Source organism: Lepisma saccharinum, chromosome 16 (genome assembly GCF_977018435.1).
Source record: "Lepisma saccharinum chromosome 16, izLepSacc3.1, whole genome shotgun sequence".
In the NCBI taxonomy this organism is placed as follows: domain Eukaryota; kingdom Metazoa; phylum Arthropoda; class Insecta; order Zygentoma; family Lepismatidae; genus Lepisma; species Lepisma saccharinum.
The window spans coordinates 60,248,160-60,392,338 of NC_139244.1; the positions used below are offsets into that span (position 1 = coordinate 60,248,160).

The 144,179-nt window shown below is 37.5% G+C and overlaps 2 protein-coding genes across 6 annotated transcripts; one reads left to right on the forward strand and one right to left on the reverse strand.

The window, feature by feature from the left end:
- Positions 1 to 21,510: 21,510 nt before the first annotated feature.
- On the reverse strand, positions 21,511 to 80,131 carry LOC146000500 (uncharacterized). Of its 2 annotated transcripts, none has more exons than XM_083138229.1 (6): positions 80,026 to 80,131; positions 71,960 to 72,185; positions 57,244 to 57,423; positions 53,901 to 55,332; positions 42,407 to 42,587; positions 21,511 to 24,293 (listed from the first exon to the last, which is right to left on the reverse strand). In XM_083138229.1, exons 2-6 carry the CDS (start codon positions 72,173 to 72,175, stop codon positions 24,206 to 24,208), a joined length of 2,097 nt encoding a protein of 698 aa, XP_082994355.1. In that variant the 5' UTR covers positions 72,176 to 72,185; positions 80,026 to 80,131; the 3' UTR covers positions 21,511 to 24,205. The 2 variants fall into 2 exon arrangements, with proteins under 2 accessions (XP_082994355.1, XP_082994357.1); XM_083138231.1 differs by lacking the exon at positions 80,026 to 80,131 and adding an exon at positions 73,528 to 73,618.
- A 319-nt stretch (positions 80,132 to 80,450) lies between these two features.
- LOC146000111 (uncharacterized) lies at positions 80,451 to 121,524 on the forward strand. 4 transcript variants are annotated; one of them, XM_083137453.1, is made up of 6 exons: positions 80,451 to 80,493; positions 85,787 to 86,012; positions 92,871 to 93,047; positions 111,948 to 113,004; positions 118,826 to 119,012; positions 121,360 to 121,524. In XM_083137453.1, exons 2-6 carry the CDS (start codon positions 85,797 to 85,799, stop codon positions 121,439 to 121,441), a joined length of 1,719 nt encoding a protein of 572 aa, XP_082993579.1. In that variant the 5' UTR covers positions 80,451 to 80,493; positions 85,787 to 85,796; the 3' UTR covers positions 121,442 to 121,524. The 4 variants fall into 4 exon arrangements, with proteins under 4 accessions (XP_082993579.1, XP_082993578.1, XP_082993580.1 ...); XM_083137452.1 differs by lacking the exon at positions 80,451 to 80,493 and adding an exon at positions 83,672 to 83,815; XM_083137454.1 differs by lacking the exons at positions 80,451 to 80,493; positions 118,826 to 119,012 and adding an exon at positions 83,672 to 83,815 and having other exon boundaries at positions 121,360 to 121,514.
- The last annotated feature ends 22,655 nt before the right edge of the window (positions 121,525 to 144,179 follow it).

A 144,179-nucleotide genomic window follows, 5' to 3' on the forward strand; every position in this document is an offset into this window, starting at 1 on the left:
AGAATACATCGTTCAATTTCTTCGCCTTTAAAGCAAACATGTGTTATAATATCTTCTACCTCCGATCGAACGCGTCGGCACCGGTTGAATTCGGGTAAATACGGATCCTTAATTATACCAAATATGACTCGCCACCGACGCCAAAATGGCCGGACGTGACGCCTTAGAATAGGCCGAAAATGTCTTTTGTACATTAATGGAAAAACCATTAATTCCAAGTTCCCACGTGTGCATAAAGCACCCATGACTCATATCCGGCAGAAACGCATATATAGGGTTAGCTTAGGCCGAAAACGGAATACATAATAGTATATTTTGTGCACTAATGGAAAACCATTAATTTCAAACTCCCACGTGTGCATGAGTCATCGATGACTCATCTCCTCCTCCACCCACGACACGTGTCGCTTGATTAATTAACAATAGCATCACCCTCGATACTGAATTAAAAAAACATTAATCATAATTAAAAATGACAGATAATCGATGAAAACAGCTCCCAAGTATTTTCGAATCTACTTAGCGGCGCTACATTTTGAAAATTGTAGCTGTAGCTCTATCGAAGCTACAAAATTGCTGTAGTTGTAGTGAAATTTCGCTAGAACTATATTTCTTCTCACAATTTTGAGGAAAATTTTGAATGTGGCAACAGTGTAAAAAAAATCGACATAAACCTTACTTTTGCAGGAGGTTCATAGAGACAAAGTAACATCTACATTTTTTAACTGCGTCGCTATTTTGGAGAAATATGCCTAATTTGCGGCAGCGATGGAAAGAAAAGCCTTGTTTGCGCCACCCCAGGATCAAATCCTGTGCATATCCATGGTGTGGGAGACAGGTAAATGTTATTCATTACTGTGTAAAACACATCTTGTGGTGTAAAAACGAGCGATCGCCTTGTGATTAAGGGGGTGTCGGGTTCGATACCCAGTGGAGACAAATAGTGGTTCGGATCCCACTTTAAACTATAGGTCCAGTCTCGATGGACAATGACACAGCAATATTGCCAGCATTCAATGAGTCAGTAGAGTCGTTTTCTGCTACTTTTGGCTAATATTGTGTTAGGAAGAATGATGATGATGACCAGTGTGGGAAATAGAGGAGCAGGAGGATTCATTCTCCCAACTAGGCATTTTCCTACTTTTTGTTTTGAGTCCATTTTCTGCACAGATAAGCTAATCGAGACTGGATCCGAATCACTAGTGCCTCTGCCAGGAATCGAATCTGGGGCCCTTTGATTACAAGGTTGTAACGAGTGCACTCACGGTTCCCGGAATGACGTGTCATTCATACCCTGGCACGGGGCCAGACGTCATTATGGGTACTGGAAACCGGTCGTGACTTTTACGGTCCAGGGTTTTAAGTTCAGTACTGAGACGGTCGTTCATTGTCGTACTAATGCGAGGCGGAGATAAATACCTTTAAATATTACACTGTTTTGTTTACCTTAGATATGTACAAGGGGTGATCAACTGAAATCCGTTCGTTCCATGTATTATTGGTATAGTGTGTAGGAGGATATTGTTTGTCCAATGGTGTGTAATGGCTAATGTCCCTGTGTGTTGGGTGTCGGAATGTTGTTTATACGTGTTTCCGTTTTGCAGGTATAACGAGTGAAAGATGACGTTCAACATCCCCAACCCGTCCAAACAGGACCAGTGTGCTGTCATCCAGTTTCTGAGTGCCGAAGGTTGTCAACCAGCTGAAGTGTACCGGCGTATGAAAGACGTGTATGGTGATGCATGCGTGTCCAAAACAACAGTGGTGGACTGGGCAAGAATGTTTCGGAAGGGGCGTGAACAAACCACTGATTATTCCCGTCCTGGTCAAGCCCATGTTGTTGCCACAGAAGACATGTGTGAAAAGGTGAATGCGGCAATATCTGCAGATAGACGCATGAGTATTCGATCCATAGCGAACGAGTTAAACATGGGTTATGGTAGCTGCTCACAAAATTGTGAAATCTCTGGGTTATCATAAAGTGTGCACGCAGTGGATACTTAAATATTGCATGAGTGAATATTACACCCATCATTGAAATTTTTGCAACTTTGTTCAATTTTGGTATTTCACAAATATATTGTGAATAATTTTGTACCCTTGTACTCAATATAAACCAATGGATGTTACATTATTTTTTGTAGTACATTTCTGTCAAAAAGAGCAAGATCTAAGATTAGTGTAATGCAAGTTACTTCGTTAATGTACAAATGTGTGTCGCATATCAGCCTTGGAGTATATTTTCCGGTTATACAACTCAGACACACATGGAAATGGAAATGGAAAATCTGCGGACAAAGTCCTTTAAAGAATAATGATTCGTACAGTTGCACGGTCAATCATTGTGAGTTCATGTAACTTTTCTCCTTTATTGTTTAATTAAACTAAGATATTTTCATCGATATTCTCAAAGCGTTTCATTTACCGTGTGATCATAAATCTATTTCTATAGGCTTGAATTAGTAGGTTAAGACATTTAAGTTTGATGTTCCTAGTATTCATCAAGTATTTCGAGTAGGTTAACTTAGTTAAATTAGTACTTGTACACTTTGGTTCGTCTTCTGCACGTGTTTGTATGTAAAGTTCTTAATACGAAAAAATACTTTTTAGAACTATGACAACGCTAACTTGCAGCCAAATTTGAACCAGAGAAATTAAAAATATCTGCAAATTACAAACTGGAATTGCGTTTTTAAAGTCTAAAATTACTATCTTACAAACTATTTCATCATTCCTCCTCCACATAAAACTTTCCAAAAAATTTTTGCATGTGGAACTTTGATGCGTATGTAAATTATTGTACAATAAATAAATATTTGAAGAAGGTTGGGAATTCTTTCGAATTTAGAGTAAGTTTCAAATGCAGAGTACAATTTATCTAGATTATATATTGCTTCTTTCACTTGATAATTTCAAAAATAAAGTTACGTTATGGAGAATGGTAAAGATTGGATTTTAAGTATATCAGTATAATTTTAATACTTTCTGATGTTATGTAAAATTTGAAATGTTCCTGGAAATGATTGCAACGTTCTGAATGAATAAGAAGGAACTATTCAGTCAGAAAACTAAATATTAGGATTTTGTACTGCGTTGTGTTAAATGTTGTAAATAGATTATACCGAACTACTATCGGATTAAAAATTACGGATATTCAAATTTGGACTCCAATTAAAAGTTAATCAGTAGAACCACATAAAAACGAGTTACATCAAAATTAAGCTTATTCAATTCTGTGTCAATCTATAGTTACCAATTTATTTTTGATTATGCCTTCTATTTTTATCATCGTGAGAACAAAATAGGATTATTTTTTAGTTTGGCAAACTATCGCTCTCTTTGAGATTCTATAAATAAAGACCGGGTGTTTTTTTATTTATAGATTATACATTATATAATTTACTTATTTATTATCCAAAGTCTAATATCCATAATGTATAATCCGATAGTACTCCTGTAACGTTCTGTGAGGCCCGTAGTACCTCGGAGGCCTCTGTCGATCTCCTTGGCGTAGTGGTTAGCACATCGTTCTTCGACGCCAGGGGTCCCGGATTCGAATCCAATCGGGTAAGACATTGATTTGTCCTTAATGAGAAAATTGAGAATTTAGTAAATGTGATAGTATATGTGAAAACATATACTGATTGATTGATTTGCTTCATTTTACTTCGCTTCTTGTGACACTTTTGGCTAATTTGTGAAGATAGGGATGAGTGATGAAATGATGAATGAACACTCACAAACTTCCATGCTCAAGCCAGGATTCGAACCCAAACCTCTGGCGTTGAAGTGCGATGTGCTAAATACTACGCCAAGGAGGCCGGCATGTGGAAACAAAGAAAGAGATCGAAGGGGGTGAGGGACTACCTCTTATGGGTTTTCCTTTCATATTTAAAAAAGACAGAAAAGCAAAAATAAACCAAATCTGTCAATCAATTCTTTCTTTGTAACTCTTTCACTATGCAATTCTTCTTTAGCATGCAACGTTTCTTATTAAAATCATAATACGATTTATGAAATGATGAAATCTGAAATTCTAATGAGAACACGGACAACCTTCTTTGTAATATATCGATCAGGTTTCAGAAACATGAATTTTTACAATACGTTTGCATGTGCAATCTTCCCTCTTTTAAAAGTAGCATGTTTTAATTATGTTACTAATCATTAAAGGAATACCTCAATACCATCCCGAAGTTGATATTTAATATTTACCCCTCTAAGTAAATAAACACTTTCCCTTTGCTTCGGCCAAGCCCCGAACGAACATAACCGAAGGGGCACCGAGCGTAACCGATCCTCCCACATGACGTCACGCGCTCGTGCATGATCGGCAATTTTCGGATGGTGCTACCTTATACATTAAGTTACCTTGGATTAGTTGCTTGCAGTCCGTAGATGTCTCAGTGGCTGCGGCGCTTCTGACTGTGCTGTGTGTTGGACAAGTTAATATACAGGGTGTCATTTTAATGACGCCCACGGACCACAAATTCGTATAGAGGACATCAAAACAAACAATGTTTCTCAGTAACATTTTTCTCGTTGGTGCGTCAATTCGACGCTACAGTCGTTCAAAAAAGACCGTTTTGCCGCCTGGATGCTGGCAACCCAACACAATATTTGACCGTATCTGTGACGTCATTTCCTGCGGTGAAACAGCGCACGGCAGTGTTGCAAGGAACACACAAATTTTGTGAAAAATGACAAACTACCAACCACATTATTAACTGTAAAACGAAGCGAGAAACGTGTCCAGTAGACTGAACATCATAGCCTACCAGCCAGAAGATCAGCAGTCATCTCAGTGGAAGGGATAAGTGAACCAACGATATGAGAAATGGTAAAAAAATCGTATTAAAAATGAAGTGTCTATGTCGAATTTTGTCTCAGCCTACATGTGAAATATCAACAACAATAAATTGTATTGGACTTACAACTTACATGTGGCTCTTTACGCGAAGCTACATGTCAATTATATTTGGAATCTTGTTGCACGGTTCATATCTACAGGTTTGTGTCCAGATTCCTTGTGGTACAGTGGGATCCATGATTATTACAGTGCAAATTGTCCATCACCATGTTCGTGCAATTTATTTGATCCAATAAAAGCTTCAGGAATTAAAAGAAAACTCAAAACAAGCTGTTTATAACTTCTGCACCGGCATACATAAAAATCCATCGCTTGAAAACGCACAGGATGCAAGAGAAAGATTAATGAAAATTGTCATGGACAATTTGCAGAGAAATACTAGTGGATCCCACTGTACTTTTGTGCTGATAACGGAAGTATCCGAGGTTTACTTTGTTACATTACGGCTAAAACACGTACAACAACAGTAACAATCTAATGATGAATCAGCGAATATACTGCCCTGTTCATAGTTGCAAACTATTACATGTGTATCCGGTGCGTACATAAACACAGTCGTCGGAGAGTTTGTTTTACTACTGCCCTGAAAAATATGCCTTTCAACAACAAAATAGAACAACTCCAATACTGTATTAAAGATGTTACTCTGTTAAGACAAGGATGTCTGAAACTAAGACAGAATTTTCTGGATATATGTAAGATAGATATTTTTAAGAATTATATCACAATAGCATCAGCGTGTTCATTACTTTACAGACATAAATTTATGCCCGCTGACAATATAGGAATAATTCCTAAAGGAGGTTACCATAATGCAGATAAGATGTCAAAGTTTATTAAAATGGTTGACTTATGTTGAAGAACAAAATCACATAATACTTCTCCACGGTGGACGTACTCGTGAAAAATATGTTTTAGGAGGACGTTATAAAGTAGATGGATATCACGAGGAGACGCATACAGTGTACGAAGCGCTTGGGTGCTTCTGGCACGGATGCAGACGATGCATATCAACAAACAGGGATATGTATCATAAAGATATCACGGAAGATGAAAACACTCAGGAGAATGACTGTCAGACAAATAGTGACATGCTAAACACTGCAGTTTTTAGATACGAAACAACATGTCGTAAACTTGCAGCTTTACGTTCTGAAGGATACCGTGTTGTTACAATGTGGGAATGCGATTTTAATAGAATATTAAAAGCTGATCCTGAACTCGATACACATCTATCTACACACCCTATTGTCTGCTGTATTCCTCTAAATCCGAGAGATGCCTTATATGGTGGAAGAGTTGAAAGAGTCAGAACTTATTACAGAATCAAGGAAAATGAGAAATTACAATACAACGATTTTACAAGTTTATACCCTTATGTGAACAAATATTGTAACTATCCTGTAGGTCATCCTACCATATTTCTAGGAAATTCTATTCCTTCAGTCGATGAAGTTTTAAACATGGAAGGACTTGTTAAATGCACTATTCTATCCCCTACAACCCTTTTGCATCCTGTTTTACACTCCAAAATAAATGGAAAACTGATGTTTGTATTATGTAAAGAATGTGCTATCAGACTAAAATGTGAAGGTATATGTGAACATTCAGATGAACAACGTGCACTTTCAGAACTTGGGTTATCGCAGAGGCACATAAAGATTGTAGTTTAGGTTACAGAATGCTGGAGATGATGGAAGTGTGGAAATATGAAACATCTATGTACAATCCTGTTACACAAACTAATAGATTATTTGCTGAGTATGTCAACACATTTTTGAAAATAAAACAGAAAGCGAGTGGGTGGCCTACTCGGTGTCAAAACAAAATGGATAAAGAAAAATACCTACAGGACTATTTTGATAAAGAGGGGATTCTATTGGAGGAAGACAATATTGAAATCAAACATGGAAAACGTACTTTGGCTAAACTTTGTCTTAATTCTTTATGGGGCAAGTTTTGTCAATGGTATAACCTTTCCCAAACATCTATTATCCTCCTAATATAATTATTGGAGGAGTTATATTTATCAATCAGGATACTGTTATAGTAAACTGAAATATGATGAAGAGGCGATCACCCTGAACAGAAAAGTAAACGTTCCTATTGCAGATTTTACGACATATTATGCTCGTTTGAAACTGTATGAACTTCTCGAAAAATTGGATGACAGGGTATGGTATTGTGACACAGATTCGGTGATTTATATAGATAGTCCTGAAATGGAATATCATCCCCGAACATGTGATAAATTAGGGGAACTTGCCGATGAATTAAGTAATTTCGGTCCCGATTCAATTTGTGAAGAGTTTGTCTCAACAGGACCAAAATGTTACAGTATGAAAATTAAAAAACCTCTTTCTGAACCACAATATATCTGTAAAGTTAAAGGCATCACTTTAAACACTTCCACATCAAAATTGGTCAACTTTGATACTATGTGTGATGTGATGTGATGAACAATGAAAAATCTGACGTTACAGTAGAAAATAATTTTAGAATTAGAACAAAACAGTTTCAAGTTATCAGTACAAATGAAAATAAATTGTTTCAGCCAGTATTAGTGAAACGTTTTTTTTTACCATCAACATTTATCATTTCCTTTTGGATACCGTACAGACTAGGTTACAAATATGTCTGTAATCCTAATCTGTAATACTGTAATAGGTTTTTAACCTATAGGTCCAAGGTTCAAGTTTTTGTTCGGGTGTTTCTTATTTTATATTATATTGTAACTCTTATAGTCAAACACTGTGTATATAGTTAATTTTCTAATATACAGCAAAACCGGACATATATTTATTGTATACTTGTGTTATATAATCTTGTACAAAATAAATATAAAATGTATTAACAGTCTGGTAAACAGTCATTCTTTCAATCTCCTGGATACAAATCTGTAAAATTTTTGTTTAATATAAAATGTTTCCTAAACTTATCCATCCTATTACAATGATGGTTTGTGGAGTATCAGGAAGTGGAAAAACTACTTTTGTAACAAAACTTGTCGATTCTATTTTTTCTCTTGTCAAAAAACCTGTTAAAAAAATAGTATGGTGTTACGATCAGGAAAATAGTATCCCAAAAAATATCGGTGATGTGGAATATTATAAAGGAATTGTTAATTGGCAATCATGGAACGGAAAAACTCCCACCCTTATTGTCCTAGATGATCTTATGGTGGTTGCTGAAGGAGAAAAAGTTGCAGACCTTTTTACGAAAGGTAGTCACCATAAAAATATTTCAGTTGTTTTCATAATACAGAATATTTTTCACCAAGGACAAAATTGTAGAGATATTTCTCTGAAAGTAAAACATTTTGTTATATTTAAAAATCCACGAGATATGAACCAATTTACTGTTTTGCACGACAACTTCATCCTCACCACATGAAGGAACTTGAAAAAGTATATATAGATGCAACCATAGAACTTTACAGTTATTTGTATATTGATCTTTCCCAGTCAACACCGGATCCTTTACGTTATCAAACAGATATTTTTAATACAGATCATTCAACCATATATCTTCCTCAGGAATGTCTGAAATCTCGAGATGAAGAAAACAAGAAAGGGGCGTACCAACTTACGTTCTAAACAGAATATTTCTTTTAAAACAGATTCAACTTTTTTGCACATATTGAAAAATTCACCAACAAAAGTTCGTAAAACATTATTGAAAACTGCTCCAAAAAAACAAAAAAAAAAACAAAAAAAAAAACACAATTCGTTTAATCAGTGAATGTTGTCTGAATATTTTAAAAGGTAATATAAAACTTCAACCATCTGTAAAACATCGTCTAACACCATACAAAACTGTTTTACGTAAACTTGCAAAACCTAAAGTAGATATCAAAAAACGAAGAAAAATTCTTCTTCAACAAGGAGGGTTTCTACCCCTACTTTTAGGATCTCTGCTATTTTCAAAACTGGAACCAATTACTCTTTGGATTAAATTGTAGAATATTATATATATATATATATATATATATATATATATATATATATATATATATATATATATATATAAAACATAACTTTGTAGCCGCGGTAGCTCAGTCGTTAGGGTGTCTGACTACCATGCGAGAGACCCAGGTTTGATCCCTGGCGGGGGAGAACGAGGATTTTTTAAACCTGTTCAAGCAGCTCCGGCGACCACCCAGCATCGTATAAAGTGGGTACCTGGAGGAAACTCCAGGGGTAAAGGCAGCCAGGGGCATGGTTCTGATCACATCATCCCCAGCTTGGCCGAGATCAAGAAAGTGTGGGGCTTAACCCCACACCTCCTATACAACTTCATCGCATGGTGCAAAGCACAGGGGAGCACTTTACTTTACTTTCTTTTTATAACCTGGTACTCGTATTGTAACCTCAATTTTTGAATCTAACGCAGTTATTGGGTTATTCTGTTCGAATACTAACTAACTGAACTTTCTTTCTGTTATTAACAATAAAACTAACAAACATTCTGCTATTTTATAATTTTCAATAAGCTACACAATGTAAATTCCAGGGAGGGGTTCTATGGACTGGTTTGATCCCACTTCCTGACTCTCATATTCTGTGCTCATATTGTTCCTATACTGAGCAAACAGCATGTATGTGTTTTATATGACTGCATACAGGTTAAATGTATGTACTAGCCCTATATCAATTGATGGGTGAAGGATAGTGAACATAACACGCAACAAAGCTGGAGATCCTAGGTTTGAACTCTTATCAAGGGATTTTTAAACACTTATCAAACTGAGAATTTAAAAGTTGGAACTGGAATTTTGGGACAATCATAAGAGAATTTTTAGTCTGACCCTGGAACAACACTAGAAAGAGGACAGCAGAAGTGAAAATGGAGGGGTCCCAGGTGGGCTGCGATTACGAGAATTAAACATGTTTGGCTCAAATTTCAGAATTTCAAATGTTTGCAAATTCTAGCTCGATCAATTCAGCATTGTCTGTCTCCGTTGCATTTTTGTGAAGCTGCGAATACATTTTTGAAAATGAGTTATAGATTTTGGTTTCTGAACATCCATTAATCCAACACGCCAGAAGTTTCGGGGGGTGGGGGGTTGAACCCTAAAAACAAAAGACCCTATAAATACGGTCATGAGCATGCGCATGGAACCCTTAGTAACTGTGGAGATGAGTTCAGAAAAGGAAAGTTTCTCATCAAATATGATTCCCAGGTACATTTGTGTTGTAACTCTCTGGAACACAAATAATTATGAATTATTTGTGTGTTTAATGTGTTTTTCTTCAAGGAGGTCATTGTCGTACATTTTGGTCCTTCAAGAACAAATGTCATTCATCTTTAGATTGGTAAATTTGTCCAACGAAAACTGAGAGGAAGAGGTAATTTCTGGAAATTTGTGCTTACCCTTAACAAGACATCTTTTCTTGGTTTACATATACGAGGGTCACTATTTATATTTTGAGCGTAACAATGAAAAAACAGGAATTTGGCATTGAAAACTGCTTTATTGTTTTTCGAAGTATTCTCCTTTATGGTCAATACACTTTTGCATTCTTTCGAACCATTTGTCAAAGCAGTTTTTCCAATATTCTTGAGACACCTCCATAATATGGTTTTTGAACGCATCAACGGCGTCTTCCGCCGACGAAAATCGTTGAACACGCAATTTATTCTTGACATTCGGGAACAAGAAGAAGTCATTGGGTGCCAAATCAGGACTGTACAGAGGATGACCCATCAATTCGATTTTTTGACTGTTCATAAAGTCGGTTGTTAGACGAGATGTGTGACAGCTGGCATTGTCTTGATGAAGAATGATCCGACGGCGTTTGTTTATTTTCCGTATTTGACCGAAGACCTCTGGCAAACAAATTGTTGTGTACCATTCAGAGTTGACCGTTCTACGTTCCTCTAAAGGCACAGTTGCCACATGACCAGTTTTCCGAAAAAACAGGCGACCATTTGTTTCGATGTGCTTCGAGCGCGAACAACTTTTGTTGGATTGGGTTCATCTTGAAACACCCATACAGTCGACTGCTGTTTACGTTCCGGCTCCTATGCATATATCCATGATTCGTCACCTGTTACAATCTTATATACGTCTTTTGAAGCACCACGATTGTATTTATTGAGCATTTGTTTGCACCAATTGACGCGAGCGTCTTTTTGAGTTTTTGTCAAATTGTGTGGGATCCAACGAGAACATACCTTTCTCACAGCTAAATGATCATGTAATATTTTATATATGCTGGTGGAACTAATGCCTATGGTTGACTCAATCTCACAGTATGTCACATGACGATCTTGTAGTATTAGGTTTTGCACAGCATCACTGTTTTCTTGAACAACAACTGATTTTGGATGACCTTCGCGAATCTCGTCGGTGAGCGAATGGCGGCCACGATTAAATTTGTTATACCAGCGTTTCACAGTGGCAAAGGATGGGGCTTTATCGCCAAATGTGGAAGTAAGTTGATCGATGCACTCTTGTCTTGATAATCCATGTCGAAAATCGTAAAAAATCATCGCACGAAAATGTTCACGAGTTAATTCAATTTTATTGTTGTTGCCCAATCTCCAAGGCAACATAAACAACACAAATGAAGCTATTGACAAATCATTTGAAGTACGTTATGGTCAATAATGCCAGACGATTCCGTGCAAACGTCAAATCGCGCCTAACTTCAATCAATGTTGCCAAGGCTCAAAATATAAATAGTGGCCCTCGTAAAGGAGTGCAGAGACCAGCAGTATGATAATGGCATGCATATGACAAATGTCAAATGTGCATATTAAGCATCTCCAGTTTACATCAGAATCGAATCAGGCACTCTTTATTGCAAGGCAACCATGTTAACCATACACTGTTGGGAGGGCCAGAGTCACTTTTGGCATGTAATTGTGCACTTTGAAAATTACGACGTTGGATAAGGAATTTTAATTTTTACATATTTAATGTCTTAACCCTTAAATGCTGGGACGTGACATATGTGTAACATTTGTTTCTTTCACTTTTGGAACACACTGTGATGTAGGTAATGTTCGGAGATACATGTTTTGAGTGCTACGTCAGCCTTGAGGCATCCTACTAGGAATTAGTAAAGTTTAATTTGATTCTAGCTATATTTGTGGGGTAATACCACACTCCTCTTCACAATGTCTCAAGTAAATTATGAAGACATGGGAGATTGGACTCCTTCATTTTTCAACAAACAACTGTTTAATACTTCTAACCTGCATAGCAGAAAGAAATATCATCACGTAAATCATCCTATGCAAACACGTAAGCATCTGATAATGTGTATTCCAAAAGAAAAACCAATAGATGGATTTTTTCATCAAATGATCTCTCTGAGGTGTGCAGAATTAGCTTTTTTCCAAGTACACATGGCATTATGCCCAAACACATAATTCCCACATCTAAATTTATACAGAATGGGGCAGAAAACCTGATAATTTAAAAAATATATAACACAGTATATATAAAATAAGAGTTCATCTTTATTCATGTGCTAGCCTTACAGTCATATCTGTGCCATTATTATTTTAAAAAATATGTTTTATATCAACATTAAGTGCAGAAAATAATATCTTGCAAATGGCGATTCAACAATGAAAGCACAGTGCGTTACGTTCCATGGTGACTGAAATGGCAGCTAGTGAGGAGTGGAATCTCCACCACCTCCCCTCTTACAACCCCATCATGTGATGCAAGGCAATAATAAAACAATTCACAGATTTTTCTTCCCCAAAAAAGAGAAGTTTCAGTAACCAACTTCAGCAGTGTGTGGACCAAAATGGGCGATTGGCAAGATGTTATTTTCCGCACTTAATGCTTGTGAATTTTTTTTCTTCAATAATAATAATGGCATACACACGAATAAATATGAACTCTTTTTATTTACAGCATTTTAAAAATCATCAGGTTTTTCTGCCCACTCTGTATTTATCCACATATCATTGATCTTATAATATAATGACTAAAATGTGTATTTTTTTGCTTTTGTTAGATATTTTACATAACTCCATTTTTATTATTATGCCTTTGAATGTGAGAACAGCTTTATTTATTTTACCTTTAATAATTATGTAAATGGTCACATTAGTATTATTATACAAGGCCTGTTCAAAAAGAAACCAAACTCTTTTTGTAAAGTTAGTGTATGAATTTATTCAAGAAAACTAACAGTGGTGGTGCATAATGGTGTACCTAGTTATTAACACAAAACAGTTCCAAAGCTGTTGCTGACTGCAGTAATGCAGAAGACTGCATTGAGTGCATGTGTATTGAGTGCCCAATGCGATTTTCAGTTACCCTACTATGAAGGACTTGGAAGGGAAGAGCAGAGTATGCCTGAAATAATTCTTGAAGCTTTCCTGGCAGCAAATATTGAAGAGGTTTTCTCGGGCAATCAGCCAGGTGATTTCCAGATAAACTTCCAAGCTTTCAAGAGCTAATGTCACTCTCATCTTCAGGGATTGAAGTGCAGAGATAAGTGAGGGTGAAGTTATATAGCTCGGAAAACTATCTGGAAATCACCTGGCTGATTGCCCAAGAAAACCTCTTCATTATGCCTGAAAGCCTAGTGAAATTGCAGAAAACTTTCAAAGAGACATACGATGTGTTACATGAAGCCTATGGCGAGGAATGTTTCAGTTGAACATGGTGTTACGAATGGAACAGACGTTTCGGATCAGGTTGAACCTCCATCGAGAACGACAAATGAGTAGATCCCATGTTAAAGTGATGTTCATCATGTTCTTCGACTGGTAGGAGATCAGAGTTTGTGGCGGATGGTTCCACAGTGAATGCAGCACTCTACATTAACGCCATGCAACGATTACAAGAACAGGTGCAGTGCAAGAGGTCACAGATGTGGTAGAACAAGTCCTGAATGGTTCATCACAATAATGCATGTGCTCATTCGTTACTTATTGTCTGGGATTTTTTGGCAAAACACCAGGCACCTGTTGCCCTAGAACTGGCCTACTAGCCTGATTTGGCACCAGCAGACTTCTTCCTCAACAAAATCTAGAAGTTCTAAAATTTGATACAGGAAAGTTTACTGATGAAAGAATTAAGAAAGATTACCAAATTAAACTGTCAAATAGATTTGATGTTTTGCAGGATTTAAATGATGATGAAAATTAAAATGAAACAGACGTAAATAAGAATTGGGAGCACATACGCAATGCAATAGAATCAGCAGCTAAAGAAAGTATAGGATACCATAAACCAAGAAAAAGTAAGCCATGGTTTGATAAGGAATGTCATAATCTAATAGAAATAAGAAATCAGGCTAGACTTAGGTGGTTAAATAACTCTGATGATACAAATCTAAACAATTATAATAGAATAAAGCGAGAAGTTAACCGCACGTTTAGAAGTAAAAAACGAGATTACTTGAAAAGCAAAATTAACGACATTGAAACAAACAGCAAAAATAAAAATATCAGAGATTTATATAAAGGTGTAAATCAGTTTAGAAAGGGGTGGCAACCTAAAGTAAACTTGATAAAAGATAAAGACGGTGATTTTCTAGCTGACCCAAGCGATATTCTAAATAGATGGAAGAACTACTTTAATGACTTTTAATTGTTCATGTAGGAGATAAATCAGAAGTAAATGAAGTACACACAGCAGAACCTTTAGTTCCAGAACCTAACTTGACTGAAGTTAAAGATGCTATTAAAAGGCTAAAGAATAACAAAGCACCTGGCATTGATTTAATACCAGCTGAGTTAATTAAATATGGTGAAAATTCCTTAATATGTCAAATACATAAATTAATTTCTTTAATATGGAATAAAGAAGAAATCCCTCAACAGTGGAAAGAATCCATAATTGTTCCTGTGTTTAAAAAAGGTGATAAAATGAACTGCAATAATTACCGTGGAATTTCTCTACTCTCAACAACATATAAAATATTATCTAACATTCTTTTAACAAGACTAACCCCATATGCTAATGAAATCATAGGTGATTATCAATGTGGATTTAAACGTAACAGATCAACTACAGATCAAATTTTTCACATCAGACAAGACACTTGAAAAAAAAGTGGGAATATAATCAAAATGTCCATCAGCTATTCATTGATTTCAAAAAAGCATATGATTCAGTCAAAAGAGATAAATTATATAATATATTAGTAGAGTTTGGAATACCTAAGAAGCTTGTTAGTATGATAAAAATATGCACCAGTGAAACAGAAAGTAAAATTCGTGTGGGTATTAATATGTCTGACAAATTTACAATTCATGATGGGTTAAAACAAGGAGATGCATTATCTCCATTGCTCTTTAATTTTGCCTTAGAATATGCTGTTAGGAAGGTAAAAGAAACTAAAGAAGGACTAAAATTAAATGGTGTGACTCAGTTGTTAGCATATGCAGATGATGTAGACTTACTGGGGGATGATGTGAATACAATTAAGAATAATGCTAAAATATTTTTCAAAACTGCTAAAGAGATAGGTTTGGAAGTTAACAAAGAGAAAACTAAATATATGCTTACAGGCTGAAACCAAGGGTTAGGTAATAATCAAAATCTAATTATTGATAACAACTCGTTTGAACCAGTTTCCAAATTCAAATACTTAGGAGTAATATTAACAAATGAAAATTATATTAAAGAGGAAATAAAAAGTAGGCTTAATTCAGGAAATGCATGTTACTTCTCTCTTCATAAACTTTTGTCTTCTTGTTTAATATCTAAGAAACTAAAAGTTAAAATATACAAAACAGTAATTTTGCCTGTAGTATTATATGGATGTGAAACTTCGTCCCTTACATTGAAAGAGGAACATAAATTGAGAGTATTTGAAAATAAGATCCTTAGGAAAATCTTTGGACCTAAAAGGGATGAGGAGACAGGTGAGTGGAGAAGGTTACATAATTTAGAACTACATAATTTGTATTCATGTCCAGATATTATTAGAATAACTAAATCAAGAAGACTTAGGTGGGCAGGCCATGTGGCACGAATGGGAGAGGAAAGAGGAGTTTACAGGATTCTTGTTGGGAAACCTGATGGTAAGAGACCTGTAGGAAGACCAAGACGAAGATGGAGGGACAACGTTGAGCTGGACCTAAGGGAAATCGGTAGGGATGGAAAAGAGTATATAGAACTTGCTCAAGATAGGGAAAGATGGAAGGCCTGTGTTGCTGCAGCCATGAACCTTCGGGTTTAAGAAGGCTAGGGAGTTAGTTAGTTAGTTAGACTTCTTCCTCTTCCCAAGTTGAAATCAACCCTCAAAGGTCAAAGAAGAGATCAAGGAGAAATCACTACCGAACCTCCACATTAATCCTAAACTGGAGTTCCAGCAGGCGTTCCACAACTGGAAGAAATACTGGAAGTGATGTGTGCACAGTGGAGGGAAGTACTTTGAAGGAGATAGGTCCAAATAGCTGGTGATTATTACCATTTTCTCAATTTTGTAAAAGTTTGGTTTCTTTTTGAACAGCCCTTGTATTATACTGGGTGAGTCTGTTAAAAGAGGCCCTGTGGAAAATGTGCTCCTTGCATGTAGATAACCCTGGTACACCAAAGAGAAGAGTGGGGTAGAGAACAGTCCAGGATATCAGTGCCAAGCAGTTTAGACAACTTGACATAAATGTAAATTAATGAAACATATCTTCTGTAAATACAGTACAGTGTGACAACAACCTACCTAGAGGTGGTGCTGGAAATGTCCTCCATTGACCTCGAGGCACGTGTGCACACAATATCACATGTTCTGAAAAGCACGGGCAAGGACATCCTGCGGGATGGCCTGGATAGCTGTGATAATGTTGTTCTGGAGTTCTTCGAGTGTGTGAGGGTTGTTGCTATACACCTGTCCCTTTAGAGCTCCCCACAAGAAGAAATCACAAGGTGATAAATCTGGAGAATGAGGTGGCCAAGGTTGGTTCCTGCCACGGCTGATGATGCGATCAGACAGGAACACTGACTCAATGCATGTAATAGTTGCACATGCTGTATGCGCCGTAGCTCCATCCTGCTGAAAGTAAGCGTTCCTTCGCTCATCCTCAGTCAGTTGTTCAACAAACACGTTGAATATGTTACTGATGTAACAAGCCGAGTTCACAGTCTCATGGAAGAACACGAGGATGATGCGGCGTGACGACATGGCACACCAGACACCGAGCTTCTGGGCATGCAGTGGAACCTCCATGAACACGTGTGCATTGTCACCTGACCAGTCTCGCGTGTTCTGGGAGTTTATGTAGCCTGACAGATGGAACCATGCTTCATCGGAAATGAACAAGTAACCATCCTGCAGCACCGCCGGAGCAATATTGGACAGAAACCACTCACAAAACTGCACGTGAGCTGCCTTGTCCACATCCTGCTTCAGGATCCGCATAGTGGTTGACTGGGACACCTGCAACTGTTGTGCCAAATGCCGAGATGATTTTCGTGGACTGCGTATCATTAGCTCTGCTGCGTCGCCCACCTTTGGCTCAGTGCGGACAGTCTTTGGACGCACTTTTGGCCTATTCAGCACAGATCTGGTTTCCTGCCATTTTGCAATCAGTTTTTGCATTAGTAATTTGGTTGGGGCCTCCCCGGAACTCCATTCACCGCGAACTCCGTCGTAAACAAATCTGCACACTGTTTCCAAGAACCGAGGCGTGCATACATCTCGACAACAAAGATATGCTTCTGCACCGTTAACACCATGCTGACCCACTGAACCACACTTACAACTTTCCTCGCCGCTCAACTGCACTCAACTGACCTGCATGCTGCCTGCCTCAAGGTCACTACTCATGGACACTTTCTTTTCAATCCCCCTCTATGTCATCTTGTCGAAACTGCATGACACCGATATCCTGGACTGTTCTCTACCCCACTCTTCTCTTCGATGTACTAGGGTTGCCTACATGCAAGGAGCACATTTTCCACAGGGTCTCTTTTAACAGACTCACCCAGTAGTATTTATTAAGCAAAAATATCCATAATATGTTATTTGTCTTTGTCATCATTGTAGTAAAATACTTTACTACTTCCTATGCAAATGATGACAAGTTTAAAAACTATCAGTAAATATCACATACATAGTTCCATTCACTTTTAACAGTGCTAAATTAATTGATTAATTTGGTTTATTTTACTTTGCTTTTCTGCCACTTATGGCTAATCGCGAAGAGGAGGATGAGTGATAATATGACGAAATTAATGAAGGAACACTCACACTCACAAAGAACACCAATGCCCAGGCCTGGATTAAAACCCAGGACCCCTGGGGTCATAGCATGCTGTGCTAACCACTGTGCCACGGAGGTCGATTTAAAAGTGCTAAAGAATGGTATATATTTTATTTCAACATGTTTAGAGAAGCCAGAGTTATTACCCAGCAGATTATCAAATATACTTTTTGATCACTTATGAGGACACCTTTTGTGAACTCTTCCAAGTGTCCAGACCTTGAATCGGTTGTTAGTTCTTTAGTTCTACTTGCAGGGCCATACAAATACCGCCTGGTTAAATTTTACCAAATTAATACTCATACATATCAGTTTGGTATTACAACATGCAATTTTTTTTTCTCATTTTTATCAATTGTGTGGTTCAATGTTCAAAAAAATAATAAAATTAGACTAATGAATGAAGGTTTTACTGGGGGCATGCATATTTTGTATCTGGCGAAAACACGAAATGTGAAATAACACATTGTAGTGTTATATTTCACGCTTTTGAAAGGTGTTAGGTGCATTTTGCTACGAAATGAACTGAAAAATGAGAAATAAACTCTTAAACATGAAGTTTAGGGTTTATTTACTGACACAACACCTTCCGAGGTCTGAATTATCCTGCGAGTTATGCAAATCATTGAAAATTGTTCATTCTGCTGTTAATATTTGAGAAGTAAAAATAGACTCCTTTACAACAGGAATAAATTTAATACTCTGGTTACTCCGTATGTGGTATTAAAAGTGAAATTTTAATTTTGTGTAATAAGTGTAGTTTTTAAATCAAATTTGGGATTTTATTCACAATTTTAACACCATTATGCTATTTTATAAAACGTATTTCATCCCGAAATATGCCCAGTTTTTGTACCAATATCTAGATCTTTTATTTACCGTAAATATGTGGCTCTAGGTATTACTAATTACATGCTTTAAAACTATTTTTTTTAGGATATTTTTTAACCAGTGTTCATCCGTACGTTATAGCAGAGAGATATAACAGAATATATTGGTATACAAAATATAACAGATTTCACAATTTAGAAATTTAATTATGAAGTGTAGGGAGTAGGATAGCATGCGTGTTTTCTTCCTCTAACTGGATTGCAAGGTTAACAACAACAACAAAAAAAATGTTTTCTGTTTGCATGCTCTATCAAGAGTCATCTCATTTTATTTCCATTTAGTACACAAACAATAGAAAGCACATACATAGAATTAGCATTACTTTTTGTCAACTACAAATCAGATACACAAAACTTATGCCAACTCAGTCTTTCATAACAGTCTATCCATAACATTTCAACCTGTGTCACTTCAACATTTTAAATATATATATATAATTTAATCACTTATTTCTATTTGGGCTGTAGCATAGCCAAATTGTTAGTACTTTCGTCTTTGGTTCAAGCAGTCCCAGGCTTGATTCCTGGTTGGAGCTTAAAACAGTTAGGAGTTGACATAGCATCATAAGGACAATTGGAGAGCTAGTTGAAGTGGTCTCCGGTCTCGAAAGCCTGGTGATTGAACTTGATGAGCTGATCATGCATCACCGAATGAAAAGCTGGTTGGCAGGTTTTGGCTCTCAGAGAGCTGTTGCGACAAGGAGTTAAGTTTATTTATGTATCCTCTAAGAGTTCAAAACTGACATTGGCATTTTTTTTAGGCTTCTATTTGGATCTTGTGCTGCATGCAGTGATTTTTGTGTTATGAAAATCACTGTAACTTGTATTCTGTAATTCCAAATTTAATAATTGAAAAAAATTGCTTTCTTTTTGTTTATCACCAATTCTGCTCTCACACCAGTAGGTTCCACACTATATTGCAATGAATCTGATGGATTTTTTTTTTTTGGTAATTTCTCATCTTTGGGGTATAAAGTAACCATGAAGAGAACAAAAAAAAAATACATGAGTTACCTTGGTCACCTTTTCTTCTATAAGCTCTACCTCGTTTCATGTCTTGGAGTCTCTGTCAGTTAGAATTGATGAAGTTATGGTGATTTCTCATGTTAATAATAGGATAAGCTAAAATCAAAATCATCTCTGATTATCAATTACCTGACTACTACAGCATAGCCATTATCCATCTTGCATTTCTATGGACATTGTTAACTCTTCTGCTTTTATTATTAAATGGGGGGGACCTTACTGATGTTGTACTGTTCAATTCCCAACCTGAACCTCTGAGTCTTATTCACAGCATATCTGGATCAAATAAAACACCCAAATGATGTCTTCCTCCTCATGTCTAGAACATATGATTGACAACCAAAATATATCCAAAATCAAATCATAAAAATGTCCATTACAGGTCCAAAAAGGCATCCAATGATTGTCTACTGGATATTCCTGGATATATGTGGCATATTGAGAACTTAGACAGGAATAACCAAGAGGGATATATGGATGGATTTCCACTAAGGATTTTAAAGATGCATGGAAAGTTCACAACTTTTGATTCACCCTTCATCTACATTTAATACAGTTTCATAATTTCCTCCAGGATTTCGGAAGTCTGTTGCTCAGAGGCCAACTCACCCACGGGGATGAGAGTATGTCAGTGAAGATAGTAAATATCCAAGTTTTTAATCCATCTTACAAATGTTTGATATGTCCTCCCTGAGTGACCCAACAGACATAAAATGAGCAGGTAGGTCGGGGCCATCACCTGAGACTGTGCACTGCATACAAGAAAGATTACAGAATTGACATCTGTCGAGTTACGGTTAAAAACTTGGATATTTACTATCTTCACTGACATGCTCTCATCCCTGTGGGCGAGTTGGCCTCTGAACAGACTTCCAAAATCCCAGAGGAAATTATGAAACACACTGTATTTCACATACATTTTTAATAAATCTAGATTTAATTATTTATAAATATGTATTATCTTAAAAATATTTACGTGTAGGGCATGTTACTCACTATATAATATAATCAATACTAAATTAGTATAAAATTGGACTTAATTACATGAGTGAGTATGAAGTTTTGAAAACAACATTTCGGGGTACAACTGCCCCCTTATTTTCTCTAGGCACTAATCATTATGCCGCATCATGAAGTGTTAAAAAGGATTAGGTTAGAAGTTGGGTTAAAGAACACTTAAAATAATCATTGCCAACATTCCTGTCTAAAAACCAGTTAAAAATCCAGTTTTAAAAAAGTTCCCAATTTCCCTTGAGAACTCTTAAAACCGGGGTCCTAAAAATCGGTAAACACGTTCTGTTGCTCAGCCAGCACTGGAAATCAACTCCAGTTCGAGAAGTCGTGAAGGTTATTTCCTCTCCTTTGCTGTTCCACTTTCCCCTCAATTACATCACCATTCCAAGTTGAACTCTCGTTCCACCCTGGCCGCTCGGACTACTTCCGGAGTAAAATGAAATCCTATCTTTCGATCTTTTTACATTGTTCTGTCCCATTTTTCGAAAACTTTTACCCATCCTTCCTCTAAATTACCATCATCCCTGTTTAGTTTTATATTTCTTCCAGTGCAAATGCTTGCGGTTTCGTAGACATTTCTATTCAACTTTTTGTCTTATTTTCTAATAACCTCTTTCTTATTGATTTTAGGCTCGCTCATGATTATATGTTCGGATAATCCAGTTTTGGGGACTCCTTCTCTAATGTCGTCCTTGTGTTCCCCCATCTAATATGCATGCTTCTTCCAGTTTGTCGGATATACTCTTTGCCACATTCACATTTAATCCTGTATACGCCTTTAGATTCCTCGGGGGTTCCCTTTCCTCCCTTTTTATATTCAGTAAAATGTTTCTCTATATTCCAAGGGGCCTTCATCCCACTCCTAATACCGTATTCTCAATTTTTTCTGATACCCCTTTAAAGTACGGAATCCCTACATAACTGCCTTTCTCCGTACTTTTTTATTTTTCCTCCTCCCTCATTGTTTCCTCATTCTTATCTGTTTGTCCCTCTGTTGATAATTTTCTGTGCATTCCTTAGTATTCTTTTCATTTCGTGGTTCTTAAAACCATTTTCCCATCCCATTTCCTTTATCCACTTGTTCCTCTTTCCTCCTATCCATTACATAATCTTCCTGCCCTAATGAAGAAATTAAGGAATAAGTTCGTTTTAATCCTCCCTGGGTGTTCCCGATTTTTTCTTGATATACAGGTCCCCAGCTAACTGTTTATGACATACCCCCGTTCTTATTTTCTTACCAGTTTTGGTAATGCTAAGATCTAAGAAATTAATCTTATCGTCAACAAGATTTTCCCTAGTGAATTTGATCCATTCATCTTGCTTTCCTAACCCTTCAAATACCAGATTTAGCTATTTTCTTCTTTCCTATTATTAGAATGTCATCTACATACCTCCCGTAAAATTTGATATCATCCCCTACTTGCTCTAGGGTCATCTTTTCTATATAATGCATGATTCCAGATACTGGGTTACCCATTAAAACCCCCTCCTGCTTATATATATCTTATCGTTAACATAGAAGTAGTTATACCCGGTTACCAGTGTGAACCACCTAACATACTCCCATGCTATTAAAATATCAACCCCTTTTTCTAACAACCATCTCTGTAGGCAATCTGCAGCTTTTTCCATGGGTACAAATTAACCACGTCAAAACTACTGATTTCATCCTCTTTTTTGAGTTCTAACTTTTCAATGACTTTTTTAACTTCCAAGGAGTTTTTAACGCTGAACTGTGTAACTTCATTCATTTTCCTAATCCGTTTTACTAATGCCTTGGCTAAACCGTATCCTGGATGTTCATACATTGGAATTATGGGTCTTAAAGGAATGTCTGTTTTGTGTGTCTTGGGTACACCAAATGCTGTTGGAAAGCTTTATTGAGTTTCTTCTTTCCACGCTTCCTAACGAAATGCTAGTTTCAATCCCCTTCCTAAATTCATTCCTGATTTTATTAATCGGGTTCCCCAAAAATTTTCTCGAAGTCCTCATTTTCAAAGCTCTTCTTCAATTTCCTATGATATTCTTCCCATCCCATTACTACCATCTTGTTTTATTTGTCTGACCTGATTATGTATACCCCTTTATCCTTTACCCATTTCTTTACCCTAAGGTCTTTATCCTTATTCTCTTGTCCCTTTTTTCCCATTTTCTTTACATTTTCATTTTGAATTTATTGCTCGATTATGTCATGCATTTTTTGTCTGACTTCCTTTTTGTCATCTCTATCATCTAAGCATCCCACAATCTTTTTCGCTGCTATAATAAATTCTTCTTTCTCAATGTTTTCACTTTTCATAGCGAACTTCTTCCCTTTTTCCATAATTTTCATTAAGTCGTCAGGTAGTTTGTGTGTTGTTAAGTTCAAAAGGTTATACTAAACAGGGATGATGGTAATTTAGAGGAAGGATGGGTAAAACTTTTCAAAAAATGGGACAGAACAATGAAAAAAGATCGAAAAATAGTATTTCATGTAAGTACAGCGCCTTGAATAACGTAGTGAGGAAAACAGCATGAATATGACACCGCTAGAGGCGCTGGTGTTGATCTCGGTGGATGGTATTCGTCTGCTTATAATGGAAGTAAATGGAGTTTTCGCTGCAACGTCTGATTCTTTTACATGAAGCATTTCTATGAATGTGATAATTGATATGATATTTAGTACAGTGGTCGCGAAGATTAACAAACATTCTATACAGTCAACCACATCCTGTTATCGTTATATTTTCATTAATAATACGGGAGAAAAAATACGCGTGGAATGCTCTTGGTAACTACATTTTTGTGTATGAATTAGGTTCACAATTATTATCTTCATCATTTCTTTTAAAGGTATACACACTGAAGCATTTATATTTTTTATATTTACTGTCTCTTTTCTTCCACTTTAAACTAATCACGGCAATGATTATAATGATGATTGCATGAAACGACAAGGTTACAGAAATTTTTGTGTCTGAAAATGCTAACATCCAAATGCAAGACTAAAAAAAAAAAAAAAGGCAATGTCAGTATTGAACACTTTAAAACTGACATTGAACATTCTAGTAACTAGTAATTAACTACATTTAAAAAAATGGTGAAGCGACAGATTAATTCACAATTGGTTGAAATGGTGTAGACTGATCTAACAGCCAAGTCTAAATTTCCAAAATCTGAAATTTATGTAGTACATGGAGGTATTTCTGATTGTATCAAACATAAGCAAAACCATCTGCATTTATTATTGACAAGACTTGTCCTTTTGTGCATCATTATCCCGTGCTGCAAGTGCTCTCGCTTTTTCGTAAAAAAGAGGGGTAGTGCGTTTTCTGAAAGAAAAGGGAATTCATTATTAATAGAGAGTGAGTACCTAAAGAACAACTATCTGCCACCAAGCACTGATTGCAAGGATTGTAAACATTACAAGTTAAAGCATATGCTTGATTGATTCAAATTAAAATAGTGGGTTCATCAACATTTGGGTTATTTTGCATCCATCATATTATATGCAGCCCAGCCCCTTACCATAGCTAAAAATCAACAACACATGTGTCTGAGGCATAAAATCTCCTTACCAAATTTAAAAGCTGAGGCTGTAAAGGAGCGCTCAGCACATCTAAGAAAGAAACACAGTCCTGCAGATGATTATACTGGCCGTGGGTCCAGATGACAGAGCCTCGTTGGTCTGCCACGTTGCAGTTGCTGGAGAGTACTATGCGGGGGGGGGGGGGGGGGGGGAGGTTGACATTTGGGTCAACCAGAAGGTAACCCCTTAAAGCATATGCATCGACTTTGATTATGTTCATGTCACATGAGTGATTACAGTTTACCATTTTGTACAAATTAATTCCATGTAACCTACAACAACAACAAAAAAAATATTTTAATTAGCTATACATAGAGATGTGAAGTTTTCATTTTAATGATAACACTGAAAAGTTGAGGGAAGCAAAATAAAGTGTTTAAAATGTACTTGGGTAGGTTAAAGACTTAAATTTTTGGTGTTTGGGAATTGTGAAACAACGTGAATTATGCCATCAGAATAACACCGAATTTTGCACTTTAATGCAACAAACACAGCGAAACATGCACTATAAACTGTAATAACATTTCTACTCTTCAAAAAAAGTTTCCTGGATCGCTATGAGTTCATTTATTGCAGTTTGTCGTAGACATGACTGACAGGTTCTTGACATTGCCCTGAAATATAATTCACTGAGATCTTCTCAGAAGGGAAGTTTTGTAGGAACAGGGACATTTTCAAGCAGAAACACCTGTTGTGTTGTGGTGGATTAGGGTTGTGGGTGTGTGTGTGTGTACACAAAATGGTAGTTTCGAGGTAAAAGAGGGATTTTTGGCATTGTTATGGAAGTTTCAGTCCGAGTCAGAAACATCAAAAGAATCATGGTTGTCGAGGCTGCAGGGTTCTTGCATTTCCTTTGTATATACATTTGTACACATTTCTAGATAGAAGTCTCTACATCCTAACTGTCATGCAATTAAATATATATAAATCTACAAAGGTAAAATTAATTAGATATAATATTATCTTTAGGCAATATTATTAAAAAAAATAACTCAAATATTAAAATCAATGTTCAAAAAAATTTGTTGTCTTTAGTTCTCCTGGGGCAGCCATTTTTACATGAAGTATGGCTTTTTTGTGCTCATGTAGCAGTTTATGTAAACTTTAATATCTCAAAAACTATTAGAGCTAGAGACTTGAAACAAAATACATTTTGTAGTTAATCAAGCATACTTTCTATGATATTCAAGTATTCTTTGCTCAAAATTGCATCCTAAGGACAAAAGGACAAAAATTATGTTGCAAATTTGGGTAATAATAGCACAAAATTGGATTTTTAAGCCAGACATTTTAATGTAAGTAAAGGCTTGAATTTTTTTCATTTGTAGACCTACCTGCAGGGTATCTGCAAATAAAATATCAGTGCTTAGAAATGCAACCTTTTTTTTTCAGCATGGGCTCAAACTGTACCATTTATGAAATGTTGACAGTTTTTGGGGTTAAATATCTCAGATAGATGGGTCCTCTTGAAAAATTCTGAAATTTGGCATGGAGAATGCCCTGCATGAACTTACATCACAGTAAAAATCCCAACTTTGAGATTCAACTTGTTTGGTCAATATAAGGTAGTGTATGTGACATTGCATGGCAAGGTTAAGGCTTTATGTATACCTAGAATAATGAAGGTTTTTTTTTTGCTTAAGTTGGGTTAGAAAAGTTGAGTTGAGTCGAGTTGGTGTTTTAAGTCCACTCTTTATGCACAGTAAGGCTAATCGGGACTGGACCTACAGTTTAAAATAGGATCCGAACCACATGTGCCTCAACTGGTTATTGAACATTGGACCCCTTGATTACAAGGTGACGACATTACGACTGCACCATCGGAAAGGCCCTAAAATGCTATTTCTTCAAAACAACACATAATATTTCAGTTCTGTCTTTTTTGCTAATTAGTATATCCATATCAATCCATATCAATCAATTCAGGCAGGAAGGTTACCTTCATACCACTGCGACATCGGGGTGGCCTTGGGTTAGAAAAGTCTCATAAGTAACATAGGATGTTAATACTTGACTTACTAGAAATTAAAATTACTAGTATTCAATTGAATAAGAATTTCAAACTCAAATTTAACTAATCAACTTCAAGATATCTTATCTTGCAATATTTTTTCATCTGTCAGATAGATTGTTCTGCTGTTCTGCAAAGGACACTAACAAATAAAACTGATTGAGAGAATTCAGTTTTATTTTCCACACGGATTTCTTTCCTTCCTTGATAAAAATAAAAGCCAAACTGTGAAAAACTTCCTTTAGGGCATTTATAAATTGATAGAAGTTGAGAAAAAGATAAAGGATTTAAGAAGATATACTGTGAACAAGTCTAGTTGGAGATAGATTGTCTTTTGTCTTTGTTGAATGTCTTTCATGTGGTTTTGATAACATAAAGTTATAAGTTAAGTAAATGTTGTTTTGTTGGTTAACATTTTCCCTAATTGAAGATATTACAATTGGCGAAGAGGATAAAAATGGAACAAAGGTAACAATAATAATGTGTATTAGAAGATTAGTCTTATTATGAATAAGAAGCTATGAATAATGGAGGTTAGTAATCATGTACAGTTTTTTGAACGTGGCAATATTCAAACATACATTGAAAGGTTTGACCAATTCTGTTTGGCAAATAATTTTGCAGCAGATAAAAGAGTTTGTACATTAATTTCCGAAGCTGGCGGAAGAGTGTACGATATACTAAGCGATTTAGTGGCACCAGCAAAAAATTCACAAAAGTTCAAATGAAGATTTATGTTCTTTATTGCTAACCCATTTCAGGCCTAAAAGAAATGCCATAGCTGAAAGGTATAAGTTTCATTTGTTGAAACAAGAGGAAGGTCAAATGTTATCTGAATTTGTAATATGTTTGAAGCATCAAGCAGCTAATTGTTCATTTGGTACGTTTCTTAATGAAATGATGAGAGACCAATTAGTTTTTGGCATACATAGTGAAGTGTCAAGAAAGAAATTATTAGCTGAACCAGAGCTTGATTTTGTAAAAGCAGTATCTTTATCATCAACTATGGAAATGGTAGATCAAGATGTGAGGTTGTTTTATTTTAAAAAATAAGACTGTATTCAGTAATGTACATCATGTACAAAAAGCTAGAACAATTAGTCAGCAAAGTAAGAAAGCTGCTTTTAAAAGTTCAAGGTATAATAATGTACACGAAAAGTACAAATGTCCAGCTTGGAATGTACATTGTTTTAAATGTGGATTAAAATGCCATTTTTAGCAGTGTTGTAGGAATAAAAATAGCAACGTTATTAAAAATGAATCTGCAATTAGAGTGAGCATCAAATCTCCTGCATATGGCGATAGCCAATAACAGCGCACTGCAGCGATGCCATGTCGAAATCTCACATGGAAAAGAGACAGAGTGGTTGAGCGAAATGCCTTGTCACGAAGAGCACTGAACATCAGATAATATAACATATATTAAACTTAATGGGAGAAAAGATCATACCTGATTATGCCAGAGGGACTGCGAGGGGCTTCCCGTCACTCCAACAACTGCCGCCATTGTCCTCATCATCACTGAACACACTACTTTCGCCCTCTGTGTCGTCCTTCAAATTTATTATAATTGGGTCTAAAATTTCGTCCCGATCTATCTCCCTTACAAAATCGTTTTCCTGTAATTGTTGTACATGTTTAACACAAGCGGCCCATTGTTCTTGTGTTACATTGTCAAGTTCTTCGTTAACAACACATTTTAATGTGCGGTTCTGTTTTACCCATGTCTCGTCAATGTAAAAGATTGGTCTCGAATCACCAGGCACACGAATTTCGTGCATTGTACGAAGGAATTTTACCCTTGACGTAACAATGTCTCTTCTCTCCATCTGAAATTTACTACCATCGTTGGTTTTCCTGTTGGCACTTCTTAAAATCAATTTTACTTCTCTATTCTTCACTCGAACATTATTTTAAAAACAGGAACGAAGGGAGAGGAAAAAGGATACAATGCAAATACGTTTATAATAACATTGCTTCTACAGAGGGAATGGTATAAGCTACAATGACGCTTGTTTTTCGTACATACTTGCAAATTCATTATCTTTCCATCTGTTGAACTACTGACACTTGAAATAATCTATTTATATCCGAGCGCCAGGTACACGATTTAGTAGCGAGGTGAAACAGCTTCTGAACTAGGCAACGCCGCATGTCTGCGATTCGCTGGTGCTGTTCAGCAGTTCAAGGCCATATGCAGGAGATTTGTCACGCACTCTAGGGATAAATCAGATGTTTGAACATCTATGAAGCCTTTGTTGTTAAACGGCGTACATGTAGAAGTTAAACAACCAGTGTACGGTAATAAGAAAAGTAGGTTAGACTTAAGGAGTCTTAATAATAATTGAAGTGATCCTTCGCATGAGAGTAATTTACATAAGAATCAATTATATGTACAAAAATCTGATGTTGAAGTGAATAGCTTTAAAAGTGAAGCTGATAATTGTTTCATTAGGTTGATGTGCAACGAAAAAGAGGTCCAATTCGAAGTAGATACTGGGGCAGCAGTATCTGTTTGGGATGAGGAATTCCATACAACGAATTTTAGGTACATTCCAGTTATAAAGAGTGTTCTCACTTTAAGGAATGCAGATGGAAGACCATTACCAATAGCAGGGAGTGTTATGCTGGATGTGCAATTAGAAAATAGAGGATTAAAAATTCCCTTGTACATTTCCCGAAAAAAATTAAAAATGCCTATTTTAGGAAGGACCTGGTTGGATGATTTATGGCCAGATTGGAAATCTTGGTTTCAGTTAAGGATTTTTAACGACAGTTGTTTGTTAACAGTATCTAAGCAACGAACTTTTAATAATCAGAAAGTTGAATACTTAATAAATAAGTACAAAGAAGTTTTTTTTGGTAATATTTGTGAGCCTATTAAGCACTTTAAGGCTACAATACCAATCAAGGATGGAGCAATTCCATTATTCAAAAAGGCATACGATGTTCCATACAGTTTACAACCGAAAGTAAAGGCTGAATTGGATAATTTAGTTCAATTGGGAGTTTTGTCACCCATTCAGTATTCTGATTGGGGTACACCTTTGATCTACGGCTGTGTTCTGATTTTAAGGTAACCCATCAATAAAATGGTAGAAAAAGTAACTTATCCCTTGCCACGAATGGATGATTTACTTAATTCTTTAGTGAATGCAGACACGTATGTAGTGTTGGACCTGACTAAAGCATATCTTCAACTATTACTCGACGAGAGTGCTAAAAAGTTAATGGTTCTCAATACTAAATGGGGATTGTTTACTTATAACAGGTTACCAATGGGTTTAAGCTGCAGTGCACATATTTTCCAAAGAACAATGGATCAAGTTCTGTTAGATTATACATTTGCCAAATGCTACCTGGATGATTTCATTATAACAGGCCGTGGAGAAGAAAAATGTTTCAATAACACAAAACTAGTTCGGTGTGTTATAAGATTGAGGGTGATTTGAAAACAATTGCCTGCACTTTGGTGACACTAGCACCTTCACAGAGAAATTGCAGCCAATTGGAAAGTGAAAGGGAAGTGTTAACTTTAGTGACGAGCATAAAGAAGTTTCATAAATATCTTTATGGAAAACATTTCATAGTTTATAGTGATACTTTACCTGTAAAATATATTTTTGGTGAGACAGCAGCAATTCCATCATTAGCATGTTCACCTTTACAGAGATGGGTCTTGTTATTATCACAATACTCATACACAATTGTTTACACAAAACGTGTTGATGTAGCAGATTATTTATCGAGATTGCCAACAGAGGAAGACACAGGTGATGCAGAGGAATCTTTAAATTATATTGACACCTTTGAAATTGAACCTCTATTGTTAGTTAACATAGTAAAGAAAACAAAAGATGATGATATTTTACAAAAAATTGTACAATGGGTTGAGGTTGAGTGGCCTAATTCACTTCCAAAAGAGTTTCAAAATACTGTGATCTTACATTATTACAGAAGGAAGAATTAAATAACAATGAATAAAGGATGTCTTATGTGGGGAAGACGTATAATAATTCCGAAATAATGCAGAGAAACAGTGTTAAAGCTGTTACATGCAGAACATGTGGGTACACCTAAAATGAAAATGATGGCTAGAGAGTTTTACTGGTGGCTTTTAATAGATAAAGATCTTGACAGATTGGGAAATCAATGTCTAGAATGCAATAGTTTTCAAAGAGGTGCCTCCAGAAACAAATATGTCGGATGGAAACAAACAGAGATTCCTTTTCAGAGAAAACATGTTGATTTTTTTTAATACGGAGGAAGGAAACTTTTGCTATTCATTGATAGTTTCTCTAGATGGACAGAAATTTGGCAGGTGCGATCGACAAGAGGAGAAGAAACTATAGAATGTTTAAACAGAAATTTCCAGATCTTTGGGTATCCTTCTGTTATTGTGTCAGATAATTACACCTTTCAGGAGTAATCAATTTGAGAAATTTTGTCAAAAGCATGGAATAAGATTGATACATTCACCGCCTTGGAATCCGGAAAGGTGAGTGCAGACTGTTAAAGGCCCATTAACCCCTTAACCGCGGCGGAACTATATATAGACTCTTGAAAAACGGGACTATTTTGCGGCGCGACTATATATAGACGGTGTTTGAAAATTAACGGCTGTTGTATTGCGGCAAGTCATATTTATAGGCCCCTCTTTTTAATGCTTTTACAGGTCTGTGCAAGAAGTTTGCAAGCAAACAGTCCATTTTTATGCATTGTTGGTACCGAAAAAAAAAAAAAAACAACAACTTTGTATTGTGTGTTTACCATTGTTACTATATGGACTCCATTGATTAGCGTATACTGCTTTGTGTTAGGTGGCTTTTCTTTTAGTTCGAGAGCTGCTTCCCAAGAGGAAGTTTCGTTAGCTAGTGGTGTGCATTGTGCAATGGTACATATTTATTTTGTGTATTGCACACAGAATTTTTGCAATGGCGGGGAGAAACCTCAGACGTACTGATATTCAACATCTACTGGAGCACGACTTAGATGATGATTTTCTGGATGAAATCTCTGATGTTGAAAGTGAAGGTACTTGCAGTGAAGATATTGTTTCAAGTGATGAAGATGCTCAAAACGATAGGACAGGAATTGAAGAAGATGGTGAAACTAGCGGCCGTGAGTTGGAAGATGAAACTGCATCTGATACATGGACTGAATCTTCAATGGTAAGCAGAGACCCTTTCCCATTCACAGGTGACAGTGGTGTGAAGTTAGTGCTTTCGAATCCACAAAGTCCATTGGATATATTTCAGTCTTTTTTGATAAAGTTCTGATGGAATATATTGTGAGCGAAACAAATAAATATGCTAGTAAAGTAGGAGATGACAAAAGAAGATCAGGTAAAATGAGACGGAAAAGCAGAGACCTTTTATGGAAGGACACAAGTGTTGGTGAGATGTACGTCTTCCTAGCTCTCATTATTCTGCAAGGGATTGTCAGAAAGCCGACAATCGAATCTTACCACTCTACCAATCCTCTGATATCCACTCCTTTCTTCTCCAAGTGCATTAGTAGGGACAGGTTCAGCTTACTTATGACATATTTGCACTTGTCTGATAAAGTAGAACAAGATGTGCCAACCATAAAATTTCGAGATGTGCTAGACTTTCTTCTCGGAAAGTTCAAATCCCATTACATTCCAGCGAAAAATATAAGTATTGATGAATCATTGCTCTTGTAGAAAGGAAGACTCAGGTGGAAAAGATACATCCCTCTCAAGAGAGCCAGGTTTGGCATTGAATGTTACATATTGGCAGAAGCAGAAACTGGCTATGTTTGGAATCTTCTAGTTTACATGGGTAAAAAAATGACTTATCCCTGTAGTATTCCAGGAATATCTGAAGAAATTAGCAAATGATTCACCAAGCCAACGAAGATAGTTTTGAGTCTCATTGAACCATTATTGAATAAAGGATACACTCTTGGAATAGACAATTTCTATCCCTCTCCTGAGCTTTATGAGATTCTTGTCACTAACAAAACAGATGCCATAGGAACAGTGCGTTTCACGAGGAAGAACCTTTGCAAGGAAGTAAATGACAAAGTGTTGAAAAAAGGTGAAACTATTGTTAGGTTCAAGAGTAAGCTCATCACATGAAGTGGAGAGACAAGAAATGTGTGCATATGCTGAGCACAATTTATGATGACACGAAGGAAGAAGTCCAGGTTGCAGGAAAACCCATTAGCAAACCCACAGTATGTGTACAGTATAAAAGGTGTCACATGGGAGGAATAGATCTAATGAACCAAATTACATCTGCTTCCTCGCCTACAAGAAAAGGAGTTACGAAATACTACAAGAAGATATTTTTCAGAGTGCTTGAGTTAACTCTTCTCAACAGCCACATATCATTTACAGGCGCATTGGAGGAGGAAAGAAATTTCTTGATTTCAAAATGGATCTCGTTGAGCAGCTCATCAGTGCTTATGGAAAAGATGTGTACTGGATTTAGAAAACCAACAGGTCCCCTCAACTTAGGAACATGTGCCACAAGGCTTACAGGAAGACATTTCCCAGTCGAAATTCTTACAGGTGATGCACCTGGTCCCAAGAAGCAGCTTCAAAGAAGATGCAAGTATTGCACACTACAAAACAAAGTTAGAATAAGTATCTATTGCTGTGACGTATGTGAGTTGCCATTGTGCATCATACCATGTTTTAAAGAGTATCATACAGTGGAGAACTTACCAAAGTAAATATGAGCCTGAGAAAAAAAGGACTATTGAAAGTGACATTATATATTGAATGTAGATCACAATTGCAATTATTAGTTTTTCTTATTGTAAGTTAGGTATATACTGACTCTATAGCAACAAAAGTTTTTGTGGCATTATTGTAATCAAAATATAAAAAAAAACTCACTAATATTAATTTTGTAATTACGTGCATTTCGTTTGTTATTGAAGAAATAAACAAAAATTTCAATAAACAAAAAAAAAAAAACTATTACACATTTTACCCTATGAAAATAATTAAAAGTACAAATTAAAAATATGTGCATTTTAAAAATATAAAAATAAAAATAATTTATGAATCCAAAAATTAATGTATAATGGTAAATTGCGGCAGTCTATATATAGATTGTTTTGATTAACTTCATTTTGCGGAGAGTCTAAATATAGTTATTATTTATGATGAATTTATTTTGCGGTGGTATGTAGACGATCTTTTTTTTGTCGAACTTCTCTTCAAGGCTGTCGCGGTAAAGGGGTTAAGAAAAATATATTTTCAAAGTAGAAATGAGGGACGTAGAATTGACTGAAAAAAAATGATAGATAGTATCTTATACTATCTAAGATTTTCAAAGTGGCAACGATTAAGAATGTCTTCAGCAGAAAGAGTTATGAGTTATCAGCCGAGAAGTATATTCAACTTACCAAATTTCCAAATAGATGAAAAGATAGACAATAATAAATATGAGGCAGAAACTTGGATGCCTAGACAGGGTGGCTACAAACAAGCAGAAATGAAATTCCCTGACTTTTCCAGGTTTTCCAGGACAAAATTTACATTTTTCCCTGACAATTACAAACTAAACTAAATCGATGTTTTTTTTTTCAAATGGAAATAATAAACTCATACAGATCTACGTATGGTTTTGTTAAGTACCAATATTATCTTCTATGAAATTGACTTAATTTCTCAATTCTCTATGATTTGAATTCAAACTGCAAAATAGTGAATTTGGAAAATTATTACAATTCACAAGCTATGGAAGGAATACGGAATTTTGTCATACGCAGTAAGTTTAAAATAAAATACTTGATTATTTTTAAAGTTACGACTAAATGAGATAAGAGTAAAGAGTGAATGATTAAGAAATACAATTTGTAATTTATCAGTCTCCTTATACATTCTCGGTATTATACGTATGTTGATATTTTCACTAAGGTTTGGAACCCTCTGCTTGCAAAAACCATGAGTGCGGACTCATTTTTCAATGCATAAAGCTACTTCTCTCTTCTCTGTAAAGCAAACAACTCTTGCATATAAGTGAAACAATTGAATCGAACAAAATAAAGTGTCATATTTCCTTACATTATCAATGGGATTTCTGCTTCAGTACAGTATATCCAAGTGAAGTACTGTGAAACTGACAACATGCAGTTATACCATTAATGCTGACAAAAAGGGTATGTAGGTATTAGAAATTTAACGCAAGGAAATTATAGAATTGCATTGTATAGGTACCTCATTTAGCTAACCACACATTAAAACAGGAAAACACTAATAATAAAAGCTTCTGAAAGTTCATATACGAGGGGCATCCTGAAAAAAGCTCCAATGGTTCCTATACACAGCACTAGTGGTCGAAGAGCGACACACACACATGCAGGCAGGAAGAAGTGGCATGTAGCTGTAATCTGGCACAGTTGCAATGCAGCCGTTTTAGGACAGTTCTAGGTTAAAGATTGAAGCTCTCACACAGTCTCCCACCGACTGCGATGTAGCCTACATTGCATGCTCAGAATTTGGCACAGAGTCACCAGCAATCGTGTGAGGTGTGCAGACCGGACGTCGTGAGTGATAGTATGGTCAGACAATGGTGCAGACAATTCAGGGAAGGCCAATCGAATGTGCACAACCCCATACAGCTGAGTACACACGGGCCCTTTGCATCACTTCAGGTGAGAGATCTTGGACCACACTCCCTGAACAGCCCTGGCCTTGAATGTACCGACTTTCATCTATTTGCTTAACTGAAGAGGTTTCTCGCAGGACAAGGATTTGACAGCTACATTGCGGTAGAGATAGTTCCAGTCTTTGCTATCAGACATATACACCATGGACATACAAAATTTAGTGCCATGCTACGACAAATGCCAGAACAACAGTGGTGATTATGCCGAAAATTAGGTTAGGACTCACTGTTACTAATGCAATAAATTACAACTCATATACTTGTTTTATTTATACCTAATCGGCAGACTCTGATATTTTGTTATTTTTTTTTTCAAATTGGTGTATATTCTTATTTTTTTATTTTTTACTATACGGTGTTATTTTTCCCAAAATTCACATTTTCATTTTAGCGCATTTTCTGGCAAATATCTGAAATTATACCTTCATGGTGTTTTTTTGAGTTGTTAGTGTTACGTTTCCCAAAACTCGCGTTTTTGTTTTAGAACATTTATCTGCCAGATACACCGAAACTTAATACTCCATTGTGCTTTTAAACTATTATTTTAAATTGTAGGTCACATAGTCTACATATTTTCGTGACAGTTTGATATGTTGGAACAGATTTTTGAGGAAGTAAAAGTAAAGTGCTCCTCTGCACTTTTCCATGAAGGTGTATAGGGGTGTGGAGTTAGGGCCCCACACTTTCTTGATCACGGCTGATGGTGGGGGTGATGTGATCAGCACCATGCTCCTAGCTACCTATATCCCTCAAAGTTTCCTCAAGGTACCAGCTTCATATGATGCTGGATGGGTGCCGAAGCAGTTTGAATAGGTGGAAAACATCCGGGTTCTCCCCCAGGGGATCGACCCTGGGTCTCTTACATAGTAGTCAGATGCCCTAACGACTGAGCTGCATTATTACTGGCTCGACAAATGCCGATGGTGCGCACTTAGCTTGGTAATTCAAAACATATCTCGTGCGACAAATACGAAGATGTGGCTCCCGTGTGACGGTAGATACGTAATCGATCTCCTGTTAGAACCCTACCACTTTGCTCTGTGATGCAAATGGTTTTGATAGAAGTTGAAAAAATCGTGGGAAATACATGTGGCTGTCGGAATTATTCCATGTACGTATAACTCTATAGTTTACTCTTGAGTAAAATGTTGGAAAACTTGCCCGTTCTATGTACACAAACATGGCCTAGAAAAGAGAAGAATGTTGGATTTCATGGAATTTTTCCTTCTTTTAGGCCATTTCTTTTAAAAAAATCACTAAAAACGCCAACAATTCGCATTTTATGCCAAATTCGCAGTATTTCGATATTTCAAACGGGCGAAAAATGTGTCCAGACATCACTGCACATTCCTAAACATAACTTCACAGCAATTACCAGTTTTCATGGTTTTGGCGTTTGCGGTTCCCTACTAATCGGAAATTACTCTCTGGTCACCCCTTGTATAAATCAGTAGATGTAAAGTGAAAATTTAGCAGGGCTGGCAGAGGAAAGTCAATTCTTGAAGAAATTTATTTGCTTTTATGATTGAATGATTCGAGTAAATATGATATTAAAATATTTACTTCTTTATTATTAGTATTTTATTTCATAATATTGGACATTAACTTCAATCACTGAGAGATTAATGACCATCTCTCACGAGTTTAAACATACAGGACAGAGAGTGGCGTTAATTTCATTGCAATACTAGTGTTGCGGTAAATTTGAGGTTGCGAGCATGCACTTGCCAATTTTTATAACGTTCACCAATGCAGATTGATGTTTCACTTTTTCGTGATAGTATTCAATATATAACAGTTGGGCTGAAAAGTTCACAGGCTGACTCATAGATGGCGTTACTAGAATTAAATCCATGTGATTTTTACTTAGTACTAACCTTCAAAAGATACGTGTATAAATTTCACAGCTGCTGGATAATTAGTTCGTGAGATATAGCAATGTGAGTGAAGCAGCTTTTGTTATTGTGAAAAAATGGATAAAAAAGAATTTCGTGTGTTAATAAAGCATTGCTTTTTGGCGAAAAAAAATACTGTTGAAGCCAAGGCTTGGCTTGATAAACATTATTCGGACTCTGCACCAGGAAAATCAACCGTTGAGAAGTGGTTTGCTAAATTTAAATGAGGCGAAATGAGCATCGAAGACGATGCACGCAGTGGACGCCCCAAAGAGGCTGTTACCGACGAAAACATCAAAAAAGTCCACAAAATAATTTTAAATGATCGTAAAGTGAAGTTGATCGAGATAGCTGAGACTTTAAAAATATCAAAGGAACGTGTTGGACATATTGTGCATGAATATTTGAACATGCGAAAGCTGTGTGCAAAATGGGTGCCGCACGTGCTCACAATCGATCAAAAGCAACAACGTTTTGATGATTCGGAGCAATGTTTAGCGATATTCAAACGTACTAAACACGAATTTTTCCGTCGATATATTACAATGGATGAAACATGGCTGCATAACTACACTCCAGAGTCCAATCGACAGTCAGCCGAGTGGACTGCACGTGATGAACCGAATCCAAAGCGTGGAAAGATGCAACAGTCGGCTGGCAAGGTTATGGCATCAGTATTCTGGGATGCGCATGGTATTATATTCATCGATTACCTCAAAAAGGGCCAGACCATCAACAGCGATTATTACATAGCGTTGTTGGAGCGTTTAAAGGATGAAATCACGAAAAAACGGCCCCATCTGAAGAAGAAAAAAGTGCTGTTTCATCAAGACAATGCACCGTGTCACAAATCAATGAAAACGATGGCAAAATTATATGAATTAGACTACGAATTGCTTCCCCATCCACCATATTCTCCAGATCTGGGCCCCAGTGACTTTTTCCTGTTTGCAGACCTTAAAAGAATGCTCGCTGGAAAGAAATTTAGCACTGATGAAGAGGTAATCGCCGAAACTGAGGCCTATTTTGAGGCTAAAGAGAAATCGTACTATAAAAATGGCATCGAAAAATTGTATGACCGCTATAATCGTTGTATTGCCCTCAAAGGCAACTATATTGAATAATAAAATCGAATTTTGTCAAAAAAATATTTTTTACTATGTTAGCCTACGAACTTTTCAGCCCAACTGTTATCCCGTTTGGTTGGATTCTTATTTATATCTAAAAATAGTGCAATGTCATTGTAAACGTATGTTAACTTGTGCGAAACCAGTAATACGTCAGGATGATGGAAGAAAACCTTCGTAAGCACTGCTACATTAAATAAGGTGAAGTGAGCCAGAAGAGTAATAAAATTCCAGCAGCATATTTTCATTCTAAAGCTCTTCTTGTTTATGCATGCGATTTTTGTTGGATGTTGCAGTCCATGCAATTTCTGTCGCATGTTGTAGTGAGATACTTTGTCGGGTGGCGATATTCGACAAAAATAGTATGTATCAATAGAACCTATTTTTTCCCATGTTCCTTCAGTTTGCCCAACAAAATGCCTTACTATCGGACGGCGCCACAAGAAAAAATGATAATTCAATGCATTTTCCACGTAAAATTCAGAGGCTTAACCTTTACTCCCCCGATGATACCATATGGTATCATCAAAGTAAGGTCGTACTGGCCCGATGATACCATGGTGCTGATTACGAAATGAATGTGCTTTTTGGACCTTTGTACTCTTATGTTTGGGTGGAAACTCTCTGACAGAGGTCTGGAGCAAGCCTGGGAAATTCAATTCATATTGATAACCAACCTCGCCCCCTCTCCGCAACATATCAATGCCACATTTCCGAACAGAGTTTCACATTTTGGCTCATTATTCAACTTGTACGGCACCCAGGAATATGAAGAAACATGTTTCATTCTCTTTGGAAACGTCCATTCCTTGAAGAGAATACTAAGGTTTGCGCATTCTCCCCAAAATAGCGGAAGAAGAGGGGCAAACTTCAGATTTTTATGTTGTTTTTTTTCATTGAAATTCGGTGGTCGCGCCCCCCAAACCCTTCCTCGGTTCGGCGTTCTTAATTGTACACGGTTGCATGCTCTGATGTTTTAGCTGCAAAACAAAACTTATCCGAAGTAGATTGCTCTGATAGTGCCCAAGTTGTAACAATTTTCCTCCAAAAATGCAAATTACCTATTTCTTGTAAAAAAAACAATATCACATTTTAGCTTATTATTCAACTTGTATGGTACACAAGAACATGAAATATGTTTCATTCACTTGTGAAATGTCCATTCTTTGAAAAGAATACAAAATTCGCGCCTTCTCCCCAAAATAGATTGAGAAGAGGGGGCAAAGTCGAGATTCTTATTTTTTCCATTGAAATTCGGCGGTGGTGACCCCCAAACCCCCTTCCTCGGTTCGGCGTTCTGAGTTGTATACGGTTGCATGCTATGATGTTTTAGCTGAAAAACAAAACTTATCCGAAGTAGATTGCTCACATAGTGGTCGAGTTATAACAATTTTCCTCCAAAAATGCAAATTACCTATTTTTCGTAAAAAAAAAAAATCACATTTTGGCTTATTATTCAACTTGTATGGCACAAAAGAACATGAAATATGTTTAATTCTCTTGAGAAATGTCCATTCTTTGAAAAGAAAACTAAAGTTTGCGACCTCTCCCCAAAATAGCGAGGCAAGAAGGGGCAAACTACAGATTTTTACATTTTTTTTCCATTGAAATTAGGGGGGTCGTGCCCCCAAGCCCCCTTCCTCGGTCCGGCCTTCTGAATTGTGCACGGTTGCATGCTCTGATGTTTTAGCCGCAAAACAAGAGTTATCCGAAGTAGATTGCTCCCATAGTGCCCGAGTTATAACAATTATCTTCCAAAGAGTGTTCGAATTTAAAATTCCCGCGGAGTAGCCCGGGCGAGAGAAATTTCTCTCTCTCTCTCTCTCTCTCCTCCTGCCATCACTGGTTTCTGGCGCCGTGGTTGTGTTGCGCATAAAAGGGGTCTAAAAGTTGAGGCCGAAACTTGCGAACCAGATTTCCTGTTCCCGTGCAGAGTTCCATAACGATATCTTTAAATAAAAAAAAAATCAATGAAGACGAAATTCCCTGACATTTCCCTGACTTTTTTTGACACCTCAAATTCCCAGACTTTTCCCGGTTTTCCAGGTTTTCCAGGTCTGTCGCCACCCTGCTAGATCAGGGGAAATAGTTTGGACAAAAAAAATTCCATCCTTAAGGCGAGGAGATACAATTACGCACCAATTGTGCATTTATTTCAGTATCACCCGAATGGGCACTGCTACTAAAACAAACCCTGGGTATATCCAAGAGTATGAATTTCTCTCCATGTTGCAAGTGCAAACATTTTGTTATGTTGATTATTAAGCTGGACACGATGTTTGAAAAAAATGATGAATAATAATTTTCGGAATCCCATGTATTCCTTATGGGTAATCAACTTCAACATCAAGTTACGGCTAATCAAATGGAAGTTTCGACTTTTCCGCTGGTAAAATTTACCTTCAAACTGCCCTCTTCCCGTTGACATCTCTTTCTATTCCATCGGAAGTTTTATATTCACAAGAGAATGAATCAAATCACACTCCCATATGATCAATGCTTTTTCCCTTGCCTCCTGGCAGTGTTGCCAAACCTGATGGGCATAAAATAACTAAATTTCACCTTAAATGGAGTTAAAACTGACTCTCATGGAGCTAGATTTACGATGGCTGGATAAAGTGCCTTCTAGGGTAATGTTAGTTGTCAAAGGGGTGGGGCACTGCTATTATCGTTAACTCTAAATTGATGACAATTTATTCTTAGTTTTCAACATCTAGATCCGGCGGCATCGCCCATCTCAATAATCCACCGATGGTGGTATGAAATCGAAAGTAAAGAATTCCCTGACGACAATATTATGTCAATTTCACGTCTAACATTGCGCTATAAAGAAGTAGCTGGAGAGATAAGAGAGAGTGGGGCGACGCAGCCAATATAACAATATCATGTCAAGTGCAAAATGTATAATTATGACAAAAGATGGTCTATGTGGGTCGGAACCAGAGATGGCATCATAGTGGGGCACGGGGGGTGGGCGTCCCAGTTCACAGCCGAACGAGTGCACGAAAGATTGATTGATTGATTTAGTTTATTTTACTTCGCGTTTTGTGCCTCTTGTCTAAATTGTGAGGATGGGGATGAGTGATGAACAACTAAGCCCGAGTGGGATTCGAACCCGGGACCCTTGGCATCGCAGCACGATGTGCTAGCCACTTGGCCACAGGGTCCGGCTAGAGTGCACGAAAGAACCAGATCTGGCTCCAAGAGAGCTAAGTTGGCACACTGCCATGGATGGAAGGGCTTGGGAATACTCCCGTGGAAATTGTATCGCATGCCCTTAATGCCTAAATTTATAAAAGCACAGGTTATTAAGAAAGTAGGAGGAAGTAAAACTCAAAAATGGATTGACAAAAAGAGTGCACAGACATCAATTGGGAAAGCTAAAGAACAACTATAAAGGTCAGAGATTGAAGGTTGAGAAGAAAGAAGAGGAGTTGGATGATTTTTGGATGTTTCCAAGGTATACAGAGGCAGCACCAGGGCATGGGGAACCAGAGGCAGATGTAACTATACAAACGAGGAACATAGAGAACAGAGAATTTCGAAGATCTTCTAGATACAAGAAAGAACCAGATAGACTACAACTTACCTTTGGTAACAAGACCTATGAATGGTTCTTTTTGTTAGAGGGGGAGAATTGATAGAAGTTAAGAAAAAGATAAAGGATTTAAGAAGATATACTGTGAACAAGTCTAGTTGGAGATAAATGTGTTTTGTCTTTGTTGAATGTCTTTCATGTAGTTTTTATAACATGAAGTTATAAGTTAAATAAATGTTGTTTTGTTGGTTAATGTTTTGCCTAATTGAAGATTATTACATAAATATGTATAAATTCAATGGGATTTGGATTAATGGAAGTTGCAATTTTTCACATCTACGGAGAAAAATTCATGCAGAATTCACACATAATTACCGGAGCCAATAATTCATGCAAAATTCCTAGTCAATAGCCAACCTGATTAATCTCACATTGCATTTGAAGGAAATCAATCAAAGCAATTTTAAGGTGGCATTTAAAACATTAAAAATTTTGAAAAATACACTTGATGCAATTGTAGCAAGGTAGAGGTATTTTCTTGAAATTTATAGTAAGGCTGGATGAAATTCTACATATTTTGCACAAATAAAAGTCACCTAGAAACTAAACTATGGATATCATATAAACATTTACTTACGAAGCATGTCTCCTCTTCATGTGATTCCTGAATATTCCAAATTTTTGATTAGTATATCCACAAACTTTACATTTGTATGGGCCAGTATGCACATCTTTATCATGGAATTTAAGTGCACTTTTTTTGTAGAAAACTTCATTACATTTTGGGCATGAAAAAGTTGGTGCATCAGGATCAAAACCTGCAAAATGAATAATTTGAATTCCACATGCACACATATTTACAGGGATGTTTTTGTGTGGGAATATATTCATTACCCTAGACCTTTACTGGCCCTGGAGTGAAAAAAAAATCTAAGGCTGGAATTTTCCAGTTTGTTTTTGCATAAGAGCAGCTCTGGGCCTCACCCAACTTCTAAGAAATGGGTGCCTTGGGGTAATCCTGGAGAAGGGGGTAAAGGTGGCTGGAGCATGGTGCTGATGAAATCACCTCCTAAAATGGCTGAAATTGATAAATTGGCATAGTGCAATGTGCAGGGGTAGCTTTACCTTTTTATTCCCCTTCTTTAATAACACTGTACATCAATTAACTCTGATAAACTTACTATTCATTTTTCCACGTAAGTTTTTTTCAGTGATCGATTTCGCCACTCGTCTGGTGGCTTCGTCAGGCCTGAACTGTCTTGCTGCGGCTGGCATGGTTCCTTCTTCTTCTGCTTGCACTTGTGGCGGCGCTAGTTGATGCCGCCCTTTCACTTTTTGTCATTCTCGTGCGGGTGTAGAGCTTCCTTCTGTTGCCACTGCACAAGGCAGTTCCAGATCTTGTCGTCTGCTTTGGCAGAGCGGTGTTTGTTCGTGTGCACAAGTGGGCTTTTTTGTGAACGTTTGGGGTCTGTGTTTGGTTTCTTGTCACAGGGGAGGAGCAGGTTGGGTGGGTGTGCATATTCGTGATGGCGGGAATCCAGGTTTTATTTAGGGCCGTGGTATTGGTGTTGAGGCTGGCGGGCATGGTCACTATTGCATAGCTTTCTTTTGAAAACCTTTCTAGTGTGGATTTTGCTTGCATGATTATTTTTGAAGAGCCTATGCTGTGGTTTTCATCTATGAGGTGGCAAGAAAGGCTTGTTCTTCTCCTCCAAAGTTTGTGGTCAACATCATGCTCCTTGAGCCTTTCATCATGCCGGCACTTTGTCATCCCTACATACTTGCCTCCACATGCACAGGTGAACATGTAGATGCCACTTCTTGCATTGGGGTCGGTGTAATAAAGTTTGAAATGGGTTAGGTGGGGGGCTATGGAAGGAGGGTGCTGGTCTGCTATCTTCAAACTGTGTCTGGAAAGGACTTTTTGGATTTTTTTGGTTAGGTCAGGATGTCGGGGGAGGCCTTTCCATTTCCCTTCCATCTTTTCTTGCTGGTTGGAGGAGTTCCTGTCGGCTGTACCCATTGCTGATGCCAATGGAGATGATATGCTCAAATTCAGTTTGTAGGTCTTCGGGTTCCAAGGTGAGGTTGATGGCCCATTGGAAGAAGTTGAGCCAGATTTTTTTTTTCTTTTTTTGCCTTGCAGTGACCAGAAAGTTTGTGGATGTATTGTGTTCTGGAAATGAGTTTTCTAAACATATTGGTCTTGAATTTGCCATTTTTCCTGCTTATGGATATATCTAGGTAGTTTAGTGTGTTGTCTTTTTCTTTCTCTGGTGTGAAGTGAATGCTTGTGTGAGTCAAATTAAGCAATTGTACAGCTTCTTGTAATTGCTCAGGGTTTTTGCAAAGGAGGATGGAGTCGTCAGTATACTGCCTGTAGCCAATTCCAGAGAGGATGGGTGAAGACAAGACATTGGACTCTATTGCATTCATAACTATGTTGGAGAGGATAGAGGGTTTCCCATGGCTAGGCCTTCCTCTTCTTAGAACAATTGGCCTTCGAACTGAAGGGCAGAGGTTTCCAGGCAAACTTCCAGGAGGGAAATGATTAGTTCAGTTTCATACGGGCTTTTTGTGTTAGATAATAGCCACTTCCAGGTTTCACTTATGGCAAGGCTTCTTGGTATGGACTAGTACATTTCCTGGACGTCTATGCTGGTCATTTTTATGCTGTCAGCTCCCATGTATCCAGTGACCATTTCCTTTATTTCCTGGCTGTTTCGGACACAGTACCTCAGATGGTGGCTGTGTTCACTGATCTTCCGTTTTAGCCATTTTGCGAGTCGCTTTCCTGGATGTTTGAAGCTGGCGACTATTATACTGAGGGGGGGGGGGGGGGGGGAGGTTCCAGGTTTGTGGGTTTTTGGGATGTCATAGACTGCAGGGATATCTGGGTCATGAACATTTAGGTTCTTCCTCTCCTCCTCTGTTAAAAGGGGGGACGAGACGAGAGCTGTTTTCATTTTTTCGCGTATTTTGTTCAGGGGGGAGGAGTCAAGTGGTCTGGAACCTTCCGAGTTGAGTTTTCCTTTCATTTTCGCTGAGTAAGTTTCTGCCTGCGCAAGCGAACAAACACCGCTCCGCGAAAGCAGATGATGACAAGATCTGGAACCGGCTTGTGCAGTGCCAAAACCCTGAGGCGCAGCAACAGAAGGAAGCTCTACACCCACACGAGAACAACAAAAAGTGAAAGGGCTGCATCAACTAGCACCGCCACAAGTGCAAGCGGAAGAAGAAGGAACCACGCCAGCAGCAGCAAAACAGTTCACCAGACGAGTGGCGAAATAGATTGCTGTAAAAAACTTACGCGGAAAAATGAATAGTAAGTCTATCAGTGTTAATTACCTATCTCCGCGTAACCGCCAAACTGATATCTTTAGATACACTGTACATCAATCAATTCTCTTTCTGTTTCCTGCATGAAAGATTGTTTCTCTTAAAGATTTTGACCTCCAGAGTTCGAATGTGAAATTAGTTTTGCTGTATCACTCAAGGTTTTTTTCTGAAATACTGAACTTTCATCATGAAATTCACACATATAAGCCTTTCCAGCAAAATGTTAGAATGAGTCTCTTGTGATTATCACCTACAAATTTGTACTGTAGAAGAGCAGAATTTGGTTTTGGATAATTTGGTGTGAATATGGTTCTGGTGATTTGTTGGATGGTTAGTGCTTGGTGCAGGCATAGGTTGTAGTTTTGGCAGGATGAAGGGGATGAGTTGACACATTGACCTCTGAGGGCTAGGGAAAATGGATGGCTTTTTTGGTGTCGTAGGAGTGAGAGCTGGAATAGTGGAAATATTGGAGGCAGTTGGTCGGTTTCATATGTTTGGATGTCTCCAAGTGGTCTCCCACGAGGTAAATATCCACATATAGGATGGTCACTTGGTCTTTGGAGTTGAACCAGGTGAATTTGAGGGTGGTGAGGTTGTTCAGTTGGTTTAGGAAGATTGTGAGAGAGGGTGGATTGATTGAAATATATATCACTGATTTAAATCACTTTAAAGACATTATTTATACAATAATGTACATAAGGATTTTGTAGATATCAGAATCACTTTCTGTGAAAGTACATCACTCTCATAATCATTTAATGATGTTTATTAGGCTCTAAGAAAGGACATAAAATATATGTACTGATGGGGTGAAGCTCATACAAAAGGCAATTTAATATGTAAACTGTGAACACACAATTTTATCTTGATTCAAAAATCAATAATTTATATAGGCAATAATGGCAAACGCTTTGTGTAGAATAATGTACAAAATACAAATCATGTTATACTGTAAATAGAGTCATTATCATTAAACTGTACAAAACATGGCAGCTGATATTTTGCAAACTATCATTTAAAAAATTGTCACAATTAAACTACAAAGACTAAAAAATATTTTAAGTTACAATTATATAGTGCATCCAGAATGTTTCATTTTAAGTGAAGGAAAAGTTATTGAAATTATTAGTTTCATTAACACACTCAACAAACATTTCCATTGAAGGTCCATATCAGAAAAATAAAAAATATATATACGTATTTACCGTATTCTCGCGTCTATAAGTTGCACTTTTTTTCCCCCGAAAAGTGGACCAAAAAATGGGGTGCGGCTTATACACGCGAATGAAAAAAAGTGCAGCTACTGCTAGGATACTAAAATACGTACGTTGATTTGTTATCTTTATCACATAACAGATTCATTAACAGCAAATCCAACAACAATGCATCTGTAGCAGGCTTTGCAACAATATGATATCTTTAAATAATTTTTTCCAACAATATGATAATATCTTATCTTTGAACACGAATCATCCTTACGTTCGTATTGATCTGGAAACCATTCAGTAAAGTGAAGTTGTTAAAGAAGGTTGTGGGCCTGAGGTCAAGCTTGGTACTATCAAAGGGAGGATGTCTGGCAGAAGAATCAGCTACGATGCTCATTTTAAACTTCAAGCGATACGATATGCTGAAGGAAACGGCAACAGATCTGCAGCACGATATTACGATGTGGACGAGTCTAACATTCGTCGATGGAGAAATCAGAAGGAACAACTTGCTGCAACACGTAGCAAGAGAAAGACATTTCGTGGAAAAGGAGCCAAATTTCCACAGGTAGAAGAAGAAGTTTTGGCCTTTGTAAATGAGAGAAGAAGTGCTGGCTATGCTGTAACCGTAGACATGATACGTTTTCAAGCTCGTGAAGTAGCTTCAAAGTTAGACATCAGTCGTCAAGCTTTCTGAGCTAGTGCGGGATGGTGTTCACGTTTTATGCGTAGGAAAAGTTTATCGCTTCGCGGTAGGACAACAATTGCTCAACATTTTCCTGCAGACTTTGATCAGAAAATTGTTAAATTTCACAAGTACGTGATTCGAATGCAAAAGTCCAATGATTATAGCTTGTCTCAGATCGGTAACGTGGATGAAACACCTATTTACTGGGACATGCCTATGTCCAGCACAGTTGCACCGAGAGGCTCGCACACCGTATCGATCAAGACCACTGGTGGAGAGAAACAACGATGCACTGTAATGTTGTGTGTTCTTGCGGATGGAAGGAAACTGCCACCGCATGTTGTGCTGAAGCGTAAGAATGTGCCAAAAGAGGCATTTCCGCTGGGTATTATCATACGTGCCCAGCAGAAAGGATGGATGGAAGAAGAACTGGTATTGGACTGGATAGACAAAGTGTGGAATAGAAGGTCTGGTGCATTGCTGAAGCAAAAGAGTTTGCTGGTGTGGGACAGCTTTCGTGGTCACCTAACCGACAGAATACAGACAAAATTCCAACAGTTGAAAACGGATGTAGCTGTGATTCCTGGGGGTCTGACGTCTGTACTGCAGCCCCTAGACGTTTGTGTAATTCGCTCGTTTAAAGCTGCGTTCCGGCGTCTGTATAATGACTGGATTAGTGCAGGAAACCACGAGCTTACAGCAACAGGAAAGATCAAACGTCCGACTGTCAAGCAAGTGTGTGAATGGATTCTGGCAGCATGGGAAAGTGTAAAGTCGGAGGCAGTTTTGAAGGGTTTTCTGAAAGGCAGCATATCCAATGCCCTAGATGGTACTCAGGATGAAATGTTGTGAGATGATGATGTTAGTGATGAAGATGACAATACCTCTTGTGCAGAAAATATTTCAACGAGTAGCAGCAACGACAGTGAATAAGGGCTTTGAGGACTCAAACTGAATGATACGGTATTAAAATGTAGATCATTGCGCTAAAATAAAGGTTAAAATACTTTTAAAATACTTACTTGAAATTGGCTACCTACGCAAAAAAAAAAAAAAAAGTTGTGCGACTTATACACGAGAAATTTTATTTTCCTGAAATCTAAGGCCAAAAAAGGGGGTGCGGCTTATACACGCGTGCGGCTAATAAGACGCGAGAATACGGTACATATAATATTTTATTTGCTTTAATCAAACCGTTCAAATATTTTACAGGGTCATTTAACAGAAAAAGCCTTTCTATAAAAAACATACGGTGCAAAAAACCATACAAGTAATTGGTTTAAGATTGTATGTAATTTTGCTTTCCGCTCCTCATTTGTTTTTATTTTACTCCCGCTGGGAACTTCCTCTTTAGAAAATGGAATTCTGGGAGCATGACTTTAGGCATGGTGCATGTCAGCTTGCAACAGTGAGATATACTCAGATATAGGCATTTGTGTAATTCATCAGTATGTGCAAACATGTTACCATTATTGAATATATTATAATACCGGGTTTTCGTAAATGATTGTCGGGGTTTCCTCATTGTTGTAACCGATTTGGGTGAATGACACGGTGAACACAAATGCACGATATTCTTGAGAAACTCAACAAGTTTTGTTCCTTATTTGTTTCATAGACCTCTGTTTCCAGATTCTGCCGCTAGGCGGCAGTTTTCCAAAATGGCGGATATTGCTAGTGAGAAGGCGTTCTGTGTCCTTGAATATCACGCAACGAGGTCCGTTACAGTTGTGCAGCGACATTTTCGTGCGCGATATCGGAAAGATGCACCATCAGACAATTCGATTAGAAGGTGGTATGCGCAGTTCAAGGAAAAAGGTTGCATTTGCAAAAACAAAAGCAGTGGTCGACCATCAGTGCCGGAACATGATGTGGAGCGTGTTCGTGAAACCTATCTACGGAGCCCGAAGAAATCGATTCCTGCTGGATCCAAGGAACTAAACATACCGAAGACAACATTATGGAGTGTTCTACGAAAACGGCTCAACATGAAACCATACCGCCTAAGTCTGCATCAAAAGCTAACACTTAACGACCGTCGTGTACGGGAAACGTTCGCCAGCGATATGCAAAATCTCATGACTGACGATGACAATTTCATCGAGAATTTCGTTTCCACTGACGAGGCGACATTCCACTAAGTGGAAAAGTAAACACACACAATGTGCGCATATGGGGAACGGAAAATCCTCATCAGTTTGTTGAATTGGTTCGGGACTCGCCTAAAGTGAATGTTTTTTGTGCTGTGTCACGAGAAAAGGTGTACGGTCCATTCTTCTTCATGGAGAAAACAGTTACAGGATTGACATTCCTGGATATGTTGAATGAGTGGCTATTTCCTCAAGTGGAAGAAGATTCTAACACCTTCATCATTCAATTGGATGGAGCCCCACCTCATTTCCACTGTGAAGTGCGATCATTGCTCAACAGAAAATTACCAAAACGTTGGATTGGGCGCGGGAGTGATGAGGATGAAAACCTTTTATCATGGCCGCCTCGTTCCCCTGACCTTTCTCCTTGCGATTTTTTTCTCTGGGGATACGTAAAGGATACCGTTTACTATCCTCCATTACCCGCTACCATCGAGGAACTGAAAACACACATAACGAATTCCATCAACAGTGTTACACGTGATATGCTATCCCGAGTGTGGCAGGAAATGGACTATCGCTTAGATATCTGCAGGATATCGCGAGGCGAGCACATGGAACATTTGTGACTGTCATAAAAACTTGGTGAGTTTTCTAACATTTTGCAAAAAATTGCATGTGTCTACCTTTATTACGTAAAGTACAGTGCTTGTTTGTAACCCCGACAATCATTTACGAAAACCCTGTATGTTAACCGCATTAAAGGATCTGTATTAAAACACAATTATTGTTACTGTGTCCGTGGATCCAGCTCAATGGAAGTGTCCAACATGGTGCAAGCCCCAGAGGGAAAGGCAACATAATTTTAAGTGTGTTTCAAAAATATATATATTTAAATAAAAATCATTATTATTATCCACCCTGGTTCAGCATGTATCCAAATGAGGAAGATGTCATCTATTCAATGATGTTGATGTCTGCGACGCATCTTATATTGAAAAAGATAAGGGTGCTTGGAAATTCCATTTACAAACTCTTAGGGCTACTAGAGAGGACTGAGTAGACAATATTTGGAATAGGAACCCATGTCCGGAAACGTACCGTTTTTCGTGCTACAACTATGACAATGTGTCGTATGTGCCTGTGTTGGTATGCAACTGGGTAGGCAGTACATGACGTCAGAAGATCACCTGATGGCACATGACGTCTATCCTGCCGTGGTATTCTACCTGGAGCCCCATTCACGTGCCTGTGCGTCTCCGATGAACATGTTGAGTACACGTTTGCAGAATACACGGACATGATCCTTGTGTATGGTGCAGCGGAAGGTAATGAAAGAGCAGCTTGTCGGCTGTATCAAGAGCGTTATCAACAACATGCGACTTTATCGCATACTTTCTTTTTGCCAGCATTACGCAATGGCTCCAAGAACGAGGTGCCTTCACCGCCAACAGGAAGGACTGTGGTGCTCCAAAGAGACGCCGGATGCCCGAATTGGAAGAGGCTGTACTGCACCACGTTGAACAGGACCCGTCAACAAGTACGCAAACAATTGCACGTGCAATGGGTGTTTCTCGCAGAATCTGCATGAGCAACAACACATCCTTGCCACCACCAAAGGGTACAGGCTTTGAGACCAGCCAATTTCGTACGACGTGTTAACTTCTGCACGTGGTTTCTGCACCACTGCATCGACGAGCCCCAGTTTCCGCATTGAGTTCTGTTCACAGATGAATGTAAATTCACTAGGGAGTGTGTTCTCAATTCTCGAAACAGCCATGTCTGGACAGACGAAAACCCTCATACCTATCTACGTGTGGGCAGGTATTCTGGACGGTCATGTGATCGGGCAGTACCTTTTTCCAGCCAGGCTAACGTGTGCCACTTACTTGATCTTCCTTCAGGAAGTATTGGCCCTGTTCTTGGATTGTGTGCCATTGAACGCCCGTCAGGAACTGTGGATTTAGTACGATAATGCACCGCCTCACTTTACACTTGAAGTTCGGAGACATCTTAACCGAAGATTCGGGCAAAGATGAATAGGCCGAGGTGGTCCATCCGCGTGGCCCCCACGATCGCCGGATTTAACACCATTGGACTATTTCTTGTGGGGTCATATGGAGAGTATGATGTACAAGACTCCTGTAGAGACAGAGGAAGAACTGCTGGAACGAGTTATGGTCGTTTCACAAGAGATTGACGGGACACCAGGTGTGATGGAGCGAGTGTACCGGAACATGATTCATCGGTACAATGTGTGCAACGACGTTGGTGGTCGTCACATCGAGCCACTGTTGTAGTTGAGCAGTGCCGTATGCAACACATCCAGAGCAGAAGACATAAACAAATTGTTGCGTTCCATTGTCGACACAAGTGTTATTGTGATTAATGAATAGTACGTTTCTATTTGTTCCCTTGGCATTGCTACCAAATAAATTTGTTTGTATTATGTATTGAGTCACACGTCATTCAATTCTGTACCTTACATTTGACATGGTTGTAATAAATGATTACACTTTAGGTCATCAGGTGATCTTCTGACGTCATGTACTGCCTACCCGGTTACATACCAACACAGGCACATATGACACATTGTCATCCGGACATGGGTTCCTATTCCAAATATTGACTACTCAGTCCCCTCTACTAGCCCTAGGAGTTTGTACGGGGAATTTCCGAGCACCCTGTAGATATAAGAAATTGAAAAGTGGAAGATGATGGCAACCTTGAACCCTTAAGGGTTAGTTTACTAAGAAAGTTTAATTACTTCCTCCCTAGGATGATTTGGACTTGAGCTCCAATGATGAATTTAACCTGCCGAGCATGTTTAAGTCTGGAATTAGCATTTAGCTGAGAGAGGATATTCTTCCTTCTACCAACTGAGCCTTGGTTATCAACATGGCTGTTTCATGTTTGTAGACTTCTACATTTTAGACATTCCTTTCTGGCTCTTAAGTCTTAAGGCACGTGCAGAGATTCTTTTCTGAGATAAACAGTGAATAATTTCTGTGTTACAGTGGAACCTCGATTTTATGTTTTGCAGGGGAGCAAATTGTAAAAACCTAATATGCAGGAAAAAGTAAAACTTCATAACATTTTGCTATGTTGGGGGCCATTAAGATTGAATGTATAACGCAGGAAAATGTAAAATCTGGGTTTCACTGTAGCAACAATGATTCGAGTTATTGCTTTTCCCTGCCTTCATGAAGTGAAATAGAACAAATTTGACTTGAACAATAGAGCTTATTCAATTTGTTGATACATCTTCTAAGCTCATCAACAATAAACAACTTGACTTGAACAATAGAGCTCATTCTATTTGTTGATAGATCTTCTAAGCTCATCAACAGTAAACAACAAGAATTTTCAATTCCAATTGTACCATTGTTGACCAGCATCTGTTTCTTGGATTGAATTATTGATAATAACTACCTGTTGAATTTCTGGTATTATTATTTGAAATTACAACATTGCTCTGCAAGTATTGCCAGTCTTGATATAAAAATTTCAGGAGCACATATAGAAAAAATTGTAGAGCCTGCATATTACTGTTGCAAGGAGGCAGCCTGAGTTACTCATCACTATGCTATGTCGGAAACTATTTTTTCTTTTTTACCATGTAAGTAGTGCTATAAACGGAGGAGACTTTGGAATAGTTAAATATTGTATTTGCCGGAGTACGAGATACATTTTCTCCTTTTTAAAAATACACCTGATAAACAGGGTGCACCTTATATGCTGATGCTCATGTTGCACCATCAGGAAGAAGGAAAAGGCCTAACATTCCATAAGTTTGTAAATGGGTCAAAGCTTCATGGAAACTATAATAACTAAGACAGTGGTTAAATCATTTAAGAAATGTGGCATTAGTAATGTACTGGATGGTTGTATTGGTATTCAAAAAAGATACACGAAAACCATTAACAGATTTTTCATGCTTCTATGGCTTGGAGCCTAGAGTAGAAGAAGATGACATACACATGTTTCAAAAAACAGAAGTGTGCTAACATTGGTTGTTTTTCCATTACATGTAATTTAACTTTGAATGGTAGTGGTTCCTGGTAAAATTAACATCAGGTATTATGCCGTTACTGACAGACAACATGCAAGTATGTTCATGAGGATATAGAGGCACAAATAGATGAGGATGAACATTGCACAGCATTGCAAAATTTGGTATATTGATTTTAACAGGGCAGAGAAATGCTGGAAGTTCCTGTGAGCAGGAAGAACTTTTCATGTCCATTAGAAAGGAGCTGAATGGAAAGATTCTGGAATTACAGATTTCAAGTTGATAGGGTTACACATTGTCTGCAGAAAAAGAGCACAAACTCAACCTTTACAAAATTAATCAACCCTCACTAACCCTAAAAACTATTGGGCATCAATGATACTGAAGTTATGAATATTCTGATTTTATAAAATCAGAATTTGATTCATATATAACTCTGCAGAAACAGGAGTTGGAGTCGCTATTGTTGCAGACCCCAACCACTTAAACAACCATATTATATTATTTTACATTGACAAAAAGTGGTTATACAAACACAAGAGACATGTATAGAGAGTTATTTAGAAAGGCCAGTCCGCTGCAAGAAATAATGACCTTCAATCCAATAAATTAAATTATTTAAGGTCAAATTTCAAAATGTGTAGCTTTATCTTAGTTGAGTTCATAGTATTCAAAGTCCATATTTGGGAGGGAAAAAAACTCGTTCCTGATTTATTTTTAGGTTTGTCTACCCCTGTATTTATTGTGCACTAAAAGCTTAATTTCAACATTATCGTATAATACTAAAAGATACATACCTTCATCTTTATTTATTAGAACTTTTTGAAATTCTCTGTTTCTTAATGTACACACAATAAAATTCTGTGAATTGTCAACAAATGAAGGACTCTCCTGTGATGTTGAAGGATTACATGAAAGGTTAATCATGGGTGTATCAGACAAAGCACCTGAGTACATGTTAACATACTTTTCTGCATTTGGTTCTTGACTGACAGGCTTTGAAGATTCCTCAATATTCTGCATTCTAGGAGAGAGGGAGTGGGTACCAGATTTACTTTGTTTTACAATACGTGATATTACAGGGATCCCAAGCTTTCGTCCTGTTTCCAAAGCTGACACACCCAAAGAATTAGTTTTAGGTGTAGAATTCTGTGCAGTGGTTACTGAATGGTGAATCATTGTAGCCACTTTTGGAACTGTTTGGGATTCGGATTGCACAGGAGAAGTTTTGCTAGTTGCTGCTGTTAAAATGCTACCCATATCCTGTTCATCTGAATCTGGTAATCCACAAATGTTCAATGTTCCAGCAGGCAGCTGTGGTGTATTAACTGAAACCAACTTTGGCAACTTTCTGGGAACTGACGCTCCAGGAAGGCCTGGGTTTTCATGTGTATTAACTGAACCCAACTTTGGCAACTTTCTGGGAACTGACGCTCCAGGAAGGCCTGGGTTTTCATGTGTATTAACTGAACCCAACTTTGGCAACTTTCTGGGAACTGACGCTCCAGGAAGGCCTGGGTTTTCATGTGTATTAACTGAACCCAACTTTGGCAACTTTCTGGGAACTGACGCTCCAGGAAGGCCTGGGTTTTCATGTGTATTAACTGAACCCAACTTTGGCAACTTTCTGGGAACTGACGCTCCAGGAAGGCCTGGGTTTTCATGTGTATTAACTGAACCCAACTTTGGCAACTTTCTGGGAACTGACGCTCCAGGAAGGCCTGGGTTTTCATGTGTATTAACTGAACCCAACTTTGGCAACTTTCTGGGAACTGACGCTCCAGGAAGGCCTGGGTTTTCATGTGTATTTTCAACTGGCAGATGGTTATCAAATGAAGATTTGATTATGTCACTTCCTGATTGATATGGAGCACATGATGATGTCTCATTTGTTGATGAAGCACCTGGTGAGTCTTCATATAGTCCCAAGGGTTCAGGGCATTGTGCTGACAAACATTTTACAGCAACTACTTTTTGTTCAGTGCTTAACTCAAGCATATCTTCTAGAGGTTCTACATCCAAAAGCACCAGAGAATTTTCTGCGAAGATTTTGCCAGAGGCACCCTCATTGATTACATTCCTTTTCTGTGGACTTTTTGTGGATATTTTCTTCTTGCACGGAATCACTATGTTTGATTCCTGAGGTTTCTGTTGTATCAAAGCTGTATCATCACCACCTGAACAACAGGACTGCTCATGTATTTTTGGTGATGTTTGAGTTGATGAATCCTGAAAGTGAAAATTATCATTAGCGAAGTACACATTATTTTAATGAATAGTCACATGAAAGACAATGTATAATTACAAAATGAATTTCATTTTTTAAGAAAACATTCATAACTGACAATTACTTCTCTGATTTTTTTTGTATGTACCTATTGCTTGCATTGTAGAATTATTTCTCTTACAAGTACACAAACACAATTCTTACTGTTACATTTCAGAAGAACACATGCTCCCAGACACATTGTGTTTATGTGCTTGTAAAAACCATAAACTGCAAGATAAACTTTTCCCTGATGTTCAGTTATTTCAATATCAAGCATAAATCCAGCAACGTTCTTTATCTTTTTAACTAATAACCAAATGTAAAATTGTAAAATAAGAAAATAAAAAAATATTGCAAGTACATAACTTTAATATAGTAAAAAGTGCTCCCCTGTGCATAGCACCACGCCATGAAGGCATATAGGGGGTGTGGGGGTAACGCCCCACACTTTCTTGATCCGGTTGTAAGTGGGGGTGATGTGATCAGCATCACGCCCCTGACCGCCTTTACCCCCCAGGGTTTCCCCCAGGTACCCATGTTATTCGACGCTGGGTGGGTGCCGGGGCCGCTTCCATCGTTAGAAAAGTTCCCGGATTTGAACCGGCCGGGGATCGAACCCGGGACCTTTAGCATGGTAGTCAGACGCGTTACCGATTGAGCCACCGCGGCCATACTTTAATATAGTACACATATGTATTCACAAAATAAAAGAACTATGGTGTAACATTAAAAGCTGACAAGTGTCAAGTACAAAAGTTTTGAAAAGACCAAAGTATTTACATGCAGTGATTTCACTTATAATTTTTCCTTCAACATTTCACTTTTTCGCACAATGATTTTCTTCAGGAACTTCAAATGTTCAGGTTTAAGACATTGGTAAAATTAGTAAAAGATATAAGCAAGTTACGAAATGTAAAAAAGCAATCCAGGCCCTAGTTATTCAATCCACATGGTGTACTGGCAGCTGTAAATGTTTTAAATCTGTAAATCTGAACTTGTGAAGTGGCTGAAGAAGGGCAGTGTCTCAAGAATGGAAATGTTGAAAACGAGTACAGTGGAACCCCGATTTAACGTTCCCCAGTTTTACATTTTCCTGCATTATACATTCAAAATTCATGGTCCCAATAGAGCAAAATGTTATGAAATTTTCCCCGATTTTATATTTTCCTGCAAAAAAGTAAAATCGAGGTTCCACTATACTGTACTTAAGAATTCCGATCTTCTTACAACTTATTGCATGAAATAAGGCAGTAATGCAGACCTTTATGAAGAATCTTGGAATCTTGATATAAATGTCGTGTCTATCATGTCTATCAAAGTATATTCATCATTTAACACCAGAAACAAGTGGTGGCGATTACGGGGTAGTTGTCCCTCCACCCACATTTTTGCCCCGCACTATGACATATTAATGCTAAGTAAACTTAGCATTCCTTGACCCATCTCAACCTATAAAAGCTAAAGAAGAAAATAATTGGTTACAGTAGATTAACACAGAATTGAATAACCCAATTTTGATGCAATTTGTTTTTGTGTACGTCTGCTGGTTAATTTTTAATTGAGTCCGAACTTGTGTATCCATAATTTTTTATCCGATAGTGAAGAGCATGTTGAACAGAACAACTCCTATCCCATGCCTCTAGGCATTTACTGTTGATTTTGTATGTAAAGGTCTGAAAATGCAAAAATTACCATCTGCCATGAAGGAAAAACGTGTGGTAAAAATACAATATTATTTTTCAAACAATTACATATTTTAAAACCATCGAGCAATCAGTATTGGACAATTTCATTTGGATTGACCTAACTGTACTTAGGACACAATACATTACATTGGTGAAATATTAATAATTTAAAAAAATTAAACTTACTTTAGAAGCATCTTGTTGTGACAAGGCAGGAATCTGCAGCATCTCTGCTGCCTCCAAAAAGCCATGCAAGTCTTCTGGCTGCAGATTCACTTCACCTTGATACATGAATTGGAGGATAGCCACCAAGTCCTTGTAGCGAACATTCTTCAACATGATGATAGGATGCTGGCAAGGATTCACCTTAAAATAGAGAGGGAAATATTACTGCAAGGTGGATTCATTAAATCAAGTGATTTTTTTTTAAAAAATCACTTATTTAAATCACATTAAATAAATAATTTTAAAATACTGTACATGAGGATTTTGTAGATATCAGAATCACTTTTGGTGAAAGTAAATTATCTCATCATCATTTAATGGCTCTAAGAAAGGAAATGTAACATGTAAACTCTAAACACACACAAATTTTTCTTGATTTAAAATTCAATATTTTTTATGGGCAAGATGTTAAAACTGTAAATAATGTCATTATCATTAAATTGTAATAAACATGGCTGCTGATATTTTGCAAGCTATCATTAAAATAATTGCCAAAATTCAGCAGACTTTAAACAAATATTTATTTAAGTTACAATAGAGTATATCTAGGGTGATCAGACGTCCTCTTTTATCTTGACATGTCCTCCTTTTTAGGTGTCTGTCCGGCATCAGGGAGATTTTTTAGAAATCGGTAAATGTCCTCCTTTTTTGGAAGGAGTATAGCATCGACCATATCAAATGTGCTGCATAGAGAATGTTTCCACACATAACGATCATCATATAAAGCATGCCACTTGGGGTGCGTTAAGAACACGACCAGTTTGCCGACTGAGTCATTAGTATTATTCTAACTTCAACCTCTGAGAGCATCCCAGACTGGAAAGCATGTAGTCTGTGCAGTAAGCTTGTTTTCGACTCAAAAAGCTAGTGCTATCAGTGTATAAAATATACAAAAAAAATTTGGATGATAGATTGTAGTGAGGGAAGAACCCACAATTAACATGAACGGAAAGGATGAACATATGAGAACCTACGGAAAGGGGATATGTAAAAACCTCATTAATGTATGGAATTGTATGTAGTCGCGAAGGCTCGTACTGAAAGAAACCTCTATTCTATTCTATTCCTTTTCAATTGATTGATTTGGTTTATTTAGGGTTAGGTGGGAGAACAGGTCGAACCTCGGCCTAAAATTAAGAAAATTTGAATTTTACATAACTTTTTTGGCACTTTTGGCTAACCGTGATAATTTTGATGAAGTGGCACTCGCAAAGAATACCCATTCCCAGGCCAGGATTCAAACCCTGAACGTTGTGCTAAATCCTCCAACACGGTGTCAGCCACTTTCTTTTCGAGACATACATATGTGATACAGATGCGCATAGTGAGAATTTTGATAATTACGTATTACTTACTTTTATGAAATAACGGAGTGAAAGTGTAAATTCAACAATGATCTTGCAAGAAAATAACCTGGTTTTAAGGGTGTGACGTTGCGTTTATATATTATATAAAACCCGCACCGTCGCAGTTTACAGAAGGAACTTTCGTTTGAGAAAATAAAAAAACAAAGTTCTCATGTCCGCCGCCAGAGGGTAGCTCCCTCTGTCTGCTGTACACAGAAGTGCTGCCTCCTGGCGACACTACCCAGTACCTCCCCCAAAACTACGCGGAAATTGCTGGTCCTCCCACACTTCCACTTTGTGCATAGATGGGAACCTGAAGGGACATACTTTCACCAGGCAGCTGCAGTCGCTCTTTTATCAGCCCGATCTTCTAGTACCGTACCATAGAACTTGAGGTTTTCATGGTGAGCAACAGGAGCATGCTTTAGACGATCTAGATACCGGACTGTGAATTGACTCGCCATGTCACCGAAGACAAATTGTGTAATACACATTTAAGGTACGTAGAATCGGAAGGTTCTGGTAAAATTGCGACCACACACAAAAGACCTATAGTGAAGTGAACTTAAAATCTCGAACTTAGCGCAGCTGGCCGTACACGTCTACTTTCGGACCTTTTTTTTTTTTTTTTTTTTTTAAAGCACGAATTAATTCGTTCCCTTTTGAAAAGAAACCACGGCACGAAAAGTGAAATTTTGACTGTCCCTTAAACGGAAACAACATATATATTAAATTTTCGACCGTTGCAAGCATACTCTCGCCAGATTTGTGAAATGGGTATCCTGTAGTCAAAGCCGTATTCACGCGCATGATTTTTCTAGATTTTGCCCGTCGGCTATAGGATTGTGAATGCATCATTAAACAGAGAACTGATCAAAGATAACTTCCATTTGGGCCATAGTGCAGATTATTCGTCTTGGTGGGAATATTGAAGAGGGATTGCAAAAGAATATTTAACAAAAAAGGCCTCATACGTAAATTCTTGTGCGTCAAATTCCCCTCCCCCCCATTATTGTAATTTTACCTTCCGTTAAGTTTTCCTTCCAAATAGTAGCGTCAAATCGTTGGCTTTTGTGATAGTAAAGTTACATACTAATGTGTAAGTAACGCGACACAGATGAATAAATCCTTAAAATATAAATAATTGTTGGATGAGATAAAAATACGTAACCAAACCCTTGTACCTGAATATTGTAGTAATATAAATATATATATGTGCCAGGCTCACTGGTCGAGTTGTTGGTAACGTACGTGAACCTTTATGTGCGAATGTTACTAGATGCACGAAAGGAGGGTGTGTCGCATAAATTGTGGTTAAATTAATGTCTGTTATTTAAGGTGACAATAATATTGTTGATAGATGTGTTGGATATATATATATATGTACATTTTACATATACGTGTACATTTCATTGTTTAGTGACAGGTTTTTGAAGTAAATAAAAGTCACGATTGTTAACGTTTTTGCTTGTGCTTTCTTTGCGTTACACATCGCTATGCACTAATGTAAATTTGGTAACCATCCATACGTTATCTTAGCGTGCAACGCGCATACCGCGTAATCTTGAGTGTATTTGAAATATATGGTGTATTCCTTTTGTTTAATTAAAATTGTTTGTTTTCAGGCCGTGCTATATATATATATATATCTATATATATATGTTTGCTCTTGAATTTTGGGGGTTGCTTTTTGGGTGGACTTAGTACTTTTGGCAGGGGAGAAATATTAAGCATTTTCATATCTTTGTTGTAAAATTGGTACCTAACGGACGTATTGAACGCGTGATCCGTTCGACCCACTACAACAGGGCTTTGCTCGCCAATGTGCGCGTGTGGATCAAGCATTTGCTGGATGCACATGCAATAAAGGCGTTTGCAGAAGTCTATTTGGGACGTTTTGCCTGGGTTAAATAAATAGGGTTATTGAATATTACCCTCTCCGGCATTGCTTCCAACATACCGATCCCTCGCGGGCATCGATAACCCCAAAACCAAAAGGACACGTCACAAAGTTTTGGTAGCATAGCAAGGTTGCTTTCCAATTTTTCAGTAATTTTTTTTTTCCCTGCCACTGCACCCGGCCACCTCCCGAATATTTTGTTCAACTCTCATTTATTTTTCATTCATGTCATATAAATAATTAGGAAGTAGAATAATATTGCAGTGTGACTATTACACACAATTTTGAAATTTCCAGGTTTGCGATTTTTTTCCCCCTGATAACCCCTTTTTTTTTGCTCTCATTTGTGCCTAACCTTTTTTTTACCCCTTATATGCTGTTAGGAGTATTTTTTTTACGAACCTTTTCCATTATGTCATTTGCTATAACCCCCCCTCTTATGGGTCTTCTACCTTACCACCTCCTTCACCTTCAACTGTTGAGTTCCTCCAGGGACTGCTTTTACCTCAGAATCAAACTCCGACCAGAGAACTTGTTCGGTTTTCCACTGTAAATTTAATTTTTCAGGATTTATCCCCGTTAACGGGTCATGATGTGTCTCAGTTATTTACCTTTCTGTTGACACTTCATAAAGTGATCAGCCTCAAGTTGTTAGATATTGAATCTATATTGTTGTTGGCCTTGCCTTATACCCTGCCTCCGCTTCGTGAAGTATGGATGGAGGGACTTTTACAAAAATTACCCTGGCATTTATTTAAATCAATGACCTGGAATAGACTAATTCATATTTCTAGGTTTCAATCTCTTAGAAGCTCCATCCTTCACAGGGTGCAACATCCAACAGAGTCTTTATATTCTTACCTTAGAGACATTTATGATTCTAGTCAGGTCCTTGTAGTGGATTGGTCCGATAAACAATTGATTGATCTTATAATCGAGGGTATTTGTTTTCCTGCTCGTTCACTCTTTCTCGGGCGCGCTCGTCCTCAGAGTATGAAGGATTTTTTTGCTCTAGCACAATATATTTTACAGCCTGAATTAAAGTGGACTTTGCATTTGGAATCTGTAAATTTGAAGGAAGGTTTAGAGCAGGTACAGGTCAACACAGTTTCATCTCAGACTTCTCCCGAATCTGATAAAGTTTCTTCATGTATGACAGCTGTGCAGCCTCCCTCTTCTTCTTCTCATGTTGGAGACTTTTCTTCCCATTCTCCCATTTCCACTTCCGTTTCCCTCGTGTCTTCGGTACATGCTGAGTACCCATTTTTGTCGGAAGGTTATCCAACTCCAACTATCCGGGTTCTTGTGAATGACCACCCTTGCCTAGCTTTAATAGACACTGCTTCATCTGTTTCTATTATTGCTTCTTCTCTTTTACAATGTATTAAATCTCCTTGTACAATTTTTAATGATCAGTCTATAGCCTTAAAAGATGTTACTAATAATACCTTTTCCTTGTCATCTTATTGTTCCATACCATTATGTGTAGATCACTTATCTTGGAAATGGCGATTTTGGATATCTGACTCATTACCTTTTCCTTTGCTTTTGGGAACAGATTTTCTTTGTCATACGTGTGCTACTATTTCTTTGGAACGTAAGGTCATATCCTTTCCATTTTTTTTGGAGGGTATTCCATTGGAGTTTGCCTTACATCCTTCACCATCCACTTCGCAGGTACCCCCTTCTCCTCCGCATGTTTCTCCACAAACTGATCAATCTATAGAACCGGCATTGCCTTCTTCCTTTCCTCCCGATCTTCATTCTCTTTAGGAATCCTTTAGTGATGTGGTTACGGACAAGGTTGGCTCTTGTACCTTACCTCCTGTTTCCATCCCTTTGGTGTCTGATATTTCATTTCGTTGCAAACCTTTCCAGCTAAACCCGGTGCAAACAGAAATTTTAAGAAAGCAAATACAGGAATTACAAGCTCAGAATATTATAGAATCCTGTTGGTCCCCTTATTCCAGCCCGACCTTTCTGGTCCCCAAAAAGAATGGTACCCATCGTTTAGTATGTTCCTATAAGAATCTTAATTGTTTGATTGCCTATGATAAATTCCCACAACCCCGTATAGATTTATTATTTCAACATCTTTGTGTGGACCAAGGATGACCAACTAAAATTTGATCACTTGAAAACTGCCTTTGTCCAACATACGGTACTCGCATTACCTGATTTTTCGAAGGAGTTTGTTTTACAGACTGATGCTTCCAGTTTGGCTCTTGGGGCTACCTTGAATCAGCGTGAATCGGATGGTTCCTTACGCCCCATTGCCTTTGCATCAAGGAAGCGTACCATTCAGGAGCGCAAGCAATCTATTTATGAGGCTGAATGTTGTGCTATTGTTTTCGGTTTCAAGAAATTTGAAACCTACTTGACTTCCAAACATTTTATTTTACAAACAGACAACCAGGCTTTGTCATGGTTGCTTAAACATCCCGAGCAATTCGGCAAATTTGGACGTTGGCTCTTATATCTTTCCCGTTTCTCTTACAGCGTTGAACATATTTCTTCAGCTAAAAATCCTGTTGCAGATTGTCTTTCTCGGATACATTCTCCTGAGGTTTTTTCTATAGCTCCATCCTTTACGAGCTTAGCATGTGCTGCTCCTAATTTTAATATTATTCCTTTTGATAAAGCAGATATTGCTGCACTTCAGGCACAGGATGCTGCCTTGCAACCCATTATAAAACAATTACAAGAGAATCAATCTGTTAAGCATTACCGTTTGTTTCAAGATCTTTTAGTTTGGCAGCCTCCTCGTGCTGTTTCTTCTCAAATTGTTTTACCACAAGTACTACAGCATTTGATTTGTAGGTACTATCATGACACCCCTGTCGGTGGTTCACATTTGGGTGTTAATAAAACCATTAAGAAGATTGGTTCTCTTTTTTGGTGGCCCAACTATCTTAGGGATATTCGACTCTATGTTCGCTCCTGCGATATCTGTCAGCGGGCCAAGCTTGCCATACGTAGACCTCAGGGTTTACTGTCTTCTGAAGTCATTTGGCGATGTTTGTATATCGATTTGGTGGGTCCCCTGGTTCGTTCTTCGAAAGGTAATACCTTCATTCTGGTTGTTGTTGATGCCTTCTCCAAATGGGTCTCATTATATCCGATTCGTTCAGCTGCGTCTCATTTGATTATTGACAAATTGAGGTCTTTGTTTCTCCTTTCTGGTGCTCCGTGCGAATTGACAATGCTTCATATTTCCGTTCCCATCTTTTTAATAACTTTCTGTTTAAATCTAATGTTAGACACATATACACCAGTGTTTATTACCCTAATCCGTCATTAGCGGAACGGTTTATTAGAACTTGAAAGCATCTTTGATTTGTTATCATTCTCAGGACCATTCTAAATGGGATACACAGTTAAGTAGCATTGCCTTTGCTTTTAATACTGCCCATCATGATAGTACCTACACTAGTCTGGCCAAAATTATATTTGGTCGTGATATTGACGGGCCAATGAATTTCTTTTGGGAACTGCAAACTGATGTGGAACTGGCTGCTCCTCCTTCGCCTGATCGTGCTCACCGTTGGGGCGAGGCCTATAAACATCTGTTGAAATCCTGGCATTCACGCCAGCGTAAATATGATGCAACTCGTACATCTGTTTCTTATAAGCACGGTGATTTGGTGTTGTTTCGCACCTTTCCCCAAAGTAATGCCTTGCAGAACATTTCGGCTAAACTTCAGGAACGTTGGACAGGTCCTGCCGAGGTTTATAAGACGCTTGGTCCTGTTACTGTCCTTTTGGTTGATCCTGATACCAAGCAGGTAGTTAAGAAGGCTCATGTATCGCATTCTAAACTGTATACTCTTCGTGATCCTATGCCTTCTCCTGTGATGGTAGATCTGGCAAATTCACGGATGGGTCAGGTCTTACAAAACCCATTATAAACCTTAATTTTTTTTGTGCATGTATTATTGCATTTAATTGATTATTTCATATTTCTCCCCTTGCTTTTGGAAGGTATGGAACCTCTAAATTTAGAGTAAGAGTTCATTCATATATGTGATTAAAATTGAGTCATACCTTTGCATTAGGCTTCATTTTGGTTATCTAATTGATACATATATATATATATATATATATATATATATATATATACTATAATGTGTGGTCATGTTAATGCATTTAAAAAAAAAAGGTTTTTTTGGCTGTATATTCTGTATGTAACATTTTTGCGGTGTATTAATTGCCATATGTATATTGTAATGATGCTACCTCCCTTTTTCCTTCCTTTAGTAGTGTTCACCCCCTTCTTTCCTATTTCTTTTCTTCTTTCCATCTTTACCAACATATTATTGATTTAGAGTTTGGTTTTTTTTCATATTTTTCTTCGTGAGGATGGGCACTCTACATACAATTTGGAATGGACTTGGAACAATGTATTTCTATTGGCAGTAAACTTCAATACATATATTTCCTTCACCGTCCCTTTTATCTTCATATGGAATATGCGGTGGATTACAGCTAGGTGGTTGTGTTTTTTTTTTTATCAGTGCCACAATTTTTTTTGAACTTGTTTATTTAATGTCTTCTATATATATGTTTGACCGGGATGGTAAACGAATTGCAACATAGACATTATCCTTGATATATTTAAATTGTAGCTTATCGCACTGTAAAAGTGTGTTGTATCATGAATTTTTGGAGAGCGATAGACCGGATGTTTAGGCACTAAAAACATATAAAATAGGCAGGCAAATAAGCACTTATAATTTTCAAAATAGGCAGTAAAATAGGCATTAAAATACAAATAGGCAATAAAAAAGGCAATGAAATTTAACTCAAAGTAATGAAGATAGACGTACAAAAAGAAATAGGTGTTTAAATGATATAGAAACATACATTCTTTATAGTTACTTAAAATAAACCAGGAGCTCATGATTAGGAACGCAGTCCAATATTGTACTTAATAAATCACTGCAAAGTCACGTCAGCCCAAAATTTTCCATTGTATAATGGCTACACACAATAGTCTGGCAAAATAAATTGTTGGCTACTTCCAACCAGTAATCAAATTATTTAAATATACACTTTATCACTGCACACAGGGTTATTTCAGTTAAAAAAAAATACACTCTATATTCCACACAGCAGTTCGAACTAAGAAACTATTTAAATGCATTTCAAGTTTGTACTGTACGGTTTGGCAGTCTCTGAATAAGAAGCACTAATTGCGGTTGCACATCACAACACGGTATTTCTTCAGGTGATTAACCGACAAGTTATGTCTGCAATCAGACAACACATTTTTTAGAATCGAAAGAGATCTTTCGACCTCCACAGATGTTACTGGAGCATACTTAAAGCACGCGAGAACATGTGGATCTAACTCAGTTTGTATATTTTCACATTTCAGAACTTGTTGAATTGCCCTTAATTTGTCCAAGTCCTTATTAGCTGCAATAACTCACTAACTGTTATTTTTAAATTTCTTTGAAGCATCGGAAACTTATCTTCGGAACAGGAAATTGTATGCACAGTGTTCAGTCATGTCCCAATTTTAAAGAAAATGCCTAAAATAGGCAATATCTGGCATTCATGAAATAATATAGGCAATATCGTATGAAACAGGCAAAATAGGCAAAATTAAATTGCCTTTGAATGAAGCTAATCCCTCCCCCCTGGCATTCGCAACATTCGTTTTCATCATATCTCTAACAGGATAGAATAGGCATTTTGCCTAACATCCGGTCTCTAGATATTACTTATCATTTCTATGGGCAGCTTAATTAGGTTGGAATTTTGATGAACAATTTTTTTATGCTTGGCATTTAATGGTTTTTTCCAAATTGCATATACGCATTTTCATTGAATGGTATACTAATTTTGCATGTTTTGCAGTGTTTTGTGTATGTGGAACTGCAAAAGCAAAACAAAAAATTTTTTGATGTTATCATTAACAATTTGATGCATGTTTTCTGATTCCACTATTTTATGCATGTGTGCCAAAATTTGTGGTAGGTTATTGTACCTATATATGTATATTTCGGTGCTATTAGTCTATCTTTAGCCTAGCTTTGACTGGCGAAGTTCTATGTTATGTATAATCATATTGTCATTCATGCTCATTAACTATTTATTCCTTATCTTATGTGCTTGTGCTTGGGATACCTTCCTTGTTTGGACAGGTCTAATTGTATATCATTATAGCTATGTTTCATATAATTTTTTTTGATCAAAATATGTATAATTATGTTTGGGTTTCTATTGTATTTCACATATTGATGATTTTTTTTATTACATTTTTGTTTGGTGCTTCGATTATGAGGATTTCTTTTTCCTCGACTGGGGGGAAATTGTGACGTTGCAATTATATATTATATAAAACCTGCACTGTCGCAGTTTACAGAAGGAACTTTCGTTTGAGAAAATAAAAAAACAAAGTTCTCATGTCCGCCGCCAGAGGGTAGCTCCCTCTGTCTGCTGTACACAGAAGTGCTGCCTCCTGGCGACACTACCCAGTACCTCCCCCAAAACTACGCGGAAATTGCTGGTCCTCCCACACTTCCACTTTGTGCATAGATGGGAACCTGAAGGGACATACTTTCACCAGGCAGCTGCAGTCGCTCTTTTATCAGCCCGATCTTCTAGTACCGTACCATAGAACTTGAGGTTTTCATGGTGAGCAACAGGAGCATGCTTTAGACGATCTAGATACCAGACTGTGAATTGACTCGCCATGTCACCGAAGACAAATTGTGTAATACACATTTAAGGTACGTAGAATCGGAAGGTTCTGGTAAAATTGCGACCACACACAAAAGACCTATAGTGAAGTGAACTTAAAATCTCGAACTTAGCGCAGCTGGCCGTACACGTCTACTTTTCGGACCTTTTTTTTTTTTTTTTTTTTTTTTTAAAGCACGAATTAATTCGTTCCCTTTTGAAAAGAAACCACGGCACGAAAAGTGAAATTTTGACTGTCCCTTAAACGGAAACAACATATATATTAAATTTTCGACCGTTGCAAGCATACTCTCGCCAGATTTGTGAAATGGGTATCCTGTAGTCAAAGCCGTATTCACGCGCATGATTTTTCTAGATTTTGCCCGTCGGCTATAGGATTGTGAATGCATCATTAAACAGAGAACTGATCAAAGATAGGCCATAGTGCAGATTATTCGTCTTGGTGGGAATATTGAAGAGGGATTGCAAAAGAATATTTAACAAAAAAGGCCTCATACGTAAATTCTTGTGCGTCAAATTCCCCTCCCCCCCATTATTGTAATTTTACCTTCCGTTAAGTTTTCCTTCCAAATAGTAGCGTCAAATCGTTGGCTTTTGTGATAGTAAAGTTACATACTAATGTGTAAGTAACGCGACACAGATGAATAAATCCTTAAAATATAAATAATTGTTGGATGAGATAAAAATACGTAACCAAACCCTTGTACCTGAATATTGTAGTAATATAAATATATATATGTGCCAGGCTCACTGGTCGAGTTGTTGGTAACGTACGTGAACCTTTATGTGCGAATGTTACTAGATGCACGAAAGGAGGGTGTGTCGCATAAATTGTGGTTAAATTAATGTCTGTTATTTAAGGTGACAATAATATTGTTGATAGATGTGTTGGATATATATATATATATGTACATTTTACATATACGTGTACATTTCATTGTTTAGTGACAGGTTTTTGAAGTAAATAAAAGTCACGATTGTTAACGTTTTTGCTTGTGCTTTCTTTGCGTTACACATCGCTATGCACTAATGTAAATTTGGTAACCATCCATACGTTATCTTAGCGTGCAACGTGCATACCGCGTAATCTTGAGTGTATTTGAAATATATGGTGTATTCCTTTTGTTTAATTAAAATTGTTTGTTTTCAGGCCGTGCTATATATATATATATATCTATATATATATGTTTGCTCTTGAATTTTGGGGGTTGCTTTTTGGGTGGACTTAGTACTTTTGGCAGGGGAGAAATATTAAGCATTTTCATATCTTTGTTGTAAAATTGGTACCTAACGGACGTATTGAACGCGTGATCCGTTCGACCCACTACTCGCCAATGTGCGCGTGTGGATCAAGCATTTGCTGGATGCACACGCGATAAAGGCGTTTGCAGAAATCTATCTTGGGACATTTTGCCTAGGTTAAATAAATAGGGTTATTGAATATTACCCTCTCCGGCATTGCTTCCAACATACCGATCCCTTGCGGGCATCGATAACCCCAAAACCAAATGGACACGTCACAAGGGATGTAAGAAACAAATACGAGGTAAAGTGTAAGGTGGTCGTCATTATTCCCTGCCAGTGGTGGCGATTGGGTTCCAAAACTAGGGGGGCAAATTGCAAGAAGTGGGGGATGGGGTGGAAGGACAGTTTACTTTCCCTTAGTCCATAAGGTTTAGTATAGTACAGGGGCAAAAGTTGGGGGGGGGGGCAACTGTCCCCCTCGCACACTGTATCCCTGCTGTTGAAAGAATGCTAGAAATGTTTGTGCAATAAAGTATTATTTCTTGTCCCAATCGAAACTACTTAAAAATTAAATTAATCTGTTTTGGAAATTAAGCGAAGCTTACTTGTTGCATTTGCATCACTTCTGGGAATATTTCATTCTAACTATCCAAGAACTTGAAAAGGAGCAAAACTCTGTGCTTCAAATTATAGATATTCTTAGTTATTATTGTCAAGTGTTAAAGAATAACTTAGGAGATTGCATTATTTGCTTAAAGATAAGAGAAATGACTGAAAAAGATCATCTGAGAAGTATCTGTGGCCAAAATCTTGGTAAGATTTTTTTGTATTGATTAAATTAAGAGTAATGGCAAATGTGTTGCCATTTTTTGCAGTGTTCTCTTTTTTATGAGCTTGTCCTCCTTTATCACTATGCAATGTCCTCCTTATTGAATTTATGTGTCTGCTCTCCCTAAGTATATCTATTTTCATTGGACGAAAAATTAATGAAATTATTATAGTTTCATTAACACACTCAACAAACATTTCCACAGTAGGTTTACAAATATAGTATCAGATATTATTCTATATTTAATATAGACTTAAAAATTGCTAAACTGGTTTATGCAGTTTCATTCCAAGATAAAATGTATTGCAGTCATCTGGTAATACACATCAATTAAAGAAGTGAATCAACCATTCAGGTTCTGCATGGATGACTTGCAATTTCATATCAGATTGGTAGAATATCTGTAAAGTGTACACACAATTTCTTTGGAAATTGACAATTGATTGACACCGGCATTGAGGAAGTTCATAAAGGTTGAATGATTTGTAAATGAAGGATTTGAGAATGAAACGTGGATGTTGGGGATTTGAAAAGGTCCAAGAACCTCCCCTGGAAACTGGGATTGTTCATTAAAAGTTACAAAAAAGCAGAAAGCTTCTTACTTTCATTGTTAGTAACAGAAATAATGTGTAGTTAGTTATTGATTGATCTGCTTTATTTTACTTCACCCTTTGTGCCACTTTTGGCTAATTTACGAAGATGGGGATGAGGGATGATATGATGAAATTGATGAATGGACACTCACCAACATCCATGCTCAGGACAGGATTCGAACCCAGGACCCATGGCATCGCAGCAATGTGCTAACCACTCCGTCACGGGGGCCGGTTGTATTTAGTTATCATTCGAACAGAATGTAGTGTAGTTAAAAATGCATTAAATCAAAAATAAATTAAGTGTAAAATTGATAAAGCAGATTATATTTTCATTTTCTGCAATTTAAACCAAAGAGTAAATGGTTTTACTGTTTTCAAAATTCAAAAAAATATGTCAGAAATCACCCAACATAAACACTAAGGCTGAACTTTTCTCTGAACTTTTAAAAGCTTTTCTTTAACTACTTGTGTAGAAGTTAATAACAAAATATAATAAGTATACATTTAGGTACACTAACTGCTAGAAATATAAAAAAATAATGAAAAATGGTTGTGCTGCATATTCTCTCTTTGGTGGGTCAAGTAGAAAGTCTCCCCAATGATAGTAATGACAATAAATTTAAACTAAAATTTGTTTGACTTTATTAGTTTATCACAGTTATTATTTTATAACAATAATAATAATAATGGTGATGATTGTAATTATTTCCAATGTTCAAGTGTTATTAATTGGCTGACCTCCCCCTACAAAAATTTCTGGTGATGCACATGGAAGGAAACTGGAAATTACTAAAAGCTTGGGAGCATATAAAACTGGAACCAGGTAAGTTAAGAGACCAATAAAAAAAAGTCTCTTCTTACTGCCATGGAAGGATTGATTGCATTAAATTTAATCAAAATCTGAGTCCATTTAGTTTAATTGACAACTGATATGGAATCACGCATACAGAATGGTGAGAATATGGATGGTGTGTGAATGCATCACATCAAAATAATTGTGAACTACAGGCTACCCCGCAAGTTGACATAGTAGCAGTAACTTTTCATGTTCATGAACAAAATTCATGCATCATCAAGGTATAACTACCACACAATTACTGGAATTCCAAATTTGTAAACCAAGAATATTAATTAAAAATAAGAGGATGCACTAGTAAAATGAATCACAAATTTGCAAGAGTTTTCACTTCAAGATGACTGCTACTATACTATGCTATATTTCTCAAAAGATCTGAATGTGTACCTCTTCACTCAGATGGAATGATAGTGCAAGTACGAGGGGGGGGGGGACCCAAAATAAACCGGAATCATTCTCTGGTGGGCAGGCACATTGTAGTACATGCTTCCACTACTAGATGCCTTCTGCATCAGTCTGTCGACCGGCGGCAACGAGTGAAGTCGTGGCGCCACGTAGTAAGTTTTTTGTTAAGCGCACCTCACTTGTTTGTTGATTTTTGTGATGGCTGAAAAGTTTGAACAACATGTTGCTGTGAAATTCTGTTTTCTGATCTCAGAATTTGTTCCAAATGGTCAAACTGTTAACCAGGCATTTTACATTTGCGTGAAGCGGTGAGACGATAACACGCCGAGTTGTGGCAAAAAAAAGGCATCACTTTGCAAGCGTTTCACGACTGCTTCCAAAAGTGGAAAACATGTTTAGACTGTATCAAATTGACAGTACTTTGAAGGAGATTAAATTTGTAACACCTAAAATAAACACACAATTTTTTATTACAAAATTCTGGTATCTTTCCAGTTGCCCCTCGAATGTACAAACGAGTGTATGTACACAAGTACAGTCCATCACAAAAAATAGCACCACTGCGCTTCTGTTCTGCTATGAATTATGTGATCTTCCGGCTACTGGACAATATAAAAACAAATTATTTTGTTCCGAGCCTGTGAAATGGACAAGAGCAAGGGTGGAGCCATGGTCGCATACAAGGTGCATAAAAGTCACGATTTTTATTAAATCATGCTAAACATGTAATTTTTAAGAGTGGTGCTATTTTTTTTGTGACTGACTGTAAGTAAGAAAAAAAATCTTATTCACCTTGAACAAAGTCCTCAGATATGGACTGCACATAGAAAGTACCAATTTGTGTGCCTTCACATACTGACCATCACAGGCCAATGTCACATCCTTCAAATCTTCCCCAGCCAGTGATTCCCGCAGTCCAGCAGAGAGGTTGAGGAGATGATCGTACCACATCATCAAGAACCCTTCTGGTTGATTTTGAAGAACATCTGTCAATTTGTCACAATCCATGATTCAAAAACTGAAACAAACACACAAATCTTTTGAGATACATTAAATTATACTACACAAAAATTACTTGAACTAGGAATTAAAATATCTTCCATTGTTTAATCTGTGAACATTCTGGAAATGTAAAAATATATTTTTTAAGATACCTTCAAAGGTATGGAAATTAAAGTAGCAAAATTACAATGGTACCAGGGGTAGAAAAATACAGGGTGCTCAGTCACAATGGCACCTGAAAATTTTCACATGGTGCGTGAATTTTAAAACAGGGAGTCGTAAGTAACATAATGAAATAAAGCGATATTGCAATTACGGTTTCTGTTATTGTTACTACCAGAAACAGAGTAACTTACGTATTTCGTGAACAGAATCGTTACCTCAGGCATATCAAACATTATGTTGCAGGTGAGCATAACGGAACTCAACCATAACTGATCTATAAAGGAGTAGGTCATTATGTGACGCTTTAACGTTACATCCTTTGCTGGTAACCAGTAATGTTACAGGGTAAGAAAGGGGTTTGTCACCTAAGACTAGTAAGTGTAGTGTGTGTGTGTGGAAGCTGATAGTAATGCTACAATTAAACAGTAACTTGCTTAAGGTAACGCCTGTAAAAATGCTCCCCTCCTTGCTTCAAAGCAATAACGTTACTGAGAGCTGGTATCATACAGACCCTCAGATATGCAGTGCCGTTTCTGATGCTGCGTTCAGGGGAGAATACGTTAGGGCCCAAGTTCCTTTTGTTTTATTGTGATTTCATCATGCTACGAATGCAATTTTAACATGGTTCGATTTCTGTTAACACATAGTGCAGAGCTTTAGGGATTATTTAATATTTTGTTCAATATCGGAACCTTAGTACAATGCATAAAGTCCCTAAATGCATTGTACTTATGTTCCGATTTACTTCTACATTAATTCACACTATTCTACAATACTTACAGTTGCTTGTCAACGGAAAATACATTGTCCATGGTATAGATCCACCAACTTATTTGAAACCCTGGCCAGAAACAAGTGGCGCTAGTGTCGAATGTTTAGGAGGGGAGCTCGGGAACTCTGGGGCAAGGGAAGGGATGGCAGAAACACGTGTTTTCTCCCTGTGTTGCCAAATCTAAAAGTGGGCATGTGCCGTGAAAGGTTTGCAAGTAAACAAATATGCAGGCCGAATATTAAGTTTCGTTTTTAGATGTGGTAATTCAAATAACATAGCATAAGAGAGAGGAGGGAGGGGGACACTAAAGTTAAAAACGCCAGCTGTCTCGCAGAAGGATATCAACAATTTAAACACATAACATTAATATTCTAAATTATGTAAACTATAAAAAAAATTATGTAAAAAAAAAGCAACTTACTTTTGGGTTCTTGCCTCCGGTTGGCCTGGAGCCAGATTATAAGGTGTCTATGACGGAGAGGTCCGAATTCGAACTTTCGCTGTCACTGTCGCTATTTACATCGCTACTTTCGGGACCCGATTCCAGGTTTATAATCAAAGTTTGAACTTCATCTTCGAGAATTCCATCATTCTTCTGGCATTCTTTTTCCAAACGGATGGCATGTTGGCACATACATTCCCATTCCTGCACTGTGACACTGTCAATTGCACTTTCGGTAAGAGCACTTATTTCTCTCAAATTTGAACTTACGTTTCGTGAGGCAACTCTTCGCTTTATGGTGCTCCATATGTACTCGATCGGGTTCAAGTCGCAGTGATACGGTGGAAGTCGAAGGACATGGTGGCCGTGGGTTTTCAAAATTGTGTCAGCTCGATATACCGGATCGGGAAGATTATTTTTTACTTTCAGCAACAATTCTGGCTTTGTTTGTTCGATATCGAAAGTGATGTTATTTTTTAATAGCCATTATTGAATCTCTAGTTTCTTACTTTTTGTGTTCGGGGCTTTATTGGTTTGAATTGAGTGGTAGGAGGCATTATCCATAACAATGACAGATCTAGGTGGGAGATTCGGAATAAGTTTCTGTTCCAACCACTTCTCGGATTCATTTCGTTATGGTAATCGCCAGAAGTTGTTTTGGCCTGAAATATATTAAGGGCGTTTGGAACAAACCCCATGGAACCCCCGGCGTGACTTATGATAAGTCTTTGCCCCGGACTGTCGTTTGTGAAGACACCTGACACGTCTTCACTCTGCCAACATTTTTTTACTTTGTAATTAGGATGAATCCAAGTTTCATCAATGTAAATAACAGGCCTCCCTTTGTTGCGGAATCTGTTGATCGCACGAAGATATCTTGCTCTCCAAACAACAATGTTGCTTTGTTCAACCAGAGCTAAGCGAGAGTTTCTACATTTTTAAAATTTAAAGCCTATCTGTTTCATAATTTTCCGTAATGTTTCTCGCCCCCCCTGATAATTAATTTCTTCCTTAGCAATAGCTAAAAGTTTCAATATTGTAGGAACTTCTCTTTTCACTATGTACATTTCATGGATTTTCCTTCGCAGTATACACTTATCCATGTCGTCAATGACAATCTTATTTTGTCCAGCACGTCTCCGTTTACCAGGAGTTGACAATTTCTGGTCACGGGTTTGTAAATCTTTTTTCTCTCTCTCTTTTCAGTTTTTTAAGCAATGACTCCGACCGTCCCGTTAGATATACTGCTCTCTTTAGGGGTTGATCGCGAGGATAATTCCACCCGTCTCTTTTCTCTTCTCGATGATTCGTAGTAGCAAATTTCGCTCACTGCTGTGCACAACTTTCGACATTTTACACTTACTCAAAAACACGTCTACGCACATCAACAACACTCCTCGAATTCTTGAAGAGAGTAAAATTAGCAACACTGTGTCAGCGGAAGTGGGAAGGTCCTTGCCCGACCAGCGCCAGAGCAAACACCGGGGGTGAGAGAAGGGGGTGGGGGAGGCCGGTTAGTTCGCATATTTTCCGAGGTTTCAGAAAGCTTGGTGGATCTATAAGGATGCATGCTTGCGTAAAATAATTTTTAAGTCTTTTTTTTCAACATAAATAACTTTATTTTTTTTTTCGAAACATAAACAGTGCTTATTTCTTTAAGGAAGGTTCAAATTTTATGTGACAATGATTGCCAAAATTCTACGATAATTATTCTTCCTGCTAGGAGAATTTGAAAAAAGGTCATAAAAGAATCGGAACCGTTACCTAAGTTAGGTCTGTTTTGTGTTCATTGCTTTGGTAATGTTTCACAAAAGATTTTTCATAAAAATGGAACTATGTGTCTGTCACAAATAGCAAATGCAAAGTTTTGTGTGGATAAGTCACATAATTGTGATCGGCAGCATAGTTACATCACATTATTAAAGCTATTAAGTAATAATACGTATTTTCATTTTCGTTATCCATACAGATCATTTACGTAAATTTGTTCTAATCTGTGTATCTACACAAGATGAACTTTATGTGTGTGTTCACTTTCAACGATAGGAAAACATAGTAATAATGTATTGAAAGATAACATTTTACTGTTCCTCACACTTCTTACTCTCGCTTTACTGCTTTCACGTTATTTTCTAAATATTTAGGTTATACGTGAAGACAGGCCCATAGCTAGAACTGATCTCCAGGGGGAACTTTGTCAACCAAGTCCATTTTTTAAAAAATGAACAGTATTAATTGAAGGTAAATTATGTGTGTGTGGGGGGGGGGGATATATAAAATTTATAAATATACAATTCTTCTACATCTTTTAAAACATCGGTAAAATTTTTGTATCCCCAAAACGTATTTCTTCAATTTTACAGGAGAAAGTACTTACCGAAATGGGTTTATTTATACTTTAGGAAGGTCTTGGAAGTTTGTTTTCACCTCGTTGAAATTTTTTTGCCGGTAAATCATGTAATTTTCGACATTAATGTCACTCCAATGCACGAAAGCTGTTCCCTTGATGTCCGTCTACTACGTGAACCAAATATTTGCGAGCGTTTCATGACATAACAACTGGTCAGTGTTTCCAAATATGCGGTTTTGTAACTGTGTAACAGTTCTAGAACGTAAATAAACGTGAGTTACTGTTCATCATTTCTGATTACGAACTTGCGACAACATGACGTGCACAGGATCAGTGGCGTGCTCAATGTGAGGTTGATGGGGGCTATAACCCCCCCTTTTCGCCCAGTATCTCTAAGGCTATTTATGAATGGTTCGTGGGCTATTTATATATGGTTCGTGGGGCTATCCGTGAATGGTTCGTGGGGCTATCCGTGAATCATTCGTGGGGCTAGCGCCAATGGTTCGTGGGGCTATCCGAGAATGGTGTGTGGGGCTACGAATATTTTTTTCGAAACCAATTTTTAAGTATTGAAACCTTTGCATGGCCCTACTAACCTATCCACGTGCCAATGGTTCGTGGGGCTATCTTTTTCACTATTGAAACCTTTGCGTGGCCCTACTAACCTATCCATGCGCCAATGGTTCGTGGGGCTAGCGCCAATGGTTCGTGGGGCTATCTTTTTCACTATTGAAACCTTTGCGTGGCCCTACTAACCTATCCACGCGCCAATGGTTCGTGGGGCTAGCGCCAACGGTTCGTGGGGCTATCTGTTTCACTATTGAAACCTTTGCGTGGCCCTACTAACCTATCCACGTGCCAATGGTTCGTGGGGCTAGCGCCAATGGTTCGTGGGGCTATCGCCAATGATTCGCAATTATTTCCAATTTCACACTTTGCACATTCCTTTCCTCTCTTCACCACCCCGTGTGCAACCAAAAACTCCACCGGATCCTCAACACCCGGCACCAATTTCACAACACACCCACCACACGACACCTATAACTTCCGAGTTTCGTCAATTTTTGACATTCGAACTTACGTATTCTCCATACTAGTACCTAGATATTTTGCTATGAAGAAGGTCGCAACACTGCATAACCACTGATCATGGACTACGCTAGTCAAGATTTCTCCGCCATATCGCGTGTAACGCAAGCAAAAGCGAAGAAAATAAAAATACTCCATATTTCGAAAATTGAGATTATTTGCCTGCAAAAAACGAAACGCGAAATAGAAGAATCCTTACGAATGCAGAATATGTAAGTATCAATGTGAAAAATACGAAAATAAGGGAATTAGAGACGTTTGGTGGTTACCGAAATTTTAATAAAACATCTCTTGAAGTGTTAATTGACTGATACTGAAATCATTCTTTACACACTAAATGCTACTTTAGATGATACAGATATTTATATCACACAAAAAATGCACAATATTCAATCAGTACATTTCACCCCCGGCCAAAGCAATAAAACTCCCTTATGTTCCCAAAACTTGGGAGATGTTGATCTTTGATGCAGATTAGAAGGAAATTTGCATGATGACATCAAAGTCAGATTTCTGTCTAAACGGGAGGTCATACCAGGGACAGTGAAGGTACAGATAAAGAAGGTCCCTTGTGAAATAACTTATAAAGTGTAGATAATCTTCTAAATACTTGCAGCTACTTAGAGTTCAGCTCACAAAGAAAATAAGTGAATGTAATAGCTGCTGTTCATGTTCTGTGGATTTATCCTTAAAGTTGTGAGCTGTCTACATTTTCACTCTTCATTGCAAACAAATTATACAAAATAGTTTTACCTAATCTTAAGGGGGGGGTGATGGCAGTTCCAGGGGGCTGAGCCCCCCCCTCTAGCTACGGGCTTGTGTGAAGATGAGGATGAATCGTGCAGCCATGGTCTAGCCAAGGAATCATCGGTAGCACGTGTTCTGTCACTGAAGCGGAATGAAAGTTCATTTCTTCATTGGAAGAGAAAGATACTTGGTATAATTACAGAATACCGGGAGTATCTCCGATTGCTTTCAAATTTGGTATACTCACTAATTTTGACCTCAAAATCACAAATCTGCAGTTAAAAATTGGCGGTCACGTCTGAAAATCTGAAATACCGTGCATACATTACCACTATGATTGTCAATACTAATGGTCGCCATGTTTGATGTGAACAAGTGAAGTTCGCTATCCATTCCATGGAGCGTTGCTTTACATGTGACAATATGGCATCTTCACTAAATGTGGAAAACATACTTGCCACACGAACCAATCAAGTAAGGTTAGGTTAGGCAAGCATAGTTAAAATTCAGGGTATGATAAAACTTTGATAGCGACCCAACACCTCTCATTCATTTATTTCGTCATTTTTAATATTTGTACTGACCTATTCTGCACTGCGAAAGATTCTTCAAGGTGCTATTTGGCTTTTTTCACGAAAAACAGTTCAATTTTTGACATAAAAAGTAATTATTAAACCATTGACGTTAGCCCCAAAAATTCACAATAGCCCCACGAACCATCAAGGGGACGAGGTATGCCTACGAGGTTAGGTTAGGTTAGGTTCCATTAGCACTCATTTCGTTCAATTTAGCATATACGGACAACATTGGTAACACTTTACTATACCGGAGACGGATTTCTTCAAATTTACAGGAGAAAGTACTTAAGCAAATCATTTTCTGTAGCGTTGTTGGTGTTCGGGAATGTAGTTTTGATCCATTTTAATGGGAATGCATCTGGTTTTCTACGAAAATCTATTTCCGACGTGCTATTGCTGCTGCCGCCATTTGCTTTCTGCACGAGAGCACAATACGCTCTTGTATTGTCCGTATATGCTAAATTGAACGAAAGGAGTGCTAATGGAACCTAACCTAACCTAGTAGGCATACCTCATTCCCGTGATGGTTCGTGGGGCTATCATGAATTTTGGGGCTAACGTAAATGGTTTTTGGGACTACCTATGGATGGTTTGTGGGAAATAAGGAACAACAGTAAGTACTAGGTAATGTATCAAATAGACATTATTTTCGTTAGAAATTCATTATTTCACCTAAAGAAATGTTCCGCAATGCAGAATAGTACGTTAGCAATGTAAAAAATTGCGAAATAAATCATTGATAGGTGTCTCCGGTATAGTAAATTAGTACCCAGTAAAGTAGTACCCATTGGTTTTTCTCGATGAAAGAAAATACCAACAAGAACTTCTAAATGTTACAGAAACTCATTTCAGTAAGTAGTTTCTTGTGTAAAAATTAAAAAAATATTTTGGGGCGCTATCGAAATTTTACCCAGGGTATTCATAAACATAGTTTTTGAACGCTAATCATTGCAAAAAAAAATGTTGTTTCCTTCATAAATCACCGGTATTTACTTCGTTCACGGACCCCCTTATTTCTACTTATTTCGCATTTTCTAGACGTGACCGCCAATTTTTAACTGCAGATTCGTTATTAGGACGCCAAAATTAGTGAGTATGCCGAATTTGAAAGCAATCGGAGATACTCCCGGTATTCTGTAATTGCTCCAAAGATATATCACTTACTGCACGACCTTGAGAAAGTGAGTTGATAATACATCCACCGAAGCAACACTTTGGAAAATCCGCATCCTCAAGCTTTGCATGGCTTTCATTTATGAAGCATCCGAGCAGACAACTGCCTGAAGATATATAAACAACATACCTACGGCTCAAAAATGTGCTCCTAATATTTTTTAAAATTTTTTTTGCACTCTAAAAACGTTTGTGTTGCCTTAAATAATACTTGATCTTCTGGGAAGTTATACATTGGAGTATTGGACCTAATTTACTATTTAATGTAGAGAAATCGGCTTCGAGAAACACACTTCAGCCCGTGTTAAGCCCACTTTATGGATGGACAGATATGTTAATAACAGGATAATAATCTATATTCCTTGGGTTAATCGGGGCTGGACCTACAGTTTAATGTGGGATCCGAACTCTTTTTATGTGCTCCATCGAGTATCGAGCCCGGGATCCCTTGATTACCGCTACGCCATAGAAAGGCCCTGCTTTATGCGACATTTCTTATATGACCAACTCCAATTCGCACTTAGACGCGTTATAACATACCTGTAATGCAAAAACGGAAGAACAACAAAGTTTAATATAGCAATTTACTCTACACAAGAACCTCACGAACTCGTACCACTTGACTTGTACCGTAGGTATGGATAAATTCGTTTCAAAATTTGGGTTTGCTGCAGTGTAGCCAGGCAAGTTCTTTTATTTATATTAGACAATACTTTCGGCGGTTAACATTTCCTAACTTTCTTCTTAGTGAAATAATAAACTTGTGATTACCAAAGCACCAAAAATTCCAGATGCAGGGGGAAATTCCAAACATTTCCGAAATATCTGCAGGATTTTCTTTAGCCTAGCTACCTACGACCCAATAAAGAAGATGATTTTTTAGAAAATGTCTGGCAATATTTATACAGCAAGTTGACTGCACTAACATTCAATTTATCCATAATCATATTATTGGCGCACTGACAAAAAACTTCATAAGAAAGAAATTGTGACTTCCAAAAGATTTTGGTAAATTCACGAAAAAACTGTCGTAGGGTTATACTTATTGTTTGTTAACTCAGGCCTACGAATTGGTGGAGCTGAGCGGCATTAAGTATTAGTCAAATAATTTTGATATATTTACATTTTCCAAACTTCTTACTGATTCTTATGGAAGGTTTATTTTTAAGCTACAGAGGTGGGTGGGTTGACTGGATGAATTAGTTAATGTTCGTATCAGAATGTGCACATCGTTCAATAACCGCAAGGGTTCAGTTTGCAAGAGTCCTCCCCTCAAACTTTTTAAATGCCTCTCGTTAACATTTACTGCAGAAGTTCTCACGGTGAAAATGTGGGCCGAAGTTTCAAATGTTTAATTCCAAACTTATCATGGTACACACGCATTTTTACCATGGCTCGGTCTGGTTTCTGTTTATTTATGTCTAGTAACACATAATTCAAACAGATTACTTGCTGCATGTTCTCTTGGTTACTAATTTACTATTCATCGGACAGATTTCTTCATTTTTACATAAGAAACTACTTACGGTAATAACTTCCTGTAACATTGTATAACATCTGGAAGGTGTTGTGTGTGATGTGGGAATGTTTCATAGTGGAAATTCATGTTCTTTGTTGAAAATTAATTCTCCGACGGACAATTGCCTTTGGCACGTACACCTTCGTACATCATCACACATCGTGATTGTGTTTTGTTCATGTTCATTGGATATCCAGTGTTTCAAACTGTCTGTGTTTGCAATGAAAGTTAGACACATTACGTGTGGTGAAATTCATACCGGGTGTGGAAGATCCAGTGGATTTTTTAATTTAATTGAACCCAGGATCGTGAAGGAAGGAAAGGCAGTGAATGTAAGCTACTCGTTAGAAGGAATGGGCTGTGGGTATATGCCTAATATGACGTGTCATGGGTGCGTGGTGAAATTCAGGTAAGTTTTCCGTATCCTGGAAACTGATTTCTTCAAATTTAAAAGTTTGGGGCTCATTTGGGAGCAGGTGACTCCGGCCAATTTCTAACATGCCTTTAACAGGGACTGTATAGAGAAAGCTGGAACGGAGCGGAGGAGGGGCCACGGTAGCGGCAGGGATCGGTAAGTCAATTACCCCAGGGGCGGAGCCTGGAATGAGTGAGAAATTTGGACTCAAAAATTTCAAACGGAAATAATTTTTTAGTTTAAATTTCCCACCGATTTCACGACTGATAGCCCCAAAAACCATTCACGGATAGCGCCACGAAATATTTCAATTTTCTTCGTAAAACAATACGAAATTTTTTTTTAAAAAAAATTGGATCAGATGAGTGTTGTTCACGGGTATTTCTTGGGTTCCGAAGGTTGAAACACTGCATAACGAATGAAAATCGACAAAACACAAGCACTAGGCGCGATTATGTAGGAAGGTGTACGCACCATATTGTATCTCAGGCAAGCGAAAAGATTACGAGAAAGAAGTACTCGTAATGCGAAAAATTGCAATTACTTTAATCAAAAAAAGTCAATACACCTTAAAGAATGGGAGCGATTTTACAATACAGGGAATTTCTCCATTTTGTTTGAAATTCGGCATACTCACTAATTTTGGCCCCCTAATCACGAATCTGCAGTCAAAATTTGGCGCTCACACGTGGAAATAGCAAAATAATCGAAATTAAGTTCTTATTTCCACACCCTCGATTTCCGAATTTCCCGCCGGTTCCGGGCTCCGCCCCTGGGGTAATCGACCTACCGCCCCCAACCGCTATCGCGGCCCCGCCTCCGCTCCGCTCCGGCTTCCCGCCTATATCTATAGACTCCCTGTTAAGGGCATGTTAGAAAGTGGCCGGATTCACCTGCCCCAAATAAGCGCCAAATTTATACGTGAGCGCCAAATTTTAAGTGCAGATTCGTGATTAGGAGACCCAAATTAGTAAGTAACCGAAAATTCAAACAAATTGGAGAAATTCCCTGTATTGTTAAATTATACCAAAGAATGTTCCGTGAAGCAGATAGGTAAGTACGAATGTCAAGAATTGACTAAACGAAGAAGTTATAGGTGTCCAACAGATAGTAAATTTTTACCGTTAACCCTTTTGTTGAATCTATTCTTATTGAATTATCATTGAACAAAGGACTCGAAAAGGTAAATTTTCCCATGCACTTTGCCATGAGAGGTTAATGTTCTAGGGTTAATCACCTCTACTTCGCTAACAGATGCACCCTTTAATTTCTAACTAAACTCTGTAGTGTTTATGTTTATGTCTAGTACATAAATTCAGTTTTATTAGCATTGATTTTTAGTTTATTACATTGCATCAATTTGTCAACAGAGTCTAGATCTTGTTGTCATAATGAATCTTCAATAGTGTTAATTTCTTTACAAAGTTTCAAATCATCAGCATATAACAGCAGATTACATTTTGTGACTGATTGAATACATAGCTACATATACCAGTCTTGTCAAATTATCATCTCCAAATTTAATTCCTTTGGCAAAATTATTTTGCTGAACTTGGGTATATTTTTATGTTATAACAAATGAAACCCCTTTTTCCTTTAACAAAATATTAGGGATGGGCCGATATGAAATTTTGGCCGATACCGATAAAGTACCGATATAAAATTTACCGATACCGATAACCGATATTCTACCGATCCGATATAAAATTAGAAATGGTCCTTGAAGAACCTGAAATGTTAATTGATCTACTTAATAAATGTGTGTTTCGAGGTGACCACAGTGCAAAAGAAGTTGAATATTTAGACTTTTACTTTTTTAGATAGAAGGGCATGGAGATTATTCATAAAAATTATAACAAAATGGCAGAATTTTGCACTAAATTATAAGATATTTATCGATATATCGGATCGGTAAAATAATCGGTAATTTTACCGATAAACCGATACACTGATATGCCTATATCGGCCGATACTGATAGAGTACCGATTAATCGGTCCCATCCCTACAAAATATTGATATTGGGATGGGAAAATAATTATCTGTATTATTTTGAAATAGATCATGATAATCACTTATTCATTATCACATGATAATGTGATGTGGCATAATAGATAAACACTTGATTTTACCTAATATTTATCAACTAGGAAGTTTTGACTAATGATCTGTTGATGAAATAATTGCATAATGGGATTCCAAAATGCAAAATCAACCATGAATTGTCACAAATGTTTCATTTTATAGCAAGGTCTACTGAAATTTCTTTTCATCTACATGACACTGCTGTTCAGCTGGACTTGCTATATCTACTAGGGTCGAAACTAGAGACTGTAGACAATTGTGCGAGACAGATCAGTAGCACATAATTGGCTACTGTCATCAAACAAAGAATAAGGTAGGGATATCACCAAGGGTGAAGGGTGCTTATTTTATAGTAGTGTTTCTCACACCTTCACCATAAAACATGGTGTTTCAAATGTTGTGCAACCAAAACTCTGATGGCCTGTAATATACACACTGCAAGATATATTTATGTCATGTTTTCTACTTCATAAAGATTCATCCATTGAGATATTTTTCAGTGCTTTACATTATTCATTTACTCTGTCCAGAAGTTCTACAAATTAATAACTGATGGAAGTCAGCATTATTCCCCCCCCCCCCCTCAGAATCACACTTTTGGGTTTGAAATATACATAAGAATTTATTGAAGGGTCATAATTTGATGCCATGTTAATCTGTTGTTTGCGACCAATATGGGCCATGTGCAGCATTTTATGGATTCGGGAATGCCGATTACATAGGTTAACTGAAAGTGTTATTTTAGGGACACATCACCTTAACTGGCAACACTAGAAGGCCAGGTGCCTGCCTAATGGCGTTGTTGAATTGTTGTTTTAAGTCCACTTTATGCACAGAAAAGCTAATCGGGACTGGACCTACAGGTTAAAGTGGAATCCGAACCACTATGCCATGTGCTTCCACCAGGTATCGAACCCGGGACCCCTTGGTTACAAGGCAACGACGTTACCAGTACACCATCAAGGAAGCCCCCTTAATGGCATAGTGATAACATTTTCACCTTGTAATAAAGTGGTCCCGGGTTTGATACCTGGTGGAGGTACATTCCACAGTGGCTCGGATCCCACTTTAAACTGTACGTCCAGTTCCAATCAGTCTATCTGTGCATAAAGTGGACTTAAAACAACAATTCGAATTCGAACTTGCAGGCCAAAATTTTGTCAACAGATGTACTCTACATGTGCCTAAATATTGGCCATACAAACACTGTACAATATATATTAACTCTTTTTCTGCTGAAAGCAACTACAGCTTTTTTTTCAGCATGGGTAACTTACAGAAAGCATCTGCAGTCGATTTCAAATATTCTTGTCACTGCTAATGTCTAGTGAAGTTGTCCTGTAAGAAAAGCATTCCCAGAACATGCTGCAAAGAAAAAACTTGCTTAGGTTCTGAATAAATTAAAAACGTGTGCATGTAGACAACAATGGCAACACATTGACACTCGGATCACAAGGAGGTAACAGAGTTTCTGAATGATATTTTGGACTTTTAGTTTAATTTAGGATAAAATTAGTTTATTGTATGTAACTAGTGCTGGAGAAGGGCAAGAAAGTAACTTTGGTGCTGAATTGTACCTTTCCTAAAAAGATGGGCTTTGAGCTACACCAAAATTTAAAATGATCATTTATCCACTTGCGTGCCCAGGATTTTTGAAAGGGGTATGTAAACTTTTTAGTAGTCTGCCCTCGTTTTGCTATCCTTTCCTACCTGTGACATTCCTTTTCTTTAGAATACTGGACCAAATGGAAGATTTAAGACCCCTACCCCTCCCACTGTACCCACTTCAATAACAATGAAAATTAACACCAAGGGGGACTCCCAGTTATGGACCTTTGTTCAAAGTATAGTAGTAGTGTTCATTTCAGTACCTTAGAATTTTTTTTACAAATTTATGCAATTCTGAGAATATCACCCAAAAACTATGCAGCGAAAGCTATGTCAATGTGCCAAAATCCGACAGCAAAAGAGTTAATTAGTGCAGGCAATCATCATTTTCTTGATTGATTGATTTGCTTTATTTTACTTCACTTTTGTGCCACTTTTGGCTCATTTACAAAGATGGGGATGAGTGATGATATGATGAATTGATGAATGGACACTCACAAACATCCATGCCCAGGCCGGGATTCGAACCCGAGACCCCTGGCACCTTTTCTTGAACACAACACACTTCAACAGATGTATAGAATTTTGAGTATTGCTTTAGTGGATTATAACATTCTTGTGAGTATATACATCAATGTGAATATTTGTATGAAATATTATTCCTTTTTTGTTTCAGTTTCTAAGACATGGATTCAGAGGGTTTGTCAGAACTTCTTTTTAATAAACCTCAAGGGTTCCTGATGCTGTGGCAGGATCATCTCCTCAACCTCTCTGCTAGCCTGCGGGAATCTCTGGCTGGGGAGGATTTCAAGGATGTGACATTGGCCTGTGATGGTCAGTACATGCAGGCTCACAAACTGGTTCTTTCTATGTGCAGTCCATACCTAAGGGCTTTGTTCAAGGTAAGGTTTTTGCAGTGAAGTGAAGCTGAATTAATACTGTTTTATGCTTACTTTTTGAGTACTGTATTGTTTCATCTCGCTATACAGGGCATGTTGACGTGGAGCTTTGTACAATCTTGATCATAGCATGTACCACCACCACTCTCTAACAAACAGTATTTGTGGATCACACATAGGTACTTGCTGATGAGAGAGGCTACATGTCTCACCTTGGAAGGGACTAGAGTCCTGTATGAGATCCATTTCACTTGCCCGTAATCATTTGAGTCCACCACCCTTGAAAATATTATGCTCTAGTGTACCACGCTCATAGTGGAATGATGGGTAGGTATTAGGGATGGGACAGATTAATCGGTACTCTATTGGTATCGGCCGATATAGGCATATCAGTGTATCGGTAAAGTTACTGATCTGATATGTCTATAAATATAATTTAGTGCAAAATTATGCCATTTTGTTATAATTTTTTTGGATAATCTCCATGCCCTACTTTGCAAAAAAGTAAATGTCTACATATGCAACTTCTTTTGCACTGCAGTCACCTGGAAACAAACATTTATTAAGAAGGTCAATGAACTATTCAGGATCTTCAAGGACCATTCGAAATTTTATATCGGATCGGTAGAATATCAGTAAATTTTGTGTCAGTACTTATCGGTATAGGTCAAAATTTCATATCAGCCCATCCCTAGTAGGTATAAATCACCACACACAAGGTAGTCCCATATTACAGAACGTAATAAGCAGCACCATCAACCTGAAACTCATTCATGGAGGCCTCTCCTAGCTAGGTGTAGTGGCAATATTGTTACCTTTTAATCAAAGAGCCCTGGGTTCAATACCCGGTGGTACATAATGGTTTGGATCCAACTTTAAACTGTAGGTCCAGTCCCGTTAGCCTTCCTGTGCATAAAGTGGACTTAAAGAACATACATGGAGTACAGACTGATACCTAAATTGGAACCCCTGGATACACATGCTGACAGCCCTGCCTAAGCAATTCAAAATATTGTATCACAGTGAAACAAATACCTGTATATTATTGTTCACTATGGAAATGAATAATCTTATTCTGTTAATAAGATGCAGTAATAACAAGCAATCAATGTCCACCTAGGTAGTTCCAGTAATCTATTTCATATTCATATATTACCTTGTATTAGTAAGGCCGACACTTTAGCATTGAAATGACCACCATGTTCACTCAAGTTTCGATTTCACCACATCTTTCAGTTCACGATCCATATTCGAGGGCCCGCTACCACAGACAAATTATGGTTATGCATGTACTATTGACTGTTAGTGTATACCGCTCGTTTTGCCTGGTTGAACATTACATTTTGCTCGACATCATGGCGAGCAAAGTGCTCTTAATTTCATATGCTATGTAGCATTGTCTGTATGAACCATTTGGCTCTTGAGCGAAAACCTCTTGCTATAGAAGGGACGTTGATAGGGAAATTCCTTATCACTTCCAAGCCTCTTATGTCAGAGTGTGATCTTTTACCGACGTGACCACAGTGGCTAATTTGGAAAAAAAATACAGTTAACCCCTTAGTAGATATAGCCTTGGAACACGTGTATAGCCTGTCCTGATGGGAACATTTCAAGCACGTGTTTTACAAACTTGGGGCAAACTAAAAAAGTTGTAGGTTTGGAACTAATTGTCATAGTTATTTCTCTTGTAGTCTACGGTTATTACAAGCATAAAAACACAGTTTTTATTTTTAGTATGATTATAGATACAGTTATAACAATGGTTTACATTTTTTAACTAAAAGGAATCAGTTGTACAATGGATCTTGTCAATGTTACATTATTGTAATGTAGCAACTTAACTGGAACAAGCACTCTCTTTTATTATTATTTTAGAATCTTTAAAAATTATAGATCCAAAATATCATCAGGAAATTCAAAATCATCATTGCTTTTACAGAGATTCTTCATGTTTTCCATTACATTAAATGATTTAGATGGTGGCCTACACCATTTGTGAAAAAGAAAGCTCCATAGTTGATCTATGTTACCATTTTCATTATTTAATTTATTCCAGTGTTCTTCTGCAATGAACGAAGCTTCCCAGAACATTCAAATCTATGTTTCCTGTCATTCTTTTCAAAACCCTTCTCCTTTTTATCGTATGTTTCTCCTCGATGATGTGAGCTGACAATCCTGTTCTTGGGTTTAAATTTATAATATCCAAAGAAATCAACTTTTTTTTAAAAAAAAATGGCAGGGTGTTTAGGGGAGGTGAAATGTATACATTATACCTCCCAATTATAAAAGTTAAAGGAAGAAAGAACAAGAAATTGAAAATTGGAAATGAAATTGGTATTCATCATGCCCCTGTGACCACCACAATTGAATGACAAACTGAATGAAAAAAAAATTTAGCATGTGGCAGTTGTACTTTCCTACAGCCATACAAATTTGCATTGAAGTTGCTGATACTTCTTGGAGAAAAGAAATAATATAAGAGTGGTACTGTTGCCAGCTTAAGGGAAAAAAATTCTAATAAATCAACTGTAGCGTCAGCCCTATAGACTCTGGGTGGACCAAATTTCCAGTGAAGCATGACAAGAGACCAATCTTTGAGGACATGCCCATCTCAAATTTTGGGGTGTTGAGGGAAGGAAAATATTCAACATTTGAGAAAATCTTAATTTTTTTGGAAACTTCGAAAATTGAATGTTTCCTGCTGGATCCCAGCTTTTGGCACATTGTGAACATGTTCTTTTGTTTTTATTATAACATAAAAGAGTAAAATTTATGTCATCAAAAGGTGGTGGTTGAGTAATTGCTCATGTATAAATTTGATCCCATAATATTCAAATTCAAATTCAAATTTTCTTTATTAAAGGGCGAGGTTCAGCCTGTGGCTGTTCTCCCACCTAACCCCGTTTGACATTTACCTAGTGTACATAAACAAAATCATAAAAAAGAGAAGAAAATACAATAAAAAAATGGTTACAAGGAAAGAACAAAGACGAGATTTTAAAAAATCTAGACAACACGTAAAAAAAAGAAAGAGAGAAAAAAATCACATTCACATGCACACACACACACACATTAAAACACACATACTAAACATTTCTGAGCAGGACATTCACGCACGGATGTTGAGATTGATGTACATGATTATGCTAGTTTTGTGAGGTACGATAGAACAACGCATATGTAAATATTACAATATAGTTGTAGATTTGTCAAGGATTGGATTGGATTGGCGAGGCTCGTATGTAATCTAAACTGTATTGTCTAGTGTTACTCGTGGGAGCTTGAACAGAGATATTGCTCATCTAACAGAAAATTCTTTAGTTTATCTTAAATTTGTTAGGACCGGGGAGGGAGGTAATGGAGGACGGAAGTTCATTCCATGTTTTTGCCGTTGAAAGTGTAAAAGATGATTTGAAAATTTCCAGCGAGTGTTTCAAGAGTTCAAGTTTCGCTGTTCCTCTTGTTTTGTAGTTGTGTATTTCTCTTCTGGTTTTTAGTTTCTCGAATAAATTTTCGGGAATTTTTTTATGCAAAAGATTCTGTATAAAGCAACAGAAATGAAGTCTGCAACGTCTGTTCATGTTTAGCATTTTGTTCTCGTTCAGGGTTGGAAGAATATGATCGAATTTTTTAATGTTATAAACGAAGCGTAAATTTTGAACTTTTTGAATTTTTACTTTATTTCGAACAGACAAGTTTGCACCGTATACTATATCACAGTAGTCTAGAAGAGGGAGAATCAGTGTTTGCACAAGTTTCATTTTAATATCTGTATTTAAGTATTCATTAAATTTATACAGGGATCTTAGTGCTGCGTAGGCTTTCTTAGTTTCCTCTTGAACATGAAGGTCCCAGTTCAAGTGTTTGTCTAACATAACTCCTAAATTCTTTATACTTTTTGAATGTGAAATTTCGGATGTCTCTATTTTGACGCATGGATTATTCGGGTTTATCATTGCGAGGCTATTCTTTTAACCGATGACAGTGAAAACAGATTTTTGGGGATTTATTTTCAGACCATTTGCATTACACCAGGTATTGATGTATACTCTTGAGAGTGGAAAGGGAAGGTCAACATTTTAAAACTCCGTTTGAATACAGTGTTTGAATCGAGTATTTCATATCCAATATATATATAGCCCCAATCCCACCACTCACTGACATAAATGTTCTCCATGAAGGAAGCCCCGGAGGCGAGAAACGCCTGATTACGACCCCCCATGAAATCGTCCCAAAAGGCCGAGAAAATTAAAAAATCGGTCAATTGGCCCTTCCTTAAGGGTGAAAATGCCCTTTTCTCACGTCCTTAGCAACCTTTGCCACGGGCATTTCTTTTGCACACATTGTTTGCTTCAATTCTTAATTGTCGACATACATTATATTTCTCACAGATCAAAAGCACACAGATGAATGAACTCATGGTTTTGAAAATGTGCCTGAAACAAGGGTGACATCTACATAATAAGGAGTTTCAGCCCAGATACAACTACGTATATATTGTTATACTCAATGCGAAAATATTATCTACATCGTGGTTCTTTTAACTAAATGTTTAGAGGTATAATAACATCGAATTATTTAGAGAGTTTGCGATGCTTGTTGTTCACCATGGAAACGGACGTTGCTAGGGAACTTAAAGAAAGTTTATTTCAAAGAAAGTTTATTTCACCCAGAAAACTACTGCAAGTGAATTATGCTAGACTTTTCGTATTTTAAAATACAAGCGTCAGAATATATTACAGAGGCAAGGTAGGAATTTTAGGGGAATGACGAAACAATTTTCTAATTACGTTTAAAAATGTGAAAATGACAAAAGACGTAAACATTGTTTTCTATATTTAATATTGCTCTTGAATTCGTTTATACAAGAAATCTAACTAACTATCTTGAAACGGTTATTGCTTACTCACTTTATTATTAAGAAAATAGACAATTTTAATATTTTTTATATTTGTACCATATTAGAGCCCGTACACACACAGAGTTACGTTCAAAACTTTCCAAATAAGCGAAACGTATATATTGGTAAATTCAATGCGAACATATTTACATCGTGCTTGTTTTAACTAAATATTTAGGGGGTATAATGACATGCAATTCCTTAGAGCTTGCCGTGCTTGTTGCTCACCGTGGAAACGGACGTTGCTAGGGAACTTAAAGAAAGTTTATTTTCACCCCGAAAACTACTGTAAGGGAATTATGCTAGACTTTTCAAATTTCAAAATACGAGCATCAGAATTTATTACAGAGGCAAGGTAGGAATTTGAGGGGAATGACGGAAAACAGTTATTATCCAATTACGTTCAAAAATGTGAAAATGACAAAAGAAGTAAATATAACATTTTCAATTTAGTGTCGCAATTTAATTCGTAAATGCAATACATCCAACTAATTATCTTGAAACGGTTATTACTTACTCAGTTCATTATTAAGAAAATAGACAATAATAGTTTGAATATTTGTACCTTATTAGAGCCCATACACACATAAAGTTACTTTCTAAACTTTTCAAATTAGCGAACTTGTACACATGTTCCCCATCATTCAATACAACATGCAGACATTTTCAAAGTCATTAAGATCATTGAGAAACCCCATCTAAAACATGATTGCGCCCACAACGTGGCCGAAGGTCACGCATGCGAGCGTACAAGACGTGGCCAAAGGCCACGTCGAAAGTACGGGAGTCATATGTATACAAATGAGCAAAAAAGACAACTGAAATATTATGTGTTGTTTTGAAGAAATAACATTTTAGGGCCTCTCCGATGGTGCAGTGGTAATGTCGTCACCTTGTAATCATAGGGTCTCACGTTCAATTCCCGATGGATTCTTTTTTGTTGAAAATTATCAACCATTGTTATAACTGTATCTTTATTCATACTAAAAATAAATGTCTGATGAAGGGAGCATGTGTTCTCTTGAAATGTCATAACAAAAAACTGTGTTTTTATTCTTGTAACAACCGTAGACTACAAGAGAAATAATTCTGCAATGCAACAATGCGTACATATAAGAAAAATGATACTGTAATTTTAGGCTCCCACCTCGAAAATCTCTCAAAGATTCTCGTCTTAGATCAGGGTTCCTACGCATCCTGGAAAACCTGGTATTTTAAAATATTCCTTCCAGGCCTGGAAATGTTATGAAATTTCACTTTTTTCCAAGCTGTACCTGGAAATTTGGAGGTTGTCCTGGAAATTCCTTTGCCCCATTTTATTTGTATGAATTAAAATAAGTTTTCATTTAAAACAGGTCAGTGTCATGACAGTGGTTTATTTACTTACTGTAGTCATAGTTTTGTGCTAAGTTTTATTTTTGTGATTGAAGTATAATGCCTCGCGTTTTTGTATTATTTTGTATCGGTCAGAGGTAGAAAATATGATGATAATAATAATGGTTAAAAAAAAGGGTTTCCTATCCTAAATATTCCAAGTTTTCTAAAGGTATTATTCTTGTTTATTTGTAATACAAGATGGTAATTTTTTATAAACTTATATATACTTGTGTTTATTTTTTCTACCTTTGTATTTTTTGTATTATTGTAAAAATTAAATAACCTTCATTATACTAAGAAATGAAATGTGTGGAAAGGAGCAGGTGTAGGGGAATTGGGAGCCTTCATTAAGAAAACTTGAAACTTTTTTTTTTTTTTAATAAAAGAAAATATGTAATGATGTGTATTTTGCCATGGTTACTTTGTACACTTGTCCTGGAGCAATTGTAGAAAATCCTTGAAAAGTCCTGGAAAAAATTGCATGATTTTGTGTAGGAACCGTGTAGATTGTAGTCAGGTAAAACAAAATTTAATGTACTTCGTTTACTTAATTTGTTGCACCTTTTCCAATTTATTATCCGTAGGTGAATCCTTGCCAGCATCCTATTGTTATGTTGAAGAATGTTCGCTACAAGGACTTGATGGCTATCCTCCAATTCATGTATCGAGGTGAAGTGAATTTGCAGGCAGAAGACTTGCATGGATTTTTGGAAGCAGCAGAGATGTTGCAGATTGCTGGCCTGTCACAAGGTACAAATAAAGTAAGTACAATAAGTAATAAAGACCAGTTTTGGCATGTACGAGGGCTATTTGTTGTTGAATTATTTTTTATCGAACTAACGAAAATTCCAAATAGTAGAACAAAAATGGTTACAAGAAAACAATACATGCCTGAATAACGAAAATTTGCAGTACTTGCCCCGACGTATACATCTGTACGTGTATCACAGAATCTTGCAGTATCAAGAAAAATAGAACAGAATACTGCCTGGTCACAGTTGCCAGCTCATAGTAAATCTTTACAAACTTACTAAAACAAAATATCTCCTACAATCCCCCCCCCCCCTCGAAATGATATCTTACAAACATCTAAGATCATTTTGCACAATTTCATTATAAACAGCATTATAAATAATACTCTTACAATGTTTCTCATGCAGATTACGACATAGTGATTTGGTAAACAAGTCAGCTGGATTATTTTCACTTGATACAAATTTCACTTCAACAATTCCTTTCATTACTTTCTCTCTTATGAAGTGATGTTTTATTGCAATATGCTTGGTTGTTGACTTATCCACAAAGTTCTTAGTATGTGCAATAGCTGCTTGACTGTCACTTTTGATCACTGTTGGTTCCACATCTGCATCTTCTAGTTTAAGTGAATTCAGCATTTGTTTCATCCAAGTAATTTCATGTGCACAAGACGCTAATGCTACATATTCAGCTTCCATGGTACTTAACGTAATTGCAGTTTGCTTTATGCTTTTCCAAATAATGGGAGCATTTGCAAGAATGACTAAGTAACCAGTAATGCTCTTGCGATCCTCTTCACAGTTCGCCCAGTCAGCATCGCAGTATGCCACCATTGGTTTTCCTACAGGTTCATATGTAATACCATAATGTTTGGTAGTCTTCACATATCGAAGAATTCTTTTCGCTGCCTTCCAATGTTTTCTATTATATTTGGAACAATATTGTGCTAGTTTACCAACAGCAAACGCTATATCTGGTCTGGTACTTTGAGGTAAATATAATAGCCCACCAATACGTTCTCGATACGTTCTTGTCCGTCTTCATCAGGTAGACTTTTTTTTGGTGTATGCACATCCTTGGCATCTTGTAATTCAAATCTTTTCACCAGCTGATCAACATAATCTTCCTGTGATAATGTTATCCCACGGGTATCTTGATAATTGAATTTCACCCCTAGCAAATGTGATGATAATCCCATATATTTCACTTTGAAACACGATTCCAAACATGTCTTCAACCACTGTCTCGCTGCTTCATTTTGTGATATGGCTAGTATATCATCAGCATATACTACTAGTATCAATCTTCCCTCTTTGGAGTCTAAGCTGTAAACACAAGGATCAACTTTGTTTCTAATAAACCCTTTCTTTCTTAGTCTCATCCAAATATTCATTCCAACATCTTCCACTTTGCTTTAAGCCAAACATAGACTTTTTCAGTCTGCAATACAGTCTTTCTTGTCCCCTTTTTACATAGCCTTCTGGTTATTTCATATATATTACTCCTTCAGTTCACTATGTAAATAAGCATTCTTTACATCATATTGGTCTAGTGTCCATCCTTTTTCGACAGCAATTGAAGTAAGTAATCTAGTTGTGTCAAAACTAGGTACAGGAGAATAAATGTCATTGTAATCTGTACCCTTTTTCTGCGTGAAACCTTTAGCTACTAGTCGTGCTTTGAAGCACAATTTATTCTCATTTTTCTTTTTCTTGAATACCCATTTGCAATCAACAGGTGTGACTCCATGTGGTAATTCTGCTAATTCCCAAACATTATGTTCCTTTAGTGATTCTATCTCTTCTTGCATTTCTTCAATCCAATGTCAATGCATTGCTTCAATCCAATCATTTTGGACTGAGTATGACTTCATTTATTGTCTGATTACAGCAATGTTCTTTCCGAGTCTGATTCTTTCTCAGTGTCATACGTTGTTTTCTGGTTAAATTTTCTTCAGGAGATTTTCCACTCATTTCCTTTTCTTCTTCTTCTTGGGACATATTTTCTAAGTTATATTCAGATTCTGTTTGGTCATCTTCGTTGAAGAATATCACTTCTTTTGATTTGTTTTGATTTGATTTAGTTTATTTTACTTCGCGTTTTGTGTCTCTTGGCTAATTTGCGAAGATGGGGATGAGTGATGAAATGATGAAATTGATGAATGGACATTCACTAACAACCAAGCCCGACCGGGATTCGAACCCGGGACCCTTGGCGTCACAGCGTGATGTGCTAACCACTCGGCCACAGGGTCGGGTGAATATCACTTCTTCCTTTAAATTTTCTTTGTCTTGGGAGTTGTCATGGTCTTCAACTTTGTTACCATCTTCTTTTAATACACAATCTCTCGACTCTATGATTTTATTTTCTCTTGGCATCCAAATTCGGTATCCTCGTCCACAAATTGCATACTCAACCAATATATACTGTTCAGCTCTTTTACTTAATTTTGAAGTACGCTTTTGCTTTGGTGTGTGTACAAAAACTTCACATGTAATGGCTTTGAGATGTCTCACACTAGGAGTTTTTCCAGTCCACAGTTCATATGGGGTCTTTGCTTCTTTATGACTATTTGTTGTAAGATTTCTAATGTACGCTGCTGTGTATGTTAGTTCAGCCCAAAGTGTCCTTGGTATGTTACTATCACTGAAAGCACTTCTCACATGATTCATAAGGTTCGATTCATATGTTCGGCCACCCCATTTTGTTCTGGTGTGTATACCATTGTTCTTTCATGTATTATTCCATGATCCCTACAAAACTCATCCCATTTCTTCAAACAGAATTCCAACCCATTATCAGTTCGTAATCTTTTCAATTTTTTTCCAGTTTGTTTTTCAACTTTCACTTTCCAATCCCTAAATGTCCTAAACACATCATCTTTGGATTTCAAAAAGTAAACATACGAGGCTTGTCCGGAAAGTAAAGATACAAACACATTTGCACGTTAGGGGAAAAATGTGTACCAAAGTTGGCAACACTGGCAGTAACCGTGATCCATACAACGAGGATTGGGAGTGAGTGCTGCGGTGAGTTTTGTGCGAGGAACATGCTTTGGAAATGACAGCAGCGATACCAAATCCCGCCAAGTGCGAAGTGCACGCCGTGATCAGATTTTTGCAGGCACAAGGAAAGCGTCCATTGGAGATCCACCGAGAAATTGTGACTGTGTACGGGAACGTAATGAATCGTCAAAATGTGCTGAAAAGGTGCCGACGTGATGTCCATGATGATGAGAGAAGTGGGAGGCCGTCCGTGATCACTGACGACCTTCGCAATCATATTGAAGCAGAGGTGCATGTGAATAGGCAGGTGACAATTCGAGAATTGTGTGTGATGTTTTCTGACAGTTCGAAAACCACTATTCATGAAGTTGTGAGTGGGTTAGGGTACAGAAAGTTGTGTGCATGCTGGGTCCCAAAACATTTGACTGATGAACACAAAACCAAACGACTGGGATATGCACTGGACTTCCTTACTCACTATGCAGAAGAGGGAGATGCATTCCTGAACTCCATTGTGACAGGTGATGAAACATGGGTGTTCCACCATACGCCTGAATCCAAGCAGCAGTCACTGCAGTGGCACTACACCCATTCTCCAAAAGCCAAAAAATTCAAAACGTCAATTTCAACCTGCAAGCTGATGGCAACCATTTTCTGGGATTGCCACGGCATGCTGCTGGTGGAATTCATGCCGCCTGGAAGAACAATTAATGCTGAAACCTACTGCCAGGCTTTGAAACATCTTCGACGTGCAATTCAAAACAAACTGAGAGGCGTGTGTCAAGTGAAATCCTCTTTATTCCTGACAACGCCTGCCCCCATTCAGCGAATGTCACCAAGGATCTGCTTGCACAGTTTCAATGGGAGGTCCTTCACCATCCGCCATACAGCCTCGACCTTGAACCCAGCGACTACCACCTGTTCCTGTACCTCAAGAAAAATCTTGGTGGAAAACACTTTGCCGACGACGATGAAGTCAGGGGAGAAGTCACAACTTGGTTCCAGGTGCAGGTGGCGGATTTCTATGATTCAGGGATACAAAATCTTGTTCCGCATCAAAACAAATGTTTGGACAATGGTGGCACTTATGTGGAGAAATAGCCTCTCTACCAGTGTATCAAGTGTAACTTTAGTTGCAAGCAATACATTTCTTTTATATCTTATTTTTGGTTTGTATCTTTACTTTCCGGACAAGTCTCGTATGTATACCTACTTGCATCATTTATTATGCTTAATACATATCGAGCACCACCTAAACTTTTCACATCCAAAGGTCCCATGAGATCGGAATGCACAAGTTCAAGTACTGATGTTTCCCTTTTTGTGTCATAAGTATTCATAAATGGTTGTTTAGTTGACTTTCCTATTAGGCAACTATTACATGGCGTTGGCTTATCTAATTTACAATTAAGCCCTAACACAGTCTCTGACTTTGCCATTTTTAGGATTTGATGCACAGGCAGCGTCTCATCTTTCAACACGACAATGCCAGGCCTCATACAGAGCGGCTGACAAGAGAATGGTTGACTCGCCATCATGTGCGAACTCTGCCATGGCCACCATCGAGTCCCGACCTCTCGCCCATTGAGAATGTGTGGCGTGTTCTTAAGCGACGTGTGAAACAGAGGGAACCCACGACAGTGGCTGCTCTTATCGCCTGCCTGAAGGAGGAATGGCACCGCATCGATGTGAAATACCTTGAACGACTCGTCCGCAGCCTGCCCCGATGCATTGCCACAGTTATTCGCCGACGGGGCGGCGTCACACCATGGTAAACAGGCCATGGTAAACAGGATCCCCTCTAACAGTGGTCGAACTTCAATGTCACGTGTAGATGGACGAAAATGTTTTATTTTGTGTGGACACCATACATTGCTGCGTTGCAGTGGAAATTTATGTTTTCCTTTGTTCCATGTAGCCTGCTGAATAAAATATGTTCAGCATATGCATGTGTTCTCCTTCTTTCACAACGCACTCCTATATTTGTGACTGGTCGAACTTCATTGTCACTAAGGTTGTACCTTGTTTTTCAGCCTGAATCAATTTGTTCCCATACTCATCATAAATATAACAACCCTTATTGGTAAATACAATTTCCTTATTGTATAAAATTCCTTGTTTCAAACCAGGAACCAAAAAAAGTATTTTTAGCTTCAAATTCACTAAGTACACCCTTATTATTTTTTCTTCAACCAGTGTTGTTGTACCATCACCTGTGTTAAATTTTTCAGCACACAATTTCTTGTCAATTGTTGAAAAATAATTTTCATTTGGAGTCATGTGATTCGTTGGACCAGAGTCTATTATCCACACATTTTCATTTGCAATAATAGTACCACATGAAACATTCATGCTTTTGATGTTAGGAGTTTTCCTTACACCGTCCTCTTTAGCAATGTATTTTGATGTACAGTCCCTAGCAAAATGTCCACTTTCTTTACATTTAAAACAAATTATCACATGCTGGTGGTGGGGAGGTGACACATCCATCTGTTTCTTAGTTTTTGAAAAAGTTGTTACTGTCTTTTTCTACATGAACATAGCGGATTGTGTTTTAACTTCATTTTCCTGTCATCTAGCAGCTTCCGCGAACCACACAAAATTGTCATAGCCAAATCTCCATCTTCAATTTTATCACCAACACTGCACAGTTCTGTCACGGTTTCATTTATTTTTCCCCAAATAAATATCCACATGTTCACAGTCACGCAACCTTTGTGAGTGTAACTTTCTTCGCAATTGCACAATTCGAAACTTGCTATCACGTGGTGCATACAACCTTTGTAGTTCTTCCCACACTTCTCTCGCAGTACACAAGTGTCTTATATGCATTTGCTGTTCATCACAAATTGCAAGCCCAATTTTTGTCAATGCCTTACCTTGTCACGTTTGTAACTTATGTTCTTCCTCTGCATCATTTTCCACATCAGGCGGACTTCCTTCTGGATCCACGATTGTCCATAAATCGTTTTCCATTAACACCATTTGAAGAGTACACGGAAAGAACGGGTTAAGTCCATTTTTACTGAAATTGAGTTATTGATGCAGTTTTATAGTTCCTTACACACTCTTGCAGATGTATCAATTCAATTTATAAAAATGAGTTAAGTGACAGAACTATTGCCGTAGGAAAATATAGTATGCAATGAGAGAATGGGCAAAGTCCATTCATAACATGGAAAGAACGAGCAGAGTCCTGTACACGTATGCATGTAGAGGACTTGTGTTATCGTTTAAGAAAGGAAAACATAGAAAACGAGGTCCACCAAAGCAAAGCTGATACATTTTATGTGCGAAAGAGACAGGCCAGACAGAGAAGCAGAAAGTACAGAAACACGGAAGCAATATCCATGGATTTTCAATTAAATCCACCAAGTCCTAACATCAGCACCAATATTGTTTACTACAAATGGCAACTTTCTCTGTTTTTATTTAATATACATAGACTGTCTGATAATGCTGCAGTATTTTATGCTTACCAAAAGACAATCTGTAAATAAGGGTCTAATGAAGTAGCTTCTTTTCTCATCACTAAGTGACCACACTACTTGATTCTGAAGTGAATCACTTAGAAGATTTTTGTGATTCGTGTGGGGGTCAAAATAAGAATTACACACTCTTCAGATATATTCATTATCTTGTTCACCAATTGAAGCATTTTGATTGTGTTCACGTGACATTCCCTTTTAGGGAACATTCCTATATGTAAAGTGACAAGGACATGGTTCTTATCAGAAGCAAGTTGAGAGACGAAGTTCAGGCATTAGCTCACTATTTCCGGATTTGCAACGACATTCATAACAGTTATATAGAGAAAATTAGAGGACAGACAGACACACAGATAGATAGATGTATTGAAGATTAAATTCTATAATATTTTTAATTTTCCGTGTAATGTTTGTATACAAATAAGCATTCCATATGGTGTACAACTTTCAACTTTTTAGATACTTAAATGTAGAAGTTATAGCGTTTTGAAGTTAAACAATGCTCTCCTGAAAAATTGATAAAATGTACTTAACCCGTTCTTTCCGTGTGCTCTTCATTTTCATTTGGTAGCTCCATGATGCATAATTAGTTCCATTTAATTTGCATATGGTAGTGGACTTATCACCCGACATCTTGAATCGTCACAAGTCTTATCTTCACTTCTTCTGTACAGTTCGCTACAATCCCATCACAGGCCCATTCCATGCCAAATCAACCGGGAACTGAACCTAGACATCCTAGACAGTGGTAGTACCAGTAAAGTTGACAAAAACTGCCAAATTTCAGATTTTTTCGGCTATTAGTTTATGAGTTATTGACTTTCAAAAAAGCAAAAATCCCAAAATTTGATGACATTTTGAAATCTTTAAACAGCTGTAGATCAAAAACTATTTGACATAGAGAACTCAAATTGAAGTAATTCTCTTCCGCTTATAATGAGCTTTAATTTGGAATACAACATGACTGTGGTATTTCAATTTTTTAATTTTTAAGAAATTTGAAAATATTTTTTTTTGGAAACCTCAGAAACACCATTTTTAATTTTGTTGAAAAACATATATCATTTGAAGACATCAATTGACTATTTGTGTGCAAAATTTAATAATGGGATGGCAATGGGTTCCTATGGAAATTAATTTTTTGTATTGTAATGTGTGCAAAATTTGCTAAATCTGTTGACTTCTTTGTTATAACCACAACTACAGGGAGTCCATAAAGTCCTGCAAAAGACTAAAACTCTATAGCTTTTTAGCTGTTGCGTTTAACAATACACATTTTTTGGATGAGAAGGGTGGAAGTTTAAAGTTTTGTTCTGGCCACACTGCTCAGTGATGCTTGCACTGGTAATAACGTGATCATGTGACTTAAGATGGCATCCATCCAGGAAAAGGCACAGTGTGTTCTGTGGTTTGCAGAGTTAAAAATCTTGGGTTTCAGTGCAGAGAAAGTTCCAGACAACATATGGGAAGCCACCTCCAGCAAATTCAAGTATCAAGAGATGGTATGAAAAGTTCAAGGCAACGGGAAGTGTGTCAGATTTGCCACGCAGTGGAAGGCCTGGATCGAGTAACGATGTGATTCAGTCAGTGCAGGACAGCGTGCATCGGAGTCCAATAAAATAGCTGAAACGAAGATCACTGGAACTGGGAATACCGAAGTCAACATTACACAAGATCGTACGCAAGAAGGTGAAGGCCCGGCCCTACAAGTCAAAATTTGTACTCGATCTGAAAGACAAAGACTGTGACATGAGAATGTTGTTTTGTGGGTTAATGCTTAAATGTTTACAAGGTGATGGTTACCTTCTGTCTCGGATTCTGTTCTCAGATGAGGCCACATTTCATGTGTCGGGAAAAGTGAACATACACAATTGCCGAATTTGGGGGGTTGAAAATCCACACGAGTTTGAAGTGCAAACTCGGGGTAGTCCCAAGGTGAATGTGTGGTGTGTGATTTCAATGGACCACATCATTGGTAAGAGACGGTAAATGGCAAGAACTATCTGAACATGCTACAGACATTCATTGTGCCAGAACTTAATAGGTTAGGCATCATCAATGATGTCCACATGCAACAAGATGGGGCGCCGCCGCATTTTGCCCTTGAAGTTCGGCAGTTTCTTAAGGAACAATTTCAAGGTAGATGGGTTGGCCGAAGAGGGCCCACACCTTGGCCTGCAAGATCACCAGACTTGACACCTTGCGAATATTGGTTGTGGGGACATGTAAAGACCGAGGTGTATTTACAGAAACCAGCATATCTGGATGACCTAAAAAAAATAAGAGATGTGATTCTGAATATCCCAGGAGAGCACCGTCAGCACACAATTCTCGGTTTCACAGAAAGACTGCAACAGTGTTTGGACGTGAATGGTGCACAATTGGAGGTTTGGCGATGAACCTAACAAGCAGGAAATAAACTTTGAACCTTGCTGTAAGTACACACAAAATATTTTGTTAATAAACTTAATAGTTTTCAATTTATAGAGTTTTAGTTTCTTGCAGGACTTTATGGACTCCCTGTATATGCTGAGTGGTTGATGTTGAAGTCTTCATATTAGTCTATTTTATAATATTTGGAGTACAAATAATATGAAAATACCTAAAACTTATCACCTTTAATATCAAGTAAGCCAATTGAAAAATGTATGAGGGGAAGTCATTAAATAACAGGAATTTTATTCTAAACTTCATGGAGATTTATGCACAATGAAAATTTGTGTTTCGGCATTCAAAAAGGTTCCTTAGCAACACGCCATAAAGGTTTCGTGGCAGTTGAGCAGTATGCGCCTGCGCAGTAGGTTGTACAGCGTGGCCGCTCCACTGTTGACTTGCACCGTAGAAGAGCTACAAAGTGTTATTCATTTTTTTGTGGTCAGAGGGATTGAAACCTTCTGAAACTCTCAGGTGTGCGCACGGGTGGGCAAGAGGGGGCAGTAGTCCCCTCTAATACTCTTGCTTAGGAATTTAGTGCAGAGGAATCTTATCACCGTTATTATAACTTGACAAGTTTAAAAACAAGACGCTGCAAATAGCTGTTGCGCATCTCGCACCACACTTCCCCACTCCATTCTCCACAGCGACGTTGGTTCGCAGTGTTACAACCTGGAGGGAATGGAATGGTCTGAGGATTTTCAACGAAATTTGTATTCACTTTTTCCTGGGCTCTTTTCTACCTGTCAGAGTACAGAAATTCAGCTCACCTTTCGCCAACGACTCTTTTCCTTCTTTTAAAACTTGTCCTCCCCGATGGTGCAGTGGTAGGGTCGTCGCCTTGTAATCTAGGGGTCCCGGGTTCGATTCCCGGTGGAGGCACATAGTGGTTCGGATCCCACTTTAAACTGTAGGTCCAGTCCCGATTAGCCTTACTGTGCATAAAGTGGACTTAAAACAACAAATCAATCCTATCCAATTATTTTAAAACTTGAGAAACCATCCATTTAGATACTCCCGTGGCAGCGCTTGTGGACTCGACAACATTATACTAAAGCTTATGTAACTCCTTCCGATTTCACAAATATGTTGCAACATTGTAAACAATTTGTCTGGCCTCTCCTCTAAGGGGCTTTCCGGAGCAGATTGTGGATTTCGTTGGAGCCGGCAGGATTTGAATTTTGCGTTTCAAAAATATGCAGCCAAGGGTAAAGAGCAAGAACATTTCAATGCTTTAAAAAAGAGCACAGGCAAGATTGCCTTCTCATAGTGATTGTTGTACGATAAACAAAAGAACCCCCACCCCACTCAGCTTTAAAAAAAAACAAAACAGGTCACTGCTCTATGTCGCATTCAGAATATGAAGTCATTCACCCAGAAGTTTCTCTTCGTTATAAACCTTAACGTGCTTGTGTAATACTACAGTTTACGATCCGTGCACCGCACGCATTTTCAAAGATCGGATTAAATCAAATGAACCACTGATAAACTGATATGAGCCGGCACCGTCAATTCACACAGTAAAAATCGTTTGTCATATTTGTTTTATCTTAATTTTGCTGAGTTGGCACCACTTGTACTCTCAGACCAGTATGTAGAAGAGTGGTGGGGAGGATGACGTAATAGGAAGTGCTGCACAGTGATCTGCGCATATCGGGACTTAACTTGTCAGGCTATAATTGATATTATGCTCTTTACATAATTAAGTATTTTCAAGCCGGCGAAAGTACCAAGCAACTACGTAAGATATACTATGTATTGATCTATCCAACTTCGTTCTCTAGCAAATTTCTTGTTATTAACACTCTCGTACAGTTTATTCGTTAGTTTTGTTACCTATGTGTTTCCAAGAATAAATTGCACTTACATTTGAAATCGGTAGCACCAATTGCGTGACAAAGTGGGGAGTGGCAAAGACAGTTTACTTTTTCTTTGCAGACAAGGCTCAGCATTAAGAGGCTATAGTTTAGGGGCAAAAAGTGAGGGAGCAACCACCTCCCTAATGGCCATCACTTTTGGAAATGAACATATTATGTGCAGTTGTTTTGAATCTGTTGTATGAAACCTCATATGTAAATTAGGGGGAATAATGGAGGGGGGCAAAGAACATCGGTGCCACGGAAGTGTGTATTCTTCTAATACAGTTATTTCCAGTAGTTCCAGAGTCACTCTATATACGCCCCTCTTCCATACCCATCGATACAATAAAACAGTGAGATGAATGAGGTTTTTCTTTCTCCAAATGAATTTTCATCAAGGCTCCCGCACACTCTAATCAGAGGGTCTGTGTACGCCTATGCTGAAATCTACAGCAGAATGAAGGTTCAGTACGGAGACAATATTTAAGTCTGGGGAGAGTGTACTAAATTAACGGATTCACTGATCGATTTGCTGTTTCACTACTTTGGTTGCCACGCGAACTGGCCTCCCACTCCGGTGTTCATCACTGACATTTCGTCTTCAGTCTTGAAATCTTTTCACCCATTCATATACTCTCCCCTGACTTAAACAATTGTCTCCGTACTGAACCTTCATTCAGCTCTAGATTTCAGAAGGTTTCAGTCCATTTGACCACAAGAAACGAATAACACTTTGTAGCTCTTCTACGGTGCAAGTCAACAGTGGAGCGGCCATGCTGTACGAGGTACTGTGCAGGCGCATATTGCTCGATTGTCACGACACCTTTATGGCATGTTGCTAAGGAACCTTTTTGAGTGCCGAAACTCAAACTTTTGTTGTGCATAAATCTCCATTAAGATTAGAATAAAATTCCTTTTATTTAATGACTTCCCCTCGTATTTTCAATTTGCTTGCTTGATATTAAAGGTGATAAGTTTTAGGTATTTTCATGTTATTTGTACTCCAAATATTATAAAATAGACTAATATGAAGACTTCAACATCAACCACTCAGCATATAGTTGTGGTTATAACATTGAAGTCAACAAATTTAGCAAATTTCGCACACATTACAATACAAAAAATTAATTTCTGTAGGAACCCAGTACCATCCCATTATGAAATTTTGCACACAAATAGTCAAGTGATGTCTTCAAATCATATATTTTTTTCAACAAAATTAAAAATGGTGTTTCTGAGATTTTCAAAAAAACTTATTTTTAAGTTTCTTAAAAATTAAATTAAAGCTCCTTATAAGCAGAAGAGAATGACTCCAATTCGAGTTCTCTAGGTCAAATAGTTTTTGATCTACAGCTGTCGAAAGATTTCAAAATGTCATCAAATTTTGGGATTTTTGCTTTTTTGAAAGTCAATAACTCATAAACTAAGAACCGAAAAAATCTGAAATTTGGAAGTTTTTGTCCTCTTGATAGGTGCAATGTATAAACAAGAAAATCTAAAAAATCTGAATCCTTAAGGTTCAAATATAATTGTTATCATTTGATTTGACATGGAATGAGCTCACAATAAACAAATGACCAACAGGAAGTGCAGCCATCTTTACTTCTTGTCAGCCAGCCAGCCATATTGGATAGGATAGTCTGTTGCCAGCCAGACATAGAGTAGAAAGGAGTGACAGGGCACTGCACTGTCTTTAATTCTTGACTATTCTTGTCCTATCTCCTGAGGAAGCCACATGATGTGGTGAAAACAAATTAAATATGTGCCAATGCTGGTCTTTATTACTTAGTGAAATGATGGCATGTGGTGTAAGTTGTACCTTATGTAAAGTAAGTACAATTAATATTGACCAGTGGCGTAGCGTTATAGTATGCCCATACGCCCGGCATTCCCAGATTTAAAATTTCAAAAATGCGTAAAAGCTGTAAATATAAAGTAAAACTTGACTAATTTCATATATGTTTGACCTTCATGGCATTATAATAGCTATTTTTCGCGATCCGCTTGCAACGCTCCACTAACAACGCTCATTCTAGCATTTTTTTTTCAATGCCTTTCTGGAGGGAATGCTTGGATCTCTACAGCAAGCACGTAAATTATCTCTCGTACGCCAGCATACGGAGCAGAGGTCTACCGTGATTGGTTCATGTGACCCTTCCTGCCTTCTGAAGCAGACGACAGTGGTAGAATTCATACCCGGTTCTTCACGCTCATGCCACTCATGCTATGTGATGTTACAATATGCAATATTGACTGACGTAACTTTACCAAACTCAAATATACCATTTCTTAATGGCCACAGCATTATATAATTTATCGCACGAACAGCGATGTGCATTAAAAACTAAAAGATCAACACAGGTTTTGTCAAATAAGTTGGTGAAGTCCTCCTGGTAGAAGTTCAGCCTGTGGCTGCTCTACCACTTAACCGCAAAACTATTATTTTTTTATTGTTGTTATTAGAGCCCGGATTTATAAGTGAAATGCACATTCTTTTCCAGACTTCTCATGGGAAGAAGAAAGGTTATACTTCGTATTACATACCTTGATGAGCTATTTAACTAAGGTTGAAAGTGCTTATAAATGCTTATTTCTGCAGGAAACGGTTATGCTTGCTTATTTTATGATTTTGATTTAAAATAGCATATTGTACCCAAATCTGTCATTTCAATCCTATTTCAATCACACAATGGCATTGGGATGATGAGATCAATGCTTCTAAATAGCATCACAGGAATTTCCTGGCCTCTTTTCCTCGTAGGTCAGCTGACGCGATCCACGCCATGCCATGATAAAATTGCGCCCGACAAGCTCAGTCAGGTATTACTGAAAAATTTCCGTTACAAAACACTGTGTCAAATTTATAAAAAGACTTCTGGTGAAGAAGCAGACATTGAAGAGGAATTCACCGGAAAAAAACTGTGGTGTTTTTCACATGCGCCTGTGACGCCATGCGATGTGGAAAGAACATTTTCACTGTACAAATCATTCTTCACTGACAGATGTTGGAGCTTCACACAAGAAAACCTCAGGATGACCTTCCTTACATACTGTAACAGCAAGTTAAGAGATCTAATAAACAAATATGTTTTCAGATTTTCCTGTATTTGTTTATGCATATTTTGGTGCTTATTTTTTTCATTTTTTGTGCTTATTAACTTGCTTATTTTACTGTTCGTTTGAGCTTATAAATCCAGGCTCTAGTTATTATTATATCGTTAGTATCTAACTGCTTAATATTTTGTCAATGAAAATGTTTAGCATTCATTTGAAAACTCTTAACATCAAATGGTCTCTGGACAAAATTATTTTAAAATGTTTATCAACATTCTCAAGATGTAATAAACAGTGGTCTGAATTACTAATCGGCACTGTTACGTCAGTTGAGTGTACGATAGTTGGATCATCCCCCCACCTCTGTGTCAGAGTGTTTTGCCAAGGCGACAGAGGCCCCTGATTCGAATCCCGGCATGAGCACGGGTGTTCTTCGTGAGTGTCCCTTCTTCAATATCATCACTCATATTCGTATTCGCGATTATCCGAAAGTGGTAGAAAAGCGACGTAAAATAAACCAAATCAATTAGATCATCCACAAGAATGACGTCTACTGTTGTGCAGAGGCGCTTGTGATTCAGGTAGGTTTTTAATGACTTGCGTCATGCAGAAAGGTATAAAACACCAGAGTTCAAAACATTTGTGGCATAGTGAGGCATCTAATTTTCTAGGTAAAACATGCATGGATGTTTTATTGAAAACCAAGCTGACTTCAGGCAAGAAACAATGGTGACTAATTCCATAAGTAAATTAATAAGCAAAGAAGGGCCAACCCTACCTTCGGACTTGGCGTTCCCACCCGAAATGTCCATGCTACGCCACTGATATTGACCTACTTTATTGAACAGTATGTAGTTTATTCTATGTAATGTCAAAAACTAGACAACATATATGAAAGAGATCGATGAAATGTAACAAAGATGAATAAGTTTAATATGAAGTGCCAAAAGCAAAACATGATACAGAAGTACTTATTCTAGATTTATGTTTTCATAGAGTTGGAAGTGGCCAGGGAAGGGACTGAGTTTTTTTGTGTGGGTTTTTTGGTTTGGCTTTTTTGTCCTTTTCTTTTGTTCCAAACTGTTGAAAACAATGAAAATACATACTTGGCTGCATTTTTCCTGTTCTGCAGCTTTCATTTTTCTCTCACATGTAAAAAGGCACATCTCTGAATTTAAGATACAACTTTTGATATGAAATTTATAGCTAGACATAAGCAGTAGTTGCAAAATTGCTGGCTTTTTATAATGGATGTTTTTCCTGAGTGTTATCGTGGTATTTCAGTAATTTTGTTATACATATATACATAGTATACGCACATGCATATTCATGTAACTAGAGTAGTTTTGTATATGTTTTTAAATAGAATCTAATAATGTAACATAATTTTCAGTGCATGATTTCACTTATGAACTTGCACATAAAGCAAGAGGGGTCACTCCATATGATGTGGTACAACATGGTTGCTTGACCATTTTTAAAAAAAGTTCATTTTTTGTGTGGTGTGAGCCTCATAGGTTGACAGTTCAGAACCACTGTTATTCTATTTTTACAATCACCGATTTGAAGATGGCGGGCATTTTTTTATCTCAGCTCTGGTAAGTCCTACAACAAAATCTGTGATGTTAAGCACATTATAGGCTACAATTATATTTGTGTGTAATTTTCTAAATATTTTTCCTCATAATAAATTTTAAGGTCAAATTTATGTATTTTAATAGCTCAAAATGCCATTTTTGGGTGAAGGCCATTTGTTTGACACTTGAATTTTTTTGTGCAAGTAGTTGTGTATCAATAGTGTGTGTCAAAATTATTTGAAGCTTGAGACTTTAATTAATCCTTTTTTTTTCTACAGGGTCATAAACATGTACTTTTTGTTAAAAAAAATCCAAGTTCAAGGTTAAATATCTCTGGTGGGCCGTTGTTTAAAAATCTCAAATTTGTACACAATACAGTACTCCATGATAAGTAACTTCAGCAAAAATTTTGATTTTGATATTCATTTGGTTTAAGAGATACAAAACTCGTGAAAAATTCAATATCATGCATTAAATATGGTATGCCTAATTTTATTGCTTATTACCATTTTGTGTCTAAATTCTGCAAACTGTAATTTGGAATGTCTATCAACAACATTACAATCCTGAAACGGATCTGCAATAAAGTGTATATATACTAGGGCATGCTGAAGAGTAAAGCTTCATATGTTGTTGTTTTTTTGTTACCTTGTAAACGCATTTTGGATTTTGAGTTACCATACATTGCACTCACAAGACTTTCCTGCTTCTCCATTGAAGGTTTCAAACTTCTATCGCCAGGAGGTGCTGAACTATAGCAAGGAAAATGGCAGCATGTAACCATGCAATGTCGTTGGAGCACCTGAAGTAGCGTTCCGTGATCGAGTTTCTAACCACAGAAAATGTGCTACAAATTCGGATTCACCCAGCTGAACATGATTCCGATGACCTCCATCAGTTGCAGTACGCGGTCTTCCACTCCATTCTCTCACATACGCTGCGAGTTCTTCAGCTGGGGTTTTCTTTATGAGCATGAAAAGCCCAAGATCTCACAGTACTGATTTCTACGCATTTATCCCCATAAAATGCCTTCAGTCTCAGATGAATGTCAATTTGTAAAATTGAAAATCTAGTATCAAACATCTTTGCATTTGTATTTAGTATAAAATATTTGTATTCTAAACAAGGTCATTGAGCAAGTTGTGATATATTTTGGCCTCCTAGTGCAGGGGCATTCTACAAAAAGTGGTCCTATGCCATGTAAATAACTAAATGAACTAATCTGAAAATGGTTAGTGTTTTTAATTGCATTATGATTTAAATGTTCGTGAGTGCATATATTTTTCATATTTCACCAATAAAAATTATTAGCATCTGTAGCCTACATAAATCACTTCTATAAGTTCCCTGATTTGCTGAAATATTACAACTTAAAGTTAACAAGACACTGGAAAAAGTTGTCAAAATCGCACATTTTGCACCCCTGTCATTTTAGAAATACAAAAGGTCATGAATGTGCAACTTTGCATATTTTCCTATCTGAGGTGGCCTTTTCAGTGTGCCAAATTTCAAATGTATCAAAATATGTGAAGTTGAAATGTGCCTCTTCATTGGTTGATTTCACATGGAATGTCCCACAGTTGAAACACCATTATGTCCATGGTTCAGATTTCACAGAAATTACCCTGTTTTCAGTTTGAATGTGCAGAGTCATAAATACAGTATTCTCCAACATTTTTTCTCCTATTATACTGCCAACTGCTTATTATAGTATGGGTTTGTACTGTACATAATTACTGACATCAAGTTTCATTGATTGAAATGCACATTTATGGGAATAGTTTTCATTTCTTCCTTTCTGTGGGGTCAGAACATGGGAATTTTTTTTTTAACCCTGCAGGATGTGTGCTCTCTAGTAGGATGTAAGTATGCATATTGCAGTGGTGGCTCGTGGTTCAGAATGTTGGTGGTTGCAGCAAATAAATATATATATATATATATATATATATATATATATATATATATATAAATATATATATATAAAACTTATAATTTTATGTGATTGACGTGTGACACTTTCGAGGAGTACAATTAATAATCATACAAAATCTGAAGTTTCCATTTATTCGGCAGCAATATTATGCAGAATTGTGTTTTTGTGATTACATAAGTACTTTAATGTTCGGAACCCACTTTAAACTGTAGGTCCAGTCCTGATTAGTCTTTCTGTGTATAAAGTGGATTTAAAAAACAACAAATCAAATCAAATTGTTACAAGTTTCAAGCATAACTTAAATTAGGTTAAGAATCTCCCCAAAATAAAATATTAATCTTTGCCTAACGTGGACATTTTGTCTGTTGCTCTACGGCACAGACAGTGAGAACTTGGCTGCTGTCCGAACGCTGCTGCTCTTTAACGGTGTATGAAAGAAATAGCAATCAAGCATTTGTTGTTGGTACGTCCTCTTCTTCCCTCATCTGCCGGGGGATCCGAAACGGGTCGCCTGACCTTGGTGTGTTGTAAACCCATTGCAACGACGAAGCCAACTAAAGCAGGGAATAGGAAGAACAGCGTTGAACTTCGCTCCAATACTCCTCGCAGTAGAGATCAGGCCGTTGCTCCAGCTTTGCAACGCTTACCTGTCCGTCTACTCAACACTGTGAAATCTCGCAGGTTGCCTCCTTTTTTTTTAACAGATCATAATGGAATTTGCTTTATGAATGAAGGGCAAAATTGTTTGTTTATGTTCAATATATTTAATAGGAAAACAAATGAAAAATATACTAACAAAAACTATGAAATTTTGTTGTAAAATATCCGGTCGTTGTGCAACACCTCAAAATATCAGTAACCGCCCCTGGCATGTTGGGTAAAAAATACCAATAAAATTGCTTATTAAGTCCATATATGAATTGTTTTAAAGCATATAAATAATAATATCTTCATTGATTAATTTAATTTGATTAAGTTTGAACATTTTTATTTCACTACACAAAGATAATCAAGAAAAGATTAGGAGAAAGAAAGACTGTAAGATGAGTGCTCTCTGCTATAACATAAGCCTGTGCACTAGGTAAAAAATACCCAGAAGCAAAATTAATTTGTAAGTCCAAATTTTAACTGTTTTATTAATTTTGAACATTTCCATTGAATCACGTAATTGATAAAAATATGAGAAAGAAAAACATGTTCAAATACCAGACTGAGACATACGAGTGCACGTTTGGTGAAATTTACCCAGGCATTGTTTCTATGGCCCTGTGGGTGAAACTAACGAACTAACTAACAGACAATTCAAGGTCACTACACTCGGAAGTGTTCACTGGAAAGGTACTGAGAAGGGTGACCTCATCCAAAATATCGGAAGGATTGAAAAATATATTATTGCAAAATCAACTGGGTAATTTTTGCTCATACACACATTCTTACTGGTTAAGGAACTGATAAAATGTTCTTCAATTAATAAAGTAAATTATTATGTATTAATGTTCTGATAAATTAGGCTCAAATTATTATGCAAGTTATTAATGCTAATATTTATCTTGCAGAATTCAAAAATCCAAGCATCACCTATAAAACATGAACAAAGCAGTCGCACAGTTATAGAGGATACATCTGTGACACCTCAAGCATCATCTTCAGTCACGCCTTGCACAGATAACCTACAGGAGCCTGAAGTGGATGAAAAGGAATTCACCAATGAGAATATAGCAAGAGAATTTTCAATGCCTGTAGTGGTAGAACCTGTACAAGATCTGTTTAATTCACTATCATCTTTCCCATGCCAACCAAGAAGTGACATAATGGAATCTTCATTTACTAACCATGTGGCAGTTGAAAATACTCATGGGAACCCAGACCTTCCTGGAACACTAGTTAACAGAAAGTTCCCGAAGTTGGGTTCAGTTAATACACCACAGCTGCCTGCTGCTGGAACATTAAGCATTTGTGGATTACCAGATTCAGATGAACAGGATATGGTTGGCATTTCAACGGCAGCAACTAGCAAAACTTCTCTTTTGCAATCCAAATCCCAAGCCATTCCAAAAGTGGCTACAATGGTTCACCATTCAGTAACCATTGCTGAGAATTCTACAGCTAGAAATAATTCTTTGAGTGTATCAGCTTTGGAAACAAGGCAAAAGCTTGGGATCCCTGTAATATCACGTGTGGTTAAACAATGTAAATCTGGTACCCACTCACTCTCCTCCAGCATGGAGCATAATGTGGAATCTTCAAAGTCTGTCAATGAAGCTTTGAGTGCAGAAAATGATGTTCACATGGAATCATGTGTTTCGTGTGATGTACCCATAATTGCTAATGTGGAAGATACACAATCACCTTCAGCAACTGTTGGGAAAACAGAAAGCTTTTCAGAGAAGGATGGAGTGGACTCTTTAGTATCTAGTGATCCAACATTGAAGAATGAAAGTGAGGTAACGGAGCCAGGTTGCATATCAGATGCTGTTATGGAAGAAGCAGAGATCCCAAATGCAGAAAATGTACCATCAGTGTCACAGCAGCAGCCTTCATCTGTTTATAGTTTTGCTTCATATACATTAAGAAACAGGGAATGTAAAAAATATACAATGGAAGAATGTGCAGGTATGTATATCACAGGAGTAGTGAAATACTTGATTGCCTAGTTAATATATCTCAGTAATTGCAAATTGGTCCTCTTTACAGGGTGCACACAAAGTCTGTATACACCAGTGGTGGGGGTTAAGGGTCCTTATTCATGTTCTTAAAGTTTTTGTTACATTGAAATCTCGTCATTAACAGCAAATGAACATAAACTATTTCACGTTTACTTATAAAAATTAGCAATATTTATATGCAATATTTACATTAGACCTATATGCAAGTACAAAATAATCAATAATTATCTTCTTACCTTAAATCAATTACTTGAACATAAACTCCATTGTTCTCTCCATCTGTGTGAATTTCTGGGTCAGTTTTTCATATAATGTTTCTTCAGATGAGTTTTTTTGTATACACTAAACAATACATCCAAATTTATTTCAAGTCTATCCTCGTAAGGAATGCAAGAGAATGGTGTCTATTCCATGAGTTCATGAAGTATATTAATTGTTCTTACTTGACCACACAGCACAGAACAGTAGAACACATGCCATACTTCACACATGAACTCTTTTATGGCAAATATTTAAAAAAATGCTTCCCATCTAGTTTTGTAGTTCTCAAGATGACACTTCAGCTTTTGTTATCATACAAGGATGTTTACTAGCTGTGAAGGACAGGCTCAAAGCCACAGAGGGAGGGGTTCCCCAGTGCCAATTACCAAAGAAAGCCCAACCGCGAGTGGAAAGTCTGTATTTGGATTTGTCTGGCAACAAAAGCGGAATTACAAGAGGTGGCAGGAACAGTTTGCCAATTTCATCGTAAAATTACTAAATCTGGTACAGCAAGTGCTGCCATCTACATAATTTAGTTAAAGTTTGCACAATGTTTTCTTATACAAACTTTTACATGAATGTCTTGTCAACAAGGAGAATACGTCCTGCCGTCAATTAGCATCTTTACATTTTTATACACATTTCATTTAGCTGAATTTGAGGTTTAGTGGATTTTGTATTCTAATTGTTGAATACACTGAGGGGATCTCTAGGATGAACTAAAGACTTCTCTGCCCAGAGCTTGGGCTAGGAGCACTAGAAGCTACCACAAATACATCACGGGTCACCACCTCAGGTACATTAGGCTGAGTATGCACTGGTTGGGGCAGAATCTTCAGGATGAAGCCTGGTGATAGTTCAAAGTAAAGACGACCATACACTAGCACTATTTTTCAACCATGGTCGTTATTTGAGAGTGAAGCATCAGTTACCACACTGATTTCCTGTATTTTAATGTAGGCTTCGGAGTTATTCTAGTTAGCCTAGAATATACGTGCCTGTTATACACCTATATTTACATGAGGAATCATGCCCCATTCATACTGGTGACTTTTACACAATCTTGGCATGTGTTCTGCAATCTCAAGATCTTAAGTTGCTGTCCTCTGTGGCGTATTGCAATTTTGAGTTCATTGTTGTCTCAGAGTCGCTGTAGACAAAAGTCGAAGCAATGATGTTGCACAGATTTAGGGGGGGGGGAATCTACATTTCTTTAGAGGACCATCCTCCTCATGCGATGATCTGGGCCGTAATGACAGCAACACATCTGTTTTTCTTTCTTTTTTTACTAGTTTTGTTGATAACGTCAGTTATCCCCAAATGATGTGTGCACTTGTGGCTATCTTACAAGTGGAAAGGGGTGGGAATTCTGAATATTGTTTGCTTTCAGCATGATGGGGCACCTGCCCACTTCACATTGACTCTTTCATGCTGCCTGAATACTGTCTTTAAGAATCGTTGGATCAGATGAGGATCGGACAATTGTCCAGTTCCTCTTACATGACCCCCCAAAAGCCCTGATCTATGAACTCAAAAATGAGGTGTGTGCAGCCTTTCAGAAAATGACCCAAAGAATGTTGGAAAACATGAACTATGTGGGGACCACGAAGGGACACATGCAAATATTTTGGATTCCTAAGAGGTACATTCTACCTTTGTGATAATAATGTATGTAGGGGGTATACAGACTTTGTGTACACCCTGTACACTAAATGTTTCTAATTGATGAAAGATGTATTTGAAAGTAACATTCCTGTCTTGATTTTTAATTTACAGTCAACGTTGTTGCCTTTTTATATAGTATGGGTGAGAGCAATGCCAACTCACAAGAAGGTTGCAAATTGTCTTCGGTACGAACATCCCAGGTTCAATCTCTGATGGAGCTCTGAAATTTCAGTGTTAACCCAGCATTGTGAGGACATTTGTGAACTGCTTGAAGATAATTGTAACAGACTCGGTCTTGAGAGCCAGAGAACAGAGGTGATGAGACTCAGTGTCTCAATTTCATCGCTTCCTTCGTGTCAAACTCACTGTTTGTGTTTGCACAACCTCCATATGCCCATGATTCCCTTAGTTTTCTCTGAGAAAAGGTAGAAGCTGCATTGGTGGCATGGAGGAGATGAAAGTTCAATCCTTCCCCAAGTCTCTTGCTGAGAATCAGTGCCTTGAGCTTACGTCAGGCCTCTCAAGCTAATCTCCAAAGTAGCGTGTGTCACACAGGCCTGTGTTTGAACGAGGCTGGCCTACTTCCAATGAATAGCCTTTAATTTAATTTATAGGCAAAAATGTATCGCATGAGAACATTGGTTTGAATCTAAAGCGCCCATTTGCACTGAAAGTTAGCACATTCCTTCCTGCCAATAAATAATAATAATGCAAGATGTTATCATTTGTGTTGAGGTGCCCATTGATTACTTTGGTTTGTGGGATGAGCATGTCGAGAACTCTATGAAGTTGTCCGAAGATAGCCACGAAACTGGCATGTGAATAAATAGTTGTGAGAGTGATGACCCCTGCTGTTGCGTTCATATAGCTTGCCGTGTCTTTCGGCACCTTTCGTTCCATAGTGAAAGTGATCCGAACCATTGTTGTGGTCCCAGTTCCGTATGTATAGTTATGGATCGACAGAACAGAACAATACTCCATTGTTGCTATATGTTGCACGTTACCCTGGAAACCATGCTTGAAATCATTTCGCCATCGAAGAGTGAGATGATCCATCACATACGTAGGTTTAGATTGACCAAATGACTGTGTGTGTGAGTGAGTGATGGACAAATCCAAGTACACTTTTCTGCAAACGAGGTAGGAGCTCTTTATTGTTGTTATTACTATTTCTCTCCAAACATCCCCAGGTGCACCAATATGTTTGAACATGGTTCCTTTTCAAAGGAGTAGGGTCGGAAAAGTATAACAGGATGTCTACCAGACAAGAATGTCAAGAAATCAACAGATAGGTCAAGAAAAGGTCAAGAAATTATTCTTGTGGTGAAGAATATTTGCTATTTTTTATAGTATAGCTAATTTACATTGTTATATACCTGTACTGGGATTTGAAAAAACTGAATATTTGTACTAATCTTTTATAAAATCCCAATACAGGTACATAACAATGTAAATTTTCTTAATTTTCAACTGTACCTAAGTAAGTGGTGATTAAATAAACGTTGAGAAAAAGAAAAAAATGGTCAAGAAAAAGGAAAGGAGGTCTAGAAAACGTCAAGAATTTTGGATGTGTTATTTTGGTAGACACCCTGTATAAGTAAAAGAAAAGAAAAAGAAAAACACTTGGCAGGCCCTGACCATCTAAAATCTATTTCAGCATAGAGTTTAGGGTATTTCTTTTTTTTTGCATGTAGGGGTGTGGGTGTAGGCAGGTTGTACCTCAATTTGAAATCAATGTTCTGCAACCTTTCTTGTGGCATGTCAGGCCTTTATGACTTCACATGAACTCCATTTGCTTTAAATCAGTACAAGTCTGTAGTAATCACAAGGAATTCACTAATTGTAAAATGCAAGTTAGTGTGTAAATGTGGATAAGTGAAGTTTTACTCTCAAATGTATTTTTATTATTTAGAAATGCATAGTATAAAAATGAAAAAACTTCTGCACTAATGACATGTACATACATATTCACCACACACACAATTATTGATCAGCTTATGGGTGGCGCCATAAATAAACGTTGTGATTTTCAGAAAATATTCACAGCTCTTTCCAAGATTGGCATAATTCATAGAATTACTCATTCAGTAATGTTGCAGGTAGGATGGATTACTTGGCCCATCAAAGATCAAAATAACAGTTGAATGTGGAACAAATACTTTTTTGAAATACTTATACTCATGTCATCATATGACCAGAAATTTAAATGAAAAATGCTTACATGTGTAGACCCCATTTAGGACATTAAATACAAGTAGAAAAAAGGTAACAAGAATATTGTAAGTATCGGAATGGTAGTAAGTTCCTTCAGTGAAAGGGGGGATACTTAAGGAAATAAGAGAGCATCTAGAATATGAAATGCATGATAATAATAATTGCAGAACTTGTCATTGTATCTAAAGATATCTGTTTGGTGGTTACGCGGAGATAGTTAATTTACTCTGATAAGCTTACTATTAAATTTTTCAGCACAAATTTTTCTTCGCCATCGATTTCGCCACCCGTCTGGTGGCTTCGTCAGGCGTGTACTGCCTTGCTGCAGGCGATATGGTTCCTTATTCTTCCGCTTGTGCTCGTGGCGGCACTAGTTGATGCAGTCCTTTCACTTTCTGCCGTTCTGGTCGGAGTGTAGTGCTTCCTTTTTTTGCCGCTGATCAGGGTTTTGGCACTGTATGCGTCAGCTCTCGGCCTCATCGTCTGCTTCCATGGAATGGCATTTGTTCGCATGCGCAGGCGGGCTTTTTTGAGAACCTTTCCAAGGTGGATTTTGCTTGCATGACTATTTTGGCAGAGTCTTACGTTATGGTTTTCATCTATAAGGTGGCAGAAAGGCCTGTTCTTCTCCTCCCGAGTCGGTGACCTTTTAAAGCTGTTTCCATCCCCTCCTCCCATTCCAAACATAAACATACATATGTAAAATAATATATGAAAATGTGTCGTCCCATACACAGGCTGAAATGTCTGGAGAAAAGTCATTACACTTCCTCCAGGAGACCAGTTGCGGGTTGACATGTGGTCATGTGAATTTGTCAGTTAGTAATTGTATTTTTTATGCTTCTATGAACAGGTGTCAAGGAAAGAAAAGCCTCTTATAAGATAATAACAGAGACCTGTTGTTTTCTTAAGAAGCAAATAAAAAAAATATCATTGAAGTACTCAATACAGTAATTTTAAAAGCCACAGTGGTCCAGTAAGTAAGGTGTCTTGACTCCCATGTGAGAAACCGAAGTTCAATTCCAAGGGTAAGTGATTTCAGGTGGGAATTTTTTTCTAGACATGTCCCTTCATAAAGTGGCTCTGTGATTCACCCAGTCTCTGAAGAAATGGTAGTGTTGCAGGATTTCACACCAAATAGTTTGCACAGACAACCCTAGATAGCGTATGGAATTGAGAGCTGTTTGCTCAAGGAAATAACACTCGATCAGGCAAAATGAGCCTCGTACACACCAAGTACAGTAGTACACATATAACCGTAATTTTTCTGTGGTAATGTGCCCTCAAATATTGATCGTGAAGAGAAAGATGCAGTGAGTCCATGTTAAAATGTAGTTTAGTCCATCTTACCAATGAAAGTCATGTATAAAAATAAAATAGATGATTGTGCCATGTTCTAATATGCGAGGGAAGGTTTTATCTTTATTCAAGAATTATTGACCATCCTTTGAATTATATTTTCCATTATAATACATTATCCATTCAAGAAGAGAAGTTAGCAATATTCAGAACATGTCTTAACAGGGACCATGAAATCAATGAAACCTTTACAGGTAAGTTGCATGGAATTTGCCTCAATGCATTTATTTATAATACATATAATTCCTGCAAATGTATCCATTTTGCAGGTTCTCAAGATGATCTTGACAGAGAGAGTTTTGCATGTGCGAATTGCAACAAAGTTTACCCCAAACTGCGCCCTCTTAGAGCACATTTTATGTCAGACCATACTGGCCCATACAAATGTACATTCTGTGGAATCATAAAGAACAAACCCCAAACTATGAGATACCACTTAAAATTAAAACATAATGTGTAAGTATTTTTTCATAATGATTTTTTAAATTATTATTTTGTGTGAAATATTCAATATTCATATAATTATGCAGTAAATACTGACACACACACACACACACATCATCATCATCATCATCATCCATCGCCGTTATGGGCCTCTGGCTGGGTCGGCAAAGAAGTCAAGCCTTTCCATTTTTTCCTGGTCTTATTAAGCTGTTACTGGTAGTCTTTGTGCATCCATCCTCTTCATGTGCCTGAACCATCTCATCTGTGCCTGATCTATCCTGTCCTGAAGCTTCACTACACCCACTGTCTGTCGGATCTCTTCATTCCTTATTCTATCCCTTCTAGTCTAATCCATATACTCCTTAAAAATTTCATCTCCACTGCCTCCATCTTTCTTTTGTCTCTCTGTCATTGTTTAAGTCTCTGCTCCATACATAATTATCAGCACATAGCATGTGTTATATATTACCTTCTTGCATTTCATAGGTACACACACACAAACTAATATGTTAATAGCATCATGATTCCAGAGATGTGTACAATATTTCCATGCATTGAGGATGTGATAGTGTATTACAAACAATTCATTACTCAAGATGTGCAATAAGAGAGCAGGGCCATCAGCAAAGTATTCTAGCGAAGACTATCAGCACTCGGAGGTGTATTTATGTAATCATGTTGCCTTCAAGTTTCGTATCTACTAAAATTGTATCCGACATTTACTAGTGTCTTGTTTTTGTGTGTTGAGACATTTTCCTTTTTCAGCTTATTGTTTCATTTTTTTGATGGGGATAAGCATGAGTAGTATGTGAAAACAATATCTGAAGAATTCATGTCTCAGTCCAGATTACAACATAGCATAGCAATTTTTGTAACAAATTATCATATTGACTTGATTACATCTTGCCCTCAAATAAGCCTCACACCTGGATCTTGAAGGAAGAAAATCTTTAAAAGGGTTTTTTTGCTCCAATGTCACTGCCAGCTTGACTTTGGTTTATCGACATGTGAATAGTAAAGCCGAAAAAACGAATAATCTAACTTATAAGGAAAAAAATCATGGACACTTCTGGATTGTAACTACCACAACGACTTTCAATTAGATAATTACAATCCAGAATTGTCCGTGACTGTACACAAGTGCTTGATGGTCCAAAATTTGGCCAAGAGATACAAACAATAGGTATTTGTATCCCTTAGTCATGGATGACTGACAAGCTGTGTGTACTTGTTAGCTAGAAGTCTTCATGTTAACACACCATGGATTGATTTTGATTGTACATTAAATTTATTCTATCATACTCACTGGTATGTATACGTATTATGACAGAAATCCATTGCACGCAATTAAACAAGTGAATGAGCACAAAAGTGACTAATGCAACCTCAAAAATAAATGAGTGGGCTCTGCTCTACTTATACCTACTGTTAACATGTCACAAGAAGTCTTTGGCTAATGATAAAGCATTAGTTTTGTTTGTGAAGACTGCCTAAACGCTGCTTCAAGAAGACTCAAGAGAAATGCCTAAAGAAAAACATTGACACCTGTAGAGGGTTTAAAACAAAGCTTTTTAGGATAAGAGTATTTCGTGCACTACTCTTTTAGATTGAAAGACCCACAAAAACTTATTCGTGGAAACTTCTTTAAAATGGAGTAGTGTAGAGAATCTAAAACGAAACTTTCACAAGCATTTCTGCATGACAACTGCTTCCTGTAGAGAGTTTAAAACAAAATTTTCACTCTCGCACTGCCCTGAGTCTCGCACAAGTCTTCTGCTACATTCGTGTCTAGGAGGCGAGTCTCCTTTACTTCTATTGGCGTTCACACCACCAAACCACAAACAACAATAAACGTTTTAAGTAACCATGTTTCACCTTGATTTGATGTGGAATCATCAGATTAAGTTGCTTTATTTCACTTCGCTTTTGTGCCACTTTTGCCCAATTGCAAAGATGGGGATGAGTGATGAAATTGATGAATGGACACTCACAAACATCTATGCCCAGGCTGGGATTCAAACCCGATACCCCTGGTGTTGTAGCATGATGTGCAAACCACTTTGCCATGGGGGCTGGCTGGAATCGTCAGTTTGTAAACAGAACGCACATCAACTATGAGTTCATGTTTCATCACAAATGGACAGTCAGCCATCTTACATCCGATTTAATACAATATGTACTCTCAACAACTTTTGGTCTGATTAACTAAACAAGAAGTTTGTCACCTCTTGTAAAAAGAAGGAATATGTTATTTCTGAATAATAATAGCAGTAAATAAGATGGATTATGGAATTTATAATTATAAGAAGTGATTTGTATGTAATGAGTCTTCAGTAATATAGTTCCCCTTCTTTTCCAGGAAAAAAGATTTCACGAAATATTTGAATGAGACAAGAGCTTTTGCAGCTCAGGATAAAAATGTTAAGAAACAAGAACTTTGAGGATTGGCTGTAGATGGTTTTATTTTATCTGACAAACAACAATTTTGCCATGTACATATGTAAAGTGACAGGTTTTAAAACAATCGAGTAATATTAATTAATATCTGTTTGTGAATAAAGATGATGTTAATTAACCCTTTTATTATTTTTATTTCTTTATTTTTTAAGAGTAGAAATATATCACTTTTTCCTACGGTGGTACTGAAAATCATAATTTTGGAACAGGCTTTTTCATAAACAATAGAATTATCTCGGCTCTTAAAACAGTAGAATTTATTAATGATAGGATATCATATACAGTTTTACAGGGTAGGTGGTGTAAAATTATTTTAATAAACATACATGCACCAACGGAAGATAAAGATGATAATGCTAAAGATGATTTTTATGCAGAGTTAGAACAGATCTTTGATAAATTTTCTCAGCATGATATGAAAATTCTCTTAGGTGACTGTAATGCACAGATTGGCAAAGAAGGGACATTTAAACCCACGATTGGTAAATATAGTCTTCATGAATTAAGTAATGATAATGGTATCAGATTGATTACTTTTGCAACCTCAAAGGATTTAATTGTGAAAAGTACCACTTTTAAACATAAAGATATCCATAAATACGAGGGTCACTATTTATATTTTGAGCCTAACAATAAAAAAACAGGAATTTGGCATTGAAAACTGCTTTATTGTTTTTCGAAGTATTCTCCTTTATGGTCAATACACTTTTGCATTCGTTCGAACCATTTGTCAAAGCAGTTTTTCCAATCTTCTTGAGACACCTCCATAATATGGTTTTTGAACGCATCAACGGCGTCTTCCGCCGACGAAAATCGTTGTCCACACAATTTATTCTTGACATTCGGGAACAAGAAGAAGTCATTGGGTGCCAAAGCAGGACTGTACTGATTTTTTGACTGTTCATAAAGTCTGTTGTTAGACGAGATGTGTGACAGCTGGCATTGTCTTGATGAAGAATGATTCGACGGCGTTTGTTTGTTTTCCGTATTTGACCGAAGACCTCTGGCAAACAAATTGTTGTGTACCATTCAGAGTTGACCGTTCTACGTTCCTCTAAAGGCACAGTTGCCACATGACCAGTTTTCCCGAAAAAACAGGCGAACATTTGTTTCGATGTGATTCGAGCGCGAACAACTTTTGTTGGATTGGGTTCATCTTGAAACACCCATACAGTCGACTGCTGTTTACGTTCCGTCTCATATGCATATATCCATGATTCGTCACCTGTTACAATCTTTTGAAGCACCACAACTGTATTTATTGAGCATTTGTTTGCACCAATTGACGCAAGCGTCTTTTTGAGTTTTTGTCAAATTGTGTGGGATCCAACGAGAACATACCTTTCTCACAGCTAAATGATCATGCAATGCCTGGAGTCAAGACGGGCGCATTTTCGTATCTCACGGAGGTCGTCGCTACCTTATATCTTCCCCCGAGGATCTTGACGTTCTCCCTTGAGATGGGGTGCAACGCGAACTGAGTGTGAAGTGTAATGAAGAGCATATGTGACTTTTGTCGTTCTGATACGCTGTGTATGAATAATTGTGTGTGTGATGTGCTCAAATCATGTGTGTTTAGTGTGAGTTTTTTGTCCGGGTTCTTTTTTATGTTATCGTTTTTTAATGTGAGTGTGTGTGTGTCATTCCCTGATGCTTTCCTCCATGCTATTCTGCTTGACAGGGTAAGTAATAATTCTAAATTTAATTTTGGTATGCTAATGTTTATTTTCCCATCTTGTTTCTGTTCGTTAAACCTCAATTCTAAAAATGGCTAATCTGGCAACAACGCATCTCGGTGACAGTGGACGAAATTCTGAAGAGCGTCGTCGCTCTGCTAATTGCCCTGGCACTCCGCCCCCCGCGGTCAGCACAGCCGAAATTCTCGGAAACGAGCTGAAGACTTGTCCGAACTCACTGTTGGTGTCACACGTGAATGCACAGAGCATCGAAGCGCACCTCGATAGCTTCAAAGCTATTTTCTCCCCCCTGAATCTCCACTGCATTCTTGTATCGGAGACGTGGCTTAATCCCCTCACACCCTCCAGCATGGTCTCCTTGCGAGGCTACAACGTCTTCCGAAACGACAGGTTGGGGAAACGAGGTGGCGGGGTGATGGCACTGATAAGGGAAGATATTAATGCGGTGGTTGTGGCTAAATCTGACAGTAACTACGCACGAATGACAGAATATCTTTTCTTGGAACTTACCATCAACAAACAGAAGCTACTGCTGGCTGTTGCGTACCGTCCACCTGGAACGTGCTTTGTAAATTGTGAGGAGGAACTGGCTAAACTCATTCCCATGTACTCGCATGTATTATTACTGGGCGATCTGAACTTTCATTTAGAAACTGACAAACCTGAAGTAAATAAATTCCGCGCTGCTATCTCTTCTTACAATCTAAATATTTTGAAGCTCGATCCTACCTTCCACACGGCTACATCGCATTCTTGGCTAGATGTTATCTTAACAGGAGACTGCTCTCGAATCACCAAACATGGACAAACGAGTGCCTGCGGTCTCTCGTTCCACGATCTTATTTACGTTGCTTACTCGCTCAATGTTCCGAAATCCAAGCCAAACATAATTGAATACCGCGATTTAAAGAAAATTAACCCCGCTTCACTAAACGAAGATGCTACAAGAACCCCATGGAATTCAATAAACAGCTTCACTAATATTAACGATAAGCTTAACGAATTAAATAGTCTAATCTTACACCTTTTCGACAAACATGCTCCACTAAAGAAAAAACGCGTCACGCGGCCTGCTTCCCCCTGGATGACCGACAGCATTCTCGCACTTATGGCGGAGCGCGATTCGGCTCACCGCAGGTTTAAATCTGACAAGCGCCTCAAATCTCCAAATACTTCAAATAGTTTTAATAACTACCGCGTGTTGAGAAATCAATGTAATCAGGCCGTGCGTAACGCAAAGAGAAGGCTTTCTTACGAATTATTAAATATGCAAGGCAACCCCCGAATGTTGTGGAATAACTTAAGAAATCTAGGGCTAGGAGAGAAACGTAACGTAGATCCTACTCGTGTTTAGTCTCTTGATGAATTAAATACGCATTTCTCTCTCTCTAATTCAATGAATAAGGATGCTAAAAATGTTACTATTAGAGCTATAGCAAACCACAAAACAGAAATGATAGAGTTTAATTTTAACCAAGTCTATGAGTTCCAAGTTGCAACTGCAATCGGTCGGATCAAATCTGGTTCTGAAGGAGCCGACAACCTCCCATTGCGACTAATAAAGCTGATTTTACCTCATGTATTGCCATACATCACTGACATTTTTAATCTTTCTCTGCGCTCTGGTATTTTTCCAGATAAGTGGAAAATAGCACACGTTGTTCCTCTCGCCAAGACTGACCCCGCCACTTCCATTGACAATTTCCGACCTATCAGTATTCTTCCCGCGCTATCGAAAGCTTTAGAATACATTGCTCACGACCAAATCAGCCGACATACAAATGAAGTTCTGGCTCCGTTTCAGTCGGGATTTAGACCTAATCACAGCACTAACACCGCCATGACTCACATAACCGACGACGTCAGACAAGCTATGGACTGCAGACAGGCGACAGTTTTAGTTTTATTGGACTACACGAAAGCTTTCCAGTCACTCGACCATGATATTCTCGTTTCCAAGCTAAAATCATTTTTTAATTTTACCACCTCTGCAACCGACTGGGTCAAATCCTACTTAACTGGACGTAAACAAAGGGTGATTTATGATGGAAAGTGCTCGGCGCTATCTGAGATCACTTGTGGCGTTCCGCAAGGAAGTGTACTCGGCCCTTTATTATTTTCTTTATACATTAATGACCTGCCAAATATCTTGAAACACTGCCGTTATCACCTGTATGCCGATGACCTCCAGTTGTACTATTCTGCACCCCCAGTAATGTTAAGCGATGGTATTTCCAAGGTTAATGAAGATATAGAGAGGATTGTTAACTGGTCGCTAGACAATGGTATGTATATTAACCCTAACAAAACACAAGCAATTTTGATTGCTTCCGATAAACTGAAACGTTACGTAGATCTTAACATTCTGCCTTCCATTCTTGTAAATTCGACTCACATTCCATTTAACCAAACTGTTAAAGATCTGGGAATTGTATTAGACGGAAATTTATCGTGGTCACATCACACAAGTTCGGCGTGTAGAAAAGCCTTCGCATCTCTGTATTCTATAAGACGCATGGGCAAGTTTCTCCCCACCTCTATCAAGGCCAAACTATGTCAGTCCCTAGTTTTATGCCATTTAGATTATTGTGACGTAGCGTATTCCGGCTTAACAGGTGAGTCAGCTAGACGTCTGCAGAGTGTTCAAAATGCCTGCGTACGATACATTTTTAATTTAAAATATTGGGACCACCTATCACCTTATTTTCTCAAATTGGGGTGGCTACGTATGCAAGAAAGACGAACGCTGCACACACTGATTTTACTTTACAAAGTTCTCAACCTCAAGTCACCTTCCTATCTCCTCTCTCGCTTCCAATTTCTTCACGAATTTCACGATCGCGACACCAGATCACGCAGCTCCTCAGTTCTCTCTATCCCCGTCCACAGATCAAACTTCTTCTCCAACTCTTTCTCCGTATCGGCTGTAAGACTATGGAATCAGTTGCCAGAAAGCACTAGAGCAGTAAGCTCCGTCGCTTCCTTTAGCAGACGTGTTCGCCACTCTCTTCAGAGTAGTCGTTAGATCTTCCCCTGTCAAGCAGACTAAAAAGCATGTGCAAGTGAACGAATTCTTAAAATACCTTGCAGTTACTTAAATACAATTTTAAATTTTGCATTCTTTCATTCCATATTTAGTTTTTTGTGTATTATATATTTTGTATTTTGTGTGTTATATTCAGGGCTTTAAGACTTGTGTGTATGAGTATAATGTGTGTGTGTGGACCTATGTGAAATGACTTAATGTACTTTGTGTATAATATAATAATGTAAAATTTTAAATGTATGGTTGAGTGGAAGAAAAGGCTTTGTACGGCCTTAACTCCGCAATTTAAAACAAGGCATTAATAAATAAATAAATAAATAATATTTTATATATGCTGGTGGAACTAATGCCTATGGTTACCTCAATCTCACAGTATGTCACATGACGATCTTGCAGTATTAGGTTTTGCACAGCATCAATGTTTTCTTTAACAACAACTGATTTTGGATGACCTTCGCGAATCTCATCGGTGAGCGTATGGCGGCCATGATTAAATTCGTTATACCAGCGTTTCACAGTGGCAAAGGATGGGGCTTCATCGCCAAATGTGGAAGTAAGTTGATCGATGCACTCTTGTCTTGATAATCCACGTCGAAAATCGTAAAAAATCATCGCACGAAAATGTTCACGAGTTAATTCCATTTTATTGTTGTCGCGCAATCTCCAAGGCAACATAAACAACACAAATGAAGCTATTGACAAAACATTTGAAGTACGTTATGGTCAATAATGCCAGACGATTCTGTGCAAACTTCAAATCGCGCCTAACTTCAATCAGTGTTGCCAAGGCTCAAAATATAAATAGTGACCCTCGTATACCTGGTCTTCTCCAGATGGTAAACTCATAATCAGATAGATCATATTCTTATTGATAATAGAAGGCATACTAGTATAATTGATGTTCGTACACATAGAGGTGCTGACTGTGTCAGTGACCATTATTTAGTAATTGCTAAATTAAGAGAAAGACTCGCAGTGATAAATCATGAGCAACAAAATCTAAAAGTTTTAAAATTTAATACAGGAAAATTTGTTGATGAAAGAATTAAGAAAGATTACCAAATTAAACTGTCAAATAGATTTGATGTTTTGCAGGATTTAAATGATGATGAAAATATAAATGAAACAGACATTGAATGTCATAATCTAATAGAAATAAGATATCAGGCTAGACTTAGGTGGTATAATAACTCTGATGATACAAATCTAAGCAATTATAATAGAATAAAGCGAGAAGTTAACCACACGTTTAGAAGTAAAAAAGAGATTACTTGAAAAGCAAAATTAACGAAATTGAAACAAACAGCAAAAACAAAAATATCAGAGATTTATATAAAGGTGTAAATGAATTTAGAAAGGTTTGGCAACCTAAAGTAAACTTGATAAAAGATAAAGATGATTTTCTAGCTGGCCCAAGCGATATTCTAAATAGATGGAAGAACTGCTTTAATGACCTTTTAAATGTTCATGTAGGAGATAAATCAGAAGTAAATGAAGTGCACACAGCAGAACCTTTAGTTCCAGAACCTAACTTGACTGAAGTTAAAGATGCTATTAAAAGGCTAAAGAATAACAAAGCACCTGGCATTGATTTAATACCAGCTGAGTTAATTAAATATGGTGGAAATTCATTAATATGTCAAATTCATAAATTAATTTGTTTAATATGGAATAAAGAAGAAATCCCTCAACAGTGAAAAGAATCCATAATTGTTCCTGTGTTTAAAAAAGATGTTAAAATGAACTGCAATAATTACCGTGGCATTTCTCTGCTCTCAACAACATATAAAATATTATCTAACATTCTTTTAACAACACTAACCCCATATGCTAATGAAATTATAGGTGATTATAAATGTGGTTTCAAACGTAACAGATCAACTACAGATCAAATTTTTCACATTAGACAGACACTTGAAAAAAAATTGGAATATAATCAAAATGTCCATCAGCTATTCATTGATTTCAAAAGAAGCATATGATTCGGTCAAAAGAGATAAATTATATAATATATTAGTAGAGTTTGGAATATCTAAGAAGCTTGTTAGTATGATAAAAGTATGCACCAGTGAAACAGAAAGTAAAATTTGTGTGGGTATTAATGTGTCTGACAAATTTACAATTCATGATGGGTTATAACAAGGAGATGCATTATCTCCATTGCTCTTTAATTTTGCCTTAGAATATGCTGTTAGGAAGGTAAAAGAAACTAACGAAGGACTAAAATGGTATGACACTCAGTTGTTAGCATATGCAGATGATGTAGACTTATTAGGGAATGATATAAATACAATTAAGAATAATGCTAAAATATTTTTCAAAACTGCTAAAGAGATAGGTTTGGAAGTTAGCAAAGAGAAAACTAAATATATGCTCACAGGCCAAAACCAAGTGTTAGGTAATAATCAAAATCTAATTATTGATAACAACTCGTTTGAATCAGTTCCCAAATTCAAATACTTAGGAGTAATATTAACAAGTGAAAGCTATATTAAAGAGGAAATAAAAAGTAGGCTTAATTCAGGAAATGCATGTTACTTCTCTCTTCATAAACTTTTGTCTTCTCGTTTAATATCTAAGAAACTAAAAGTTAAAATATACAAAACAGTAATTTTGCCTGTAGTATTATATGGGTGTGAAACTCGGTCCCTTACATTGAAAGAGGAACATAAATTGAGAGTATTTGAAAATAAGATCCTTAGGAAAATCTTTGGACCTAAAAGGGATGAGGAGACAGGTGAGTGGAGAAGGTTACATAATTTGTATTCATGTCCAGATATTATTAGAATAATTAAATCAAGAAGACTTAGGTGGGCAGGCCATATGGCACGAATGGGAGAGGAAAGAGGAGTTTACAGGATTCTTGTTGGGAAACCTGATGGCAAGAGACCTGTAGGAAGGCCAAGACGAAGATGGAGGGACAACGTTGAGATGGACCTAAAGAAAATCGGTAGGGATGGAAAAGAGTATATAGATCTTGCTCGAGATAGGGACAGATGGAAGGCCTGTGTTGCTGCAGCCATAAACCTTCAGGTTTAAGAAGGCTAGAGAGTGAGTGAGTTAGAAATATCTCAATATCTCTTTCCTTTTTCATGATTGGGAAAAGAGAGACGCGGTAGTATACGAGGGTAACTATTTATATTTTGAGCCTAACAATGAAAAAACAGGAATTTGGCATTGAAAACTGCTTTATTGTTTTTCGAAGTATTCTCCTTTATGGTCAATACACTTTTGCATTCGTTCGAACCATTTGTCAAAGCAGTTTTTCCAATCTTCTTGAGACACCTCCATAATATGGTTTTTGAACGCATCAACGGCGTCTTCCGCCGACGAAAATCGTTGTCCACGCAATTTATTCTTGACATTCGGGAACAAGAAGAAGTCATTGCGTGCCAAATCAGGACTGTACGGCGGATGACCCATCAATTCGATTTTTTGACTGTTCATAAAGTCGGTTGTTAGACGAGATGTGTGACAGCTGGCATTGTCTTGATGAAGAATGATCCGACGGCGTTTGTTTGTTTTCCGTATTTGACCGAAGACCTCTGGCAAACAAATTGTTGTGTACCATTCAGAGTTGACCGTTCTACGTTCCTCTAAAGGCACAGTTGCCACATGACCAGTTTTCCCGAAAAAACAGGCGACCATTTGTTTCGATGTGCTTCGAGCGCGAACAACTTTTGTTTGATTGGGTTCATCTTGAAACACCCATGCAGTCGACTGCTGTTTACGTTCCGGCTCATATGCATATATCCATGATTCGTCACCTGTTACAATCTTATCTACGTCTCTTGAAGTACCACGATTGTATTTATTGAGCATTTGTTTGCACCAATTGACGCGAGCGTCTTCTTGAGTTTTTGTCAAATTGTGTGGGATCCAACGAGAACATACATTTCTCACAGCTAAATGATCATGTAATATTTTATATATGCTGGTGGAACTAATGCATATGGTTGCCTCAATCTCACAGTATGTCACATGACGATCTTGCAGTATTAGGTTTTGCACAGCATCAATGTTTTCTTGAAAAACAACTGATTTTGGACGACCTTCGCGAATCTCGTCGGTGAGCGAATGGCGGCCACGATTAAATTCGTTATAACAGCGTTTCACAGTGGCAAAGGATGGGGTTTCATCGCCAAATGTGGAAGTAAGTTGATCGATGCACTCTTGTCTTTATAATCCACGTCGAAAATCATCGCACGAAAATGTTCACCAGTTAATTCCATTTTATTGTTGTCGCGCAATCTCCAAGGCAACATAAACAACACAAATGAAGCTATTGACAAAACATTTGAAGTACGTTATGGTCAATAATGCCAGACGATTCCGTTCAGACGTCAAATCGCGCCTAACTTCAATCAGTGTTGCCAAGGCTCAAAATATAAATAGTGACCCTCGTATAAATACGGAGAAACTAGTACTCACTTTTATCCGCGAAGCTGTTTTTTCTTCTTTTTCGATTAATTTCAGTGACCACTGCCACCATCCTCCTTGGAACTTGCTGCGCTGTTGCTTGGCGTGCGTCTTTTGTTCGTAGTTCTCTGGCTGCCGTTAGGTGCGCTGCTAGGTGCGCTGTGCGTCTTGGTGCATCGTCTGCTATTTCCTGTTCAAAATTTGTATCTAAAGTAAAAAAAGAATCCAGGTGAGGCTTTTGATCTGTAGGTTGAGGTTCAAATCTGATAGCTTTCCATACTGGGAAGCTTTACCTTGGTTTTCTCCTGTTACTCCAGACAAAACCTATGATGTGACCTTGAACACACTGACACCTTATATTTCCTTTTCCCTTTCGTCCATTGTTTCACCTTAGCTTAATGATACATATCTTCTCATATTTTACATATTGCTGTGGTCTTCAACTGTTTCTATTCACAGCTTTCATCTTCAGTACTCAATTTCCCTTTCTGTCATATCACCCGAAAATGATTGTCTACTTCCTTTCTGTTTATTTTTGCTTCCACATAGGCCTCTACTACCATTCTCAATATTTCTTATTTCTCTCTCAAAACATGTTCTATCGAGTTCTCTTTCCCACCCTACTGAACCACTTAATGTTTTCCATTCTTTTCCAAATCCAAGTGATTGATTGAATTGGTTTATTTTACTTCGCTTTTCTCCCATTGTTGGCTAGTTGCGAATATGAGGATGAATGATGATAAGGTGAGATGGATGAAAGGATAATCAGAAACATACAGATGGACAGCACACAACATGAATGCCATGGAGGATTGTATTGGCCATGAATCCAGATGCCAGAGCCTTGCTAGTCTGCAAAATGCAGTACAGTCTGTACTTTGTGGAAGTGAGGTTGATATTTGGGTGTCTTCAGGAAGGTTCACACCTTACACCCCACTACCAAATCCAAGTTTTGCATCCTTCTTGTCTGTTCTATTCTTCTTCCACATTGCTTACATTTGTGATCTATACCAGGGGTGTATGTTGTAGACTATCTGTGAACCCCAGGCTCAGATACCAAAATATGGAACAAAAAATGTGCAAAAAAATATTTCTTTCCATATAATGATGGTAGCAACCTGATTTCTTAAGAGTTTACAACCTTGGTGCTTTCTTTGGTGAATACAGGAGAAGGCAATGCACGAGAGGGGCCGAGTGCATTGAATGAAGCCATGCTTACAAAAATCCCAATCGAGTGTTGCCAACTCATAGTAGAATGACAGCACTTCGTTCCTACGCATCAGCAAAAATTTGATGCGGCTGGTGTTATGTTACATCCGGTCGTAGCGGGCCACGAGCGGTTTTATTGTTGAGTCAGCAGAACGTGTCTGATCACGTTGAAGACATCGGAAGCGGTGGGGGGATGGGGGTCAATGGGTTTGTCACGTTGTTTCTTGATGTATGCTAACCTAACACGTGTGTATGTTTGTGTGTGTGTGGAGGAAATGCGCGCGCAACCATTGCGTATGATTCAAAGACATGAAGAAATGATTTAAAGATGGCGCCGAAGGTGCTTTACCCCGAAAGTTTAGCGGCTAAGGTTATAGCTCTGTAAAACAAGAGGCGTCGAGGGTTCGATTCCTGGTAGAGTCAATATTGATTGATTGATAGATTGAGTTAGTTTTTTTAAGTCCGTTTTATGCACGGCAAAACTAATCAGGATTGGAGCTACAGTTGAAAAGTGGTGATTCGGACCACTATGTGCCTCCACCGAGTATCGAACCTGGGACCCCTTGATTACAAGGCGACGATGTCAATATTGAATGGTCTCGATTAGCCTGTGTGTAAATAAAGCCAACAAAATGGTTGAGTTCGAAAATCGAGTTGGGTTAGTGGTTAATGTTGTCACCTGGCAAAGAAGAGGTCGCGAGTTCGATTCTCTAGGTAGTTAAATTAGGCCAATTGTTTAATCCCGCCATTATAGGTCCCGATTAGTCCATCTGTGCATAAATAGTGATTGAATAAAATCAATATGGCGGCCGCGGCGGCGACCGGGGCGCGGCGCGGAGCGGGGCGGCGCAGGCACGGGGGGTGTTTTTTATTCCGCGAGATGTTTCAACCAAGTGGTTGAGGGTTCGATTCCCAATCTTGGTGAAAATTGGATATTCAATTGTATTTGTTTAAAAGTTCCGATTAGCTTTTTGTGCACAAAGAGAAAATGAACTAATTGGAAATAGGATGTTTATGCTGTAATGAAAAGGCCCCGGGTTCGATTCACAATGTCAAATTGGCTGATAATGATGATGTTTTTTTTTAAAAAAAAAAAGAAGTGTGTTGAGTCCCCATTAGTATTTAGGCAGGAACAGATATTAAAAATCAAAACAAAATGCCTTTTGATTACAACGCAAAGACTTTACCGCTAATGTATAAAGATAAATTAGAATCTGTTGTTTTGCCGTGTGGGGCCCCAGTACCGATTAGCTTAAATGCATAAAGAGTAGGTAAAATAAGCAAGATGGCCGTCACTATTGTTTTGTGATCAAAGAGGAGTCACAGGTTCGATTCAATCAAAGGAGGCAAGATTCTATGTTTCAATTCCATGTAAAAGTCTAAAGTTATGTTTTGATTAACCTCAATGCATAAAGAGGAATTAAACAAAAACAAGCAAAATGGCGACAGATGTGATAAAAGAAAAATTGAATTAGTTTTTTATAGTGACAAGAAAAAATAGCGAATCATTGTTAGAAATAGAATGAAAATAAAAATACTTGCCTTTGCGTGTCCAGAAAAGCTCTCATGCTTTATCTCCGACAAGTCCACAATACACATTTTTTTTTATTGTATAGTTAATTATTAATGTTGTTATTAACACAGATTCTTACCAGTGTGAAGAAAAGCTCTCATGCTTTATCTCCGACAAATCCACAATACACACTTTTTCATTATATAGTTAATTATTAATGTTGTTATTAACACCGAGTTTTACCAGTGTGAAGAAAAGCTCTCATGCTTTATCTTCGACAAGTCCACAATACACACGTTTTCATTATATAGTTAATTATTAATGTTGTTATTAACGATTGTTACCAGTAAAAATATAAACCATGAGGATTTTTAAAGGGGTGATAAGTGAAAAAAAGCCAAGACATATATTTTATCCCTGTTTATTACCAATATTTACAAAATTCAAAAGAGCCGCACACACACACACACACACACATACATATGTAAAATGTTTATATTGTGTCACCAGTTTATCAGCATGTTATTTAACAAGTTTTTATTCTTCAAGTTTGTTCACTCACCCACATAAGGAATTGTGTCACTATCATATCCATTTTCTGCTGCAACCACTGAATTAAAATGTTTCACTATTTTTTCCACAAGCATGTTCTCGCAAAAAACAAACACTTCTTTGGAAAGTCTTTTTCCGTCGATGTTTTGTATAGACAAAGGCTCAGGTTTTGTACATCCATGTAGATGGGAAAGCACAAACTTCTCCTTATTACATGCATGGACAGGGGAAATATCTGTGCAACCGAAACATTGTTCGCGAAGGTCGAGAATGCAAGATTCCACACAGTTTCCAAAATATGATTTCAGATACGGCGACACTGTTTCACACATAACTTTCGCATGCTCGATGCACACAAATATCTTCATAAAGTTCCGCCACGAACTTTCTGCGATGAACACTATCTCCAGGGAACCGTAAGCTGGTTTCTTCCTTATAATGATCTGACGGCGATTGTACAGTGTGGTTATCAGCAATTCATGTTGCTCACTTAGTGGGTACGAAACACGAGGCTGCTCACCTGGAATAGCGATGTAATTGTCGATTACTGGAAACAATTCCTGAAGAGCGTGCCACTCCTGCAACTGTAGTTCAACACCGGCCGCCCCGCTTCTGTGTAGCCTGACCACAGGTTGGAAATCCAGATGAGAGGAAAGTCCGATTGAGATAACTTTTGTTTTCGAAGCACTCAAATAGTAGACGTGATCAAATAATATCGACTGGCGTATAAGACTAGTTAGTTGTTTTTGTTCTTCAGGTAAATGCTGATCGCTCTCTTTCTGAAGAACCCCCTTGAAATTAGTGTATGGTTGAAATCTTTTTTTCAGCGGCATCGAAATAGAGGATTCCATGACTAAGAACTGCGAGATACTGCATGTCGCAGCGTGCAGGTATACATTTGAAGAAATGCGTGGGTGTGTTTTTGAGACGCATGCGCGCGTAGCAAACCAAGCATGTGCTGGACAAAAAAGGTGGAGGGGGCGGGGCATTACAAAGATCAATGGTGAGAGAAAAATCAGCAGAATATCATTAAAGTCATATTGAGGAAATATTGGATAACAAATATTAATTAATTTAATTAAAGCATCAACCGCATTGTCGATCTGAAATTAGGTTTATAGACAGGGGGCAAAATGGAAAATATCGACGATGTTCTAGTATTGGATTTTTTCTGTATTTCCATCGGTATAATCCTCCACCACATTTGAAGCATACTGTTTTATCCTCTTTTTGAATGTAAAATAATCCTGCTTCGGACAGAGCTTCTACAAACGGGAATTCTTTTGATTGCCCGTTGCTGAAAGAGGACAATCTAGCATTGAAAGATCCCATGTCTGGATATTGCGTCATTGTTCTGTAAAGACACAAAACAAGATAAATATTATAAGTAAGCTGTTGTAAACTGTAACGCTACAAAATTATTAATATACTATTAGGACTATATGTAACTTGTATAAAATTTCAAACAGTATTTACTGTCAATATTTTCTAGTATACGTACCGAGTATTATAAATTTAATTTACGAGTCAGCAAATAAGTTGTTATAATATTGTCGTTTTTTATCGGTACTGGGAATAAAATTTGAAATTTATGCATGGGTTTACCAGAGGCTCTATGGAATAAATACAGAAAACAGTAATGCCCACAGTACACAGACCCGTAACTTTGTATCTGATGAGTGTTGTACGTATAGAATTTAGAGTTACTTTCCAAAAATCGCAAATGGTTATGCACATGTGGAGGTTTTCCGTAACTATCAAAAAATTCCCCCCCGGAGTTACTGTCTATGTAAATTGCTACCCAGTGCTTCCCGGGGCTATCTTTGGGATCTGTATTTACAATCAACGCTGCTGGTAGTTCCACATGTACAGGTAATTCATTAGCTGCGAAAACCCCAACATGATGATTGTCAAAGGCTCTATTTGATATTAACCCGTGAAGCAAATTTAAAGTCTACAGCATTGCTGGACACTAAATAGTAATATTGTGCAACTCACCTTTTTATACTTCAAAGTAGACGGTACACGTCACAGTAGATTCCAGAACCAATTTGATCTGGGCCACCAAGCTGTTTATCGTTGTTGAAACAATGGAGAGCTATCTAACACAACGCTGATGCTCAGAATATGTAGGCGGGGTTTACAAACGCGCATGCGTACAATGCTATCTGGCATTTGTTGTGCTGTTGTAAAATGAATTTTGTACTATAAGAAAATTGTCTGTATGTGTGTGTGTGTGTATATATATACAGACACACACGCATATTTATTTATTGATGAAGTGTGTGTATATATATATAATACAATACAATATAATATATATATATGTAATTTGAAGATACAACATATCAGTAAAATCTAACAACTAGAAAAATATTCATAACATTCGACTTTTATATTATATGTAATTTAAAACATTCTTCACAGTTTGAGAAATGGAGTGCTTGTGGAAACACCCGTTCTCTGCAATATTGGCTGGTCCATCAGGATGTGGAAAGACATATTTTGTGAAGCATTTTCTCCAGTGTTTACCCCAAATGGTAAATGTAAAATTCAACAATATTTTGGTGTGCTACGGGGAATGGCAATCTGCATACAATGATTTCCCTGGTTTTGTACAATTTCGGGAAGGAATGCCTAATATTGACCAATTTGTGCCAAATTCTGGACCTCATCTTATTATTATCGATGATCAGATGAGGGAATGCGATCAAAGAGTCACAGATTTATTTACAAAAGGGTGTCATCATCGTGATATTAGTCTTTTCTTTATCACTCAAAATCTATTCCATCAGGGAAAAGGGAATAGGGATATATCTTTAAATAGTCATTATATTGTATGCTTCAAAAATCCAAGAGACAGAGCCCAAATTAATTATTTATCTAGACAAGTATACCCGGAGAATCCAAATTTTATAAAAGATGCATATTACAATGCCACCGCTGAACCCCATGGATATTTGCTGTTTGATCTGAAGCAGAACACTCCGGAAGAAGTACGTTTTCGGTCGCGGATATTTCTCGACGATGATATCAATTATGTATATATTCCTACAAAAAAAGCAAGCATAATCACTAGTCGTTTATTCTGTCATCATGGCTCCAAGAGTGAAACACGCTAAAGTGCTCCAAGTTTTATCGGATGCTAAACCAGCTCTTCGCACAGCGATATTACAAGCTGCTGATTCTTCCTTAGTTAATTCAATCTGTGAGTGTTGTTACAATGTTCTAAAAGGGAATGTTCCTCTTTCAACAGCTCAGAAAACAAGATTGAGCCGGTACAAGAAGGTGATACGTAATCTCTCTGCCAAAGGACACTCTACAAAGCAGAAGAAACAGATACTAGTGCAACACGGAGGATTTCTACCTGCGTTATTAGCCCCTTTAATAGGAGGTGTGTTATCAAGTTTATTTAAGTGAAAAAAAAATCTGAACATGGAGCATGCCAAAAAAATGGTTATAATACCTCAAGAATTTATGGATAACATGAGACATCCTGTTATGTCTGCACCGTCTACATCCTTATCGCAATTGGATCAGGATATGCAAGTAATTTTGAATCTCAAAGGTCTTTCGGATGATGAAAAATGGAATCGTTACAGTATTGTGCTCCAAAAATTTCTGTCTATTACTCGAAAACAAAGAGAACCTGTGTCGCTACCGATTACAGAATCTACTGAGAAGTTGACTGATATGAAAGAAGAAATTCTAGCTGCTACACCTAGCATGTATCGTAGAAAAGCCGAACTGTTGTATGAACGTCTTTTACATAATAGTAATATTGATTGGGATAAATATGGGGCAGTTTTTATTAACAATAATAAAATTGAAGGCTCAAATATTGTCGATCTAGTATCGGATATAATTCGACCACGAAAAACAAGCAATCCTGTTGGGTGGCAACTATTCAATAGAGCTCTGGCGTTATCTAATATTCCTCAAGAATATATTGGAAACCCCCGGAGACAGGAGTTTATTCAACAGATTGTTTTTGGCAACCCCGGACGCCATGTTCCGCTGTCCGGAGCTAACCAAGAAGAGGCACAAGAATTAACAGAAGAAGAAGAAGAAGAAAAGGAACCAATTTCTTTTGTATCATCATTTCCAGGGCACAAACGTAAACGTACTGTTCCAGTTTGGTCAAGATACAAACCATGAGCGAAAAAATATTAGAGAATATCTGGTACAATCCATCTCATCCAGCATCCTATTCTACAGCTTCAACACTATGGAAAGCTGTAAAAAAAATCCATACCATTGTCAACAATCAAACATTGGTTGACAAAGCAAACTGCATACACTTTGCATAGACCTGTAAAGCGTCGATTTCCGAGAAACTTTTATTTTGTGCATAATGTCGATGACCAATGGCAGGCTGACTTGAATGACATGCAGAGTTTGCGGAATCACAACAAAGGGTACAGATATATACTCACAATTATCGATATTTTTAGCAGGCATGCTTGGGCTGTCCCTGTAAAAAATAAAACTGGTGTATGTATAAAAAAGGCTTTCAAGCAAATTTTCAAACAAAGCAAAAGAAAACCTTTGAAATTACAAACTGACAAAGGCCGTGAGTTTACCAACAGTATTGTGCAGGAATATCTCAAAAAACAAAATGTAATTTATTTTACAACAAAGAATCCTGATATTAAAGCTAGCATTGTTGAAAGATTCAACAGAACTTTAAAGGAACGCATGTGGAAGTATTTTACTAAGCAAAAAACCAGCTGTTATGTTAATGTACTCCCAAAGCTTTTGAAAGCTTATAATCATAAAATTCACTCGAGTATTAAAATGGCACCAGCAGATGTTACTCCTGAGAAGGTTTTGAAAGTATGGCACAATATGTATGACAAAAAACTCAAATCTGATTCATCTCCACTATTGTCATTGAAGATGCCATTCAAAATAGGAGATACAGTGAGAATAACAAAAACCAAAAAACGCTTTGACAAAGGTTACATGGAAAATTGGACAAGAGAAATATTTGTGGTGGAACGTATTTTGAAAAGAAATCCTCAAGTGTATGAATTAAAAGATCTACAACGACATAAAATCAATGGAACATTTTATACGGAAGAGTTGCAATTGGTCCGCTTACCGGATATGCATGAAATTGATAAAATCCTTGCGACCAAAGGTAAAGGAGCCAGTAAAAAGTTGTTAGTTCATTGGAAAGGTTACTCCAGATTATTTGACAGTTGGATTAGCGCATCGTTTTTGGAGTCAAAAAAAGCGAGAGAGAGGCATAAATTTTTGTAGGTATTCTCATCAGTGGTACAAATAACCTTCATAACACATCATGAGAAAAGCAAACGCTTTCTACCTTACTTTGCCTAGTAACAGTTCCATGAAATATTTCGCAAGTAATACTCTAACTAATTACACCACAAAGCTTCAGAACCGTGTGGAGTTGGACACCAACAAATGGCAGATGGCATTGGTAGAAGTGCATTATCCTTATTCAATACTAAACATTACAAGATTTAACAACTATATTCAATATAAATCTATGGATGATGTCAAATGGAACGAACTTCGAATATCCGAAGGCTATTACGCATCTATAAACAGCATTGTTGCAGAAATCAATAAATATTCTGAAACATTAAATTTTAGTCTCCGAAATCATCCTGCGTACAAACATGTGACTGTTGATATATCTACCAAGCAGAGAAACATAAATGTACGATTGTCACCTCAACTGGCACGGATATTAGGTTTTAAACCGACCGATGATCTATCAGAAGTAAAAATTGGACGCTCGCCTCCAAATGTTGTGAGAGAAATTCCTTCCCAGATGTATATTTACACAGATATTGCGGAATCACATATGGTGGGAGATGCTGTCGCCCCTCTATTACGTATTATAAACATTAATCCTATGGAACATACTTTTGGAAGTGATGGTGTGCAAATTTTCGATTCACCACATTACATCCCAGTGCAGAAACATAATTTCGAACAAATAGAAATTGACTTAAGGGATAGCACTGGTGCACACATCCCATTCTCCTTCGGACTAGTGTGTTTGAAACTTCATTTTAGACGTTGTGGTGAAAAGCTCTGATTATGAATGACCCATATTTTCAATACTACCATCAACAAGCTGGATCTGGTGTGGGTAACATATATTACGGTGCTGCCTATCAAAAAGGACATGGCATTGGAAGTTTTCTTGGAGGACTTTTTCGGTCAGCTTTGCCTCTTATCAAAAAAGGAGCGAAAGCTGTAGGGAAAGAAATGTTAAAAACAGGGGTAAATGTGTTAGGTGATGTTGTAGACAAAACACCCCTAAAACAGTCACTACAATCCAGAATTTCGGATGCCAGATCAAATCTTAAAAGAAAAGCTGAAACAAAGCTAAAGGAAATGATTGGTTCAGGTTATCAGGGGCATAAACATTTCAAAAGGAATCACTCTGCTTCGGGACAGCGAACTGGAAGGATCGCTCAGAGAAAGAAGAGATCCAGTGCCAATACAAACACCAAGAAAACAACCAAACGCAACCGTAAGAAAATTCAAATAACATCAGATATTTTTGATTAGATATGGCGCTAATTAGGGAGAAATCATGTGAGTGTTTTAAAAGTGAATTTGATATTTTCTCGGTAAAACCTACTCAGACAAGCATCTTAGAACACCACACCATCGGATACAAACCTGTTAGTTCTCTGGCAGATAATGCCCCCACCGAGTTTGTAATACCTGGACATGGTGATGATTTGTAAAATTGTAAAAGCGAATGGTCAGTTATTGCTACCCACAGATAAAACAATTGGACCTGTCAATGATTTTCTCAATGCAATGTTCAGCAAAGTACAAATCTACTTAAATAACAAACTCATCTCGTTTCCATCTCACATGCACCCATACAGGTCTTATTTTGAAAAAGCACTGAACTATGACATATCTGCAAAATCATCTCATCTCCAAAGTGCATTGTGGTACAAAGATACAGCAGGCGCTTTTGATAACGTTTCGGAAGACAACAAAGGCTTTACAAAACGTAACCAACTAACAAAACAGAGTAAAACATTTGATATGTTTGGTTACTTGCATTCTGATATTTTCAATCAAGAGAAATTTTTGATCAATGGAGTGGAAATGCTAATAAAACTGATTCCTTCGAAAAACACTTTCTGCTTGATGGGATTAGATGACAGTGAAGGCAAAGTGGAAATTCTGGATGCTACACTATATGTGAGAAAAGTATCGGTCAGTTCATCCATCAAACTTAGTCACAATCGCATATTGCAAAAACATACAGCAAAATACCCTCTAACAAGAGTACAACTTAAAGCTGTAACTATTCCAAAAGATATTGTTTCAAAAACAATTGACAATGTGATACTTGGACGTCTTCCGAAACGATTAGTTGTGGGGTTTGTTACCAACGATGCATTCAACGGCACTCTGTCTACAAACCCATTCAATTTTCAACATTTCAATTACAACTTCTTTACTTTATATGTTCATGGAGTCCAAATTCCCGGCAAACCACTTCAACCAGACTTTGAAAACAACAAGTACATAACAGCATATCACACATTATTCTCTGGAACAGGGATACACTATATGGATGAAGGAAACAATATATCGCGTGAGGAATACCCCCAGGGATACGCATTACTTGTTTTCGATATAACACCAGACGCAGCTGCAAGTGCCATATCCCACTGCAGTCTTCAACGGCAAGGGGCTGTTAGCTTGGAAGTCCACTTCAAATCGGCTTTGGAATCTACTGTGACTTGTGTTATCTACTCTGAATTTGACGCTCTCATGGAAATTAATAATCAAAGAGATATTCATCTGGATTAATTGTATAACAAGGTGAGTTGCACAATATTACTATTTAGTGTCCAGCAATGCTGTCGACTTTAAATTTGCTTCACAGGTTAATATCAAATAGAGCCTTTGACAATCATCATGTTGGGGTTTTCGCAGCTAATGAATTACCTGTACATGTGGAACTACCAGCAGCGTTGATTGTAAATACAGATCCCAAAGATAGCCCCGGGAAGCACTGGGTAGCAATTTACATAGACAGTAACTCCGGGGGGGAATTTTTTGATAGTTACGGAAAACCTCCACATGTGCATAACCATTTGCGATTTTTGGAAAGTAACTCTAAATTCTATACGTACAACACTCATCAGATACAAAGTTACGGGTCTGTGTACTGTGGGCATTACTGTTTTCTGTATTTATTCCATAGAGCCTCTGGTAAACCCATGCATAAATTTCAAATTTTATTCCCAGTACCGATAAAAAACGACAATATTATAACAACTTATTTGCTGACTCGTAAATTAAATTTATAATACTCGGTACGTATACTAGAAAATATTGACAGTAAATACTGTTTGAAATTTTATACAAGTTACATATAGTCCTAATAGTATATTAATAATTTTGTAGCGTTACAGTTTACAACAGCTTACTTATAATATTTATCTTGTTTTGTGTCTTTACAGAACAATGACGCAATATCCAGACATGGGATCTTTCAATGCTAGATTGTCCTCTTTCAGCAACGGGCAATCAAAAGAATTCCCGTTTGTAGAAGCTCTGTCCGAAGCAGGATTATTTTACATTCAAAAAGAGGATAAAACAGTATGCTTCAAATGTGGTGGAGGATTATACCGATGGAAATACAGAAAAAATCCAATACTAGAACATCGTCGATATTTTCCATTTTGCCCCCTGTCTATAAACCTAATTTCAGATCGACAATGCGGTTGATGCTTTAATTAAATTAATTAATATTTGTTATCCAATATTTCCTCAATATGACTTTAATGATATTCTGCTGATTTTTCTCTCACCATTGATCTTTGTAATGCCCCGCCCCCTCCACCTTTTTTGTCCAGCACATGCTTGGTTTGCTACGCGCGCATGCGTCTCAAAAACACACCCACGCATTTCTTCAAATGTATACCTGCACGCTGCGACATGCAGTATCTCGCAGTTCTTAGTCATGGAATCCTCTATTTCGATGCCGCTGAAAAAAAGATTTCAACCATACACTAATTTCAAGGGGGTTCTTCAGAAAGAGAGCGATCAGCATTTACCTGAAGAACAAAAACAACTAACTAGTCTTATACGCCAGTCGATATTATTTGATCACGTCTACTATTTGAGTGCTTCGAAAACAAAAGTTATCTCAATCGGACTTTCCTCTCATCTGGATTTCCAACCTGTGGTCAGGCTACACAGAAGCGGGGCGGCCGGTGTTGAACTACAGTTGCAGGAGTGGCACGCTCTTCAGGAATTGTTTCCAGTAATCGACAATTACATCGCTATTCCAGGTGAGCAGCCTCGTGTTTCGTACCCACTAAGTGAGCAACATGAATTGCTGATAACCACACTGTACAATCGCCGTCAGATCATTATAAGGAAGAAACCAGCTTACGGTTCCCTGGAGATAGTGTTCATCGCAGAAAGTTCGTGGCGGAACTTTATGAAGATATTTGTGTGCATCGAGCATGCGAAAGTTATGTGTGAAACAGTGTCGCCGTATCTGAAATCATATTTTGGAAACTGTGTGGAATCTTGCATTCTCGACCTTCGCGAACAATGTTTCGGTTGCACAGATATTTCCCCTGTCCATGCATGTAATAAGGAGAAGTTTGTGCTTTCCCATCTACATGGATGTACAAAACCTGAGCCTTTGTCTATACAAAACATCGACGGAAAAAGACTTTCCAAAGAAGTGTTTGTTTTTTGCGAGAACATGCTTGTGGAAAAAATAGTGAAACATTTTAATTCAGTGGTTGCAGCAGAAAATGGATATGATAGTGACACAATTCCTTATGTGGGTGAGTGAACAAACTTGAAGAATAAAAACTTGTTAAATAACATGCTGATAAACTGGTGACACAATATAAACATTTTACATATGTATGTGTGTGTGTGTGTGTGTGTGCGGCTCTTTTGAATTTTGTAAATATTGGTAATAAACAGGGATAAAATATATGTCTTGGCTTTTTTTCACTTATCACCCCTTTAAAAATCCTCATGGTTTATATTTTTACTGGTAACAATCGTTAATAACAACATTAATAATTAACTATATAATGAAAACGTGTGTATTGTGGACTTGTCGAAGATAAAGCATGAGAGCTTTTCTTCACACTGGTAAAACTCGGTGTTAATAACAACATTAATAATTAACTATATAATGAAAAAGTGTGTATTGTGGATTTGTCGGAGATAAAGCATGAGAGCTTTTCTTCACACTGGTAAGAATCTGTGTTAATAACAACATTAATAATTAACTA

Bases quoted from the DNA above. Each gene is read 5' to 3' on its own strand.
- LOC146000500 (XM_083138229.1), bottom strand. From the start codon at position 72,175: ATGGATTGTGACAAATTGACAGATGTTCTTCAAAATCAACCAGAAGGG. The intron at 42,588-53,900 runs GTATGTATCTTT...TTCATTTTGCAG, and splicing joins TCTAATAAATAAAGATGAAG to GTTTTGATCCTGATGCACCA. The intron at 24,294-42,406 runs GTAAGTAAATGT...CTTTTCTTTCAG, and splicing joins ATGAAGAGGAGACATGCTTC to AAAACGCACTACCCCTCTTT.
- LOC146000111 (XM_083137453.1), top strand. From the start codon at position 85,797: ATGGATTCAGAGGGTTTGTCAGAACTTCTTTTTAATAAACCTCAAGGG. The intron at 93,048-111,947 runs GTAAGTACAATA...TTTATCTTGCAG, and splicing joins TGTCACAAGGTACAAATAAA to AATTCAAAAATCCAAGCATC. The intron at 113,005-118,825 runs GTATGTATATCA...TCCATTTTGCAG, and splicing joins TACAATGGAAGAATGTGCAG to GTTCTCAAGATGATCTTGAC.